At 46.9% G+C, this 143,659-nt stretch overlaps 1 protein-coding gene, 1 long non-coding RNA gene and 1 pseudogene across 4 annotated transcripts; 2 read left to right on the forward strand and 1 right to left on the reverse strand.

The window, feature by feature from the left end:
- The first annotated feature begins 2,969 nt into the window (after positions 1-2,969).
- BAALC (BAALC binder of MAP3K1 and KLF4) lies at positions 2,970-82,432 on the forward strand. 3 transcript variants are annotated; one of them, XR_011389290.1, is made up of 3 exons: positions 2,970-3,532; positions 60,112-61,444; positions 65,001-65,129. It is a non-coding gene; the product is annotated as a BAALC binder of MAP3K1 and KLF4 (long non-coding RNA). The 3 variants fall into 3 exon arrangements; XR_007919126.2 differs by lacking the exon at positions 60,112-61,444 and adding an exon at positions 81,106-82,432 and having other exon boundaries at positions 3,197-3,532; positions 65,001-65,167; XR_007919127.2 differs by lacking the exons at positions 60,112-61,444; positions 65,001-65,129 and adding an exon at positions 81,106-82,432 and having other exon boundaries at positions 2,981-3,532.
- A 37,259-nt stretch (positions 82,433-119,691) lies between these two features.
- Positions 119,692-121,289, reverse strand: LOC100344139 (glucosamine 6-phosphate N-acetyltransferase). Its single transcript, XM_051844692.2, has one exon. It carries the CDS (start codon positions 121,108-121,110, stop codon positions 120,556-120,558), a length of 555 nt encoding a protein of 184 aa, XP_051700652.1. The 5' UTR covers positions 121,111-121,289; the 3' UTR covers positions 119,692-120,555.
- Positions 121,290-134,975: 13,686 nt separating this feature from the next.
- On the forward strand, positions 134,976-135,304 carry LOC127490792 (ribosomal biogenesis factor-like; annotated as a pseudogene).
- Positions 135,305-143,659: the final 8,355 nt, after the last annotated feature.

The raw sequence follows: 143,659 nt of genomic DNA on the forward strand, positions 1-143,659 counted from the left end.
GGCACCCACCACACAGGTCCCCAAGCCACTGGTATTTTATTCTAGACTCCCATTAGGTGACAGCTACTGCTCAGCAGCAGGTTTTAAAGGGATTGTTTGCTTCATGGTCTGGATGGCCTTGGCTAAGGCTTTCCTGTTCCCAGTTGCAACCCTTCTCACTTTGCTCTCAAACTTGATGGAAAAAGGTGGCCAGTTCCTAGCAGTCAAGTTACACTTTCTGAACAGGTGGTTTAAGGTCATTTATTACATTTTACATGCGTACATTTAATTTTTTCTTTAACTTTTTTTTTGACAGGCAGAGTGGACAGTGAGAGAGAGAGACAGAGAGAAAGGTCTTCCTTTGCCGTTGGTTCACCCTCCAATGGCCGCTGCGGCCGGCGCACCACGCTGATCCGATGGCAGGAGCCAGGTACTTCTCCTGGTCTCCCATGGGGTGCAGGGCCCAAGCACTTGGGCCATCCTCCACTGCACTCCCTGGCCACAGCAGAGAGCTGGCCTGGAAGAGGGGCAACCAGGACAGAATCCGGCGCCCCGACCGGGACTAGAACCCGGTGTGCCGGCACCGCAAGGCAGAGGATTAGCCTAGTGAGCCACGGCACCGGCCTACATTTAATTTTTTCTTAAAGGCTTAAGAGTGAATTCAGTCCCAACGAGGGTGTTGTACTTACAAGAACACAGTGGGGTGCGTGTCTGGCCTGGGGGTTACGATGCCCACATCCTGCACTGATGTGCCTGCGCTCAGTTCTTGCCCCCGCTCCTGGCTCCAGCTTTCTGTGAGTGTGGACCTTGGGAGACAGCAGTGATGGCTCAAGTAATTGGATTCCTGCCACCCAGGTAGCAGATAAAAACTGTACTGACTTCTCTCTCTGTCTCTGTCTCTCTCTGTCTCTCTCTCCCTCTCTTCCTCTCTCTGCCCCTCAAATAAATAAATTAGAAAAAATTAAATTATAAAAGAGCCACAGTAACCAGAGGCCGGAGATAACAGTTACTGGGAGCCACTGGGTCAAGTCAAGAACTGGCAAGTGCTCCAAGTTTCCTGGACTCAGAACTTCTCTGGGGAGGGCCTTTGGCCTAGCACTAAGATGCCCGTTAGCCCAGCCACACCCACATTCCACATCACAGTACCCGGTTCCGTCCCCAGCTCTGGCTCCCCAGTCCAGCTTCCTGCTCATGCAGACCCTGGGAGGCAGCAGGTGATGGTTCGGATCCGGCATCTGGGAATGAAGCTGCAGATGGGAGCTCTGCCTGTCTCTCTCTCTCAGCCTCTCAAGAGAACATTCTCTGACTGCGGGTTAGGTCATAGCAAGTGATTCCGTGAAAATGATAGAACGTTGCACTATGGATGATGTTATGTAGAAACGGCTGTAGGAAAGAGAAGAAGCTCAAAATACACAAACGGACTTGGAAAAGTTCTTGGAGGAGAAGAGAGGAGAGGAGAGGACAGGAGAGGTGAGGAAAAAATTGAATAGAAAGGTGAGTTTATTGTGGTGCAGTGACGTTTTGAAATCAGTGCATGGTCTTTTCATAGTCTGCACTTTCTGCGAGTGTCTTGAAGGCTCTCTCCCAGGTGGCTGCTCACACCCGCGTGAGGAAGGAGCAGCCACACTCCAGCCGCACGTGGCCACCCTTTGCTGTGTTCTTGCCAGATGGGCAGGCGGCACCCGGCCTGGGCCTCTGCCTCAGAGCCCCCTCTGGCTCCCTGGCTCTGGTTCTCCCACAGCCAGGGGCTACAGGGGGCACCCACCTGGCCTGTGAGCCCCTCTTTCATCTGACCTCCCTGCTGGGGACCTCGGCCTTGCAACCTCTTCCCAAAGGCCCTGAACCCACTCCTGAGACTTGCCTCGGAATGTCAAGGGCACCAGGGGCTGGGAGGGAAGCCTGCCTGCCAGCCCCACCCGTAGTCGGGTCCTGGGTGTTCCAGGTTCCTGGTGACCTTGCACTTTTTTGAGGACAAAGTTCAGAGGGTCATGAAGTTGCAGAACTGAAGTGGATGCTGGCTCTCTGTGAAATGCAAGGCCCTCCTGCCTGCTCCCTAAGACAAGACAAACCTGGCCCAGCTGCCCCCCTAGTTCTTTTTTTTCTTTTTCTTTTCTTTCTTTCTTTCTTTTTTTTTTTTTTTCACAGATAGATAGACAGTGAGAGAGAGAGAGACAGAAAAGGCTTCCTTCCGTTGGTTCACCCCCAAAATGGCCGCCGCGGCTGGATCTGTGCCAATCTGAAGCCAGGAGCCAGGCGCTTCCTCCTGGTCTCCCATGTGGGTGCAGGGGCCCAAGCACTTGGACCATCCTCCACTGCCTTCCCGGGCCACAGCAGAGAGCTGGACTGAAAGAGGAGCAACAGGGTTAGAACTCGGGGCCCATATGGGATGCCAGCGCCACAAGCGGAGGAGGATTAACCAAGAGAGCCAAGGTCCCTGCGCCGGCTCCGCCCCCCTAGTTCTTAGAGGCCACACCTTCTTCACCGCTTGCTGTGGACGGCCCCCAGCTCCATTGCTTTTTATTTTTTTAATATTTATTTATGTATTTGAAAGGCACAGATACAGAAAGGAGGAAGAGATAGATCTTCTGTCTGCTGGTTCACTCCCCAAATGGCCACAGTGGCCGGGGCTGGGTCAGAACAAAGCCAGGGGCCAGGAGCTTCATCTGGGTCTCCCATGTCAGTGCAGGGCCTTGGGCATCTTCCACTGCTTTCCCAGGTGCCTTAGCAGGAAGCTGGATCGCAAGTGCAGTAGCTGGGACTCGAACCACAGAAGCGTGGGGGCCTCTTTTTCTAAACTTTTCAGTTCTTTCCTAATGGAGAGGAACCAAGGAGGGAAGAGAGGGACGGAGGGAGGGTCAGTAGATGAACGGGTGGTAGATGGGTGGGTGGATGGATGAGTGGGTGAGTAAGTGGATGGATGAGCAGTAGATGGATGACAGGTAGGTAGAAGGATGGATGGATGAGGGGATGGATGAGTCGTAGATGGGAGATGGGTGGGCGCATGGATGGACGGACGGATGGGCAGACTAGAGACTAGGAACAATAATCCCTCGCGGGACCCCCACACTCCTCCCGCTTCCGGTGCGGCTCCCGCGCAGCAGCCAGCTCCGGAGCACTAAGGGAGGGTGCAGGCGAGCAGGGTACTCCGGCCGGGCTGGGCAAGAGGCGAGGCCGAGGGGAGGTGGGGAAGGAGAGGTGGGAGGAGGGCCTCGGAGGCGGAGAAGAGGGGCGGGCGCGGTGGGAGCTGTGTGCGGGCTGCGGCGCGGGCGGGCGCAGGGACGCGATGTCGCCGCCGCCGCCGCCTCCTCGTGGGCCGGGGCTGCGCCGCCGGGGCTGAGCCGCAGCCCCAGCCGCTAGGCGAGCGGCCGCCGGGCGCACCCGCAGCGCGGGAGGATGGGCTGCGGCGGGAGCCGGGCCGATGCCATCGAGCCTCGCTACTACGAGAGCTGGACCCGGGAGACCGAGTCCACCTGGCTCACCTACACCGACTCGGACGCGCCGCCCAGCGCCGCCGGCCCAGACAGCGGCCCCGAGGCGGGCGGCCTGCACGCGGGTGAGTGAGCCAGGCCCGCAGCCCCTGCCCGGCAGCGCCCCGCTCGCGGGAAGAGAAGCCCGCAGCTCGAGCCCCCAGGGAATCGCTGGCGGGGGGCGAGACACGCGGACCCTAGCACAGCGCGCGAGCACCTAGAGCCCCCGCTCAGCTCCTGTCCTGAGCTAGCGGGACCAACGCGGGGCCAGGGCCGGTGCGGGGTCCGCGGCGGGGGACCAGGGGACGGGCAGCTCACTCCGCCACTCACCCACCCCAGGCCTCCCACCCGCCTGGGGCTCGCCTCCCCGCTGCGGTGATCCAGAGGCCCCTCTTGCCACCTGCGCACCCGGGCGGTGACTTCGCCACCCCATAGCCACCTGGTCCCTCTCTCGTTTTGTAGACAAGGCGCCTTCCTGGGGTTGCCCCGGTGGCGTCGTCGCGTCGCTTCCTCTTCCCACCCTTTGGGAACGAGCCCTGCTCCCGGGCTTCAACCCCAGAATCCTGGCTCAGGGCGGAACAGAAGCACCTGTCCGTGCGCGTGCACGCTTACGCCCGCTCTCGGCGCGGCTCCACAGCCCAGGGCTTTCCTCCCTCCCACCCTGCCCGTGGCGCCCAGCGCTATAGGAGGGAGCGCAAGGAAGTGGATTTGGACTGTTAACTAAATGCCCCCACCCGGGCCGCCCTGTGCAGTGGAAATTTGATGGCAGGATCTGCAAAGAACTTTCTGGTTCGGTCACAGAATTTTTTTCTTTATGAGGCAAACACTGATGATTTTAGCAGAGATGAAAATTGTTGCATTAACTGACCATTAACTGTAAGTGCGCTCATGACATGAAACGGAAGAAACCCACTGCTCATTACATGGGTGTTGTCAAAAACCAGGTGAATACTTGGATAACAAAAAAAAGTTGTACCTGTTTGCGACCCCTTGTGTTGTTGGCAGTTTTGAGCAATGAAATCTGAACTAGAAGTAGGGCTCACGGGAGGCGTGATGTGTAATCCTACAGTGCAGGAGGGAGGAGTGGGAGCGACTGTAAAAGGTCAACAGCCCTGAATCCACTCCCACAGAGAGCTGTTGCTTCAGTCTCGAGAGTCCTCCCGTGGGGCCCCTTTGCCGTGTGAACTGGGGACCTGCTTTCCGGTGAGTGAGAACCCTGTGAGAGCGCTGCCACACAGGGCTCCGGGTATGCCTCTCTGTTTCTGACTCCCAGTGGCAGGTGCAGCGGTTATTTTGTTGCTGATGCTTTCAGAAGTTCCCAGGTGACTGCCGGCTGAGCTCAGAGTCAGAGTGAGGGTAGGGCAGGAGCCTTTCACAGGAGCCTGGTGAGTGCTGGATGTCACGGTGTTTCCCGCCCTTGGCTTCTCTGCAGAGGCCACGGCCAGAGCTGTGCTCCAAGAAACAGGGGTAAAAAGACCTAGCGTGAAAAGCAAAACAAAACCACAAAAAGACAAAGTTCAGCTTTGGGGAATGGTAGCCTTGGTGAGTGGGAGTATCTGGGGTGTGTGTGTGCATGTGTGCACGCCTGTAGTGGTACTGAGAGGGGTATGGGATGGCTAAGTGTGTACATATATGTTCCTCAAGTCTTTCCCAACGTTTATTCATTTATTACTGTGGCACCCCAACTTGTATCCCATCCATCGTGGGATGTGATTCCTGCAACAGGCGGTGCCCTGGGCAGGAGCACCGCTCATGGTGCCTGTCAGCCCGGGCAGCCCTGCCGCACGGCTGGTGCAGAAGGCCCGCGTCACTCAGGGGCTCAGCTCAGGACAGCACCCTCAGATTGGCCACACTCTTAGATGGGCGGCATGGTTTCAACTCCCTAGAAATTTCTATCAGCCCCGGAGGGAAATGGCATTTCTGAAGATGCAGATGGAGGCAAAGTTTCCCTAGGAGTGCTCTGGTGTTCCCTCGGGCCTTTGGAAGAGTGGCTTGATCCCCGGGGGCTCTTCTGCCTGTACACTGGTCATCTGTAGTCAGCGAGGGGCATCAGGGAAAGCTACAAGTCTCCTGGGTTGCAGCCACCCTGGGAGATTTGCCAGATCCTTTAGTTTTTTTCTTTCTTGTTGCTCCCCTGCCTCACCCACCCGCTGCCAGTGCTGTACCCGTGAATCCACTGGGAGACAGCCGTGGCCACAGTAGCAGTGGGGCAGGGACCCAGGCCACCATATATTCCTGTTTACAGCAACCCCTTTGTCTCAGGCAGGGCAGCAAGAGGAAGAGCCGGAGGCAGGAGAGTCCAGACCATTACATCAATGGAAAGGCACATGGGGTTCTCAGTGGGATGGTCCCACTGAGGGACGACCCTCCCCTACCTCACAGCCCTTACCTACCTGTGGGGAGCAGGGCCTGTCTCCCACAACATGGCGAAACAAGTACTGAGACTACCGAGACTAGACTAGACCACTGAGACTGTTAAGACTAACTCTATGCATCTGATCTCCCATCATATGGCGCTGAGAGAGAGTAAACAAATCTTACACAGCTGCATCGTTAATTAGCTGGTTCCTGGCCCAGTCCCTTAAAAGGGGGAGAGAAACAACATGGGCTGCCGCCCCCACCCCCACCCCCGAGAGTCGGTGGGAGAGCTCGCGGGTCCGCTCCTCCATGAAAGTGGGGGAGCAGGGTCCGGTGTCGTTCCTCCGCGAGAGGGGGAGCGACACCTATCCTCCTTCCTCAGCCCTCAATATCTTCTCTTTCTGGGCCTCCTGTCAAATAGGCCACCGTAAACTCGGGATCTTCAAGGGCACCAATTAGACTTACCTCCTCTTTGTGTCCCTGTGTGAGCTCACAGTGCAGCCACGCGAGGCACAAGGTTGGGACTTGTGGAGTTTTCTGAATGGACAGCCAGGCAGTCACTGTAACCCTGCCCTTCCTTCTTCGCAGTCCTTGTCCTTCCCGGAGTCCCTCTTAGCCCGCCTTCCTGTCGCCCTTGCTGTGGAAGCTTTTCCACCCACCCTCCCCGGTTGCAGCTTCTCTTACAAAGCGTCCCACTCTGGCCCCCAGCCTCAGCCCTTCCCTTGAAACCCCTGGCCCAGCCCAAACAGTCCATCTCCCATGTCAGCACCTTGCATCCCAGCCCCAGCGCTGGGTCTGTTTGTAACTGTGATGCCAGCTTCTCCCAGGACGGACTCCACGGCTCACCGTGGCTGCTGGGGGTGGAACGTGCTTTCCTGTTCATCCACAAAGGGGAGCTTCTTGCCCCCTCTTTAGTCAGAAAGTGAGCACCTGTTTTTGGAGACACACTCCACTAGCCAGGAGAACTCGATTCATTTGGGTGTGCCTACTCTGTGGGCTGGAGTTGAAGGCTTGGCTGAAGTCAGCCTGCCTGGCATCCACGGCTTGCCTGTGCCCGTGAAGGCTGTCTCTGTGCAGAGGGAAATTCGGTGGGGCGTGATTTACTCCTCATAGCCTCAGTTCACTGGATTGGTTTTTGCTTCTGTTGTCAGATGAACCTCCAAGGAGCAGCGGGGTCTGGGGTTGACTTGCTGCAGCCTAGTTCCACCCTTACGTGCGTGAATACCTCCTAGCATCTCCTCCAGTGAATTGCAGTCCCTTTAATTACATCCCAAGGGTCCCCTTTTGCACTGCTAGGGTGGGTTTTTCCCCTTCCCCAAGTTTCTCTAGAGAATAAAACGCGTCCTATTTCTCTAAAGTGCTTCTGTATGTTTTGAATTGCTACAATGATTGCTTTAGTATATGGAAATGCAGAGAATGGGAGACTCACAGCAAAATGATTCACCCAAATAAACTGAAAGACAGTTAAATAAAACGAAGAGCGCTTACCATTACCATGAGCTAACACTGACTGACAGTTTACCCAGGGCTGGGCGCTATATGCACGTCATCTCATGAATCCCGACAGCTGCGATGAGGTAGGGCTGTTGTCACCCCCATTTTATAAGCAAAGAATGAGGCTCAGGGAGCGCCAGTGACTTCTGCCTGCCAGAGACTGGGGTCCAGCTGTGTCCGACTCCAAAGCCTGTACCCCTCAATACTGTCTTCCTGATGGATGGGGGCTGGCCTCGGAGGTCTGCATCTTCCAGTTGGTGGGACTCACAGTTGAGTCGGATCTCTTGATTTCCAATCCAATTTGCAAGGCTGTTCTGCATATTCCCAGGCGGTGGCAGCCCTCCCCCTGGCCTGGGGCCTCCCCGGCACTGCTGTGGCGCAGCCTTCCTGGGAGGACCCCTCCTGTTCTTTGTGATTGCTGCTGGGGAGCTCCTGACTGTGGGAGGGGAGTCTTGCCCAGACAGCTCTGTCAGTCGGGGGGTGGGGGGGGGTGGTGGCAACCACCTCCTCCTACAAACACACGCAGTCCTGCTGTCACTTCTCAGTCACAGCCGCCTAACGACACTCTTTGGTTTGCCAGTGCCGTTTTATTTTTAAGATTTATTTTATTTAATTGACAGGGAGAGACAGCGAGAGCAAGAGATCTTCCATCTGCTGGTTCAAACCCCAAATGGCCACAGTGGCTGAGGTTCCAGGCCAAAGTCTGGAGCCAGGAATTCTATCCAGGTCTCCCACATGGTAGCAGGGCCCCCAAGCACTTGGGGGCATTTTCCACTGCTGTTCCCAGGCACATTAGCAGGGAGCTGGATCAGAAGTGGAGCAACTGGGACTCCAGCTGGTGTCTGATATGGGATGTCCGCGTTGTCAGCTGTGACTTAACCCACTGCATCTCAACGCTGGGCCCCAACTTCTTGAAACTTGAAGCAAGGAACCCATGGTTGGCTCCAGGCTACCTGAGCATCACAGGGCAACACACAGTGTATTGTGATGAGGCCTGGGAAGGAGTCTCTCCCGGCACAGGCTAAATGGGTTACGATTTGTTTGTTTTCCCTGCTGCTGTTGCCGTCTTACCTTGATGAGTCACACTAAGCTTGTGATCACTTAAAACCCCGAGGGCTTTCTTTCTAATCAAATTTAAGTTCAGGGACATTGTTCCTATTTTCTCTGCTAACTACCTGGCACTCAGTGATTAGAATATGGGTGGCCTGCGTGTGTTTGTTCAATGAATGAGTTCTCCCGTGAATCCTGCAGTAGCACTGTTCTTATTAACTCAACTTTGTCATTTTTGCATTTATTCCTATTAAAATTCATCTTGGTGGTTTCTGTTTAATGTTTAGATTTGCCGGTCTTGATCCCTATTGATACTGCTAAGAAGTGACCATCCTAGGTCTTTGATTCTCTGTGTGGACAAAGAAGAAACACTATTTGTTTTTAATTCATTCAGTAGAAATTGGGCACAAAGCTGAGTAAGATGTTGCTGGACTTCAAACAGCTAAGATTAAGACAGACACACAGGTGGGCAAAGTTTGGGTCAGCATGGTCCATATCGGAACAACATGAAGGAAAAGAGATCCAGGGAACTACCCCCCCCCCCCCAAAAAAAAAAAAAAAAAAAAAAAAACGATGGTGTCTGCAGGCCTGCCCAGCGGGGACAGGTGCAGAAGGCAGCCAGGCTGAGTGAGCCCTCCCCCGAGCGTGAGGGCACCTGTGGAGAGCCTGCGGGCTTGCTGACGGATAACCCCCCACCCCCACTCCTGGCACTGCTTGTGGTGATGTTTCCCAGGAAGCCTGACTACTGCCTGCCCCCTTCAAAGATGACTGGGACATTAGCCAAGGAGTCTATGGGTTGGGTAGGGGGTCTCTGCACCCCCCCTCCCCACTGTGTCCCTGTGCCCAGCTCTTTCTGACTACGGTAGGGCCTTGCCTGATCTTGCTAGAATGAATGAATCTCTTAAAGCATCGCTGTGTCCTTTTCTTCCTCCCTGAGACCCCAGAGGTGATGTCCTCCTTCCTCGGCAGTTCCGTCTGCTCCTGCTCCCTGGGCTCCTGTCTACCTGATTGGTTGCGTAGTAAGAGCAGAGCCCCGCCTTCTGCATATCCCTTTTGCCAAGCACAAGCCTCACCGTGTTCTAGGGGTTGCTTTTGCAAAGATCACTATACGAAACGGGTGGGTACAAAGGTGGGTGGTGTTTGAAGGCTTAGGGATCTCCCATTCTCAAGGCCCTCGTGTCCTGGGCAGCTCTCAGGTTTTGCCGTAGGCTCTCCAGGCACTTTGCCACACTGCATCACCCAGGCTTGTTTGGGCCTGTGTCTCTCTAGTTAGCCTGCGAGCTCTTCTAGGTTTGGGATCAATGATTGACATTTGCAGGCCTGTCTCTGCCACAGGTGTGACTAACCATGAATGAGCTAGCTACGCCAGTGAAGCTGTGTTTTTGTAATCTCTTTCCTGAGGGTCACCTGAGATGCTTTTGTTTTAGCTGTCAGTCCCTCAAAGCTTGCCTCTGTTGGTCACTAGATTGAGCAAGTCTGACTCCAACCAAAGATGAATTTAGGGTGAGTCCACTGGTGGGTGTTGTAACATCCTAAGACAGTTCTAGAGTCGTCTCCTGATTGTTTAGATGCCCATGGGAAGGAGATAGCCTCCTCTCAGCTGGCGAGGGTGTCTTTTCCTAGCTTGTCTTGTACTCAGCAGTCCCTGGGGCTTGGACCCCTGGCGGTCCCACCTTCACAGGCTCTGCGTACCTGTGACCCACAGCTTCGTCCTGTGATCCGGCCGTTGGACCCTTCAGTGAGGCTGGGCATCTGAGCCTGTTGCTCTTGGATGATGGGGCCTGGGAGTTGATCCTGGATCCTTTCCGGTCTGACCCGTGGCCAGTGGCCTCTCTGCAGCAGACCCTTAAGCTGCTGCTTCAGAATCGTGTCCGTCAGGCTAGTCTGAATGCCACCTTGGCTCGTATCTGTGGAGCAGCCTGCATGGGTGTCCCCAAGCCCAGCTTGTGATCCAGCCCCTTCTAGCTCATACCCATAGGCCCCCCACCCTCCAATTACAGACTCCCCCTGTTCCCACCCAACCACCTCCACGTCTTTTGGCATAAAAACTTTTTAGATGTTTTAAGGGGCTGAATTATGTTCCCCCAAATTTATATATTGAAGTCTTCAAAATGTGACCTTACTTGGAGATAGGGCCCTTACAGAGTTCGGAGGAGTCCTGATCCAGTTCACTGGTGTCCTTAGGAAAAGGGGGGATTTGGAGACAGCCATGCAGGGAGATTGCCACGTGCAGGGGAAGACAGAGATGGGGTGATGCTTCCATAAGGCAAGGAGCATCATGGATTAACAGGAAACCACAGAATGCGGGAGACAGGCAGGGACAGATTCCTTCTCGGGGCCTCCGGAGGGAACCAACCGCGCCGACCCCCTGATCCCGGCCTTCCAGCCTCCAAGACTGGAAGCAGTAGCTACTCCCAAGCAGTAGCTTTCTGATGTCGGAGGCTGGCACCGTGTTACAGCAGCCCTAGCCTGCATTTATGAGCACAAACTCTGTGAACCCCTGGAAATAATGAGGGAAGATGTTCATGTACTTCCTCACCTTTCTGTGATGGGGCCATTCCCTTGCCATGTAGATTTTTTTTTTTTTTTTTGATAGGCGGAGTGGACAGTGAGAGAGAGAGAGACAGAGAGAAAGGTCTTCCTTTTGCCGTTGGTTCACCCTCTAATGGCTGCCACAGCTGGCGCGCTGCGGCCGGCGCACCGCGCTGATCCGAAGCCAGGAGCCAGGTGCTTTTCCTGGTCTCCCATGGGGTGCAGGGCCCAAGCACTTGGGCCATCCTCCACTGCACTCCCAGGCCACAGCAGAGAGCTGGCCTGGAAGAGGGGCAACCGGGACAGAATCCGGCGCCCCGACTGGGACTAGAACCTGGTATGCCGGCGCCGCTAGGTAGAGGATTAGCCTAGTGAGCCGCGGCGCCGGCCAACCATGTAGATTTCAATAGCATTCATTGAGCATGGACTACGCATGGGCATTTCTCTTTTGGACATAAATTCATATGATTCTCTGAAAGAACATCGGTCATTATTGCCAGCACTTTCTGGATGAGGAAGCAGCCTCAGTGAGATGGCACTGAGCACAGTCACCCAGTGAGGAGGTGGAGAAGCCTGGATTGCAATTCAGGTCTCTTGCATCTGTATCCTGGGCAGTATCCGTTGTACTGTAACTGCTAAGCATGTGTTTCGTACCCTCCTCCGCCCCATCTGCCTTGAGTTTTTTGGAAGCATTAATCACTTGGAGGGGGAGCCTCCTGCCGACACGTCCAGGGCCGAGGACCTGAGTCCCGTAGCTCTGCAGCCCCCCATCCTCCCTGTCCTGTATCCAGGTGTAGGCAGTGCAGGTTACTTTGTACATGGGGGTGATGTTTACAGCTCAAGGGGCATGGGGAAAAAATTCCTCAAATTCTTGGAAGCTCAAAGACCTAGGAAAAAGTCTAAGAAATATTTTTTTTTAAAAGAAAAACTTTTTTTTTTCTTTTTGTTTGGGAAACTACCTGGAGGTAGTGGGAGCCTAAGTCCAGTTTTTAAAAATTAATTTATTTGCAGACAGCAAGAGAGAGTGAGCTCCACAAATACAGCAGTGGCAGATGCTGGGCTGGGGCCAGAGGTGAGTGCTAGGAACACAATCCAGGCCACCATGTGGGTGGTACGCACCCAGCTGCTTGCCACCCAGGGGCCACATTAGTGGGAAGCTGGAGTCAGGAGCCAGAGGCAAAAATCGAATCCAGGTACCCCACCCAGTGTAGGATGTGGGCTTCTTAACTGCTTGGTTAAACCCCTGCTCCTCCGAATTCTAGTCTGAATGGAGGAAGAGCAAGGGGGAAAGGCCAGGGGTAAGTGAAGGGACTTTTCTCCAGTTTTTCCTTTCAACGCTGAGCAGATGTGGTTGGGTTCAGGTGAATTCCATGCACAGTAGACCCATACTGTGATGAACACACACTGCTGTATGATTCTCTCGCCTTCCCCTCTGACCTCCCACAGTAGGCTTAGCCCGAGTGTGCTGCTTTATATTCAACCCCGCCGTTTTCTGCTTTTTATAGATGTAGAGATGTGAGCGTGCTCTCTCTCTCTCTCTCTCTCTCTCTCTCTCTCTGTGTGTGTGCTCCCCATCTGTTTTAGGTGTTCACACCGCCTGGTGTCCTGGCTGGGCCTACCCCGTGCACTCCCAGCAGCCCTGGGTCTCAGTCAGATGGGATAGGTATGAGGTGTCTGCCATCAGGCTCCCGTGTCATGAAGCAAAGCCAGACGCCCAAGTATGCTTCCTTCATCCAGTCGTGTTGGCTTTATGATTGTCCAGTTTCTCCCAGATTCTGGGATTAGACCACCTGTTAGGCTTCATTTATGGTGATCTTTTGTGTCTTTTTTTTTTTTTTTTTTTTTTGCTGTGTCTTTGCAGGCATCTCAGTGGGCACTTGGATGAAACTGAGCCCATAGCCAGGTGCCCTTTGGCCTGCAGGCCTGACCCAGAGCCTCTTGACTTTCTTCTTCATGCTGCTGCCCTGCACTCTGACTCAGCCACACTCACGAGGCCACGCAGCCAGATGTGGTCTCCCTGCCTTGTGCTTGCTTTCTCCCCATAGCCCTCCCCTGATCTCACCTCACTCTTCGTTCAGTGCTGGGAGCTAAGGAGTGAGGGTCAGTGGCTAAGGAATTTGACTTGAACGGCAGACCTTTATCAGCTGTGTGAACTTGAGACAACACCTCAGCTTCCTGTGTCTCAGTCCTCCCCACCCCCCGCTGTGGGGGTGGGACTCACTGAAGAATTAATGCACCCCCACACGTGAAGGGCCCGGTGTGTCAGTGTCGCCCGCCCCACCAGCAGAACCCCCTCCACCTCCTCCAGCGTGCATTGGGCTCCTCCTGCCACTCCTGGGTCACCTGTCCCCTCTGGGCCTGACACCCCTGCCCGCAGCTGTCTGGCACTGCTGGAGGAAGTCGTGATGGTTGGTGACTGCACCGAAGAGCAGTTCATGCTCTCGATACAGGGGACTGCCCGGCCCACGGGCCACATAGGGCCAGCAAAGTCATGTGGTCTGGCGTGGCCAAGGCAACCAGAGGCTCTTTCTTAAGTTGATAATTTTGTGTGGCCCGTGTGTGATGTTGTTAATATCCAGTCAGTTGACCCTTGGTGGACAGAAGGTGCCCTGCCCCTGTTGGAACCCTCAGCTCCCTCACCACCTCTCAGCAGATATCCAAAGTTTGTTTGTTTGTTTTCTTGACAGGCAGAGTTAGACAGTGAGAGAGAGAGACAGAGAGAAAAGTCTTCCTTTTTCTGTTGGTTCACCCCACAATGGCTGCCGCAGCTAGTGCGCTACGCTGATCCGAAGCCAGGAGCCAGGTGCTTCCTCCTGGTCTCCCATGCGGGTGCAGGGCCCAAGGACTTGGGCCATCCTCCACTGCCCTCCCAGGCCACAGCAGAGAGCTGGCCTGGAAGAGGGGCAACTGGGACAGAATCCGGCGCCCCGACCGGGACTAGAACCCGGGGTGCCAGCACCGCAGGTGGAGGATTAGCCTAGTGAGCCGCAGTGCAGGCCTCAAAGTTCTTATTAAGAAGCTGCGACAACCCCTGCAGCACAGCCCCCGATTCTGTCCTGCTCTTTCCCTGTGATTACCAAAGAATCAAAGACTGTGAATTCTCCCCTTTTCCCTCCCAGGCCCCACCAGGCAGCCTCGTCTGGGGAGGGTTCACTCTGAGTCCTCAACGTCCTTGCCCCTGACCCCCTGCGATAGCCGCTTCCACCCTTGTCCCTGACAACTCGCCCTTGGTGTCACAGGGAGAGCAGTATTGGCTTCCGTCACCCTCTGGTCTGACACCTCCGGCTCGCTTCCCCTTCTCTTTCCCTGACCGCCAGGGTCCCTGCAGCTCCTCCTGCATGGTCTATCCAGGCCTCCCCTGCAGTGTTTCAGCCTCATTGCATTGCTCTCTGTTCTCTGATTACACCCAGCCCTTTCCTTCTACCAGGCCCGTGCCCCCGTGGGATGCGCTTCCTCCCTTAAACTCCACCGTACCTGTCCGCTCTCCGTTCGTACGTCACCTCCTCAGGGAGAGCAGCCTTCTCCGGTGACTGGCTGGTTGCTCCCTTCCTGAAGCCACAGCTTCTCATTGTCCTGTTCACTCGTTTATTTCATGACTCCTTCACCCCATGAGGTCAAGGGTCTGACTCGCACACTCACTGTGGGAGCCCAAGCGCTGAGCTCGGTGCCCAGCACAGCGAGGCGCTGAGTGGACATTTGTTCAGTGAGAGGAGCCCTCCTCACCTAGTGTACCAGTTAGGGACCGTGTTTGGCTGTGTGAACAGAACCCGGCAAGTGGGGTTATTTCAGCAAGTAAAGGGTTTGCATGAGGGGTCTGGAGGTGGGCAGCTGCACCTGCTCAGGGGGTGGATGGCCTCTGTGGACGGCCTCCCAGCCTGTAGTGTGGGTTTCATCCTCCTGGTTAGGAGAGGCTGCTCCATCTTAGTTTAGTCAGGAGGAGGGCGGGCAGAGAGGAGTATCCTGCCAGAACCTGTGCTTTATCTGGAAACAGCAGCTTTCCCAGACCAGGGAAACTCTGCCTGGGTCTCATCATTCAGAACTGGGCGATGCGGGTGTCCCTGGCAGCAAGGGAGTCTAGGAAATCAAGACCGTTAGCCAGGCACCTGCCCCTCCAAGAGAATGGGGTACCAGCGCCGGGGCAGGCTCCACAGGGCCGCTGCCTCTTCCTAAGGGGGCAGGGAAGAGAGGATGAGCAGAGCAAGGGAGAAGGGAAGGAAGGAGGGAGGTGAGGAGGGGAAGAGGTCTGCCAGCAACCGGGTGACAGGACTGCTGGGGTTAAGATTTTGCCAAAGTAATACTAATGGTAATGTTTTTAGTGTTCCCAAGTCAAGTGTGTCCACAGGTGAACATCTACTGAAAATACTCCACAGAGTAATTTTTTTAAATTTTTTTTTGACAGGCAGAGTTAGACAGTGAGAGAGAGAGAGAGAGAGAGACACCCCCCCCCCCCAAATGGCCCCTACCACCAGCGTGCTGTGCTGATCCAAAGCCAGGAGCCAGGTGCTTCCTCCTGGTCTCCCATGCAGGTGCAGGGCCCAAGGACTTGGGCCATCCTCCACTGCCCTCCCAGGCCACAGCAGAGAGCTGGCCTGGAAGAGGAGCAACTGGGACAGAATCCGGCACCCCAACTGGGACTAGAACCCGGAGTGCCAGTGCCGCAGGCCGAGGATTAGCCAAGTGAGCCGCGGCGCCGGCCTGGGGGTAAAAGCATCTCAAGCAACACCTGGCAGGTTTGAACCTGCTCACTTCCGTGGACAGTCCGGCAGCGTGGGAGCAGCCGGGCTTGGGCCTGCCTGCTGGGGAGACGTGATGGGTCTGTAAGCGTGGCCACCACCTCGCGCGTGTCCGCATTTCTCTGATGGCCACGTAAATGTTTTCCTACAGTTGGTTTGTGAGGGTGGGTGTTTGTCACCTGGAACGCCCGCGCTGGTGTGCCTGGGTTGGATTCCTGGCTCTGGCTCCCGGCTCTGCATTCCCACCGCTGTGTATCCTCGGAAGCACCAGCTGAGGAGGGTCCCTGCCGCCCACATGGGAGACCTGACCTGCGTTCCTAGCTCAGGGCTTCAGCCCCTTGCCTCCGGCCTTTGCATGCAGGCATTTGGGGAGTAAACAGCAGATGGGGGTACACACTCGCTCTCAGTGTCTCAAATAAGTAAAATAAATAAATGTAATTGGCTTGTTTAAGTCAGGATATAAACAGCATTCACAAATTGTACTTGGTCAATATGTTTTTCAAATTTCTTTTAGTTTATAGGTTTCCCATTTCTTCCCTCCCTCCTTCAGTTTATTGTTGAAGAAAGTGCTTTTTTTTGTTTTGTAGTGTTTCATGTTTTATGGATTTTGCTGATTGAAACCCAATAATGCTGTTTTAAATGTCCCTTTATTCAGTTAGAGGGAAAAGTTCAGGAAATCTGTTGTATCACATGATGACTGTAGTTACTAACAGTGCATTATACACTTAAAAACTGCTTAATAAGGAGACTAAAAATGATCTCATCACAAAAGTTGTTAAGTATGTAAAGTAACTGATATGTTAATTAGCATGGATGAACCATTCCACAATGTGTATGTACATTAAAATATCATGTTGTACCTCATAAATTCATATTTTTTTGTCAAAAAAATGAGGGAATCAGTATAGATGAGATGCCTGCATTCCATTTCTGAGGCCTGGGGTCAATTCCCAACTCTGGTTCCTTACTCCAGCTTCCTGCCAGTGCAGACCCTGAAAGGTATGGGTGATGGTTCAAGTAACCATGCTCCTGTACCCTCCTGGGAGACTGGATTGAGTTCCTAGACACTGGCTTCACCCTGGTGCAGCCCTGGCTTCAAACATGTGGGAGGTAAACCAGCAGATGGGAGTTCTCTCTATTTCTCTCTCTCTCCCTCTCTGTCTCAGGAAATGTTCTTAAACATCCATTGAACAATGGGGCCAGTGCTGTGTAGGGTAAGCCTCTGCCTGTGGTGCTGGCATCCCATATGGGGACTGGTTCAAAAGTCCTGGCTGCTCCACTTCTGAACCAGCTTCCTGCTGATGGCCTGGGAACACAATGGAGGATAAGCCAAGTGCTTGGACCCCTGCACCCATGCAGGAGACCCAAGAGAAACTCCTGGCTCCTGGCTTTGGATTGGCCCAGCTCCGGCCGTTGCGGCCATTTGGGGAGTAAACCAGCAGATGAGAGATCTCTCTCTATCTCTCCTTCTTTCTATAACTCTGCCTTTCAAATAAATAAATTTTTAAAACTTAATTGAATAAAATATTCTTATATTCACTGTGAATAGAACTATAGGTTTGATGAGGTTCAGGTTCAATTTTGGGGGCAAGAATGTGTCATGAATGATGAAGTATATGCTGTTTCTATTGAATCACACCAGCAGCCACACTCTATCTGGTCACCTCTCTTTTTTTGTGACTAAGATTGGCTTAGAAATCCTCATCCATTCATTAGAAAATTTCCCATCAGCATTACACCTAAGGGTTTTAGCAGCTGTTTATAATCATTGTCCACATCAATTATTTCATGAAGAATCACAAAGTGGTGATATTCTAACATTTATTCAACAGTGATTAGCTGAAATTCTTTTATAAAGAATAATTTGTCCTCATGGCTCATTTGGTTTTCCTGAAAAGGCTGAATAAATGCCTAATTCATTCCTTTTTAAAGTATCATTATGAACTTATGAGTTTTCAGTGTATTTGATAAGTTTTAATTCATTGCACTTGTTCTGTGTGTTGTGTGCTCAAATTGTCCTACGCTTAGCCAGTGAGAGCCCCTCAGCTGGACTCTTAACTCTTTTCACATAATTCTAATTTTTTTTCTTTTTTAAAAAAAATTTGTTAAGACACACACATACAGAGAGAGAGAGAGAGAGAGAGAGAGAGAGAGACACTTCCATCCACTGGTTCACTCCCCAAATGGCTACAACTAGCCAAAGTCAGGAGCCAGGAACTCATGGTCTCCCATGGGAGTAGCGGGGCCCAAGCACTTCTTCTGCCTTCCCAGGAGCATTAGCATTGAGTTACACTGGAAGTGGAACAGCTGGGACTTGAATGGGTATGGGATGCCGGTATCACACACAGCCACTTAACAAGTTACATCACAATGCCAGCGCCTCCAGTAGTTTTTTATGGCCCTTGCTTTCTGGTATGATACACTTTTCTAGGCTATCTTGTATTTTTCCTGGGCTGGACTTGGCACTGGTCATCTCTCTTAGGAGCCCTGGGTCATTTGGTTGAAATGTGAGGCCCCGGCATGGGCGCCTGGGCCTCTTGCTGCGGCTGGTGGCTTGTTGTCCATACCCATTTCCAGTGGCCAGAGCTCGGGACAGTTCTCTTTACTAAAGAGACCATGTGCTTGTCTCCTTTATGTTATATATATGTATATTTAATGCTGAAACTCTTGGTCCCTTACAACATTGTGTTTATTTGCTTTGTCATGTAGATCTCAAGGTATGATTACTGAACATATTTTAAGATTTTGGAGGAGTTTTGTTTTGCTGTGTTTTGCTGTCAGGGTACATCCTATCAGAGACAGATTTCCATGTTTTAAATTCACTTGAAATAGTTTTATGCAGTGTGGTTAATCCATCCACTTACTGGATAGGTAGGTTCCTTTGTCTCCTTTTTTGCTTTTCAGACAAAATTACTTTTTCTTTCACGTGAATTTCCTTTTGTTTTATGTTGGTCAAACACCTGCCTAGTTCCAATGGCAGATCCATAAACCAAACTACATGTAAGAAGTCTGATTTTTCATTTCTGGCCTCTCTACTCCTCCCATCATCCACTAGATAACCACTGTGTTAGTTTGTGCTTTATCTTTTCTATTTTTTAACAAGCAAACACACACACAGACTGCATTCATATGCTCTCCTTCAAGCCAGAAGGTCACCTGCTTCTTCCCCCAGCACTGTACACCTGGCGTGCTGTATGTAGCTTGGCTGTCCACTTAACGATTTATCCTGGAGGTATCCTCAAGGCCCTGTGTGGAGAAAATCATCATTCTCTTTAGGAGCTGCGGAGCGCTCAGTTGTGTAGCTGCGTCCCAGTTTATTAAACTAGCTTCCCACCAATAGTCATTGGGTTCTTTCCAATTTTTCTCAACAATAAAGGGTCTTGGCCACATGTCTTATTTTTTGCCAGTATTTATGTAGATAGATTTCTAAAAGGGGGCTGTCTGGGCCAAAGTCTGAATGCAAGTACAATTTTATTAGATGGAGCCAAATTCTGCTGTCCAGGGCTTGTATCGTTTTGCCTTTCCCATCAACAGGGTGTGAGGGTACCTGTTGCTCTGCAGCCTTGTCCCCAGAGTACAGATGCTGTCATACTTAGAGCTTGTCGTCACTGGAGTAGGTGAGAAGCTGGAACTCAGTTAGTGGTCATTTCTGTGAGTGAGGCTGCTGTCTTCTCATAGGATTGTGGGCAAATTGTCTTATGCCTTCTGTGTACCGATCTGCTTGCATCTCTAGGCCTGTTCTTTTCACCATCGTCACTTAGCTGGTCATCTTCATCCTTGAGGATGACTGGGAGACTTTGCAAAGCATGGCATCTCTGCGGTTATTGGGTGAATGAAGTTGCTGGGTGCTTGCTGTCAGGTGCAGCGGCCGGGTTGGGTTGGGCTCGTGTGGTTCTCAGTGCAGGCCCAGGGCTCCTCCATGTCTGGGCTCCCTGCAAGGGGCTAGTGGCCTCAGGGCTGTCAGACCACTTACGAAACCACTCAGAACTCCAACCTGCATCCCAGGCAGCAAGGTGGAAGCTGCATTGCCTTTTATGACCTAGTCTTGGAGGTCATGTACTGTCAGTCCTCCAGCATTCTGAATCACAAGCCTGCTCAGATACAGCAAGGCTGGGGAAGAGCGTGGCATTTTCCAAAACCGCAAGGGATCTGAGACACACACACACACACACACACCCCCCCCCACGAGACAGTTTCTCGATTCTGGTAAGACACAAGATTGCCTTGCTACGGCAAGCTTTGCGGGTCTTAGCATGCTTGCGGCAGCTCCTCTTTGTCCCCAATCTTGCTGGGGGAAAGCAGATGGGGCCACGTGGATTTGTGCACCTATGTTACAGATGGTTTCTGTTCCTGCTGATCTACTGAAGTCTCCTTCTGAGGGCTTCCCATGACCTTGGCCGTGGAGACGCCACACTCATTTTCCTTGTCCTCCAGGCAGCTTTCAGCACGGCTGATCTGAGCTGTCTGTTCTGCCCATGGCCACTGCCCACTTTGGAAGTCAGCTTCCTCCTTCAGTCTTCCCACACTGCTGGTTCTCTTCCCACACTGACTGTGTCATCTAAGACAGAGTTACAGAGAGAGGTAGAGACAGAGAGATCTTCTATCCGCTGGTTCACTCCCCAGTTGGTCGCAATGGCTGGAGCTGTGCCGATCCGAAGCCAGGAGCTTCTTCCAGGTCTCCCACGCAGGTGTAGGGGCCCAAGCACTTGGGCCATCTTCTACTGCTTACCCAGGCCATAGCAGAGAGCTGGACTGGAAGAGGAGCAGCTGGGACTGGAACCGGTGCCCATATGGGATGCCGGCACTTCAGGCCAGGGCTTTAACCAGATGCGCCCATACTGGAACCTTAAAGCCCTCGTTAACCTCTGACTTTTTCTTTCTTCAGTCCATTCCTCACTCCTGTCAGATAGTCTTCCCAAGTAGGGATCCTGCCATTCTCGTGCCCCAAAATGTTTCCTGACCCCAGTATCCTACCAGACCATGAGGACACCCTTGGTGTGGCATCCCAGTCCCCTGGCTGCCCAGCCTGAGCCTTCTGGCCCTGTAGTTCCCCACTCCCGAGTTCCCCGTTTCCTTTGCCAGCTGGGCGCTTGCTTCTCTGTGCCGCCAGCCTTGCAGTCCCGTCAGATGGAAGAGCTCCCCTGCACCTGCCACACCCCACAGCCACCCTCTGCGGAGCCTCCCTGGGCTCCCCCGGTGGATCCCAGCTCTGTTTCTCGTCCATCGCTATTTCTGTTTTCTCCTGTAGTCACACTCAGCCTGCGCACAGGCACAGGTCAGTCTTTCCACGGGAATGAGTGTTTCCTGGGGGCAGACACTGGGCCTTGCTCACTGTCTGTCCCCTGTGAAGCCTTGTATGCAGTTGGAACTCCATTAGTGTTTCCTGAGCTTGACAAGACAGGCACATACCTCCTTTGATGTCCATCTGACGGTTGAGGAACATGATGTGCTGTTGCTTGGCTGTAGAACTGTGTGCTTTTAGGCATGGCCCCTTGAACATTTAGCTGTGTGGTTATGGGACTGTTTAGCTGCCTGTGTATGTGGAAGCTTCACTGTTGGCCACAGTTTCCGTGGTTCCATCGCTTTGACAGAAATTCTTCCCTTTGTATTCCTGTGAGTAACATCACAGCTTCCACCAACATTTTAAAGCTGGTTATATTTTCCATAGGTGAGTCATTGGTATGGAGGGTTAGAGGGGACTGTAGCAGGTGTTGCTAAACATTAAGCAGTCTGCCACCAAGTGGCAGTATGTCGCAGTTGTTCATCAAAACAGCCCCAAATGTCTTGTGCCTTTCCAAGCTCTCCCTCTCTCCACCTGTTAAGATCTAAAAGTTGCTGCCATTGTGGTGTAGCAGATTAAACCACCACCTGCAATACTGGCATCCCATATGGGCACCAGTTTGTGTCCTGGCTGCTCCACTTCCAATTTAGCTCCCTGCTAATGTACCTGGGAAGCAGCAGAAGATGGTCCCTGACATGTACGTGGGAGACTCAGATGAAACTCCTAATTTTGGCCTGGCCCAGCCCTGGCTGTTGTGGCCATTTGGGGAGTGAACCATTGGATGGAAGATCTCTCTCCATCTCTCTCTCTCTCTCTCCTTCCCTCTCCCCATCCCCACCCCCGACTCTCCCTCTCTCTCTGCCTTTTGAGTGAATAAGCAAACAAATCTGTTTTTTAAAAAACAAGATCCATAAGTTATGAGCGCCAGGGTAGTCAGGGGAGGGAACAGCTACAAAGAAATTGTTTCCTTCAGAAGCAGTGTACAGCTGCAAGGGATGCAAGTACCCCAGAGCTGCTGAGAGCGTGGAGACCCAGAGCTTCCGGGTCTTGCCTGAAACCCCACAGCTTCTCGCAACGGATCTGAAACGAGAATCCAGTCTCAGCTGTAGAATGGGGAACTGCTCACGGTGGCTGGCAAATACTTGTCTGCTTGACTGATTTGGACCATACACGGTTCTAGTCGCTGCATTTTTGTGGCAACCCTTTCAAGCCAGGTCACCCCTGCGTTGCAGGGGAGGCCACACAGCTGGGAAGATGCCGCCTCTGTGGAACATCTACCCCCAAAACACTGGGTGGAGATGAATGGTGTACATATGCGGGGACTCAGCAAGGACTTGGTCAGTGCAAGCCATCGGTTATGATGACTGTGACCCAGTCCCGCTGGGCTCCTCCCATGACTCCTGCTCTCACCCAGCTGCCCAAGTCCAGCGCCTTCCAGCTGTGCTGGTCTAACCAGCACCTGTGCAGGCTCCCCGTTGCCTGCTTGCCCTGAACTGATCCCACGTGGTCAGTGCCAGGTGAGGCTGCCTTGGGGAGGGGAGGCTGTGTGTACTCAGTGTCCTTTAGGAACTTCAGAATTTAACTTACTGCAGCTCTGAGATGGGCCTGACGCTGAGAGTCCTTCCTCTGCCAGTCCCTGCTCTTGCAATGCTGCAAGCCTGCCCTTGAGTGATTTTGTCCCAGAGAGTGGGAGAACAAGAGGCAAGGGAGACTGATACAAAAAAGAGGGTCGCTGCATATTCACCACTGAAAACAAGCAGCAGAGAGCCCGCTTCCCCAGCCTCCTTGCCCGGGTCTCAGGAGCAGCTTTCTTCTCGGGTCCTGCCTGAATCCTGCCTTCACCTGGAGATGTGTGGGTGGGAGGGGCAGCACTGAGACAGACACTGTTCTGGAACCAACAGGGACCCTGTCAGGGAACTTTTCCTATTGCCAGAGTGCCAGGCAGAGGCAGAGAGTGATTTTTACCATTTTCCTGAAAAACCTGATTTTATTTTATCGTTTAAATCTCCATAGTGTTTTGTTTTGTTTTGTTTTTACAGGCAGAGTGGTCAGTGAGAGAGAGAGAGACAGAGAGAAAGGTCTTCCTTTGCTGTTGGTTCACCCTCCAATGGCCGCCATGGCCGGCGCGCTGAGGCAGGCGCACCGCGCTGATCCGAAGGCAGGAGCCAGGAGCCAGGAGCCAGGTGCTTCTCCTGGTCTCCCATGGGGTGCAGGGTCCAAGCACGTGGGCCATCCTCCACTGCACTCCCTGGCCACAGCAGAGAGCTGGCCTGGAAGAGGGGCAACCGGGACAGAATCCAGCGCCCCGACCGGGACTAGAACCCGGTGTGCTGGCACCGCTAGGTGGAGGATTAGCCTATTGAGCCACGGCGCCGGCCCTAAATCTCCATAGTTTAAAAAAAAAAAAGTTTGAATGAATCTCTCGGTTGTTGGATTTGTCCAAACCCAATGAACACATTAACCATTAATGAGGGGCTCGTGCTTCTTTGAGCATCTGGTAATGATCCTCTTAAAAGAAAAGCATAGCTATTTAATCTTTCTTTGTGTGGACTGCTAAATTCAGCATCTAAACTGGGTTTAGAATCTGCAGTGACCAAAGTGAAAGGACATTTAGGATGCTTTAAATCTAAATGGATTCTGGGGCCGGAGCCATGGTGCACTAGGTTAATCCTCCGCCTGTGGCGCCGGCATCCCGTATGGGCGCCGGATATAGTCCCGTTGCTCCTCTTCCATTCCAGCTCTCTGCTATGGCCCGGGAGCGCAGTGGAGTATGGCCCAAGTGCTTGGGCCCTGCACCCCATGAGAGACCAGGAGAAGCACCTGGCTCCTGGCTTCGGATCAGCGTAGTTCTGGCCGTTGTGGCCATTTGGGGAGGGTGAACCAATGGAAGGAAGATCTTTCTCTCTGTCTCTCTCTCTCACTGTCTGTTACTCTACCTGTCAAATAAATAAATAAATAAATAATAAATGAAATCGGAATGGATTCTTCCAGATTAATTTTGTCCCCAAGACAAATGGGGAGCTGATTCAAGAGTGACTCGTGAGTGCCTTGATGAGTCTCCAGAGTCCACTATTAGCCCCAAATGGTCCATGAGCGTTTACTTTGTTGGTTAAATTGTAGTTTTCCTTGATGCGGGTGTTGTTGGAATGATAAGAAACACAGGTTATTGAAGGGTTCAGGAGACTGAGGGGGACCACACTATAGACGGCCACTCAGGGCAGTGGCCTCACTTCTTACCTTGAATGAATGAGTGAGCTTACTCCTGCGGCGGCTGCTTGGGGAGCTTACGAAGCGCTGCGCAGTCCTCGCCCTCGGGGGACCTGTGACAGCTCCTGTGGAGTGGCAGTCAGGGAGCACTGTCCAGCAGAGCTTTCTGGGAGGGTGGGACGAGCTGGGTGTGCACTGTCCCATACAGCAGCTGTCACTGTGGGTCATTTTAAGTGAATGGGAACTGAATTTTCATATTATTTAATGTTAACTTGAACGTACATGGCCCAGCGTAGCTAGTGGCTACCATGTTAGCTGGAAGAGAGAAACTGAGTCACATAGTTAATGAATTATGATTATCTTAAGTGCTATAAAAGAGAAGTCAGGCACTATGGAAAAAATAAGCTGGGTGGTAAAACCCAACACGATGGCCAGCGCTGCGGCTCACTAGGCTAATCCTCCGCCTTGCGGCGCCTGCACACTGGGTTCTAGTCCCAGTCAGGGCACCGGATTCTGTCCCAGTTGCCCCTCTTCCAGGCCAGCTCTCTGCTCTGGCCAGGGAGTGCAGTGGAGGATGGCCCAAGTGTTTGGGCCCTGCACCCCATGGGAGACCAGGATAAGTACCTGGCTCCTGCCATCGGATCAGTGCGGTGCGCCGGCCGCGGCGGCCATTGGAGGGTGAACAAACGGCAAAAGGAAGACCTTTCTCTCTGTCTCTCTCTCTCACTGTCTACTCTGCCTGTCAAAAAAAAAACCAAAAACCAAAAAACAAAAAAACAAAACCCAACACGAGGGTCAGCTAAGACCTCTCTGAGATTCTGACGTCTGGGCTAAAATGTCAAGACTGCCCAGAATTTACTAGGTTGGGGTTGGGGTTGGCATGAGGAAGATTTCTAGCAAAAGGAACAGCACGTGCAAAGGGTTTGAGGCAGGAAGAGTTTGGCATTCTCCAAATACCGAAGGGCAACCAAGACGAAAGGAAGATCACGGCAGTAGTGAGTGGGGGGGGGGGGTCAGCACGGGGCTGCATCACGCGGGATCCCGAAGGCCGTGCTGAGGATCTTCAGCTTTCTCCTAAAAGCAATGAGAAGCCTTCGGGGGGCGTTAAGGAGAAAATTAACTTAATCTGATTATGCTTTAAAAATAGGAGCAGGTGTCTAGCTTGGTGGCTAAACCACCCCGCCACCTCCCACCCCATACTGAAGAGCTTGGGTTTGATTTCAGCTCCGGCTCCTGACTCCAGCCTCCTGCTGCTGCAGACCCTGGGAGGCAGTGGTGGTGGCTCAGGTAGTTGGGTTCCTGCCTCCCAATGGAGACCTGAACTGAGCTCCTGGCTCCTGGCTCTGGCCCAAGGGCCAACCCCAGCTATTGTGGGCATTTGGGGAGTGAACTGGCAGATGGGCTCTGTCTGTGTCTCTGCCTTTTGAATAAATAAAGTTAAAAATAGTTTTCAAAATTATACATGCATCTCTTTACCTGGAGTCTTTCGTCAACATTAACCTGAGAATTCCGTTGCCGACTTGTGTTGAATCAGTTATTTTTTGGACTCATTGTCTTCCTTTACTGATTTTTTTTTAAGATTTATTTAGTTATTTGAAAGCCAGAGTTATAGGGAGAGGGAGTTAGGGAGGGGGGGGGGGAGAGAAAGAGAGAAAGAGAGAGGAAGAGAGAGAGAGAGAAGAGACAGACACAGAGAGAAGAGACAGACACCTTCCATCTGCTAGTTCACTCCCCCAATGGCTGCAACAGCCAGAGCTGTGCCAGGCTGAAGCCAGGAGCTTCTTCCAGTTCTCCCATGTTGGTGGCAGGGACCTAAGTACTTGGGCCATCTTCTGCTGCTTTCCCAGGTGCATTAGCAAGGAGCTGGATCTGAAGTGGAGAGGTAGAGACATGACCCAGTGCCCATATGGGATGTTGGCATCACAGGCAAGGCTTCACTCACTGCACCACAACACCATCCCTGTAGAACATTCTTCCCATGACTCTGTTGTTCAAAAAGTTCTTTCTACCTCTATATCTGATTGACAGCTTGGCTGGGTGTAATAGGCTAAGATGGAAACCACATTCCCTTAGCGTTCTGAAGGTGTTGCTCCGTGTCTGCTGGAGTCCAGAGCTGCTACAGACAAGTCTGATGTCATTCTGATTCTTTATCCTTCATAAGTAATTTATCCTTTCTTTTTCTCCCTTTCTCATCCTGACCCATTAAGACTTTAAAAAACAAAACTAATAACCCTCAAAGATGGAAACATATTTCAAGTTTTTTTTTTCTCCTAGACTGGTCCTCTAGTTTTCTTATCTTTGTTTGCTATTTTCCATCTCTTCATCTTTTCCCTCTACTTTACGAGTGATTTCTTTCCATTGACCTTTTCATATCTCCTACTTTGTTAATTTCTAAGAGCTCTATTTTGGAAATCCCTTTTTACAACATCCCATTCTTATTTTTGAAGATACATTATTTCTTTGATGATGACATTTATTAGATTTGCCCCCTCTAATTTCTGTCCCTTTTTTGCTACCTTTTTCTTATTTGGAGGTTTTCCCCAAATGCCCGGTGGCCTGGGCTGTTTGTTCATATTTAAGGAGAGGGCACTAAGGTGCTGGTTGGGAACACTTTGCACGAGGCTGTGGCTTGACGTCTGTGATCTTCACTGTGGAGCATCTGGATCCATTCTTTCAGCGACCCGTGGTGTCTGCGCTGGAGCCTTTGTGGGTAGGAGTGAACAGATTCTACTGGGCAGATGCCTCCAGCTTCCTCCCTGCAGGGTGTACGCCTGTCTGAGAAAGAGAAGAAGCCTGGCGCCTCGGCGCTCCACATCTTCCGTACAGTAGCCCTGACCTCAGTTGTTGTGAGTGATCCTCAACACAGACATTTTCACTGGCAAACAAAACTACAAGTTTCGGGTGGAGGGAGGGCAGTCACTCAGATTTGCTATTAACCTGGGGTCCTGACTGCTGCTTATGCATAATTTCCACAGCCCCTTCCCTTCTCCTGATCCGCGTTCCTTGAGGATATAGGGGTATAAACCATGTCACATCTCAGCCTTGCCACTTCTGCTTGGATCCAGCTGTCTTGGACTGCTAAGTCCCTAAGCACTTGCTCATTTCCTTTCAGCTTCTAAAAGTTGGAGATGAATCTTCTCTTCCCTTATCTCTGCCCTTTGTGTTTATGACTTTAAAGTTTTCTTACATTTCTTTCAGTGGAATTTGGGAGTGGGGCAGGGCTAATTGCATTTACAGTTTTAAAATTTTCCAGGGCTGGCACTGTGGCGTAGCAGTGCCGGCATCCCATATGAATGTATCGATTCAAGTCCTGGTTGCTCCACTTCTGACCCAGCTCTCTGCTGTGGCCTGGGAAAGCAGTGGAGGATGGCCCAAGTGCTTGGGCCTTGCACCTGCGTGGGAGACCTGGAGGAGGCACCTGACTCCTGGCTTCAGATCAGCCTAGCTCCAGCCCTTGCAGCCATTTAGGGAGTGAACCAGCGAATGGAAGCCCTTCTCTCTGTTTCTCTCTCAATCTCTCTTTCTCTCCCCTGCTTCTGTGTAACTCTGCCTTTCAAATAAATAAATAAATCTTTAAAATTTTTTTCCATTTAAACACTGGAATACCATGAGCCTATCTTTTAAAAATCTTGTTTTGAACATAGAGAACGGATCTGATGGTTCCTAGTGGCTTTGCAATTGTATCCCCTAGCAAGGTATGCTCAAGTCCTAACTCCCAGGACCTGTGAATTTGACCTGATTTGGAAACAGGGTGTTTATAGATGTAATTGGGTTACAGCAAGGTTGTTCTGGGTTAAGCCGAGCCCTCATCCAGTGACTGGCACCCGTGTAAGAAGGCGGCAGTGCGAACAGCGATGCAGAGAGGAGAAGGCCCTGTAGAGCTGGAGGCGAAGATTAGAGTGAAACACCCACACATGGAGCAGCACGCAGGTTGCTGGCAGCCACCAGGAGCTGGAAGACACGCCTGGAAGTGGCTCTCCGCAGGGCCTCCAAGGCACCCCCCATGCCAACGCTTTGATCTCACACTTCCGGAACTCTGGGACAACGCATTTCTGTTGCTTACTTATTTTTAAAAATTTATTAGCTTATTTATTTGAGAGAGAGAGAGAGAGAGTGAGAGAGAGAGAGAGAGAAAGTGAGAGAGACAGAGAGAGCTCCCATCTGTTGGTTCCCTCCCCAAATGCCTGCAGTGTTTGGGGCTGGGCTAGGACTGGAGCCAGGAGCCAGAAATGCAATGCAGATCTCTCACGACGGTGGTAAGAGCCCAGTTATGAAAGCCATCACTGCCTCCCAGCATCTGCATTAGCAAGAAACAGGAGTCAGGAGCTGGAGCTGGGAGCTGAACCCAGCGTTCCGTCTGCTCTTGGCTTCTTGTGGCAGCCCTGTGAAACGGGTACAGAGGGTCTTAGATTATGAGACGTGGTCTTCTTAGAAACGGAGGTGCCTTGAAAAACTTGCAGGTTCTTAGAAGTGGAAGTGCTTTGGGAAATGGGAGGCAATTTTTCCCGAGACGGGAATTTATTCTCAGTTATTTGTTTCTGGCAGTTTCACTGAGGAAAAGTCTTAATTTTTCTTGAGCACCATGTAGTTGTCATTGTGTAGCAGACATCTGCATGTGTCTTGTTTTTCTGGCTAACTTTTAAACTGCCTGGCTGACTTCTTTTAAAACCATCCAGCCAAACAGAGCCCATTGAAATTTAAGAAAGCTAACGGAAAAGAAATAAAACGGAGGAGTCCAAATGTACCTCCACTCATTTTGCTGCACACGCTGAATACCTTCCAGCAGCCAGGAATTACCAGGACTTTCTCCATTTCCCGCTGCCTCCTCCTGCTGAGGTCACCAGGCACCCCAGAACCCAGTCTGGGGCTCTCAGATTCCTCCATGCAATCCAGGTTCCAGCGCCTCCACCGAATTCTTCTAGGGCTGTCCTGTAATTTGTGTCACTGACTACTCCCCCCACTACTGAAGCCCTCACCTGGGCTGGTGGCTGTCACCAGCTGCTTCCGTTGTCCTGGGCTGTGGCTTTTCCCAAAGAGTGAGAGAAGTCTCATTGCCTAGGACCCCTTCATAGAAGCTGGCTGACTTACAGACCCCCACCCTCCCATGCTGTGGACAGCAAAGAACCATGAGGAACAAGGAGCCCCAAGAAAGCCGTCACCAGCGACTGCTGCCCACCCCCACCCCACCCCCAACCCCGCTCGCCTCTCACAGGGAGTAAGCACCCCAACAAGCAGAATTCTTTCTTGGTGAGGAAATGTCCCCAAATCCACACTTCACAGGTGAAGACAGGTGGAGAATGTAGACGCTGTATCAATGCAAAGACCAATGCACCAAGAGTAAGCTTGCTGGTAGCGACGGTACCTGAGTACCCAGGCCTTCCCCACGGTCCGCTTCTGCCTCAGCTCTGCTGCAGCTGCTTTTGCTTGGAATTGTTAGTACAGAATTCTTTGTCTTTAATTTTTAATGTATATATTCATATGTTGTTGGTATATGGCAAACAGTCCAAGATTGCTTACTTCCTTGTTTTTTCCCCTATTTTAGAACTTTTATTTATTTAGATGTTAATTTAAAAAAAACTAATTGGCACATTGTGTGTGTGTGTGTGCATATGTGTGTAAATGTGCTATTTTGAATATATGCCACCGTGTGTAGCGCCCAATATAGAGTAATGACCAACTCTTAAAAAAACCCGCCCCCGGATGCCTTTAAGCGCCAATGGCTGGCTTGCCTTTAAGTCCAGGTGCGGGTGCTCATTCTCTCTGGACTTGTGCTCTGCATGTCTTCCTGCTCCTACCCAGCCCCAGCCTTGACTGTGTCTGCCTCCACACGGGGCCACGTCTACTCCTGGACTGGGTTTAAAGTGATTGCCTGAAAGCGTCTGGGGAGTGGAACACTGGCTTTTGTTTTTTTCCTCAGTAAACAGTATTTTGTTAGCTTTTGGCGAATTTGTATGGGTGAGAAGGTTTCTGGTAAATGAGAACTCGGCAAAACCACCCGGAGACCAGACGTCCAATCCACAAAGGCATCTCTCGCTTTAGCAGGCAACGGAAGGTCACCCGGCTCACGCTGCCTGCCTTCTCTCTGCCTGCCTTCTCTGGCTGGAACAAATCCTGCATCTCCTAACTTCCCCGGAAAATGAGGGGCGGGGGAACACTGCCAGCGTCACAGGTGCAAGGATTAAATGACCCCAGGGGAAAAGTGCTTTGCAAGAAATTTCAAATCACTTAAGAATGTGCACATTAAATTAGTAAAGCAAGTCCTTACAGCTCATTGACAGTCTGCAGTCAGAAACCGATTTACAGTGGTGAGACAACAGTATCAATGCAGCAAACACTTTCACAGAAACTGAACTGCAAATGTTGGTTTTAGCGGTAGAAAAACACCTTGGCTTCCTTTCTGTGTCACTTTTGCCCCCTGAATTCTTCATTCCACCAGTTTGGGAGCCCCGGGAACCATCGTTTGGGTCATCGTCATTATCACAGCTGTCTTTGCCTCTAACAGTGAAACCAGCTGTCGCCAGTCCCCACGCTCACTGCCAGTCAGCTCCTCCGGGGACGGGGGCTGCGCCACACTGACGCCGATCCCTTGGTTTCCAACACAGACCCCTGAGCCATTGCCGCGTGATTCGCTGTCTGCTCTTTCTGTGTGAACGATCCAGAAACCTCCATGCATGATGCAACTGTGTCTGCGTGAAGCGCAGTTTTGAGTCTCTGTCTTCTGATTCCCTCTTCCATTTTTAAGGATGCCAGGGATGGCAATAGGCCCACCTGGATATGCTGGGAGGACCTATTTTAAGGACCGCTGGTTATCAGCGTTAATTGCAGTTGCAACCTTCACCTCCCTTTGCTATGGAAGCTATCACAGGCACAGGTTCTGGCGAGGAGGCGTGGACTTGGCTGAGGGCTGGCAGTGCGGGGGAGGGGCGGTCTGTGATTCCTCTCTTGCTCAGCACACAGGGAGCTGCGGGAGGAGACCTGCTGTTCACTGGGCGTCCCCGTGTGCCAGGCAGGGCAGGGGCTCTGCGGGCTCTCTCGTTTTATCCCCCCACGCAGTCCCTAACTTGCAGGTACCCACAGTCGCATCGCCGGTGCCTGTGGGGCTCCGGCCTGGGGGCGCCCCCTCGTGCCGCTGTCTGTCGCCCCTGGCTCCCTCCCGAATGGCCCCTGGGAACCACCCTGTGGACATGAGGGACAAAAGCCCAATGAGAAGTCACCTTCTGAACTTGACACTAAGGAGGGTGACTTGAAATCCGGGCCGAGCAGCGGCCAGCCGCGGTGACTCACCCGCGGCAGAGCCGGTGGGGGTCTGCACGCTGGCAGTGGGAGCCCTGGGGGTGTGGGCCCAGGAGCACCACGGGGATGGAGGCACAGAGCGCTGCATTCACTCGGGTGATTTGGGGCCTGTCCGACACGGGTGTCTTTGGGGAGTGATTGGCAGAGGAGCTGAGATAGGAGTGTCTCAGCTTTGCTGAGCTCTCTGCGAGGAGAGCTGCACGTCCCTGGGCCCCGGTGTCTGACGGAGAGCAGAGGCATCCGTCCCCTGAAGCTGGCACAAGAGCCAGGAACCCTCTTCCTCGTGCTCAGATTCTGCGGCACCAAGCAGCCTCCTGCTTGGTTTGCTGTCTCAGAGCGAGCGGATTGCTTGCGTCGCAAAACCAGGGTTTCAGGCCCTGGTTATTGCCTGATGCTTCTCTGACTCAGCCTAGACTGAACTCTTCCCATCCGCTCACTCACTCCCGTCGCCGGCGCCGCCCTCTCCTGGGAGCACACTGGTGCTTCTGTGGACTCCTGCTTCTTCCCATTCGCTCCTACCACCCATTGTATTTTTTCTATGTTTTCATGTTCATTTGGATTTTTTTTATTTGTGTATTTTTCTTATTTCTTGGTACACTCATTGGGAATTTTTGCATCCTCTATCTAATGATTATCTTAACGTTTTTACACATATGATTTATCAAAGTCTAAATAAGTCCCTGTTCCTTTGTCAAGTTAATTCTTGTCCAAGATAAGACACCCAGTGCTTGAGAGGGACACATGGGGCTTGAAGTTCAAGAAGCTGTGGCCAACGACTCCTCAGTGTGTGACCTGGGCAGGTTAGAGGGACTGGAGTCTTTATGACGCCAAGTTTCTTTCCTCCCCTAAACAGGGTCATTTGTCACTAGAGGAAAGTCTTAGCCACCTGCCATCACCTTTGATTTCTGCTGTTCCATTCTCTTTGATCACCAGGTGTGTGGTTTGCTAGGGCTGCCACGACCAAGTTCCACCAACTGGGTGACTTAGACAACAGAAATTTATTGTCTCCGTTCTGGAGGTGGAAATTCGAGATCAAAGTGTTGGCAAGGTTGGCGTCTGGGAGGGGCTGGAGGAAGGATTTGTCCCAGGCTTCTCTTGTCACCACCCATCTTTACCACAGTCTTCGGTGTTCCTTGGCTTGTAGGTACATCACCACCATCTCTGCCTTTATAGGATTTCGCCCCCGTGTGCATGTCTGTGTCCAAATTTCCCCTTTTCAGATGGATATCTCTCATAGTGGGTTAGGGCCTTCCCTAACGACTTCATTCTAACTAATGGGTCTGCAATAACCTTGTCTATACATGAGGTCACATTCTGAGGTTGTGGGGGTTAGGAGGTGAACAAATGAACTTTAGGCAGACACAGTTCAGTCCCTAATACTAATACTTTCAAATGCATTTGTGAAGAGAAAAAAAAATCACATTATTTAAAGGTTCTTCGAGACCAAGGACTGAGTCTCAGTGGTGCCAATGAGGCCTTGTCCCTCCCTTCTGCCAAGGCCTTGCCCGCCAGCTGACTGCGTTCCTGCCTCCCGGGGGTCTGGCTGAACAACCACCGCCATGCCCTCCTCCCAGAGCGTCTCCGGGGACGATGTCTTTCCTGCAGGGACGAGCTCCGTGTCGCAATGCCATAGGCCCCGGACACGCTTGCCCAGCGCGCTCTTTCCTCACCTGCACCCGCCTTAGAGCTGTGTTCGTTTCCTTTGCTTTTCTGAACACAACTGTAGCCAGCCGTCTTTCTGAGAAGTGGGTGAATGATCAGGCATCTCAACCCCTGCGTTCTGTAGGATGCTGGGTCAGAGTCAAACCCACCGTTCATCTCTGAAGGGGGGACAGCAGGTTGGGCCCGTGGGTGACTCCTCACCCATGCTGTTCTGTTAGCTGGAAACAGCCTTTCTGTGGTTCGGAGAACTTTGCGGATTGTAAAGTCGTTTTTATAATAGCGCTAGGAGGGAAAAACGCCGAGCAGGTGAACATGCACACATCCTGATTTCAGGCACGTAAACACATCCAGTGTTTCCTGCGGCCGGGTATTTGCTAAGGACTGGTGCAGAGAGCACACAAACTCGGTCCCTGACTTTGCAGGGCTCACCCTCCAGCACTGTGGACAGCAGCAACCACACCATTAACACAACACTTGCAGTGCGCAAAGGGCTTTGGACTTGGAACGTAAGGCCCTGTGGCCAGAGCACCTGGGGGGACTCAGGGTCACTGCTCCATGTCCTCAGCCCCTTGGTGCTGCCTTGCGGGCTGGGGCCAGCCTTCTTTCCTGCACCTGCTGCCAGGATCGTGCGTTAGTCCTATGTGTAGCACACACACCCAGATCTACACCATTTGAGTTGTTGGATAGAATCCGAGAATGAGGTACCATGCCCCTGAGGGGCAGGAGCCACACCTCAGTCATCTGGGAGGCCCCCCAGGGTCACCAAGTCACGGCATCCAACTAGGGTGGAGGTGCAGGAGGCCCTTCCTGCTCCCCTCTACGGAAGGTTCCCTAGCATGTGGCAAAGCACCTACTAAGCGTCATGCCTGCTCACCCTCATCCTGTGAGGGGAGAACTCTGGGATCTCTCATCCTTGAGAAAACTGGGACTTGGGGAAGTTGCTTGCCCGAGATCGTGTAACAGAGCAGTGGTGGCCAAGGGCTCGGATCGTGCTCTGTGTGGTGGCCAGGCCAGCTCCGTTCCACCACCACGCCTCAGCCGTAGGCACGCGGGGCCAGTGAGGACGCACTGGGCAAATCAGTTCCTTCGGGAAATTCCGTACCTGCTTCTTGTCCCCAGTCTCTGCCCCGCTGCCTGCAGGGTGATTTTCTGTTTGTCTCAAGGTCTCAAGGCCTCTTCTTCACCGGAGCTACTCTCTGCTGCTGGGAGCCCCTGAGTGAATCCCCGGGACACGCCTTCCTGCTGTCCCAGGATGCAGGCTGCACTGCCCAAGCCCCGGCAACAGAGAACGCAGAGTTGAAGTTCACGGTCCTCTGGCTGTCAGTAGATGCTCTTGTGACTGGCAGAAGGGCAGTGGGTAACCTTGAGCCTTGCCATGTGGTATGATTCAAGGAGATGGAATTTTCTGAGTTTAATCTAGCCCAGAGTGCAAAAGGGCTCACCCAAAACGCAGTGAGCTTTTGGGTGCCACCTGTTCTCTCAGGACACCAGCTCTTCCATGAAGTGTCTCAAAGCATTTCAGGGTCTCAGAGCCATCCTGGCTGGGTGTGGTTCTGTTACTCCTGGGTCCCATATTTGCTTTAAAAGAACTCCCTCCCTCCTTGCTCCCCAACCCCACATATACACATCATGGGCATTGGGATTTTTTTTTTTTTTTTTAAGATTTATTTATTTGAAAGTCAGATTTTACACAGAGAGGAGAGGGAGAGGGGGAGAGAGAGAGAGAGAGAAAGGCCTTCCATCCACTGGGTCACTCCCCAATCGGCCACAACAGCCAGAGCTGCGCCGATCCGAAGCCAGGAGCCAGAAGCTTCCTTCGGGTCTTCCCATGCAGGTGCAGGGCCCATTTTCTACGGCTTTCCTAGGGTATAGCAGAGAGCTGGATAGGAAGTGGAGCAGCTGGGACTTGAACCGGTGCCCAGATGGGATGCTGACACTGCAGGTGGCAGCTTTACCGATATGTCACAGTGCTGGCCTCCACTGGGGTGTTTTACATACTTTTGCTACTTTTACGCTGGGCATGTCTGCCACTTCCTGTGTGCACTGAAGTCCTCACTCAGCTGTGCCACAGACTAACGCTCCCCAGCAGTGACTCTCAACTGGGCGGGCTTTGCCCCCACCCCCAGGAGTTATTTGCCATGTCTGCAGTCGTTTTGGGTGGGGTAGGGGGTGGTGCGGACAATGATGCCATTGGTATCCAGTGGGTAGAGACCGGGGTGCCGCTAAACAGCCACAATGCTCAAGACGCCCCCAGCAAAGAACTCCTTGTCCCCAAGTGTCAGCGGGGCTGAGGCAAGCCACCCTGCCCTAAGCCGGGGCGCGCAGCTGGAGCGGCAGCACCGGGAGCAGCGGAGGAATCCTCGGTGTGCGCAGTGTACGGCGTGGACCCCGCGGCGACGCCCGTCCCCTGTGTCCCAGCTCCTCTGGTGACACGCAGCTTTCTGATTTTTCTTATCACCCCCTCCTTTCCATGGGGCCGGGTTGTGAGCAGAAGACACATCTGTGGGCCGAGCCTGGGTCTCCTTGAGTGGCTCCTCCCCTCCGCGCTCTGAGCTCAGCAGCTCACCGTCGCCTCTGGCTGAGGCTGGCTGAGCCGGGCGCAGGGATTTGGGGAGGCTCCTTAGTGCCTGACGCGAACATGCCTGGTCCTGACAGGTCTGACTGCAGGGCAGGTCCTGGCTTACAAGCAAGTCAGAGAGAATATTCCGTGAGCTGATGTCCCGGGGTGCCGAACTTGGACAGTGCTACTGAGGGTTAGCGCTGTGCTTTCTGCTGTGTGAGGACTCTTGGGGTGGCAAGTGATAAATAAACAAATACCTCAACATCCCATGATGCTCTAGGCACAGGAAGGGGCCGTACTGGCTCAGGTATCAAGCACCCAAGGGTAGGGCTGGCTTGGAGTGCGGCAGGGTTCAGGGTCCACAGGATGTCACAGGAGCCTGTCTCTCTGTTTCCCCAGCCCCTCCGTCCACGTTGGCTGCATCCGCACGAGGCCCTCCCCTTCCTGTGGGCAGACCCCTGTCACAACCCCACCTTACGTCTCCCAGACTCAAGTCCAATGGGGCAGGGAGAGAACTTTTCAGGTCCTGAGATTTACTGGCTCAGGTCACGTGATGCCCTTGAATAAACCAAAGGTGGCTCAGGATAATGCTGAATGCCGATTGGTTTTGCCCTCGGTTACATGCTACAAGCACCGCCCACATGGTCTGAAAGTGATGCGCTTAGGATGATGGTAGGTCAGGAAGAGAATCTGATGAAGCGTGTGTCCTTTTAAAACAGGCAGGAAGGATTGGTGATTCCACGTTTAGGGGAATCAGAATGCACGGTGTGGGAAATGGGGAGATGAGAAATGTAGAGATTGCTAAAGGAATCTGTGAGAGAAAAGAAATGTGGCTGCCTGCGCCTCCGCTGACGGCTTTCACGGCCTCATAATTAGGCCCCCACTTGCATCCTCAACTTTTCAATATCTGAAGTTTATAAACTGCTTGATTTTTCTTGATAATAGGCCAGGATGTACTCACCAGAGATGAGTGCTTACAGTTCTCTACATTGTAATTTGTCCATGTTTTAGATTTTCCCTAAAATTGCTGGTAAAATCCATCTTTATTTTAATGGGTGACTTTCTAAAACATTGTCCCACTAGTTGACTTGAAACATCAAAAAGAAGCAACTGAAGTACTTTTCCCCCACTAAGCTTCCAAGTACATTATTTCAAGTTATTCAAGTACTATTTTTAATACAATTTTAAAATTGACTTTTTTTAGAAAAAAAATATTTGTCCTTGTACCCATCCCACAGGACAGTTGTAAGACTTAAAGCAGATAAAGTTATTAGTTCAGTGCCTGGTGTGCAGTAGGCTTTCTAGAAGTAGAAATCCTTCCTGTTTGTGTTTAGAAGCATTTTGAAATTCTTACGAAGGAAAAGAACTGGAACATATGCGCTGCAGTCAGTAGACGTGGTGAGGTTTCACTTAACTAAAGCATTTTGTCGTAACATATATAATTTTTTGGGGCCAGCGCTGTGGCATAGCAGGTAAAGCTACCGCCTGCATTGCAGGCATCCCATATGGGTGCCGGTTCCAGTCCCAGCTGCAGCACTTCCGATCCAGCTCTCTGCTATGGCCTGGGAAAGCAGTGGAAGATGGCCCAAGTCCTTGGTCCCTGTACCCACGGGGGAGACCTGGAAGAAGCTCCTGGCTCCTGACTTTGGATCGGTGCAGTTCCAGCCATTGCGGCCATCTGGGGAGTGAACAAGCAGATGGAAGACCTCTCTCTCTTTCTGCCTCTCCTCTCTCTGTGTAACTCTGGCAAATAAAATAATCTTTTAAAAACATATAATTTAATAAAGATAATAATATAAAATGAATTAGAGAACCAATGATGTGAGAATTTTCCAAAGATTATTGTTGTGTTTCTCATGTTCTAGTTGAGAAAAACATGGAAGAAATGAGATCTGGGGGCCAGTGCCATGGCTCACTTGGTTAATCCTCCACCCGGCAGCACCGGCATCTCATATGGGTGCCGGGTTTTAGTCCCGGTTGCCCCTCTTCCAGGCCAGCTCTCTGCTGTGGCCCGGGAGTGCAGTGGAGGATGGCTCAAGTGCTTGGGTCCCTGCACCCGCATGGGAGACCAGGAAGAAGCACCTGGCTCCTGGCTTCAGATCGGTGCAGCGCCTGGCCGTAGTGGCCATTTATGGGGTGAACCAACGGCAAAAGGAAGACCTTTCTCTCTGTCTCTCACTAATTCTACCTGTCCCCCCCCTCCAAAAAAAAAAAAAGAAAAAAGAAATGAGATCAAAAGCTAAAATACCAAAGCTCCCTGAAGTCTTCCTTCTTGACACCTTAGCGGAGGTAGCTGGGCAGGGTGAGCACCCTCGTTCCCAGGGGACAAACAGCCTAGCCTGGGAGGGGAGCCGTGGGCACTCAGAGTGAGCCAGGAATCATTCGGAGCTCAACTGTGGGATGTGGAGCAAGGTACTGCTCAGTGGTCGCCTCCTTTACCAGACGGGAAGTGGTTGGGGGGGGAGCCTTCCAGGTACGGGATTGTCCTGAGTGACAGCACAAATGTGGCACGAGAGTGGCCCACATGAGGAACGGAAGGGCACCAGCGTGATGGAAAGGAAAGGCCTGAATGAGAACCGAGCCGCGATAATTACCAGGCACCCCGGGGGAGCACTGTGGAGCCAGGCAGAGGGCTCGTGTGGAAGCCACGCTCTGTGGAGATTCACCTTCCTGCAGGACAGGGCTGCCTGGACCGTGAGGACGGACCGACATCCAGGAGGCCGAGCGGAGTGACCTAGAGGTGACGGGGGGATTGGGCTTTCCACGGGGACATAAGTGGAGAGCAGAGAGCCAATCGAAGAGGGGCTGGCGTCAGCAGGGAGTATAGGGAATGGGGGAGGGGATGAACGTGCAGAAGTTTCTAAGGCCAGAGGCTGGAAAACCAGTGGCACAGCTGACAGCCGTGGCAGGGGAGGGAGGGGCTGGGCTGCAGGAATCCCCATGGACAGCTCAGTGTGGACACATTGAGTCTAAAGTCGCTGGAGAGACCTCGACGTGGAAAAGTAAGACTGCCGCTGGTCTGTGTCACTTTTGAGATCTCTTCCTCCTTTCCCCCTAGAGACCACTTGAACCCATCCAGTCCCCACCCACCCACATCCCCGTGTGCGGTTCGAGGCCTCTTCACCTCTTCTCTTGCCCCCGTGGTTGGAACAGGTCCAGCCGATGGTCCTTCCTCCTTCATCCTTACTCCTTTGTTTCTGAACTCGTCTCTCATGTTTTCATTAATGTTCTGATTTTGTTTCCCTGATTACTAACTCAGTGTTTAGAGATGTTATGAGATGTTGCAATGGGTTACAGACGCACCTCCTTTGCTTTTCTCCAAGAAAAGCAAGGGAAGATTTAGATCGCTTTCTAATAACCTGTGAGTGTTGATCTTGTTTTTTGATCTGATGACAGAGAGACAGGAGCCCAAGGATGACTGGGTTTTTAGGACTGCACTGACCTTCCTTTCCAACTGTCTCACCAGATGTGAGCTCCTGCGGGGTGAAGACGGGAACTGTCGCTTCTGTGAGTCACCAGGGCCTGCTGAAATGTCTGCCGTGTGTGAGGCTTTAGCAAAGACTGACCAAGGTGGACTGGCAGGGCAGAGGGGCAGGGGTCAGTTGTGAGCTAAAACAGTGAAGACGGAGGTGGTTCTGAGAGGGGAGTAGAGTAGAACAAAGCGAGGGGAACAGATTCTTTGGGTGTCTGGCTTCTCCTCAGTTACGTGTGAGTCACTTGTGCTGATTTTGGGGACAGAAACAACAAAGCTAGGGGTCAGTAGTGTGGGGCATGAGTACACCCGTCCCAGGGCTGCCCTGAGTCCTGGAATGACCTTGGGCTCACGGGGTTTTCCCTAGAGCTGCCCACCTTCTCATTCATCCCTGGGGTCTGATCTTGATATTTGGAACGGGAACTTGACGAATCATCCGGGGACCAGAACTTCTGGGTCAACATGGAATCTGTGTATCCAGCGTGGGGTCAGATCATACAAGCAGGTTGATGACTTTACATATGCTGATGTCACACTGTTCCACTGGCTGTGCCAACTTCCAGAAATATCGAGCATAGTAATATGATTTAAAGCAAAGTCAACTGCATCTGCTCTCAGAACATTGCGGGGACTTGAACTTGACTGCTCAGAAGAAAAAAGCTTAAACCTGCTTTCAAAGCTACTCAGGGAGGGGTTGGCATTGTGGAGCAACAGGTTGGGCTGCCACCTGCGATGCCAGCATCCCTACATGAGCCAGTTAGTGTCTCAGCTCCCCACTTCCAATCCAGCTCCCTGCTAATGGCCTGGGGGAAAGCAGTGCTTGGCCCCTGCCACCCCAGATGAAGTTCCTTGCTTTGGCTTGGCCCAGTGCTGGCCATTGTGGCCATCTGGGAAGTGAACCAGCAGATGGCAGATCTCTGTCTCCATCTCTCTCTCTCTGAAACTCTGATTTTCAAAACAAATAAGCCCCCTTTTTAAAAAAGCTACTCAGGAAAAGCTGGAGGGATAGGAACTGAGGATTCATGAGTCAATGCCTGCATCTCAGAAATAAAAAATCAAGTCAGCAGAATGTGATTTTTTTTTTAAAGTTTTGTTTTGTTTATATTTGAAAGGCAGAGAGAGGAGAGAGGAAGAAAGAGATCTTTAATCTGCTGGTTCACTCCCCAAATCCCCACAACAGCTGGGGCTGGGCAAGGCTGAAGCCAGGGGTCAGAAACTCCATTCAGTAGTCTTGGCAGCTCATGACAAGAGCCTCGGATGCTTACTGACGTCATAAATAAGAGTGTCAATCGTTAAATCAACAACAGGAGTCACTGTGCACTTGCTCCCCATGTAGGACCTTTGTCCTTAATGTGGTATACTATGAGAATTAACAGTAAAACTAATCTTCAAACAGTACTTTATACTTTGTGTGTCTGTGTGGGAACAAAATGTTGAAATCTTTACTCAGTTTAGAGTTGATCTTCTGTATATAAACATAATTAAAAATGAATCTTAATAAAGAATGGGATGGGAGAGGGAGTAGGAGATAGGATGGTTTGTTGGTGGGAGGGTGGTTATGGGGGGAAAAACCGCTACAACCCCAAAGTTGCAATTTTGAAATTTATATTTATTAAATAAAAGTTTTCTATAAAAAAAAGAAACTCCATTCAGGTGTGTGGCAGGATCTCCAGTACTTGGGCCATAACCTGCTACCTCCCAGGTGCATTAGCAGGAAGCTGACTTGATCCTAGGCACTCTGATATGGGAATCCAAGCAGTGGCTTCACCCACTGCACCCCAACACCTCTGTATTCATCCACCGTGGGAGTTTCTATCCTACTCCTCCCACAGTGAACCCACAGCCTCACTTCTGATGCTTGGAGAGAAGAGATCGAGGGGGTGTGCATTTGGGGAGTAAACCAGCAGATGGAGGACCTTTCTGCACCTGTCTTTGTCTCTCTCTGCTTTTCAAATACAAATAATAAGTAGAGTTTTTTTTTTTTTTTTTTTTTTTTTAAGAAAATAGATCTGGAGTATCACCAGCTACTGCAGCGTGAACAGGGAGCACATGCTGAATAGGTTATGTGAGCCTGGGTTCTGTGTCCTGTGGGAATTGTTACTGAAAGCCTTTTCATCTGAGTGAGGTTATACATAATTATCCTGATCAATTTACTGTTGTTTTGCCCCCCCTTCTTTCTTTTTTTTATTATTTTTATTTATTTATTTATTTTTTTTTGACAGACAGAGTGGACAGTGAGAGAGAGAGACAGAGAGAAAGGTCTTCCTTTGCCGTTGGTTCACCCTCCAATGGCCGCTGTGGCCGGCGTACTGTGCCCATCCGATGGAAGGAGCCAGGTACTTATTCTGGTCTCCCATGGGGTGCAGGGCCCAAGCACTTGGGCCATCCTCCACTGCACTCCCGGGCCACAGCAGAGAGCTGGCCTGGAAGAGGGGCAACCGGGACAGAATCCGGCGCCCTGACCGGGACTAGAACCCGGTGTGCCAGCGCCACAAGGCGGAGGATTAGCCTAGTGAGCCGCGGCGCCGGCCCCCCTTCTTTCTAAATGTTTAATTCCTTTTATCAGGTGAGCTTTTGGGCCAAAGCCAGTTTTCTACAGCGGTATAGTTTCCAACCACAGACTTCTAAGAGTTCTGTCCAATTTGGGAGTCCAGCTGGGGATATGTTCGTCTCAAAAGCACACTCAGACGGCAAAGGAAGCTCCAGAAGGTGGCCGAATCCCACAGAAAAAGCCCCCGGGCCAGACTCCCTGACGCCAGGCTTGAGCCCTTCATATGGATCCTCCACACGGTCCCAAGGCTGTCATTACCCCAGGACATCATCCAGACTCCCTAACGAGGTACATGTGGTCATCCAGGGCTTGGCCTCTGCCTCTCCTTGGGCTGCCTGGTGCTTCCCCACCAGTAGATTTCTCTCTTCCCAGCATCATAAATATCACTACCCAAGGGCAAGAACTGGGTCTCTCTTTCACCTCGGCATGCCAAGCCTTCGAGCAGAGCCTGGCACATCAGAGAGCCAAATAAATTGGCACAGAACTACATGATCCACCCTCCACTCCTCCCTCCAACTGTGTTCTGTTTCTCTCTGGCTCTGTCCATTTCTCTTCAGTATGACAAAGCCCTAGCAGCTAGCCAAGCCCCAGTGATCTGTCCTGAAAAAGTTGAGGTACAGAAAGAAAGTGCTTGGGAAAGTGATGCGTTGTTATTACTATTTTTAAAAGATATAATTATTTGAAAGGCAGAATGATGGGGCGGGGGAAGAATCTTCCATCTGCTGGTTCACTCCCCAGATGGCCACAACAGCCAGGGCTAGGCCTGGCTGAAGCCAGGAGCCAGGAGCTTCCTCCCAGTCTCCCACACGGGTGCAGGGGCAGATGCACTTGGGCCATCTCCTGCTGCTTTCCCAGGTCATTAGCAGGGAGTTGGATCATAAGCAGAGTGATTAGGATTACAACCAGCAACTTCATAATTGGCAACTTAACCCACTGCGCCACAACATGGGCCTCATTTTATTATTTGTTTCTGTGTCATGTGTGTCACATCGCAGCCCCTGATTGCCTGCAACACTCCCTGATGTAACAGCTGTCTGTGCTGCCATTTGAGTCTCCAGTTCAGCTCAGTCTCCTACTTTGTGATTGGCCTCCCAAGCCCCTTTGTCTCTGGTCTCCGTCCCCTCAGGGGTTGCTCTGCCTTGACTGGTGGGGTCAGTGTAGTGGACTTGGCAGGGCTGATCTTCTCTTGTCCCTCCCTCTCTTCTCCGCTCTTCCACCCACAACGTGCCCTCCCTTTGCTCTTGAGACAGGCTCTGAAATCAGCCATTTACATGTTGTTGCGCCTGAGGGTGTGAAGTTGTGAAATTAACCCCGACTTTGTGCCAGCTCACCTGCTCTTTTTCTCTTTGATCCACACTCTTTGATGTAGATAACATGATTCTCATTTTGTACCCAAGGAAACAGAGGCTTAGTAATGAGGCTTCGTGTTGCTAGGTAGATGGGGGCAAGGTGTCCTTGAAGTCACACAGAGCTTGGCCTTGAATCTCGGCTACCCCACTGGCCTGATGGTTTGTCTTTGAGCAAGTTCTTGGGCTTTCTGAGCCACGGTACCCTAGTTGGTAAAACAGCAGTAATACCCACTTGCAGAAGTAGCTACTGCAGATAGCAGGTGTTTGACACTTGGTAGACCAAATGCACTATAGACGGTATTATCTATTTTCTTGAGAAGGTCAAGAAACATTCAAGGGGCAGAGCTGGTGGCTCTCCATATGGGAGACCTGGATAAAGTTCAGGGCTCCTGGCTTCTGACTGGCCCAGCCCTAACTGTTGTAGCCTTTTGGGGGAGTGAACCAGCAGATGGAAGATCTCTTTCTGTATCTCTTCCCTTCAAATAAATAAATGAATAAATACTTTTTAAAAAAAACTCATAATGTAAAAGATGCTGGTGCTTGGTATGAGTCCACTTCTATTGTTCTAGCAAAATGCCTGAGACAAGGTAATTTTTTTTAACTTTAAATTTTTTATTTTTATTTTTTTGACAGGCAGAGTTAGACTGTGAGAGAGAGAGAGGGAGAGACAGAGAGAAAGGTCTTCCTTTTTCTGTTGGTTCACCCCCCAAGTTGCCGCTATGGCTAGTGCGTTGTGGCTGGCGCGCTGTGCCAATCCGAAGCCAGGAGCCAGGTGCTTCTTCCTTGTCGCTCCCCCTCTTCGTGGAGGAACGACACAGGACCCTGCGCTGTTCTTTTGTCTGCTCGGCCCTCCCCGGGTTTGCTGCTGGTCCTTTCCGGGTTGGCTACCATCCCTTCCACCTCCGTGGAAGGGCGGTTCCCCCTGCCACATTCCCCACTTCTGCGGGGGAGCGGCACACCGCCGGCCGGCTCTCTCGGGGGCTGCACAGGTGTTCCCCTTAGATGTTCCCCTTAGATGTTCCTGGTGCATGCCGTCTCTCTCCTCCTTTATAGTCCTCCTCCGCCAATCCTAACTCGGCTGCCCACACGCCGAGTACGCTGCTCTCCTCCAATCAGGAGCAGGTCCTGCAGCTTGTCAAGTTGGTGAGAGGCAGCTGGGTAGAAGCTGTTGCCTCCTCTCCCAGCGCCATATTGTGGGAGAGCAGATGCATAGAATAAGTCTTAATTCCAGTAACTCAGTCCAGTCCGGGTTGCTCCCAACATTCCTGATCTCCCATGCGGGTGCAGGGCCCAAGGACCTGGGCCATCCTCCACTGTACTCCCGGGCCACAGCAGATAGCTGGACTGGAAGAGGAGCAACCGGGACATAATCCGGTGCCCTGACCGGGACTAGAACCCGGGGTGCCGGCGCAGCAGGCAGAGGATTAGCCTAATGAGCCGTGGCACCAGCGAGACAAGGTAATTTATAAAGAACAGAAACTTATTTCTCACAGTCTGGAGGCTGCAAAGTCCAGGATCAAGACACTGGCAGGCTGGAGCCCGTGGAGGACCCATCCTCATAGGTGGCACTGGATGGGTGTCCTCAGGTGGCAGAAACGTGGAGGAGCACAGAGGAGCCCACACTTCCTTCCCTCCAGCCCTTCTGTGCGGCGCTGATCATTTGGGAGTGGAGTCCCCCTGACTCCACCTGTTAAAGTCACCGGACAGGAAGTCTGCTTTTCCAGCAGCAAGGCAGCCGTCGGTGATAAGAGACAGCGAAAGCCCACGTGATGCCTCCTGCCCCCCAGCCCCCATGCAGCGTTCCCCGCCTTTCCTGTAAATTGGGCACTGCTGATCGTTCCTCAGCTGAGGCTGTTGGACACTGGCATTTACTAAAGGGCTCTGATGTGAACAAGGGGGCAGGCTACCCCTCCTTCCTGCCACACAGACCCCACCCCCAAAGGGCGAGTCACTCAGGACTTCAGGAGGAATCTAGAGAATGGCAGTGTGGTCCTCAGGTGGGCACTCGGCTCTGAAACCTGCACGATGCCGGGAGCCCTTGGGGCCACCTACAGAGGAGGACAGGGCGAGTGCCCAGCTGGCCCACTTCCTTCTCTGATACCTGCCAGCAGTCAGCACAGCAGGTGCAGCTCCTGCTTGCACTTGCGCCCTCTGGAGTTTCAGCGAGTTGGTGCATCAAGGTAGAAACACTTTAGCATATAGAGGTCAACGTGCAGCTCTCTCCAGCAGGGAGGATTCTTTCTCCTGCACACTGCTCTGCTGTTCAACACTCTTTTAAAACACATTTCTTGAATACCTAATGTAGGCTGGGCCTGCACCCAATAAGACAGGTACTGTTCTTGTCTTCGTGGGTCTCCTAGGCTAGAAGGGCGGCAGGCTTGAAACTATCCCCACAGCGATAAATGCTCCCCGGCAGAAACACAGTGCTGTGGGAGGGAACAGGGACAACCACCCTAGGGTGGGGAGGGGTGTGGGAAGGCCCCTCTGAGAGGACGCATGTCAGCTGAGCTGGAGAATCAGCCAGGCCAAACGCAGACCGGCTGAATACCCGGGACTCCGTCATAAAGGTGGTGGGTGACTTAGATGTCCTGTAGGGCTGGAGCATAGGGGACAGAGAAGGAACCTGTGAGGCTGGGAGGGGCAGGAGAGCTCACTGAGAGCCTTGCGTGGTGTGCAGGGAGCAGGATCTTTATCCCAAAGACACTGGAAGCTGATGAAGGAGGAGATCTGAGATCAGATTCCAAATCTGAAAGATGGCTCTGCTGCCCATGAGAACGCAGTACACAGGCCACTCCCCCACTCTGCTTGGTTGAGCAGCCTTGCCCTGTCCCCTTGGTCACCAGACGCCTGCAGCAGCCTGGCTTGGTGAGCCTACTTGGAACGATTTTCCACCTTGCAGCTGGTAGTCGTGATCCTGTCTGGAACAGAGACTGATCCAGGCAAGCTGGCGGCACCCTTGACACGGGAGCTGTTGATGCAGATGGGCCTGGCAGGGACTTCTGTGGGCTAGGAATAAATGTCTCCTCTTCAGTGGGTGACCCAGAGGACTGAGCCTGGAGGGAGGACCAGTCACAGGTTGGAGGAGTAGAAAATGCGCTGAGGGAGTTGAAACATACCCATCTTCTTCCTGACTGTACTTCGGTGTGACCGCCTTGATTCTGAGAGCAAGTTCCTTGGACTTTGAAGATCTGCTGCAGCCTTGAGACATGTGAGCTGTGAATTATCTTTAAAGCAACAAACCAAAAGCCTTGCATTTATTTTGATGACTTCATACTCCCACTCATTATTGCCTAGACCTGAAAAGGAGAATCTGATTCATGGTAGGTTTTTGCTTTGTTTTGTTTTGTTTTAAATGATGTGAGTAAACACAAATGTACTTGAAAGCAGAGATGTTGGTCTGGCAGGCCTGGGTTGGACACCTGGCCCTGGCACCAGCTGCAGGACCTCGGGCAAGGCGAGTTACCCAGCCTCCCTGCCCGGTCCTCAGTTCTTCTTCTGACAATGAAGGGGGAGTGGGAGGATCTGAACACCTACCTACAAGGTGGTTATGACGATGAAGTCAAGCTGTGAATCCAATTCCAATGCCATGCTCTGAGCTACGAATCACTGCATGAGTCTTTCTGTCTTTGTATCCTCCATTGCAAGCGTGAACCCACAAATGTGCGTTACATTTCCATTCTTCCATTACACTTCATGCCATCAATGGCCAGTCTTTCCTTTGGAGCACTGCTCAAGCATTTGTTGCTGTCTACGGATTGACCATGCCTGACTTTAGTCATGAGAGTAACCCACAGCTTCTTTTTTTTTAACTTTTATTTAATGAATATAAATTTCTGAAGTACAGCTTATGGATTACAGTGGCTTCCCCCCCATAACTTCCCTCCCACCCACAACCTTCCCCTTTCCCGTTCCCTCTCCCCTTCCATTCACATCAAGATTCATTTTCAATTCTCTTTATATACAGAAGATCAGTTTAGTATATATTAAGTAAAGATTTCAACAGTTTGCACCCAATAGCAACACAAAGTGAAAAATACTGTTTGAGTACTAGTTATAGCATTAAATCACAATGTACAGCACGTTAAGGACAGAGATCCTACATGAGAAGTAAGTGCACAGTGACTCCTGTTGTTGACTTAACAAGTTGACACTTTTGTTTATGGCATCAGTAATCACCCTAGGCTCTTGTCATGAGTTGCCATAGCTATGGAAGCCTTTTGAGTTCACCGACTCTGATCATATTTAGACAAGGCCATGGTCAAAGTGGAAGTTCTCTCCTCCCTTCAGAGAAAGGTACCTCCTTCTTTGATGACCTGTTCTTTCCACTGGGATCTCACTCGCAGAGATCTTTCATTTAGGTCATTTTTTTTTTTTTTTTTGGGCAGAGTGTCTTGGCTTTCCATGCCTGAAATACTCTCATGGGCTTTTCAGCCGGATCCGAATGCCTTCAGGGCTGATTCTGAGGCCAGAGTGCTGTTTAGGACATCCGCCATTCTATGAATCTGCTGTGTATCCTGCTTCCCATGTTGGATCGTTCTCTCCCTTTTTGATTCTATCAGTTAGTATTAGCAGACACTAGTCTTGTTTATGTGATCCCTTTGATTCTTAGTCCTATCATTATGATCAATTGTGAACAGAAATTGATCACTTGGACTAGTGAGATGGCATTGGTACATGCAACCTTGATGGGATTGAATTGGAATCCCCTGGTATGTTTCTAACTCTGCCGTTTGGGGCAAGTCAGCTTGAGCATGTCCCAAGTTGTACATCTCCTCCCTCTCTTATTCCCACTCTTATATTTAACAGCGATCACTTTTCAGTTAAGTTTCAACACTTAAGAATAACTGTGTATTAATTACAGAATTAAACCAATAGTATTAAGTAGAACAGACAAAAAAATACTAAGAGGGATAACATATTAAGTTGTTCATCGACAGTCAGGGCAAGGGCTGATCAAGTCACCGTTTCTCATAGTGTCCATTTCACTTCAACAGGTTTCCTTTCTGGTGCTCGGTTAGTTGTCACCAATCAGGGAGAACATAAGATATTTGTCCCTTTGGGACTGGCTTATTTCACTCAGCATAATGTTTTCCAGGTTCCTCCATTTTGTTGCAAATGACCAGATTTCATTGTTTTTTTTACTGTTGTATAGTATTCTATAGAGTACATATCCCATAATTTCTTTATCCAGTCTACTGTTGATGGGCATTTAGGTTGATTCCAGGTCTTAGCTATTGTGAATTGAGCTGCAATAAACATTAGGGTGCAGACTGCTTTTGTGTTTGCCAATTTAACTTCCTTTGGGTAAATTCCAAGGAGTGGGATGGCTGGGTTGAATGGTAGGGTTACATTCAGGTTTCTGAGGAGTCTCCAGACAGACTTCCATAGTGGCTTGACCAGTTTGCATTCCCACCAACAGTGGGTTAGTGTCCCTTTTTCCCCACATCCTCGCCAGCATCTGTTGTTGGTAGATTTCTGCATGTGAGCCATTCTAACCGGGGTGAGGTGAAACCTCATTGTGGTTTTGATTTGCATTTCCCTGATTGCTAGTGATCTTGAACATTTTTTCATGTGCCTGTTGACCATTTGGATTTCCTCTTTTGAAAAATGTCTACTGAGGTCCTTGGCCCATCTCTTAAGTGGGTGGTTTGTTTTGTTGTTGAACCCACAGCTTCTTGGGAACAGCCAAGAGCTGTTCTGCAGATTGGGTTGCCTCCACCAACAGTAGTGTCTGCCCAACAGAGAACTGAACATCTCATCTCTGCATGTTAAAAGGGTTGGACTTTGGAGACTAGGCTAATATGGCAATGTGTGAATTCTCACATGTTCTCTATCTTATGAGTCAATATATATATATCTATATCTATTTTTAGATGATTGATTTTTTAAAAAAGATTTATTTATTTATTTGAAAGGCAGAGTTGCAGAGCAACTGGTTCACTCCCCAGATGGCTGCAATGGCTGGAGCCACGCCAATCTGAGCCAGGAGCCATGAGCTTCCTCCAGGTCTTCCACACAGGTGCAGGGGCTCAAAGACTTGAACCATCTTCTACTGCTTTCCCAGGCCATAGCAGAGAGCTGGATTGGAAGTGGAACAGCCAAGATTTGAACTGGCATCCATGTGGGATGCTGGTATTGCAGGCTGTGGCTTTATCTGCTATGTCACAGGGCTGGCCACAAGTCATTATATTTGATTACTATTTTTGATAGCATGTTTGATGATCAAATGTGATAAATTAACTTTAAAAAGTCAAATATTCTTCCAAAGCTATCACTAATGAGAAAAGGTAGAATATAACATAGTGACATAGCTCTATTTTTAAAAAATTATCTTTATTTCCCGAGCAGTGTATGAAAAATATAGAAATGTTCATAGAAAAGGCTCCTTGGGCCTCCCCCTGATCCTGGCCCCTGTCTGTTCTGCAGAAGCAGTCATCAGTTAGTGGGGCATCCCTCTGTATACACACACACAGACACAAATAGAGGTGTATACCTATAAGAAAAGTAATAACCTAGTATGTACCAGTATTTTTCACCATAAAAGCTGCCATTTGTACATATTTATGCTCCACTTTATGCTATACACATTTATACTCATCATTATATATTTAGCTTCTATCTATAAATCTGCATACTTTTAAATTGTGTGGAATTCCAGAGTACAGGCAAGCCACAATTTATTCAGTAGTTATCAGATGCTGAATGTCTATGCCAATTCCACTTTTCCTCAGCTCAGCGGTATGAAGTACATCCTCAATAGGCCTCTTTATGCAACAGTAAGAGGTTTTCTAAAGCAGATACCAAGCACTGAAATTGCTGAGTCATAATGGTGTGCCCATTTTAAACTTGATTAGATTCTGCCAACTGCCTTACAAAACAGTTCTTTTTGTGTTCCCACCAGCAGTACAGGAGACAGCCTATTAACCCCATACTCTTTCAACATTTGATATTGCCAGACATCCTAGCTTTTGACATTCGGATGGCTAAGAAATGATATATTATGATTTCATCTTGCATGACTCTGTGTTTCAGTAATTCTTTAATAAGCCACACGTTCCAAATTAAATTATAGAAGAATAAAGGGTTTGGGTAGGTATCCCCTAAGTGTAACACAGTGCTCGGTGTGGGGTAGATATCCAAGGGATGCTGGAGGATTGATGGATAGCTTTGGGTATTTTAAAAATTTCAAGAATTAAAACAATTCAATTGATTCAATTCCTTTACTGTTGATTGATTCACATATCCTTTTTTAAAGAAAAAGATTATTTATTCTGAAGGTCAGAGTTACAGAAAGGGGGATGGGGGAGGGAGAGAGAGATATCTTTCATCCGTTGGTTCATTTCCCAAATGACTACAACAGCCAGGACTGGGCCAGGCTGAAATCAGGAGCTTCTTCCAGGTCTCCCACACAGGTGGCAGGGGCCCAAGCACTTGGGCCATCCTCTGATGCCTTTTCCAGGCCATTAACAGGGAACTGGATCAGAAGTGGAGCAGCCAGTACATAAACTAGCATGGATATGGGATGCTGGCAGCTTAGATGGCACCTTACCCACTACACAGCAACACCATCCCCTCAAATACCTTAGATCTAATAAACATATATCATCTAATTTCTAATATCCAAGAGAACTGTTTAGTTGTAGCTGGCCTGTGTGGAAAGAGCCTTGGTGAGGAAGTTGGTTGTACTAAATTTAGAAAGTGTCAAGGAGTAGGGTAAGTGTTTGGCTTAGCAGAGTGCCTGGGTTTGAGTCCCAGTTCCACTCCTGATTTCAGCTTCCTGCTAATGCTCACTCTTGGGAGGCCGCAAGTGATGGCTCAAGTAGTTGAGTCCGCAGTCTACATGGGAGACCTGGACTGAGTTTTTGGCTTGGCCCAGACCTAGCTGTTTAGGGCATTTAGGATGGATGGGAGTATCTCTCTCTCTCTCTCTCTCTCTCTCTCTCTCTCTCTCTCTTTTTTCCCCTCCCTCCCTCCCTCCTTGCTTCTTAGTTTCTGTATCCCAGCTTACCATTTTGAGTTGGCATTCTATGGAAATTTGGAGCCATATTGGTCTTGAGATATTAAACTTAATTTTTTCCATTTCTACAAGGTTAACACACTATATTAACTATGTAAGGTCTTATTTATGTGAGTTTTATTATAAAAACTGATAAAATATTCTCTAAATGATGAAAATAAAAGAAACTGACTCCTCCTTCCTTAAAGGGCTAGCTACCCCAAAAGTGATTGAACAGGGAAGTAAGGAAAATTGGGAATGTCTTTGTGTGTTCAAGCTACTATAAGTAGATATCTTAGACTGGTTAATTTGTAAATTATAGAAAGTCATTGCCCACAGTTCTGGTGGCTGGGAAGTCCAAGATCAAAGCACTACCAGACTCAGTGTCTGGTGAGGCCTTTGTTTATGCCTCAAAGATGGGGGCTCTTGTTGCATCCTCATATGACAGAAGGGGCAAGACAGCTCCCTTCAACCTCTTTTATAAGGGCACTAGTCCCATTCATACTGATGGAGCCTTAAGAACTTATTCACTTCCTAAAGGCCCTACCTGTGAATTCTATTGTGTTGGGACTTAGGTTTCAACACATACATTTTAGACACCAAGACATCGATATTCAGAACATAGCACAGAGGAAAACTGGATTAGAAGGCTCTTTCCCTAAGGAAGAATTTCATTGACTACGGAGAAGAGTCTAAAGGCCAGTCCATCAAACCTGGCATGGTACCAGGGGTGGCTGAAGGGAATCATCTCCAGCGTGTTTTAAATCCCCAACTGCTTAGAGCTGTTGCCTTGGTGGGAAGAGACCTGGCCACAGGAGAACACCTTGTGTGGACATGAAAGGAAGTGGGATAAGAATGCTGGCACACTTTCTCTTACTGGTACCGGCAAGCTTTCTTTCTCTGCTTCCTCACTTAGACGAAGCCAGTTGTCTTGTGTGATGCCCTATGGAAAGACTCACATGGAAAGGAACTAGGAGTGGCCTCGTGCCAACAGCTCATGGGAAACAGACTTACATACAACAGCCGCTGAGGAATTGAGTCTTGCCAACAACTGCAATAACAAATGTTGTTTCACAACATTAAGTTTTGGGGCAATTTGTTAGACAACAATGGGTGACTAATACACAGTGTAATGTCTGCAGTTTTATTTTTCGGACCCATATAACCTTGATACTAAAATAAAGTGATACAACAAGAAAGAGAATTCTAAGCCAATCACACTCATGGACATAGATTAAAAAATACTTAAAGGGCCAGCGCTGTGGTGTAGTGGGTAAAGCCGCCACCTGCAGTGCCAGCATCCCATATGAGTGCTGGTTTAAGTCCCAGCTGCTCCACTTCTGATGCAGCTCTCTGCTATGGCCTGGGAAAGCAGTAGAAGATGGCCCAAGTCCTTGGGCCCCTGCACCCACTTGGGAGACCCGGAAGAAGCTCTTGGCTTTGGATCGATGCAGCTCCGGCTAGTGTGGCCAATTGGGGAGTGAACTAGCAGATGGAAGACCTCTCTCTCTGCCTCTCTTTCTCTTTCTGTATAACTCTGACTTTCAAATAAATAAATATTTTTAAAATGCCATTATGAATATTTTAAAAGATACTTAAAAGCCTATTTTTATATAAAAATTTAATCAAAACTTCTAATTTGGATTATTGCCCAAGGACACAAGCTTGTTCAGGCATTTAAAAATCAACTGTGTAAGCCGGCACCATGGCTCAATAGGCTAATCCTCTGTCTTGCGGCTCTGGCACACCAGGTTCTAGTCCCGGTCAGGGCTCCAGATTCTGTCCCGGTTGCCCCTCTTCCAGGCCAGCTCTCTGCTGTGGCCAGGGAGTGCAGTGGAGGATGGCCCAAGTGCTTGGGCCCTGCACCCCATGGGAGACCAGGAGAAACACCTGGCTCCTGGCTTCGGATCAGCGTGGTGCGCCGGCCGCAGCGCGGCGGCCATTGGAGGGTGAACCAACGGCAAAAGGAAGACCTTTCTCTCTGTCTCTCTCTCTCACTGTCCACTCTGCCTGTCAAAAATTAAAAAATAAAAAAAAAATCAACCGTGTATTTCACCAAATTGAATAAAGGAGGAAAAATACCATTTCAACAAATACAGGAAAATATTTTACATGTAACATCTATTCCTGAAAAAATCTTCATAAACCAGGGACAAAACAAGACTCCTAACCTAACAAAATGTTACTAAAAATGAAACACACTTCAAACTTTACTGAATGCTGATATGTTGAAAGCTGTCCCCGGGTCAGCACTGTGACATAGCCTGCAGTGCCAGCATCCTATGTGGGTGCCAGTTTGAGTCCTGGCTGCTCCACTTCCAATCCAGGTCTCTGCTAATGCACCTGGGAAAGCAGTAGAAGATGGCGCAAGTCCTTGGGCCCCTGCATCTTTGTGGGAGACCTGGAAGAAGCTCCTGGCTCCTGGCTTCGGATCAGCACAGCTCCAGCCTTTTCGGTCATCTGGGGAATAAACCAGCAGATGGAAGACCTCTCTCTCTCACTGCCTCCACCTGTCTGTAACTCTGCCTTTCAGATAAAGAAATCTTAAAAGACAGAATTGTATGCACAAATCATATTGTTAAAAACTAATTAAAATGAAAACAAAAAGAAATTAACAAGTGCTGGGCCAGCGTTTAAAAAAAAAAGAAAAAGAAAGCTGTCCCTAGAGCTCAAATGAAACAAAGAATCCCACTATCACCAAGTCTATCCAAATTATACTGTCCCAAGAGTTGAAAATTAACTCAGGCTCCTCCAGTTCCTGACTTCAACAAGACTTAAACTTCACAAATTAAAGGCATTTTCTATTTCTCCTAAAAAAGAGAGAAAAAGAAAGAGAGGGCTGAATCTGCACCTCTGAGTCGGGAGCACCACAGTAATTAACACAAGGTAACATGCAACCCACCCTGACGAATGTGCTCTGTGGGGATCTTGAGCAGAGGTGCACCTTCGAAAAGGGAAGGGCCGCTGAGGGACAGGAGGGACAGGAGGGACGGAGGGACGGAGGGAAGTCTAGAGCCCCAGGGAGGACCAGCGGGTCCAAGGGTGGCTGTAGGGAAAGGAACAGTGAGGGTTCGGCTTTTCCTTTGGCTGCCTCCGGTCCCTTGGCTTGCTTGTTATCTCTGGACGTGTCTTTGGGGAGAGGAGAATGCGGGCTTGGTGTCACTGCCGTCAACTCGGTGACAGCTGTGGCTCTCAGCAGTCATCTTCCCGTGTACGGCTGGAGACTGCGGGGACAGACCCCAGGGGCCAAGGACACATCTGGCAGGCTGGGGATTCATCTCCAGAAATAGGGCTTCCAGGGCCCTCATTGTCGCCAGGACTGCAGCCGTAAGAGCTGTACAGTGCCAGTTAGTCTCTCTCAGGTCCAAGTGTGCTGCCCTACATTCTTCATTCAGAATCACATTCCAAAATGTGTTGCTCACCATTTTTAAAATAAAGCTTTGTTGGGTTATCATTCACATTCCATACAATTAACCTGTTAAAGGTATACAATTAGATGTTTTTGTAGAATTCTTAGGGTTGTGCAGCTCATCCCCACAATTGACCTAAGAACATTGTCATTGCCCAAAAAAGAAACCCCATGCCTCTTAGCAATCACTCCTCATTTCCGCCAATACCCATTTTCCTAAGCAACCAGGAGTCCACTTTTCTATTGAATCGCCCGTATCTAAAGATTTCAGAAGTGGCATCCCAGAACATGTGGCCTTCTATAACTGGTTTCTTTCACTTAGCATGACGTTTTTAAGATTTATTTGCATAGCAAGTATCAGTACTTAGATTTTTATATTACCAAATAGTATTCCACTATATGTATATACTATATTTATCCATTCATCAATGAATGGATATTGTGCTGTTTCTATTTTCAGCAATTATGAATTATGCTGTTATAAACAGTCTTGTGTAAAGTTTTGAGTGGATATAGGCTTTCATTTCTCTCAGGTAAATGCCTGGGAGTAGGTTTCTGGCTTACAGTAACTATGTGTAAGCTTTTGAGGAGCTGATCGGCTGGAAGCAGCTGTGCTATTTTAGATTCCCACCAGCAGCGTGTGAGGCTTCCCAATAAGATTGCTGACATTTATCATGTGTCTGTCTTCAATATAGCCCTCTCAGTGGATGTGATGTGGTGTCTCCTTGTGGTTTTGATTTGCATTTCCCTGATAGCTAATGGTGCTGAGCATATTTTCATGTGTTTACAGGCCATTTGCTTGTCTTCTTTGGAGAAAGGTCTATTCACATCCTTTGCTCATGTTTTGATTGGGTTATTTATCTTTATTATTATTGAGTTGTAAGTGTTCTTTGAGAGTAAGAGTTCTTTATCAGATATATAATTTGAAAAAATAAATTTTCCCCCAATGTCAGTTTTTTTCACACTTTCTTCATGGTGTCTTTTGAAACACAAAAGTTTTCTTTTTTTATAGGAAACTTTTATTTAATAAATATAAGTTACAAAAGCACAGCTTCTGGATTATAGCGAGGAATAGTTTTCAACTTGATGTCAAATTTATTTTTTGTTGCTGCTGCTTGTGCTTTTGATGTCACTTCTAAGAAATTATTGCCTAATCCAAATGAAAAGTAATGAAAAGTTACTGCTATGTTTTTAAAAGTGTTTTCTAGTTTTAGCTCTTACATTTACATGTTTGATGCCTTCCAACCTAATTTTTTGCATATGGTGTGAGGCAGGGGGTCCAGTCCATTCTTTTCCATGTGGATATCCAAGTATCTCAGAACATTTATTGAAAAGTTATTATTTCCTCATTGAATTGTCTTGCATTCTCATCCAAAATCAATTTACCATAAATGTAAAGGTTACTCACTATTTTCTAAAATATTTTTAAATAGCCATGCAGTATCATATTATATAGTCAGCAAATTATTCATAAGATTGAAGAAATGACAGGTACCTAGTTCATTTCAAAAGATGAAGAGACAAATTCTCAATAGGTGGGTAGTCATGGTTTATTTAATTTATGCCTCAGTTCAGACAAAATTGTCATCACCTGTGTGTTCAGGACCTGAACTTAGACCGTATTTGATGAACCAGAATTTCATCTGATGTGACTTTAGAAGATGCTTCCCAAATAGATGGCTAATGTACTATACTTTGGTTTTCTGTTATTGAGGGGAAATGCCTTATAAGTGGTTTCAAAGATTTTTAGGCACAACTCTGTGATTACTTTCACCAAGAAAAGTCAGATGCTTGGGTTAAGGAGGTCTTACCCCTTAGTCTGCTCTCCACATGGCTTCCAGCTACCATTGTTAATGTCTATTCTCTGCTTTCCCACCAGTTCCATTTCCAAATTTGCAAGGAGTGCTGGTGTCAGTTGCAGTTTACCAGCAAGCTTTGGACACAGCTGCTTCCTATCTTTTGGCAGTCAGCGATTTGGTTTTCTCTTGGATGGAATGAAAATTTTGTGAAGAGTGTCAAAAAAGAAACTCTGTAGGGGCACACAAATGTCTCTTAATTTACTGCTACAGAATTTACTGTGGAAATATATACACAAGCAAAGTATTAGTCCATTCTTCTCATTATTATAATGAAATATCTGAAGCTAGGTCACTTTGTAAGGAAAAGAGGTTTACTGTGGCTCATGGTCCATGGTCAAGGGGCTATATCTGGTGGTGGCCTTGTTGCTGGCAGAGTCCTAAGGTGACACAGGGCATCACATGGCAAGATCGTGTGTGTGTGTGTGTGTGTGTGTGTGGCCCTTCTGGTCTCTCTTCCTCTTATGAAATCACCACTATTGAATCATGGGGGCTCCATCCTAATGACCTTATTTAATCCTACTCACCTTATAAAGGCTCTACCTCCAAATGTTAAATTAAGTTGTTGAATTAAGTCTCCACCCTCAGTACCTCACGGAGGTGATTATTTAACACATGAAGGAGGACACATTCAAATCATAGCATTTTTTTTTTTTTTGCATGCAGCCCAACACTAACATCTCTATGACAGACATACATTTAGAAGATAGGTAGATAGATAGACAGATAGATAGAGACATCTTTACATATCTATATTCCTGTACTGTATGTGAGTCTCTGTACCCCCAGGGGCAGGGTGAAGGGAATTAGTTACAATGTGTATTCCTGGGCTCCTTCTGAACGGGAGGTTCTGGAGGAATGGATATAGGCATTTGCATTTTAACATCCTGGGTGGTCTCATGCACACTAAAATTTGAGAACTGTTTACCTGGTAGTGTTTCCTAGAAGGAAATACCTGTTAGTGCCACAAGCTTTGGAAACAAACAGAACCTGGGTTAAATGTTAATTTCTTGAAATAATGAAGTGTAATTTTCCCACCTTCCAGGCTTAGCAGGTGCTGGGAAGTGGACTTCTACACGGAACCCGGGGTCCAAGACAATGCAGCTTTCACAACAGTGGCCCAGGTCTGGGGCACTTGACACCCAACAGAGTTGCCAGATGAAGTGCAGGACACCCAGTTAAACTTCAGTTTCTGAAAACAACTCTTTTTTATATCACAAATATGACAGCAGTAATGCTGAGAGCAGATTCCAGAGTCTAGAAGTTGGTTGGACAAGGTCTGAGGACAGACTTGGAAAATTGTTCCTTGACATCCTCAAGCCTGACATGACTCAGCCTCTAGCCTGCCCAGAAATTCTGCAAGCTCCCCATATTGCTTTAATAAACCCCTTTTCTACTTTAACTCACAAGCCAATTTCTGTTGCTTGCAGTTAAGAATTCTGATACAGTTTCTGTACTCTCAACAACTTGCCCTCTGTCTTCTGTTACTGCCTCATCCTTGAGCCTCAAGTCATCAGAAAACTCTTAACTGCATGATTTCCTGGTTTTTTCTTGGTTCTATCAATTCTTCCAGTCGAGGAGTTAGAGGACACAGCCACCCATGACATTCCACAGGGAGGGAGCTAGGAGAATCAAGACCTGATCTCAAGCCCCTCCTCCCTCACTCACTAGTGCCTCCCATTGGCCAACCCAGCTCAAAACCTTTGGAAAGACAACCTTTTGACACATGTACTCGGGTCAGTCTCCTGGGAAATAGAACAGGGAAGAAGAGTGTGAGGGGCAGAAGAAATATAGCCAGCAAGCAGGGCATATATCCTGTCTTGGGTTTGGTCCCCTGGAAACAGAGCCTGAGGTGGGGATTTGGCAGACGTGATTCCTGGGAGGAGATCCATGTGAGGGAGAATGCAAGGGAGGCAGGAAGGGGTGGGAGCAGGAGCTGAGCAGTGATGTGGCTTCAGGATTAATAAAGCCTCAGCCTGATCTGCTTGCTTTAGAATGAAGGAACAGGGCTGGCGCCATGACTCAATAGGCTAATGCTCCGCCTTGCGGTGCCGGCACACAGGTTCTAGTCCTGGTCAGGGCGCCGGATTCTATCCCGGTTGCCCTTTTCCAGGCCAGCTCTCTGCTATGGCCCGGGAGTGCAGTGGAGGATGGCCCAGGTCCTTGGACCCTGCACCCCATGGGAGACCAGGAGAAGCACCTGGCTCCTGGCTTCGGATCGGTGCTGCGCCGGCCGCAGTGGCCATTGGAGGGTGAACCAACGGCAAAGGAAGACCTTTCTCTCTGTCTCTCTCTCTCACTCTCCACTCTGCCTGTCCAAAAAAAAAAAAAAAAAAAAAAAAAAAAAAAAAAAAAAAAGAAGGAACAGAAATTGCTCAGAGGCAAAAGGCTATTATATCCGTGTCATCCCTTGTGTGTGCTCACGCGCACACACACACACACACACACACACACACACACATACACATACTTTCAGTCATTGGCTTGGGCTGCTGCTGATATAATCGGCCAGGCCCACCCTGGTGTGAGGGTTCCAGGGGTGTCAGGAGAAGCTGGAGGGGTGAGTAATGAGATGCCAGCCATCATTGCAGCTGGGGAAGATTTGGGGGTAGAGTTGCAGGGTCTGGCAAGCACAGTTGCATCTGTTTGGAAGGATGTATATCTCCTTGCTAACAGATGTCTCTACATAAATTTTGTGTTAATTAATTTTTCCCTCTACTCTTAGTTCGCTGATGGAGTGGACCCTCTATAAGAAAAAAGAAAGGCGTGGCCAGCGCCAAGGCTCAATAGGCTAATCCTCCGCCTGTGGCGCCGGCATACTGGGTTCTAGTCCCGGTTGGGGTGCCGGATTCTGTCCCAGTTGCCCCTCTTCCAGGCCAGCTCTCTGCTGTGGCCAGGGAGTGCAGTGGAGGATGGCCCAAGTGCTTGGGCCCTGCACCCCATGGGAGACCAGGAGAAGCACCTGGCTCTTGCCTTCGGATCAGCGCAGTGTGCCAGGCCGCAGCACACCGGCCACGGCAGCCATTGGAGGGTGAACCAATGGCAAAGGAAGACCTTTCTCTCTGTCTCTCTCTCTCACTGTCCACTCTGCCTGTCCAAAAAAAAAAAAAAAAGGCGAACAGAGGTTTAGTAGCATGTATATTTCTCACATACGTGGGGATACCCAGAGAATGAGTAAATCTCAAAGGTGTGGCTGAGGATTCCACCTTGTACAGCATCTTTAACAAGGAACAGTAAGTTTGAAGGGACATAGAAAGACAAAAGAAAAAGCCTGGGACCACAGCCCATGGGAAGGCAAATATGTAGAAGAGAAAGACTAGTTAGTGACGTTTGCTGATGTCGATTCCTCTAGTGCTGTCTCCAGGCTGGTAAGGATGTAAAGTTGTCCTTGTTGATCAACCTTTGTCTTCCTGGTAGAGAGGGCAGGAGGGACACTTTTATAAATTTCTGTCCTACTTTGAGACAAATGGGGTAAGAGCAGAGAACTTTTTGTATCTGCTTCTTCTCAGTTGCCTTCAGCTCAAAACGATCTTATTCCAAAACAACGTACTTTGAGGTGGGCTATTCTCATCTCCTACACAAGGCATCTTTCCGGGTGATGAGGTAAAAATGGTTTTTCCTTTTAGGTTTTCTGTGTTTTATAAATTCTCTAAGATTGAGTCAATTTTTTGAAACTAGAAAATACAAGTTAACCCCATGTTTGCTGCAGGCAGAAGTAACAGTAAATGAACTCATATTCCTGACTCTCTAGGGTCCTCTCTTGACCACCCGGGTCAACAACCCCTCTCACTGTTTGCAATGCCAGTCCCCACGCTGGCCCTGTATTCTGCTTGTCATCAGAGCTTCTCTGCTTATTTATCAGACTCAGCGGGCCGACGTCTTAGCACTTAGCTGACTGTGACTCACAGTCAAGAACGTGACTCATGTGGCTAATGGAGAGGAAAGGAGACAACCGACTTCTTTAGGGTGAGCAATCGTATTGCACTGGGAGGAAACGGGCAGGGAACTGTTTTATGTCTCCCAACCCCAGCAGCCCCCGCCCCCGCCATGGATGTGCAGAGCTCGGTGTCAGCTGCACGTCTTGCAGTGTCTCAGAGTAGGACAAGGTGGTGGGCAGGCTGGAAATAACCAGGCTGCTGCATTCAATGGATGACTCGGTATATTCATCAGTTCGTCACTACTACATCCAAAACCCTGAGACAAGTTACTTATGAAGAAAGGACGGATTTATTTAGCTCACAGCTTTGGAGGTTCCAAGTCTATGTGGCATGGTGTAGACTGATTCTGGCAGGGGGCTTGTGGCAGATGACAGAGCAAGTACAGAGGATGGATCATGTGGTGAGCCAGGAAGCAGAGAGAATGGGTGGGTCCACTCAGGCTTTGGTAACAAGCCTCTCAGGAGTCACGTGAGAACCGCCTTCTAAAGTCATGCACCCGGTGACCTAAGGACCACCCTTCCAGGATCCACCTCCTACAGGTTCCGCCACCTCCCAAGAGTGCCACCCTGAAGACCAAACCTTTAGCATCTGGGCATTTAGAGGACATTCAACATCCAAACCACAGTAGTAGGGGCCCCTCACCCATGCTCCATACGAGTCTGGAGTCACAGTACACACTGAAAATGCCACCTTTGTATGGCACCCTGTAGTGAACAGCAAAGGCAGCCCTGGCTGGCCTTGAGTCCCAGTCACCAGCCCCAGGTGCTGAAGGCAATTCCACCCTAGGCTTAGGTACGTGGAATAACTGCCCTTCCACCCCACTGGCCGCACACTTCCCCACGGTGCGTTATCCGTGGATCATGGGGACACATCTACCAAAGTCCCCAGCCCTCCTTTAGGACTAGTTGTTTCCCCTCCCCCTGGCTCCCTGCAATCCAGCACAAATGTGTAATCCTACTGTGCATGACTGATACACAGCTCATGCCACTTGTGACTTATCACATGAGTTTGATAGCACCCGAACTAACCTGTATCTCGTTCAATCAAACTCATCCTTGGATATTCATCAGTGTCAAGTTGCATAGAAATTTCTATATGCTTGCACTCAGTTTTTTAGACTTATTTCACAGCAGACCAGTGACAACAAGCTCCATTCTAGACTCTTCTGTGGGTGCTGGGATGCTAGAATCCAATCCAAATCAAAGCAAGCCTGCTTCCTGTGTCTTCATGGGCCTCATCTCCTGATCCAGTTTGCAGGTATGCACTACTCTAGGCCCAAGACATGGCCAAGAAGTAGTTGTCTGCAGAAAGGAGTGATGATAGAGTTTTGATACGTGTGCTGGGTTTTCATGCCTATGCAGTGCTGACCTCTTTTGGCTCAGGATAGAGAGGAGATGGGAGGAAAAGGGAGGTAGGCTGTGGCTGCTAGAGAAAGGGGACCCCAAAGATTTGGGATAAGCCTAGATGAAAGCAGCCATTTGCCTGGCATCTGGACCAGGCTGAGACCTACCAATTAACAAACTGTGGATGATGTATTTTCTTTTTTTTCTTTTTTGACAGGCAGAGTGGACAGTGAGAGAGAGAGACAGAGAGAAAGGTCTTCCTTTGCCGTTGGTTCACCCTCCAGTGGCTGCCGCGGCCGGCGCGCTGCGGCCGGTGCACCACACTGATCGGAAGGCAGGAGCCAGGTGCTTCTCCTGGTCTCCCATGGGGTGCAGGGCCCAAGCACTTGGGCCATCCTCCACTGCACTCCTGAGCCATAGCAGAGAGCTGGCCTGGAAGAGGGGCAACCGGGACAGAATCTGGCACCCCAACTGGGACTAGAACCCGGTGTGCCGGCGCCGCTAGGGGGAGGATTAGCCTATTGAGCCGCGGCGCCGGCCTGGATGATGTATTTTCTAGTGATTTTCAATGCATTAAATTCTAATTTCTATCCCATGGCCCTTTAGCATGTCACCCACCCAGAGCAGATGGGTGACACATGGATGTGTGTCATGTGGACTCTCCTGATTTCCCAGTTGTGTGGGAATTGCAGCCTCATTAGCTCAGCTCAGCCAATCCCACTCCCTACCCTTAGAATATTAAGTACACTGGGCCTCTGATGCCTGCCTCAAGGCAAATCATTGCTCAGTGCCCAGGGAGAGGATTTGGTTTGTTTTACTTAAGTTTGATTAAAAGTAAGCCAAGACAAACACCCCAAAGGGAAGATAGATAACTCGATAATTTTAAAAAGCTATACCTCTAGTCAATAAGCAGATTAATATCTCTACTGAATTAAGAAGCATACACCCAAGCAATGAGATACTTTATTTTGCCTCTTAAATTGGCAAAGATGAAAAACGAAAAAAGAAGAGAATGTTCCCCAAATGTGGGGGTTTGGGGAGTAGTACTCTGTCATGTGCTGTTGGCAGAAGGACAACAGGAAGAAAGATTCATGGAGGTGAATTTGGGAGTGTATTGCAAAAGATTTAAAAGTGTGCATATCCTTCAAAATCTTGATGACTTTGTTCCATTGGTTGCTGATGGGAGACTGATGTCAGTCTCCTTGATATTTTCTCCTTCTGAGGCTATTCCTGTTATTACTGATGGTCTAAAACATCACCGAGATCTGTGTATGCTGGCTTCCATATTTATTTATCTTGCCAAGTGCTTGGTAGGGCATTGCAGTTTGATGTTTCCCATCTCTGCTCAGTTCTGGGAAATCCTGACCTATTTTTTCTGTGACTCTGGCTTCCCCGTAATCATCTCTACCCTTGCCTTCCAAAGCTCCTATTAGGTCAGTATTGTAATTTCTGGATTTCTATCCTGTGAGTTTCCTACTGTGTTGGTAATCACTCACCTGCCCCTTTGTGCTCCTACCCAGGAAGAGTTCCTTAGCTCCTATCCAGGAGAGTTCCTCCGGCTCACTCAATTGCTCTTTTTTTTTTTTTTTTTTTTTTTTTTTTTTTTTGACAGGCAGAGTGGATAGTGAGAGAGAGAGAGACAGAGAGAAAGGTCTTCCTTTGCCGTTGGTTCACCCTCCAATGGCCGCCGCGGCCGGCGCGCTGCGGCCGGCGCACCGCGCTGATCCGATGGCAGGAGCCAGGAGCCAGGTGCTTTTCCTGGTCTCCCATGGGGTGCAGGGCCCAAGCACCTGGGCCATCCTCCACTGCACTCCCTGGCCACAGCAGAGGGCTGGCCTGGAAGAGGGGCAACCGGGACAGAATCCGGCGCCCCGACCGGGACTAGAACCCGGTGTGCCGGCGCCGCTAGGCGGAGGATTAGCCTAGTGAGCCGCGGCGCCGGCCCTTTTTTTTTTTTTTTAAACAGGCAGAGTTAGACAGTGAGAGAGAGAGACAGAGAGAAAGGTCTTCCTACCATTGGTTCACCCCCCCAAATGGCCGCTACGGCCAGCGTACTGTGCCAGTCCAAAGTCAAGAACCAGGTGTTTCCTCCTGGTCTCCCATTGGGTGCAGGGCCCAAGCACTTGGGCCATCCTCCACTGCACTCCCTGGCTACAGCAGAGAGCTGGGCTGGAAGAGGGGCAACTGGGACAGAATCCTGCGCCCCAACTGGGACTAGAACCCAGGGTACTGGCGCTACAGGTGGAGGATTAGCCTAGTGAGCCTAGTGAGCCGCGGCGCTGGCTCCTCAATTGCTCTTTATCTACCTTGCTGTGCAGCTTCTCTGTTGAGGTTTCCCCTTTCATATCAACAGTTAAGATTACATCCGATGTCTCTAAATAAACCCTCATCGTCTATTACTCTTATTTAAAATCCTGTTTTGCCTTTCACATTAGCTCCCTTTCCTCAGGTGTGTGCACCTTCTAGAGCTCCTCGTCTCCCTTTCTTGGTGTTGACCTGCCCCAGCTCTTTGGCATATTCTGGTTTTTGTGCCAAGTTTTAGAGCTGAAGCGTCTGCTGGAATGTCAGCTGCAGCAATTGAAGAGCCCACAGGAGGGCAGAGATGGGATGGCAGCTCTTGGCCTGGCTCTCGGCACTGTTTCCAGCAAGCCAGGCAGTCCTCTTGGCCTGGGTTTTCTCTGTCCCTCTGGTGCCCCCAGCACCTGAGCACCCTGCCCCTGTCCCTGAGCCAAGCCCCTCACAGACCCCTCCATCGTTGCTGTCCGGTCTCAAGCAGGTAGAGCAGAATGGCGGATGCAGCTGGCCACTTCTAACCTCCCGTGCCAATTGCAGGGCCTCTGCCAGCTTCCTGCTTCCCCCTCGGTGTCCTTCCCCTTGCTTCGTGGGCCCCCTCTTCTCTCTCCAGACACTGGTCATTCCCTGTGAATGCCTCTGTGTGGCCTTCCTGTCGCTTCTCTAGGCCACTTGGTGTTTGTTATGGGAGGCACACCTGAGGTCAAAGCTTTGAGATGGAATTATGCAAACATCTCTGTGTAACCTTCCAGCGGACAACTCCACTTCTAGGAATGTGTCCCAAGGGAGTAATTAAGACGAAAGCCTTCACCACAAGGAGTTTCATCACAGGGACGTTCATGATTAAAAAGAGCAGATAGCCAGTTAAAGAGGTTGGTTAGGTCAATGGTGATGCATCCATACGCTGACAGACACGGTGCAGAAAATAACATGGCTGAACATGCAGTGGCACAGGAAAACAGTCCATGCATGATTAAGCAGAAATGCCAGGTTCCAAAATTATTTTCAGACTTCATGTTTATAAAAAAGCTCACACGTTCTAGAAAACGAGAGCTCTGCACGGTGGGGTGGACATCTGAGTTCTCTCTGTGACTGTCTTTTTCTCCACAATCTTGGGAGTGTTTGCAACAGCCGCCCCGTGCAAGGCTCTGCTGCCATCCTCTGTTTCCCTCCCGCAGGTGTGCTGGAAGATGGACTGCCCTCCAGTGCTGCGCCTCCATCTGCAGCGCCGGGCGGACTCTCTAACCTGGAGAAGAAGCTGAGCTGTGGGACCCAGTGCTCGAATCCCCAGAGCCTCAGCTCGGGCCCTCTGCCCCAGCAGCAGAACGGCCTTCGGACCACAGAGGTAGGGTTGAGCCTGGGAATGCACGTGGGGCCGGAGAGTGGGGGTGGAGCCTGCTGCAGGGCAGGGCTGTGGCCAGGGGAGGAGCTGTGGTAGCTCCCTGTGGCACTGGAAATCCCCCTACTCCTAGTGGACACGTCACCACAGGGTAACAATTGCTTCATACCTACCCCAGCTCTTGCCATTGCAGGTTGCTAGGTTTTGCTGAATCAGCAGAAATGGGACTTTGCTGTTTCTTCTCCTTCTTCTCCTTCTCCTCCACCTCCTCCTTTTTTATTTGAAAGACAGAGTTACAGGGAGAGGTAGAGACAGAGAGAGAGGTCTTCCATCTGTTGGTTCACTCCCCAGATGGCTGCAACACCCAGAGCTGTGCCAATCCGAAGCCAGGAGCCAGGAGCTTCTTCTGGGTCTCCCACATGGGTGCAGGGGCCCAAGGACTTGGACCATCTTCTGCTGCTTTCCCGGGTCATAGCACAGAGCTGGATTGGAAGTGGAGCAGCCGGGACTAGAACTGGCGCCCATATGGGATGCCGGCACTTCGGGCCAGGGCTTCAAACCGCTGCACCACAGCACCAGCCCCATGCTGTTTGCCTTCTTAAAGAAAGTGTGTGTTTGCTTAAGTCCAACTTTGTTCAAGGATCTCTCTTGAGCTCCTGGCTAGTTCCAGGGGTGAGCAGGGAAGGAGAGAGACCTGTGTGGTAGGAAGCAGGCCTGGTATCTTGCCTTCCACCCTCCAGAGGCAGCAGCAGAGTCCCCATGATAGATGTCACAGCAAAATATGCTGACAGCATCATCCCCAGACGGTTGCTGTCAGGGACTGGGCAGGGCTCTGATGTCTCCGTTTCTGGCTGGCATTCTTCCTGATCCTGTCTCTTCTCCCATTGCTATTTAGAAGTACCCCTGCTGCAGCCTGTGGCTCCTCCCATGGATGAGGGAAGGCACAGCCCAGGGCCCATGCTCCCCAGGGGCTGCAGCCCGTTCCTGTCTCCCAATCACCTTTCCCGTAGTCCACACTACTGCTATGCTCCAAATCCATTTTTTATTCTCTCTCCTGTCAAAACTTACTGATCCTGTCCCTGCAGGCCAATGTGCCTGTGTTTTGAAGGTACAACTTGTAATCTAATGATAAAATGCTTGCTCCGGTCTGTGAGGGCCTTGCGAGGATCAATCTATACAATCTCATGTTCTTATCCACACAGTGGAAATAATATCAAAATGAGAGAAGAGATGGGCCTGCTCTTTGCTAATGGACATGACATAAGAATGGCAATGAGGAGTGACAGAGGGTCGCTAGGCACTCAGAGCCATAACCCAACACTAGCGTGCGGGTGGCCCTTTGCACACTATGGAAGATGATGGGCGGAGGTAGATTTGAGGGTGGCAGTGGCCCTGTGAGGGTCCTTGTGGCCTACTTTTCCTGTACAAGGGCTGGTGTTTTGCAGCCCAAGTCATCATCGTCACCTCTTGGGGCTGTGCAGCCCCTGTTGAACTGTGCATAGATGCTTTGTGACTGCACTAGTGCAGGCCCAGGCATTCAGCCCCTGGCATCCTCCCTTCATTTGTGCCCCCACATTGTGAGACAGGATGAGCCACGGCAGGGTTGAGGTCAGTTTGCCTGGTGGGTGGGAAAACCCCCACATGTGTTTCTCCACCTCACTTCCTGCGCCGTCACCCATCATTGAGAATTGGGCTTTGCAGTTTCCAGAGTTCCTGTGGGGTCTGTTGACTCATTAGATCCTCCCAAGAGCATTGTGAAGGAAGCATCTTGCCCATTTCATGGATGAGGTTTATTTGATTGTGTGACCTGAATCAGACCACAGAAGTGGTAAAGATGAGTGTCAGTCACTTCAAACAGTAGAAAGATGATTACTGGAAAGGGGGAACATAAGATCCTAAAGTGCCTTTTTTTTTTTTTAATAAAAAGAATGTCAGCTGTTGTCTCAATAGTGCTGCCTAAAAATGCACATCAACACACAAGGCTTAGAGCAACAGCCCTCTCTTCCTCTTCATGGTCGCTGTAGCTTCAGGGTTAAGCCTGCCTGGGAATCGGGCCAGGAAGGCAGCACCTCTCGGCTCTATTCTTCCCATGACTGTGGCAGAAACTCCAGAAGGGGAAAACCAAGCGACCTGAGCACATTTTGTATCTCTGCTCCCATCATCCCCACTAACATCCTGTTGACAAAACAAGTTAAATGGATGAGCCCAGCAGCAGCAGGGAAAGGAGGTGTAATCTGTCTGAAGTAGACAGAGAACTCAGAGCATAAGGGAGTCCGCTACAGGTTACATTCAGGAAAATGTACAACTCATAAATTCAATTGATTTGTACATTTTTTAAACTGTGTTATTTTATTTATTTGAGAGGCAGGAAGAGGCAGAGAGAGAGAGAAGTCTCCCATCTGCTGGTTTACTTCCCAAATGTCCACAACAGCCAGGCCTGGACCAAGCTGAAGCCGGGAACTCAATCCATGTCTCCCAAATGGGTGGTAGGGACCCAATTACTTCAAACAGCACCTGCTGCTTCCCAGGGTCAGCATTGCAGGAAGCTAGAATTTGGAGTGGAGCTGGGACTCGAACTCAGGAAATCCTAAGTGGCATCTTAACCACCACATTAATCATCTGCCTCTCGTATTTTTGTAAGGTGATATAACCTCATATAACTATCACCCAGATAAAGTCATGAGATCCTGTCAATGCCCTTCCCCAGTCACCATCCTCCCTCACACTATAACCACTCTTTTGACTTCTAGCGTTGTACATCATTTTTGTTTATTTTTTTAAAAAAGATTACTTATTTGAAAGGCAGAGTTACAGAGGAAAAGTGAGAGAGATCAAGATCTGGTTCATTCCCCAAATGGTTGCAATAGCCAGTATAGGCTGAAGCCAGGAACTTCTTCCTGGTCTCCCACATGGATAGCAGGGGTTCAAGTACTTGAGCCATCTCCCTCTGCTTTCCCAGGCTGTTAGCAGGGAACTGGATCAGAAGTAGAGTGGCCAAGACAGGAACCAGTGCCCAAATGGGATGCTGGCATTGCGGGTGGCCGTTTTACTCACTAAGCTATAATGCCAGCCCTGGTTTAGCTTATTTTTGAGATTTTTATAAATGGAATCCTACAGTGTGTGCTCTTTTGTGTCTGTCTTCTTTTGCCTAACATAATCCTTGTGAAAATCATCTATGTTATTATTATTTATTTTTTTTTTTGACAGGCAGAGTGGACAGTGAGAGAGAGAGACAGAGAGAAAGGTCTTCCTTTTTGCCGTTGGTTCACCCTCCAATGGCCGCCGCGGCCGGCGTGCTATGGCCGGCGCACCGCGCTGATCCAATAGCAGGAGCCAGGTACTTATCCTGGTCTTCCATTGGGTGCAGGGCCCAAGGACTTGGGCCATCCTCCACTGCACTCCCTGGCCACAGCAGAGAGCTGGCCTGGAAGAGGGACAACCGGGACAGAATCCGGCTCCCCGACCGGGACTAGAACCCGGTGTGCCAGCGCCGCAAGGTGGAGGATTAGCCTAGTGAGCCGCGGCGCCGGCCATCATCTATGTTATTGTGAGCTGAAATAATTTCTTCATTTTCATTATCATATATATTTCATTATCTGTATACACAGCAATTTCCCATTCTACTTGATGAACATTTTGAGTCATTCCCTATTTGGGGCTATTGTGTACAATAGAGCAATTAACATTCTTATCACGCTCTTTGGTGGACATCACTTCTTTTGGGCATATAACTAGGAGTAGAATTGCTAGATCTAGGGGCTGGCACTGTGGCTCAGTGGGTTAACGCCCTGGCCTGAAGCGCTGGCATCCCATATGGGAACCGGTTTTAGTCCCAGTTGCTCTTTTGCTCATCCAGCTCTCTGCTATGACCTGGGAAAGCAGTAGAAGATAGCCCAAGTCCTTGGGCCCCTGCACCCACATGGGAGCCCTGAAAGAAGCTCCTGGCGCCTGGCTTCAGATCGGCACAGCTCCGGCTGTTGCGGCCAATTGGGGAGTGAACCAGCAGATGGAAGACTTCTCTCTCTCTGCCTCTCCCCTCTCTGTATTACTCTGTCTGTCAAATAAATAAATAAAATCTTTAAAAAAATAAAAAAGAATTGCTAGATCTTAGGATAGGGATATATTTGACTTTGAAAGATACTGACAGAGTTTTCCAAAGTGACTATACCACTTCATGCTCTAATCAACAGAGGATGTGTTCTGTGGTTATGGAATATAAGAATGTAAAAATCGGGGCTGGGTATTTGGCACAGTGGTGAAGATTCCATTTGGGATGCCCACATGCCATATCAGAGTGCTCGTGCTTGAGTCCTGACTCTACTTTTGATCCCAGCTTCCTGTTGAGGCATACCTTGGGAGGCAGCAGGTGATGGCCCAGGTACTTGGGATCCTACCACTGATGTGGGAGAGCTGGATTGAGTTTTAAGCTTTTGGCTTTAGCCCAGCCCAACTTTGATTGCTGTGGGCTTTTGAGGAGGAACCAGGGGATGGAAGATCTCTGTCAGTCTCTGTAATTCTTCATTCAACAAATATTAAAAAAAAAAAAAAACAATAAATTTTGCTTAGTCTATCTTCCTTAGGCTTGTCATATTAACTATCTATTTGTGTGTTTTTTAGATATAACATAAGATGCTAAGCACTGTGTTATATTATCTCACTTAGTTCTCACAATAACTAAAATATTGGTATTGTTGTCTCCAGTTTATATTTAAGAATTGAGACTCAGATAGAGCTAAGGAAAGCACTCCTCCACACACACCATACATCACATACACATGCAAGGCTACTTTGGAAAGTTCATGGAAAATAGTATTAAAATAAGTTTATTTTGGTACAAATTTTTTTGGTACAAAATTTTTAAATCCATGCATATAAAGGGTCTTCCAAAAGTTCATGGAAATACATATTATGAAAAAACTTTGCATGGCTTTCTTTTTTTTTTTAATATTTATTTATTTATTTGAAAGAATTACACAGAGAGAAAAGGAGAGGCAGAGAGAGAGAAAGGTCTTCCATCTGCTGGTGCACTCCCCAATTGGCCACAACGGTCGGAGCTGTGCCAATCTGAAGCCAGGAGCCAGGAGCCTCCTTTGAGTCTCCCATGAAGGTACAGGGGCCCAAGGACTTGGGCCATCTTCCACTGCTTTCCCAGGCCATAGCAGAGAGCTGGATCAGAAGTGGAGCAGCTAGGTCTCGAATCAGCACCCATATGGGATACTGGCACTGCAGGCGGTGGCTTTACCCTATGTCACAGCGCTGGTCCTATCATGGATTTCAAAAACTGTTTTAAGATTTATTTACTTCAATGGCAGGGTGACAGAGAGAGATCTTCCATCTGCTGGTTCACTCTCCAAATGACCACAACAGCCAAGGTTGGACCAGGCCAAAGCCAGGAGCCAGGAACTCCTTCTGGGCCTCTCTGGTGGGTGGTAGGGACCCAAGTACTTAGGCCATCATCTATGGCCCCCCAAGCACATTAACAGGAAGTAGATCAGAAGTACAGAGTAGCTGGAACCTGAATTGGCACTCCAGCTTGTGTCCCAAGCAGTGGCTCAACCTGTTATACCACAACATCTGTCCCTCAAAATATTTCTGCACCAAAAGAAACATATCTTTTCTTAATTCCAAGCTTTTTGAAGCTCCTTGTATGTCTGGATGCCTGTGTGATGGTTCAGATGGAGCCAGGCAGTGCCAGCTCTGCACAGGGCTCCAGCAACAGTGGGAACTGTGGCCGGGGAGTGATGACCACACATCCCTGACCCACACTGCGCTGGGGTAGATGGCGCATGTCAGTGAAGTCCAGGCAGCTTTTGTTGCCTTAATTCAATGAACAATGGCTGTGTTGCAATGATATCCAAAATAAGATCCAGGAACTGACAGCATTAGTTTTAAGTGTTCAGACAGTTGCTCAAGTCCATCGGTGGTCTTCACGTCCCAAGCCCTCACCAGCCACCAGACTTCTGAGGCCCTCAAAGGCCAGGGCACAGATTTCTCTGTCAAAGGTGTCCAATTACAAGGGTGTTTACCTCTGATTGAAGCTTCCCCGGGCAGAACTATCTGATGCCAACACTCAGCAGGCCTCAGCTGCCTAGAATCTGCCCCAAGGAATTACTTTTCTTTCCGTTCCCTCCCTGGCCTTTGATATACTGTCTATTCCTAGCTTGTCTCTTATGCTCTGGGCCAAAGTGTCATGCATTTTCAGCATCTGGCTCAAATCAGTATCCACTTGCCCCTTTTAGTCTTCTTTTGTACCCCCAAGATGACCTGTTGGTGGTCCCCCAAATTATAATTATTTAACTTAATTTTTGACTTGATGGTGTGAAAACAATATACATTCAATAGAAACAACTTCCAATTTTGGACTTTGGTCTTTGCTCAGGCTAGTGATACGTGGTAGGCTCCTCTCTTGTGACTTTGGGCAGTGGCAACAGCTCCCAGGCAGCCCCAGGATCAGAGGGGGAATCTCGGGTGTTCATAGGTCTGATGCATTAAGTGCAGTTTTGACTTGCAGTGTTTTCAGTTTACAGTGGGTTATCAGGGCATAACCCCATGTATTCACATTTCACAGCATTCCTCTTGCGCATCACCAGGCTGCCAGGTGATGGTTCTTTGTTGTGGTTGTTTTTAAACCCCTTTCCTGGGGCTGGCACTGTGGCTCAGTAGGTTAATCCTCTGCCTGTGGTGCTGGCCTCTCAAATGGGCACTGGTTCAAATCCCAACAGCTCCTCTTCTAATCCAACTCTCTGCTATGGCTTGGGAAAGCAGTAGAAAATGGCCCAGATACTTGGGCCCCTGTGCCCACGTAGGAGACCCAGAAGAAACTCCTGGCTCCTGGCTTTGAACTGGCTCAGCTCCAACTGTTGCAGCCATTTGGGGAGTGAACCAGTGGATGGAAGACTTCTCTCTGTCTCTCTCTCACTGTCTATAACTTTATCTTTCAAATAAGTAAATAAAATATTTAAAAAAACCTTTCCTTCTCCAGAAGGTCCTTTTCATCCTCATCTACAAGGCTACCTCCGTTTTCCCATTCAGATTTACAAAACACGTTTGTGTGTTAAGGCAGTCCTTGTTAGACCTGGAAAAAGTCCTGCTCCATTCCTGTAACCACTCTTAAGATTCATTCATCCAGTGTTCATCGAGGGCTGTCTGAGCGCCAGGCACTGTGCTGCTGCCAACAGTCCAGGAGTGAGTGACAACAGCCAGTTTTAATGGGGTGAGGGAGTGGAGTCAGATAGTATGGAACAAATAAACAGAGCAAGTGTAGACTCAGAATGCTGCTCTGAGGGAGGTGGAAGATCCGTGCACAGGGGAACAACTGCTCCGTGTAACACAGATGCCACACCGCAGTCCACGTCTTTTTCTGAAAGGTGGCAGGGGCGACTCAACGTGGCTAAGGACCGTGAGCAATTGCATCTCGCGTTCTGAGTCCTTCTTCCCCAGCTCAAACTAACCCCATCTCCTTTTTCCCAGTTCCTCCAGGCCCCTGCCTTCAGCCTTGTGTTAATAGGTGCTAACTGGCAAAATGAGTTTTCAATTCAGAACAGTCTCGGTCGGCTTTCCCTGTGGCACTGTGATTTCCTCGGTCATTGGCACCTTTTTGAGCCTGCAGTGTCAGACACATCCTTGCTGCATCTCCAGCTCCCACAAACCGCACGAGAGACACTGCTTTGCAGCCGCTTGTCTTCCCGTGTTCAGGAGCTCTGGGCTGCCCCCAGATATTTACTGTGTAGCCTCATGTACCATCTTAGTTACCCTCCACCCCTCGCCCTCAAACCATTTCCTGAAGCGTTCAGCTGCAGAAGTGTGTGTGTGTGGATAGAGCTCTGTGTAGACAAGGCTCTGAGTATGCAGCTGGCCTCCCAGTGAGCCCTCATGTCTTAGAAGCTGCCTGTTTTCCAGTGGTTTCATTGTCCTTGGCTAAGCAACCAGCCCATGCCGAAGGAGTTCGCGGATGCCCGGACTGCTTTGCAGCTAAGGAGCCTCTCTCTCCCCACCCCCAGTGCCTGGCCAGTAATCCTCTGCAAGGCTTGGCCCCGTCTAAGAAGAAACAGTGAAACCCCATAGAGAATCTATCAGAAGGGAAGACTCCCCAGAATTTCTCCTGAACAACAGGAATGGGAGACATATCAGGGAAAATTTTGGAAAGTAAATGTGAAGTCTCTGCCGGAAAAATTAAAATAAGACAATAAAAGGATGGAGAGGACCGAAGTAACCATTTCAGAACACCAAGGAGAGAGGAGGGTGTAGGGCACTTCGGGGCACTCAGTAGCTCACGTCTGAGAAAACAGAAGGGATTAACACTATGGGGATGTGTACCTATATGCATCAGTGGCCGCCTTGTGTAGAGATTTGCAAGACTCACTGTTTATCCAACAGTCTACAATAAAACCAGGTCAATCCTAAGGCTTTTGGGACAGAGATCTTAAAAATATTTCTTCACTTTCTTCCCTTGCCCCCCAAGCCTACATCGGGGTTTTGCACCAAGTAGGTACTCAGTAACTACGTGCTGATTGAATGAGACAGCCTCGTAATTCACTCAGATTAGGAAGGTTTCCCATGGGTTCCACCCCACCCATCCCAACTCCAGCCTCACTGTCACTGATGACTACTCTGTAGGAGTCTAGCTGCTCTCCTAAAGCAGGTTCTACTGCCTTCCCTGTGTTTGATCTTCTCTATCTGAGGTTCAAGTTGAAAAGCAACAACTCCCTTTGGCACTTGCTGAAAACCCCTAGGCTGAGTTTGTCTAAGCGAGAGCTGGGCACAGGCTGTGGTCTGCACAGGATTCACTCCAGGCTTGGGGAATTCATGATAGTTCTGCCTGAAGGATGATCTGATCCCTGCCTTCTGAGACTCCAGCTGGCCCTTGGTGGAGCTGCTGAGATCAAAAGTTCCCTCACTGATCTTGCGTTAATGCTGCAAAAATTCATGAAGCAGCAGCAAATAAATGAATTTGGGAACCATTAGACATTTGGTATTGCCTATCTCCTTTCCATGGGACAGTAATAAAAAGAAGCCAGATGTCTTGAGTTGCAGCTGACAAAACTATGGTCTTTTTTTTTAAAAAAGATTTATTTATTTATTCGAAATTCAGAGTTACACAGAGAGAGGAAAGGAAGAGAGAGAGAGAGAGAGAGAGAGGTCTTCCATCTGATGATTCACTGCCCAACTGGCTGCAACAGCTAGAACTGTGCTGATCCAAAGCCAGGAGCCAGGAGCTTCTGCCGGGTCTCCCACGTGGGTGCGGGGGCCCTAGGACTTGGGCCATCCTCTACTGCTTTCCCAGGCCACAGCAGAGAGCTGGATCAGAAGTGGAGCGGCCAGGACTAGAACTGGCACCCATATGGGATGCTGGTGCTTCAGGCCAGGGCTTCAACCAGCTGTGCCGCAGCGCCGGCCCAAAAACTATGGTCTTTAATCTTTTGGGAAGGAAGAAGCTAACATTTTAGAGTACCTACTCCATGCCAGCCACACTATCTATGACATCATTTTTAGCTCCCACAACTCTAAAAGGTTAAGTAGAACCCTTCCTCAACCGGGAAAGTAGAGGCTCAGAAAGTAGGCATTTGGCCAGCATGACCAAGGAAGTAGTGCTCTGGCTGTGCTGGAATTCAAACCCAGGTCTGTGTGCCTCCAGATCTTATGTTCATCCTTCCTGTTACCTAAAACATAATGATGGAGAATGGAGTTGTGAGAGACTGGATGTGAGACTTGAGGCCACCATCTTCAGTCTGACTCAGCACCTATATTGACATTGGCCTTGGGCAAATTGCATTAGCCTGAGTGACTTCAGCTGCCCCAATGGGAAAGTGAACACAGTAACATTCCCACCTGTCTCTCAGGGGTGGTGCAACGAACAATTGATTATGCACATAATTGAAATCCCAAAGGAAAGTTCTAGAACATGTAGGCAGGGCAATACAGACAGACTCTGTTTCCAAGAATCTTCTCTCCCCTTCTTTCTTTATGAAGATTTACCTTCACACGTGTCCTTTGTGAAGGTACTAACTGGGTGTCTATTATGTGATAGGCCCTAAGATTCTGGGAATACTGCTATGAACAAAACAGACTTTTCCTATCTTTTTGAAGTTTATAGTTTGAGGAGAAAGTAGAAAATAAACAAGAAACCAAATATATAATTTAAACTTTGGTTAAAGGCCAGAAAGAAGAAACAGTACAGGGAGAGAGAAAAACAGTAAGTAACAGCACCTCAAGTTTGTATGTGCTTAAAGTTCCTGCAGTGCTGTATAGGAAATTATTAGCCATGGGCATCTCTGGGGAAAGTCCTAGAGGCCAGGGCAAGGAATCAAGCAATGCTTTTCAATTTGCCCATCTCCACTGGTTTGTTTATTTATTTATTTTTATCATGATTGTATGTTGCTTTTACAGTTTTGAAATACTAACTGTGCAGAAAAATTGGCATCTGAGATTCATAACTTAGTAATCCTTGCCTCCCTTTGTTGTCTGTGAAAAGGTTTGTATAATACCCTGTTGAGTACAGGTATATTTGTAGAGTTCAGGCAATGCCAAGAACATTTCTTATTTCTATTTGGGGGGAAAGTAAGCAAATTTAGCTGCAGTCTTGATTCCAAGTCTCCTGGGAGCAGCCAAGCTGTCCCCACCTCCGCAGGGAATGAACTTGATCCTTGGCTTCTGAGCCCCAAGGGAAACAAGTCCATCTGGTTGGAGACTGCCAAGAAGTTATCGCAGCCAATCTGGTTATCCTTGAGAGATGGCAGCCAATAAATTACTTTTAATTAAAGAGGCACTATCAAGAAGACTAAAATCTATGATTCACAGGGTACTAAACCTGCAGAAATTAAAATGAGGCAAGGGAAGAATAGAACAGCTGTACAACTAGGTGAGAAACAGGAGGTGGCCCATTAACAAGAGTCAGTGGTGATAAAACTCACAAAACGAGAATATCAGCAATGGAGGAGGGGTTGAACTAGCCGCAGACATCTGCAAAGAGGAGGGGCTGGAGAGCCCTCTGTCATCATGGCACTGGGAACCACAGTTGGGTTTTTTGTTTTTAAGCCATAGGGATATGCAATAGGGATACGTTTTCTTTTCCAGTCATTAATAACAAGGGTGTGATGTTAGAGGAAAAGCTCTGGCTAGCTGAAACCCTATCAAAGGGAGGAAACATCTAGGTGGTACAAAGGGTTTGGAGGGACACAATGGTGCCATTGCTCCTTGGGTCTAAAGAGCTGCTTTCTCAGAGATGGGCAAAGCAACTCGACTTCTCAGGGAGCTTACTTCTGGAGAAAATGCCTAGCACTGTAGTTGTCTTTCTTATCTTCTTTCGTCCTCTCATTTAAGTGTGGAGCGTTCCGAGTGGGGATGAGCCTGCAGCCACTACGGGCCTCCTGCGTGTCCTCGCAGCTGTGCGAAGGACAGGCCCTTTACAGCTCGTGTCTCAGACTCGGCAGTTTCTCCTGCCTAAAACACTTCCCAGAAAATGCGTTGTCATTCTCCTTGCTTAATTTGCTGAACGTGATACCGTGCAAGAATTTGGAACTAAAATGCTTTATGGCTCGGAAGCTTTTGTGCCCATTACTGGCATAGAGGAGTCTAGAGTGCCCTTTAGATTTCTGCTGTTTCTGTGGTCTGTTGTGTTGCTGCTATTTAGAGGTTGTAGCAATCTTTCAGTTAAAGGAGGTTTCCGATTTGGAATGCTTGACTGCTACCACCATTTTGCAAGTGAAATTAGCGTTAATGCCTGTAACAGGGCTGAGTAACCTCCCTGGTTTGTTGGGGACCAAGGAGGTTTCAGGGTGTGGGACTTTTTGTTTGAAAATGGCTTAGGCTGTGGTAAACAGGGAGATGTTAACCAGCTTATTAATGTTAAACGATATACTTAATTCTCTCAAAGAACTTAGGAAGCAGCATTATTTCCCTTTTTTTTTTTTTTTTTTTTGACAGGCAGAGTTAGACAGTGAGAGAGAGAGACAGAGAGAAAGGTCTTCCTTCCATTAGTTCACCCCCCAAATAGCCACTATGGTCACTGCGCTGTACCAATCTGAAGCCAGGAGCCAGGCACTTCCTCCTGGTCTTCCATGCGGGTGCAGGGCCCAAGCACTTGGGCCATCCTCCACTGCCTTCCCGGGCCACAGCAGAGAGCTGGACTGGAAGAGGGGCAATTGGGACAGAATCTGGTACCCCAACCAAGACTAGAACCTGGGGTGCCAGCGCCGCAGGCGGAGGATTAGCCAAGTGAGCTGCGGTGCTGGCCTCCCATTTTTCAAGTAAGGGAATTGAAACTGAGAGATGAAGCAGTAAGTGTTATTATAGCCAATGGTGGCAAAGCCTTGTAATACATCCAGGTCTCTCTGGCCCCAGAGTTTGTGCTCTGAACATTTCCTTTTTGCAGGCTTGTGATAGACAAATTGAAGGACTTGCCCCCTTTGGAGTAGGCATTTAGCCTAGTGGTTAGGATGCCTGTATCCCATATCAGAGTGCCTGGGTTCAATTCTTGCCTTAACTCCTGAAATGCAGATCCCAGGAGTCGGTGGGTTCTTAACACCCACATGAGGGACATGGATTGAGTTTTCATCTCCTGGCTTTACCTGGGCCCAGCCTCAGCTGCTTTGAGTACTTGGGGAGTGAACCCCGACTCTCCCTCTCTCTCTCTTTCTCCCTCAAATAAGTAAATGAAATAAAAAAGAAATTGCCCCACTGTAAGTACAATTACAATCCCTTATTTTGAGGCTGTTCTAAGGATGACTTTTTTATAGCCTTTGACTCTTTATGTAGGTTTGGAAATTAAGAAATATCCAACTACTAAACTTTTGCTTAGATTTTCAAGCATGGAAATGCAGGCAAGAATAGAGAGCAAAGCATTTTCCATGGATAGCCTTCAATAACCTTTTGTGAAATCTTGCCAATAATCTCTTCCAAAGGAAAACACTTTTGGAGTTCAGAAAGTTTACATTTCCATTCTGTAAAGCTCTCTCACTTCCCACCAGTTTGAAAGGAATGCTGCCGTCAACTTGGCTCATTTCAAATACTGCCTCTATGTCTCTATTCCATGTCCCAGTTTCCACAGAGTTTGTGTAACAATACCTGAATGGGAGGTCAGACAGAATTGGCTTCGGCATCACCACACATTTCTTTTTGCCTTCTTTTTCTTCACAATGCTGTGTGTGTGTGTGTGTGTGTGTGTGTGAGAGAGAGTGAGATCAGCAGGCAGGAGGAAGCCCAGTGTGGAGTGGGAAGATGAAGGAAGTAGTCCTGGGAAGAATCACTTTAAAGGATTTTACAGGAGGAGCTGCAGATGAATACCTACAGCTATCTAGTTTGAAGGTTGTTTTGTGACTTTGAGTTCTCCGCTTTGGGGATAAAATAAGCCCACACAAGTTCCTGCTAGCTCTGGTGCCGGTTCAGGCTCTGAAAACCCAACTGTACAACTAAACCCTAAACACTACTGACTATTGGTTCATAGAGTAAGAGTATGTGGACAAACGCTGGGTGCTTGTTCATCCATTTAGTCAAACAAAGTTAAATGTAGGGCCTTCTATCTCTCAGAACTGTGCTGGGCAGTGGGAAAATAAAAGGAAACAACGAAATCCAATGTCATGAAATCAATGGATACAGCTAATCACATAGAAGTGACATTGTCCTTAAACTTCTCTCAAATCCACCATAAATATTACATCAGGTTCCCTAGAAGCAGGGCCTGAGATGATGTTTCTTGTGCAAGTAGTGGATTGACCCCTGCACAGTAGTGGGGGAGCCAGGGCAAGGCAGACGATCAAGCTAAGAAATACCCAAGGTCACCAGACAGGTGACCTCACAGAGGGCTGTGGAGCAAGAATGGCATCATAGATTTCAGCTCTATGAGGCAAAAGGGCCAACCTTTTATATCTCCAACAAGCAAGCATTGGCTATGAGCGTTCTCTAGCAGTGGTTCCAATCAGATGAGGCCAATTCTCAGAAGGGTGCTGCTGCAAATAGTCAGCAGGCAACACTCCCAGCAGCTGGGGTACAGATGCATAGCCATGTAAAGGCAAAGTGGAGAATGGCCATTGCCAGCAGCGGCTACAGTACTCAGCACTGAAGTGAAATGTTAGAAACCTACATATCACCTGTTGATAAATGTAACCAGTGGGGCAAGACTCCACCATTTCTTTGGAGGCATTACAGATAACACAGTTGGCTTGTGTTCAGGGCCATGTTGTATGAAAAGCATGCATCTGTCAGCACTGGACTCACACCCAGCACGATGAGATGCTCATACCCTGTGACAGACTCCCACAGGCTCTATGTTCTCCAGGAAGCACATCTTGAGATGTCACTACACAGAATGTTCATTAGGAAGCCCTTGAGGTCCACACACGTGGAAGGAAGAGGAGGAGGCAGGGGCGGACAGAGGGAGAAGTCGATCCACAATGTGGGATGAAAATGGCCTCTGCTGACTGCACCCCAGGGACAGCTTTGGAACCAAATGGCTCACTAGAGCAGGGCTTGCTTTGGGCCCAAATGGCCAGGTCTTTATACTCCTCCATTTACCCCGATATTGGGCCTCCTCTGGCACAGCCTTGAGAGAGGGGATTCTCTGCAGGTGAGGCCACCCCTGAAAGGGCTACGGGAAACTGTATTCCCTGTAAGTGGGTGTCAGGTCTTTCCTGGAGTGAAAAATGGATGGCACATAGCTGTTCCCATCTGCTTCTGGAGACAACTTGCAACAGCCCCAGTCCCAACAGGTTGAAGTTGTTTTCTCTTTGGGAGTAAGAGATAGGGCACTGGGAACATATTACTGAAGCACCTACATTTAGTTTGGAACTTCATATTAATTCTGGACTTTTGTCATTGGTCTATCTTTACTTTGAACTTGTACTTAAACTTTTAATTTATTTTATTTATTGAAAAGACAGAGAGAGAGAGAGAGAGAGAGAGAGAGAGAGAAAAGGGATGGGGGGATCCAAATGCCCACAACACCCAGGGCTCGGCTAGTCTAAAACTGGAAGCTGGTAACTCAAGCCAGGTCTCCTGTGTGCATGTCAAAGGCCTGAGTACTTGAGCCAAGCCTGCTGCCTTCCAGTGTGAGCATTAGCAGGAAGCTAGAGAGGAGCCAGAACTCAAACCCAGGCACTCTGATGTGGGAACCAGGTATTCCAAGCAATGTCTTTTTTTTTTTTAAGGGAAAGAGTTTATTGGGGGAAACTCAACAGACCGGAGGGAAGGAGCAAAGAAGGAAAAGAGGGAAAAGGAGAGCATAAGAGAAAGAGAGACAGAGACAGAGACAGACACAGGTCATGAGACGGAGAGGAAGAGAGAGAGACACATGTGTTCAGGAACAGGTCCTTTTAAAACTTTGCCGAGGGGCGGGCAGGGAAGTAGGAACAGCGAACCCTATTAGGATGGGGCGGGGGGGCTGACACTGCCACCTGCCAAGCAATGTCTTAACTAATGTGTCAAACTTCTACCCAGTGTGCTTTTAAAGATTGTTTTATCTTATATTTATTTAGTGACAAACATCATGCTAAGTGTCTTATATTCATTACCTTATTTAATGCTTATAACAACCTTTATCAGGTAGATGATATCGTATTCCCCACTTTACAGGTGAGAAAACTAAAGGTTAGAGAGGCTAGGAAAAACTTGCTGATTGAGAAATCATATGCTCAGTCTTTGAACCAACGTCTCCCTAACTCCAAAGCTCAAACCCTTACCCACTCTACTGAAGCCCACTGTGAAAGTTTTCACATTACCCTTTGATAGACCTTCGCTAATTCAACCTTCAATACCCAGCATGTCTTCTGCCAGCCTCTGCTAGTTGCGACTGGAGATCCAGCAGGACACCTCTGGCTGTGCTGCCATGCATGCATTCTGTGGGTCGCCCTTCCGGCTGCCTGTGTGTGTAACAAGCTCAGGAGATAAATGCAAGTGCAAGAGCCTTGGATGTTTCCAATGAACTCAATTTGCTGTTTTAAACTTTTTAACAGGCTAAGCGAGACGCTAAGAGAATGTCTGCAAAAGAAGTCACCATCAACGTTACAGACAGCATCCGACAGGTGGACAGAAGTAAAAGAATCACAAAGAACTGCGTCAACTAGCCGAGTGTCCAAACACAAGGGCAGGTGGACTTCTTCGGTGACTTCATGATATTGATTCCTGTCGGTGAAAGTTGAAAAAGTGGGGACCACTTACTGACCATGAACGCTGCTGAGTGCCTTGTGGGACTGTCTTACCCCACAGCAAATGCCTGCCTGAGCTGTTGGGTCCTCTGAGCCTCTTGTTTAGCACGTGAATGCATTAACAGTCCTCACCTTTGTGAATAACCTGCAAATGTGCCCTTCAGTTTGCCTCTTTGCATCTCCTGGAGTAGGGAGTGGGGGTACAGTGGTGAGCTGGAGCCACAGGTCAGTTTGTGAAAGAGGAAAATAAGAGTAGATTTCCTGGGTGAAAAAGTTGCACATCAGTGCCAAGCTCTCCTGAGCACAGTAGTGTGAATTTCAGGCAAGCTTACCCTTTCATTCTTTATTTTTAAACATCACCATCACAAAGCGTACTGTGTTCGCCTAAAAGCTGGCTTTCCTCCAACTGTAAACCCAGATCGATGTGAAATCAGGAAACAGGAAAAGTCCCGGTTATTCTCATTTCCTTAGCTCACAATCAGACCAGATCCTGTTTCACACACACTAACTCCAGCAGGCAAGGCCCATGGCGTGTCCTTGGGAAGTCTGTGTGATGCTGTCACACCTGCTCCTCCCCTGCCTCCAAACCACAGGATCAGTCTGTGGCGTCATGTCATATAAAGTGGCCATGCATCCAGCCTGGGACACCACTCAGGGCTCAGGCAGACACTGCGTATTTCATAGCTTTCTGGTTCCCTTTGCTTGTCTTAGTAGTTTTCTCTCTCCAGTTGAGTCACTCACTACGGTTAATTGAAAACTAGACACTGCTCACAGGAGAGAGATAGTCTAGGGACCTGTGGCAGCACATGGAGCTTTCTCTGTCCACAGCCCCAGGACTGGGTCATTTTGGCATCTGTAAAGGAACTACTTTAGAAAGACAGCACCTGCTGGATGTGTATTCACATTGATATTAGACTAATGTGCACTGTGTTACAGATCAGGTAGTTGACACAGTAAAATGATGTTCTGATAGAAAAAGTTTTTCTAGCATTTCCTTAAACATGTTCAGCTGGAAGTATTTTCTTCCAAAATAACGTAGCATGATTTTTAAAGAACTGCTAACAAGTCTGGGATTGGGAAAAGTAGGACTAAAGTTGTACCAAACTATACCAATAAACTCCATGTTTAGCAGAAATAGGCAGCTTGATGGTATGTGTTTATGTAACATAGTCCCGAGAACTGACCTACGAGGTTAAAATTCAGTTACTCAGTGGCGCACCTACTAACTCTGGTATTCCTCAGACACCAGAGGATAATGTCTTCCTTTCTTGTTTCCCTCCCTCCCTCCCTTCCTCCTTTTCTTCCTCCTGCTGATAGATTTTATACTTATTCATTAAACATTAAGTGCCCACTTTATGCCAGTTACTGTGCAGATGTTGAGAGATGTGGGGTCAGGCCTCTTGCGACCTTATATCCAGAATCTACCAGTAGGCCTAACAAGTAGGACTGACTTAGCGACACTAAGGTGTAGTGTGTGTTGTGAATTACTCTGCAATGGAGTCTTGCTTTTATAGTAGGGTTGATGTGTGTCCTAAATGACAGATCTGGGTGTTCTCATCATCATTGTACAAGCCTTTACCATACACAAAACTACAAGTTTTCCTAAACCTCTCTCATTTTGATTCCTTGAAAAAGGGCTTTTAAGGACTTCACATTCTGAAAAAAAATTTTAACTTTTATTATTTTAAAGCAAAACCTGTGACTCATATGTCCCTAGTGGCATTACTCAGCAGGAGTCCCCAACTCTAAAGGTTGGCAATGATCCTGCAAGTTCAAGGGCTTGTTCTCCCAGGGCATGTGTGTTTTGCTTTGTGTAAGGCGTTCTTTCACCAGTCGCTGTGCTGTGAGCCATGGGCTAAGCCTAGTTTCTCTTTCCACTCTGTTTTTGCCTCAGTTCACTGCTACAGGTTATTTGGAATTCAGCAGCTTGAGAAGGTGGCTCTGTTTATCCAGAAACACTTTTTCGCCTCTAGGGGAGAAGGGAATGAAGGACATGTGATCTGGCCCTCCCCAGAACCATCTGGGTCTCTCTGAGACAGTGACCAGAAGCTAAATCAAGTTACTGGAAATTCATCTGGCAGCTTCTCCGTGTGTATATGAGACAGGCATTGATTCTTGCTATCCCGTTGGGAAAACACTTTCCACTGCAAAGTTTGTGTCAATAAAGTCATTAATTTCAAACATATGGGTGGTTACAGAGAATCTTTACTGGAACCTTACATTTGTATGTAGACCTGTTTAGACTTTTTTTTTTAAGATTTATTTATTTGAAAGTTGGAGTTACACAGAGAGAGGAAAGACAGAGAGAGAGAGAGAGAGAGAGAGAGAGAGGTCTTCCATCCGCCGGTTCACTCCCCAATTGGCTGCAACAGCCAGAGCTGTGCCCATCCGAAGCCAGGAGCCAGAAGCTTTCTCTGGGTCTTCCATGTGGTACAGGGGCCCAAGGACTTGGGCCATCCTCCACTGCTTTCCCAGGCCATAGCAGAAAGCTGGATTGGAAGTGGAGCAGCTGGGACTTGAACCAACGCCCATATGGGATGCCAGCACTGCAGCCGGGGCTTTACCTGCTATGCCACAGTGCCGGTCGCTTTCTTTTTATTTATTTATTTAGTTTTTAAACAAAAACTTTTTATGTAAGTGATCCCCGTGAATCCACCAAAAAGCCTGTGAAGTAGGTAAGGACGTGCTCTGCCGTTCCTGGCTCTACCGGCCAGACTAATTTACAGTTATAAAAGTATTTATTATGGTCCACTCAACTGGTGAGTGACGCTGCAGGAATTTCAAGTCTGCTTCCAAGTCCGGTGCTTTTTTCATCATAGCATCGTGCCTCCACAGCAAGACAATCCAGCACGGATGGGAAGTTCAGCCACTTAGAAGGGAATCGTCACCAAGCCTGAGACTGGGCCGAGCCCAAGCCCAAGATAGTGACTTACTGGGTCTGACTCAGGATTGCTTGTCGCTCCAGAGGGTGACCCTGAGGTGGTGTGAGAGGACACCTTTGGTGAAAGTCAGTTCAGAGGAGATGGAATAACTGCTCACACCTAGACATAAGGGATGCCATGGACCTCCCCTGTTACTGCCAGGGCCACTCCGTAAATGCACAGATGAAGGACTACACTGCCTCACCCACTGCCCACCTTCCCCCACCCTCTCCACATCCTGCCCCCCTCCCCAGGCCACCTGAACACATTCCTGTTTGTGTGCTTCATCTAAGCCCTGCTGACCTTTGTTTATGAGTTGCTGACTGCCCCACTTGTCATAGAAATGCACCCCGTGCATATCTGCCCCTCTGAGCAGGGTTCCCCAAACTGAAGCTCCTCTGCTGAATCCAGATGATAGGCACACTTTGTTTGGCTGCTGTAGGATGAAAGCTTGGGAGCTTCACATGAAAATCCAGTTCTGGCAGAAAGCCTCTCATTTAGAACTTGGCTTCTTCTCGAGCTAGGCACGTGTCCACTAGAAATAAAAAGGATGCTTTCCAGCCTCCCGTGCAGCTAGGAGTAACTACAGGACTAAATTCTAGCAAAGAAATGAAATAGAAGTGGTGCATGGAAGCTTCCAGGAAGGCTCTTGATAGAAGAACAGTCGGGATCTTCCTTATTTTTCTCCTCGCTTCCCTGAATGAGGAGGCAGCGGCTGGAGCTGCATCGGTCCATTGGACCATGATGTGACTTGGAAATGGAAGCTGTATTAGTCAGCTTTCAGTAGTGCAACTAAAATACCTGAGCGGGGCTTCTTGGGAAGGAAAAGGTTTGTTTGGGCTTATAATTTGGAGGTTCAAAGTTCAAAATTAGGCAGCACCATTAGTCCGGCTGGTAGAGCCAGGGACGGCAGAGCACGTGCAGAAGAATGATCACATGGAAATCTCGGAAGCAGAGAGACATAAGAGCACCCAGCGTAAATAACCAGCTTTCTGAGGGCAAGCACCAGGCCCACTGACCAGATGCCATGATTAGATCAAGACTCCACCCTGATTTCAGCAGCTGTTAACATCGGACTTCAGGATTTAAACCTCTGCAAGAGTTTTGGGGAGCCAAGTCCTGTTCAATTCATAATAGACATCATGCCAGTTAAGCAACAAATTAGGAGCCTGTGTCCCGAATTCCACCGAGTCTCTGGGAACCCTAGAGTCTACACCCCAGACCACTTTTGGTAATCCCACTTGATTTAATATGTTTCAGTTGTAATAGTCAAACCCAAATGTAACTGACATACAAACTTTGCATTTTCTTTTGAGATGATTTCTAAACCTTCTGCCTGCACGGCTACTTGGCCATAGTCAGCTGAAGCCAGTAAGTCTGTTTTAGCTGGAGCTGAGGTCTCCACGTTGTGACAGTCCCTGCCATTCATTGTAGCTTACACGTGGTCATTACCTCAATTTTGTTACCTGCCCAAGCCTGCGACATTTGAGTTTGCAACCCCTGCTCCCAATTGTGTGTCCAAATATGTTGGGTTTTTTTTTAAAAATATGTATTTATTTGAGAGACAGAGTTATAGACAGAGAGAGGGAGAGACAGAGAGAAAGGTCTTCTATCCACTGGTTCACCCTCTCCCCCAAAATGGCCAGAGCTGGACAGATCCAAAGTCAGGAGCAAGGGCCTTCTTCCAGGTCTCCCATTTGGGTGCATGGGCCCAAGGACTTGAGCTATCTTCTACTGCTTTCTTAGGCCATTAGCAGGGAGCTGGATCAGAAGTGGAGCAGCCAGGACTCGAATGGGTGTCCATCTGGGATGCTGGCACCACATGCAGAGGCTTAGCCCACTACACCACAGTGCTAGTCCCCCCAAATATGTTTTTGTTTTCATTTTCTTTTTAGGGATCATCAAAATAGAGTGTCCTTTCACTCCATCCCACCTATCTTGGAAGTAGTCAATCTCAGGAGAATTTTCTGAGTAGGCAAATTACAAACATGACTACTATTTAAAAATATGCATTCATCTGCCCTTTCATATCTTTCATTTATTCTAAACATATTTACTGAGAAGTTTCAATGTCCCAGGAGTTGGCAATGAATCAGAATTTGCCATGCCTTTGTAGAACTAGTGATCTAGTGGGAGAAACAACATAAATAAATAAATCACATCGACTTAAGGTGGTGATAAATGCTGAAAAGGATGTTAACAGGAGAATGAACTGGAGGGAGACAAGTACAGAAGCAGGAGGCCACTTAGGAGTCTACAGCTCTTGCCCAGAGGAGAGATGCCAATGGCAAGGAATAGTGTGGGAAGTGCAGAGATGAGTAGAAGTGGGTGGCTGGTGAGCACATTTTGGAAATAGAAACTAGGGTGTGCAGATGGTTTGGGTGTTAGAAGTAAAGAGAATGGAAATCAGGAGGAGTCTTAAGTTGTTTGGGCAACAGAGTTCTTGGGGATATAGGGTAAGACACAGTGGGAAAAGTTGAGGGGAGGGCACTGCAAACCAAGAGAAAATTTTGGACCCATTAAGCATGAAATATCCATGTGGAAGCGTCCTATAGGCAGCTGTATGTATGGGTCCAAATTTCAAGGTAGCAGTCAGACAGAGATATGAATTTGGAACTCATCAACACATAGAAGATATTCAATGACACAGAATTAGTTTACTTGATAAGAAGTTGGAGAGGAGGGTCCAAGTCTCTGCCCTGGTATACGCCACTGTTCAGAGAAGTAGTGATGGAGGAAGGGTCAGCAAAAAATAGAAGTGGTGAGGAAGCCAGGAAGAAGACTGAGAACTCACTTATCAATGCCAAGATTTTTTAAAAAGTTTCAGGAAGCAGAAACAGTCACTCATGACCTCAATGTAGTGAGAAGAGAGATGTGACTTCAATTGGCTCCATCAAGGTTACTGGTGTCCTTGATGAGAACAACCCAGTGGAAGGGTGGTCACCAAGGCCAGTTTGATGAATGGAGGAGTGAAGAGGATGTGGAGAGAAGGGAACAACTTTCTTTTGAAAAACTTTGCTATGAAGCAAAGCAAAGAGACAAGTAGTTGGAGAAGTTGTAAAAAGTGGAGCATCTTGGAAAGTGTGCCTCAACTTTTCTATGGAGGGGTTTGAGGTTGGTGCTGGAAGGGTGAGAGAACAATCTACAGAGCAAAGGCGACCATGAGAAGGTGAGATCATCAGCACCACATTAAAATTTAAATCCCGTCTATGAAAAAGCTCACATCCAACAAGTGTAAGGACAAGTGATAGTTTATGAGAGGACATCTACAACACAATTATCAAAGAGGTGGTATAGGGACATACATTTAAAAAGCAATGAGAATTTAACAGGAAAAAGACAACCCAAGGAAAAAGAATATAAACAGGAGAAAATTTAATGGTCAACATAAATATCAAAAGATCCTCAGTCTCATAAGTAATTAAGCAAAAGCAAATTAAAACAGAAATGCCACTTTTTTACCTGTTTGCTTAGCAGAATTTTTTTTTAATTGTTTAAAAGGCAGAGAGACAAAGATAGATATTTCACCTGTTAGTTCACTCCCCAGATGCCTGCAACAGCCAGGTTGAAGCCATGAGCTGGGAACTCATTCTGGATCTTCCATGTAGGTAGCAAGGACTCTGGACCGTGAGTCACTGGGGCACTGCCTTGGGAAGGGAATTTTGGTCTCCTAGAGTAGCTTTCAAAAAGCAAGTCGTTATAAAAGCCTGAGCTTCACCCCTGACTCTCTCTGGCTTCCTGTTTGATGCTGTTATCTCTTACTTTGATTATATGCTCCCTCCAGGATGTGACATAGCCAAGAGGGTACTCAACAGAGTTGAGTTGATGCCAGCATCATGCTCTTGAACCTACAAAACTGTGAGCGAAATAAACCCTTTTCTAGAATAGCCTGCCTGTGGTATTTCATTATAGCAATGGAAGATAGATCACAATACCTAGATGTAAGAAGTCACTTGGAGGGCCGGCGCCGTGGCTCAATAGGCTAATCCTCCACCTTGCGGCGCCGGCACTCCGGGTTCTAGTCCCGGTCGGGGTGCCGGATTCTGTCCCGGTTGCCCCTCTTCCAGGCCAGCTCTCTGCTGTGGCCAGGGAGTGCAGTGGAGGATGGCCCAGGTGCTTGGGCCCTGCACCCCATGGGAGACCAGGAAAAGCACCTGGATCCTGGCTCCTGCCATCGGATCAGCACGGTGCGCCGGCTGCAGCGGCGGCCATTGGAGGGTGAACCAACGGCAAAGGAAGACCTTTCTCTCTCACTGTCCACTCTGCCTGTCAAAAAAAAAAAAAAAAAAAAAAAAAAAAAAAAAGAAGTCACTTGGAAAGGAGGCCCCCAAATACCTTGGCAGAAGTTACAGACGACATGTTTTCAGGGACAGACAGATGACATAAATGAATGTCGTAGACCCATGGGAGTTATGGGACTGGGTGAGAGAAGAAAAACATATGCCACACTGAAAGGGAAAAAAACTTGATAGGACAACTGCCCCAAGATTTTGCAACCTACACTGTAGGTTCACAATGAGACTTGTGCAAGGAACATTTCCAGATTCCTGACAATGATGTTTGATAAACTGCTTATAACTGATTTTTCCAAAATGCTTTGCCATTTGGCTTTGTCCCCCACCCCACCCCCCGCCCTGGAACTATTCTGCTTAAATATGTGTGTGTGCCCACTCCTGACTCACTTGCTCCTGCAAAGATCCCACAGGAAGCGTAGCAAAGGATGCCAGGGAAATGAGTATGCCATGCAGTGAGGTGGCCAGTTGCTGTGCCTTGCTTTCTCCATGAAGAAAGACATCTGCATTAATCAACCTGACTAAGAATCTTGAAGGCAGAATGCCAGGAAATACGACACCCAGCTCATGTTCGCTGACTAACTGAGGTTTCATGAGACTAGTTGCTTGGAATGCCAGAAGTCTTCAGTAGTCAATAAGCAGTCTGTGCTCAACAGCCCTAACTCCTCCTCAGGCCTCTGCCGCCTTCCTCTGATTCCACCATCTCAACCGAAACTCTGGTCCCCAGGGTCATCGATACTGTCATTGCCAAATCCAATGACATCACTGCAGTTCCCGTCCTTGCTTGACCTCGTTGCCCCCATTTCTTCTCCAAGTCCTTCCTCACAGCTCTCCTCACTTTTGCATTCTGACACACTGCCCTCCTTTTAGGTCGCCTGATTCTGCTGAGTCTAATGTTTGTCGGTCTCCCTTGCCAATTTCTCTCTCTCTCTCTACCTGCTCCTTAAATGCTAGTATTCCTCAAATTTCATTTTCAACACTTCTTCTTCAGATACCATTGGATTTTCTTTCTTCTTCTTCTTCTGCTTCTGCTTCTGCTTCTTCTTAACCCTAAAGCAATCAATTTCATCTGATCTCATGGTCTCAACAATTTATATCTCTGGTCCACTGTGCCCCAAGGTCCTATGCTGTATTCCCAATGAGCACTAGACACCTTCCTCTGGATGGCATGTGTCTCCAAAGTCCTCTCTTTTCCTAGTTTCCCATTCTGGGAGCTCCTAAACTATTTCAGGAATATTTCATTTTAAATTACTTAAAATATTTCCCACAAGCCATCTCCCATGGAGAGATCACAAAAGGTAGTGTCAGAAGTCAGAGTTACACAGAGAGAGAAAGAGGCAGAGAGAGAGAGGTCTTCCATCCTCTGATTCACTCCTTAACTGTTCGCAATGGCCGGAGCTGGGCCAATCTGAAGCCAGAAACCAGGAGCTTCTTCCAATTCTCCCATGCTGGTACAGGGGCCCAAGGACTTGGGCCATCTTCCACTGCTTTCCCAGGCCATAGCAGAGAGCTGGATCAGAAGTGGAGCAGCCAAGACTTGAACTGGCGCCCATATGGGATGCTGGCACTGCAGGCAGTGGCTTCACCCGCTACACCACAGCGCTGGCCCCAAAGGAATTTATACTTAATTTTCTTGGGAATATGGAACTATTAAGGAATTCTGAATGATCAGACAATGGATAACCAGGCTTTTTAACTCAGCAGAAAGTTAAGTCTGGGTTCTTGATGCCAGAGTGAGCTTTGTGGTTTTAGTATCTTAGGTGTTCTCCAAGTAGAACTCCACTTTAAAAGGAAAAAGGGGTGAATACAATTGCCCTTCTTGTACCAATTATCCCTTGGTACATCCTGGGGAGATAGCTGGAAATTTGTCTTTTTAATTTTATTTACTTACCTAGAGAATATCAGTTCTTTCTTTCTCTTTCTTCTTCTCCTCCTCCTCCTTCTCCTTCTCCTTCTTGAAAAGCGGAGAGACAGAGTTCCCATCCACTTGTTCTCCCTCCAAGTGCCTGCAAAGGTTGGAACTGGGACCATCGGCAGAAATGCAACCTAGGTCTCCCATGTGAGTGGCAGAAGCTCAATTACTTGAGCCTCACAGCTGCGTCATAGGGTCTATATTGACAGGAATCTAGAATCAGGAGCCTAAGCCAGGAATCAATCTTAAGAACTCTGCTGTGGATTCTTAACGCTAGGCCCAATGCCTGCTCTTCCTGTTCCAAAAGATAAGTCAGCCATGAGATTGCCTGTGAAGCAAAGGTGGTGTCACATGGCCTGAAAAACAAAGAAAATGCAGGCTGCAGGCACAAGAGACAAATCCTAACTTGACTGCGCCAGCCATGTGCCCTGGGCCCACGGTGGAGCCTCCCAGGGGCTCATCTCCCTTCAGCGGGAACAACAGCATCGTTCTGAGGGTGTCCTGTGTGGATTATGTGACATAACCAATGTAGATAACATGGTGTCTGCCACATGAAAATCATGATCCCACGTGTCAGGAGGCAGCAGGTGCTTCACGCACAGTACCCCAATCAGACAGTCCTACTTTATCAACTTCACTTTACAGACAGGGAAACAGATGTAGAAGCTCAAGGCCAAAGCTAGTAAATAGCAACCCTGGGGTTTGAACTCATGTCTGCCTATCTCCATAAGTGCTCAGTAATAGCTCATTTTCTTCCTGTCCAGATGGAAGGCAAGTGACTTCACAGCTCTTTTAATAGGATCAGTATTTCAACACTTCTAAGGTGTCAGGGGCAACCAAGGATAATTTTTAGCACCCCAGATATAAATCTATGACGTTTTGCCTTTGTTTCTTGTAACTTTTTTTCTTAATGGCAACAAAGCATTCTTTTAAGTCATGAGATAATATTAAAATCCCTTTGAAGATAATACTATTAAGAGTGGAAGTCGGGCCTGCACTGTGGTGCAGCGAGTTAATACCCTGGCCTGAGGCGCCAGCATCCCATATGGGCACCAGTTCGCATCCTAGCTGCTCCACTTCCGGTCCAGCTCTCAGCTCTCTGCTATGGCCTGGGAAAGCAGTGGAGGATGGCCCAAGTCCTTGGGTCCCTGCACCCGCGTGGGAGGCCCAGAGGAGGCTCCTGGCTCCTAGCTCCTGATCGGCACAGCTCTGGCCATTGCAGCCAACTGGGGAGTAAGCCATTGGAAGGAAGACCTGTCTGTCTGTCTGTCTCTCTCTCTCTCTCTGCCTCTCCTCTCTCTGTGTAATTCTTTCAAATAAATAAATAAAATCTTTAAAAAAAAAAAAAAGAGTGGAAGTCTTCCTAAAGTGTCTGGCGAACCTAAACGCGATAGGTCTACCATAGCAATCACTCCTTCCTCTTTGTTCCAGAATAAGAAAGTGAAGGCCTGGGCTCTCTGGATCCCCAGGGAGAAAAGAAGTGCCAGAGTACAGAGAGTAGCTCCATGCCTTGTACATCAGGTCCTCCCAGCTATTGCTTGGGCAAATGGAATAGAGTTATTTTCTCATTAAAAAAATTTAACAGATGGAAAGAATTGTGATTGCTTAGCAACTGATTGTCAATATGGCTGCACATTGAAATCACCTGGGGAGCTCTGATGATTACTGGTGCCTGGATTCCACCTCCAGAATTTCTGGTTTAATTGGCTTAGGGTGCAACTTGGACATCAAGATGTTTAAATACTCCTCCAGAGGGTCCGACTGTACAGCCAGGGTTGAGAATCACTGGCTTAAGCAAATCACTGAAACAATTGATGTCTCAAAAATGTCATGAGTGGATCTTAACAGATGCCCTGGGTTTGCACTCCAGCTTCACATTTATTAGCTCTGTGGCCATGAGCAAGTTATTGAACTTCTTCAAGCTCCTGTTTATACATTGATGACATGGGGCTCATAGCACCTCAGAGTATCAGAAGGCTGAGTAAGTATGTTGACAAAGAACACTTAGCATGGTCCCTAGAATACGAAGGTAAACACAAAGTTGTTTCATGTTGAGCTGTGGGAGACCGGTGCTGTGGCGTAGTAAGCTAAACCTCCGCCTGTAGCACCAGCATCCCATATGGGCATCAGTTTGTGTTCTGGCTGCTCCTCTTCCTATCCAGCTCTCTGCTATGGCTTGGGAAAGCAGAAGAACATGGCCCAAGTGATGGGTCCCTGCACCTGCATGGGAGACCCAGAAGAAGCTCCTAGCTCCTGGCTTCAGATGGGCTCAGCTCCAACCAATGCTGCCATTTGGGGAGTGAACCAGTGTATGGAAGACCTTTCTCTCTGTCTCTCCCTCTTTCTGTCTGTAAATCTATCTCTCAAATAAATAAAATCTTTAAAAAAAATTGAGCTGTGATCCAGCCCTGAAATTTCCAGGGCTTGAGCAAGGCCTGGAATACAAAATTCAGCTGTCAGGGTAAATGTACCAGAGGACTGGCTCTTTATTGAAGTACTTTGTCCTTACACACACATCTCAAGATAAGCACTTCTTCTCCAGTACAAGATGTACCTTCAGCATCCCTGGGATGAGAAAAATAAACATCTTCAAGAAGCACTCTTAGGAGCATGCACTCAGCTCTGGGCAGAAGCCCTGACTCAGGACAATGCAAGGAAGAAAACTCTTTAGATGATTTCGGGCTCTCAAGAATTTAAGTTGGCGCTTTAAGCTGGGCAGACCTTGCATTCACAAACACTCTGGAAGGTAATTTCCACAAATTGGTGACTAACGAGGAGACAAGAATTTAGATATAAAGGAATCTCATGTAAAGAGCTATACAGCAATGAATTTGAGGTTTTCACATTTTCCTTTATGACACATAAATTGTACAGAATCTGACACCAAACATACCAGTAGTGTGGCAAGGTCAGAAAAACTCCCACAGATTCAGGAAAGACCCAAGTTCAAATTTACCATGTAAATGGGCACAAGAAATCAAAATTTTTAAAAAGATTTATTTATTTATTTATTTGAAAGTCAGAGTTACATGGAGAGAGGAGAGGCACAGAGAGAGAGAGAGCGAGAGCGAGGGAGAGAGAGTCTTCCATCTGTTGGTTCACTCCCCAGTTGGCCGCAATGGCTGGAGCTAGGCTGATCCAAAGGATCGAGGAGCCAGGAGCTTCTCCTGGGTCTCCCACACAGATGCAGGGGCCCAAGGATTTGGGCCATCCTCCACTGCTTTCCCAGGCCATAGCAGAGAGCTGGACTGGAAGTGGAGCAGCTGGGATGCGAACTGGTGCCCATATGGGATGCCGGTGCTTCAGGCCAGGGCATTAACCTGCTGCGCCACAATGCCAGCTCCAGGAAATCAAATTTCTTTAAGAAGACATCCTGGGCCTGGCATTGTGGTAAAGCAGATTAAGTCATCACCAGCAATGCTGGCATCCCATACAAGTACTTGTTCAAGTCCCAGCTACTCCATTTCTGATCCAGCTCCCTGTTAATGCATCTGGAAAAGAAGTGGAAGATGATCCAAGTGCTTGGACCCCTGCTACCCACATAGCAGACCTGGATGGAGTTCCAGGCTCCTGGCTTTGGCATGGATCAGCCCTTGACATTGTGGCCATTTGGGGAGTGAACCAGTGGGCAGAAGATCTCCCTTTCTCTCTCTCTGCCTCTTCTGTAACTCTACCTTTCAAATAAGATAAGATAAATCTTAAAAACAACAACAAAAGGAGACATCCTGGACAGTTGTTTGTTCTAGTACTTAAGATGTCCATAACAGGGGTTCCAAGATGGCAAAATAGCAACAGCACAATCTGACCGGGAACGAAAATAATATTTAAAAAGGGGAGTGAATACACTGGTAGGATAGAGCTCTGGGGGAACCCCAGCAGGAGACCCAGCGCGAGCAATAGAAATGCTCCAGACCCGTGCCAAGGGAGCAAATAAACAGTAGAAAACAACAGAAGCTTGGATCCCGGGAGGAAGACCCCTGCCGCGGCAAATCGGGTGAGGGGACTCCCCGGGCCCACGGTGCTGCTGATACTGCTTTTAAAGTTCCACGCGAACTCCCTAAGTCAGCAGAAGCGGGGCGGGGCGGGGTGGGGTGGGGGGACTGCGTGTCCCTCCCCCTACTCCCTACAGCAGAGACCTGCAACCAGTGGGGGAAGGGCTCATGGGCTTAGCCAATTTTTTTGGACACAGGCAGCCCAACAATAAATAACAGGGGTCGCATCTGACCCAATCAATGAGGGCCACAACAGTTCAGAAGAATTGCTTCCCCTTCTGCACCAGTTGCCCAGCAACGGCAGGGGAGGGGCAACACAGACTGTGGGACTCTCCTACCCGCAGAGCACCATCAAGAACTGAGTGGGGCTACAGTGGGCAGGCACTTTACACACCTGTGAACCACAGACCTAACCAGAGGTAAAACCCTACCCCCCCACCCCGCCCCCGCCCCCAGACACTGAAGCTGGTTGGGAGGACCACACACAGCGGCTCTGGGAACACTTGAGTTTCCTTATAAACAGGACTGACTAGGAGGGTGGAGTGGCCCCATTGAAAATCCATGACCCAGAGGGCCTTGGGAGCTGAAAAAACAGTGACTACATAAGAGGAGACAGTGTGGCTAGATCCTGGGCAACCAGAGTGCCTCTCCACACTCTGAGCTCCTCCGTTACCTACTGCAGCTCATAAGACAGGGAACCTTGCTCACAGGAAAGACTCCACAGATCAAATGTGCAGTAATGGGGGATTTCCATACCCCACTTTCAGGAATGGACAGAGCAACCAGAAAGAAAATCAGCAAGGAGAAAACAGTTAATTGACACTATATACCAAATGGACCTAACCAAAAAGAGGAAGCAGAAGGCCCAAATTAACAAAATTAGAGATGAAAAAGGATATGTAACAACAGACCCCACAGAAATAAAAAGAATCATCAGAAATTAATACAAAGAGCTATATGCCAACAAAATGGGAAACCTAGAAGAAATGGATAGTTTCCTGGACACATACAACCTACCTAAAATGAACCATAGAAAACCTCAACAGACCAATAACCAAGACAGAAATTCAATCAGTAATAAAGACCCTACCAACAAAGAAAAGCCCAGGACCGGATGGCTTCACTGCTGAATTCTACCAGACATTTGAAAAACTAACTCCAATTCTTCTCAAGCTATTCAAAACAACTGAAAGGGAAGGAATCCTCCCAAATTCTTTCTATGAAGCCAGCATCACCTTAATTTCTAAACCTGAAAAAGATGCAACAGAGAAAGAGAGCTGCAGACCAATTTCCTTGATGCACTTAGAGACAAAAATCCTCAACAAAAGACTAGCCAACCGAATCCAACAGCACATTAGAAAGATCACTCACCGGGACCAAATGGGATTTATTCTTGGTATGCAGGGATGGTTCAACATTAGCAAATCAATATATATGATACATCACATTAACAACTGAAGAATAAAAACCATATGATTATTTCAATAGATGCAGAAAAAGCATTTGATAAAATACAGCAACTTTTCATGATGGAAAACCTCAAGCAAATTGGGTATAGAAGAATCATTGCTCAAGCAGTCAGGGCAATCTATAACAAACCCACAGCCTGTGTCCTATTGAATGGAGAAAAGTTGGAAGCATTGCCATTGAGATCTGGAACCAGACAAGGATGCCCACTCTCACCACTGCTATTCAATGTAGTTCTGGAAGTTTTAGCCAGAGCCATTAGGCAAGAAAAAGAAATCAAAGGGATACAAACTGGGAAGGAGGAAGTCAAACTATCCCTATTTGCAAATGACATGATTCTATATATGTGGGATCCAAAAGACTTCACTAAGAGATTGTTGAAATTCAGAAGAGTTTGGAAAAGTAGCAGGGTATAAAATCAACACACAAAATCAACAGCCTTTGTATACACAGACAATACCATGGCTGAGAAAGAGATTCTAAGATCAATACCATTCACAATAGCTACAAAAAAATACCTTGGAATAAATTTAACCAAGGATGTCAAAGATCTCTATGATGAGAATTACAAAACATTATAGAAGGAAACAGAAGAAGACACAAAAAATGGAAAAATCTTCCATGTTCATGGATTGGAAGAATCAGTAGCTTCAAAATGTCCACACTACCAAAAGCAATTTACAGATTCAATGTGATACAAACCAAAATACCAAAGACATTTTTCTCAGATATAGGAAAAAAAAAACAATGCTGAAATTCATATGGAAACACAGGAGACCTTGAATAGCTAAAGCAATCATCTACAACAAAAACAAACCTGGAAGCATCACAATACCAGATTTCAAGACCTACTACAGAGAAGTAATAATCAAAACAGCTTGGTACTGGTACAAAAACAGATGGATAGACCAATGGAACAGAATAGAAACTCCAGAAATCAATCCAGCATCTACAGCCAATTCATTTTTACCAAGGAGCTAAAATCAATCTCTGGAAAAAGGACATTCTCTTCATCAAATGGTGCTGGGAAAACTGGATCTCCACATGCAGAAACATGAAGCAAGACCCCTACCTTACGCCTTGTACTAAAATCCACTCAAAATGGAATAAAGACCTAAATCCACGACCTGACACCATCAAATTATTAGAGAGCATTGGAGAAACCCTACAAGAAATTGACATTGACAAAGAGTTCTTGGAAAAGACCCCAGAGACACAGGCAATCAAAGCCAAAAGCAATAAATGAGATTACATCAAATTCAGAAGCTTCTGCATTGCAAAAGAAAAAAATCAGCAAAGTGAAGAGACAACCAACAGAATGGGAGAAGTTATTTGCAAACCATACAGTTGATAAAGGATTAATAACCAGAATATATAAAGAGATCAAGAAACTCAACAACAACAAAACAAAAAACCCAGTGAAGAAATGGGTCAAGGACTTAAACAGACATTTTTCAAAATAGGAAATCCAAATGACCAACAGACTGATGAAAAAATGCTCAGGATTGCTAGCCATCAGAGAAATGCAAATCAAAACCACAGTGATATTTCACCTCACCCCGTTAGAATGGCTTTTATACAGAAATCAACCAACAACAAATGCTGGTGAGGATGTGGGGAAAAAGGTACCCTAATCCACTGTTGGTGGGAATGTAAGCTGGTAAAGCCACTATAGAATATGGTATGGAGGTACCTCAGAAACATGAATATTACCTACCATATGACCCAGCCATCTCACTCCTGGGAATTTACCCATGGGAAATTATATCAGCATATTACAGAGATATCTGTAACTCTATTTTTATTGCAGCTCAATTCACAATAGCAAAGACTTTAAATCAACCCACAAGCCCATCAGCTAAAGACTAGATAAAGAAATTATAGAATATGTACACCATGGAATACTACACAGCAGTAAAAAAAGAAAAAGAGAAGAAATCTGGTCATTTGCAACAAAATGGATGAAGTGGAAAATATCATACTTAATGAAATAAGCCAGTCCCAAAGGGACAAATACCATAGTTCTCCCTGATCTGTGATAACTAATAGAGCATCTAAAAGGCAACCTGTAGAAGTGAAATTGATACTTTGAGAAGCAACGACATTGAATTGCCCATGCCTTGACTGCTGAGGAACAGTTTTGATTTTTTTGTATTTTGTACTTTTTTTCTTTCATACCAATTGTTGAACTCTTTACTAACCATAGAGTTAACCATATGTGTATATAAAGTTAATTGAAAATAGTTTAAAAAAAGTTAAAATGGTTGAGGAAACAGTTAAAAATAAGAGTCAGAATAAGAGAAGAAAGAGGAAGGAGAGTGGGCATGGAGGGAAGAATCACCATGACCTTAAAGTTGTAATTGTGAAATGCATGAAGTTTGTAACTGTAAAGCAGTATAGTTGTGCATACATTCCTATGGACTTACTTCTAAGGGTACAGCTTAAAAACTTGCCATGGGACCCCCAAATCCCCTTAAGTTAGGTGGTAAAAATAGCATTCTAAGTGTTACAGAGATCATACGGATAGGATTAAGTGTTAAAGTGATCATATAGATAGGATCAAGTGTTAAAACAATCATATAAATAGGATAAGTGTTTGGTAACAATAATAGACTGAATTTAAAAGAAAGTGAATATTCCAACATGGGAAGCAATCCATACAGCAGACTCATAGAATGACAATCACCTTAAGTAGCACTGTGACCTCAGAATCAATCCTTAAGTCATTCTGGTTTGGCTAAAAGGCCCAGGGGAGCATTTCTCGCATGGGAAGCCAAGACACTGTGGCAAAAAATGTCCTACATGAAGGACCTCGGTGGGTGAGACCCCAGTGGAAAGAAGTGGTCATCAAAGAAGAAGGTACTTTTCTCCAAAAGGAGGGGAGAAATTCTACTTTGCCTATGGCCTTGTTGAATTACTGAAGGAGTTTGTGGATCCAAAAGGCTTCCATACCCTAGGCAACTCTCATCAAGTGCCTCGGATGATCACTGACGTCAACCATAAGAGTGTTCATTGTTATATAAACAATAGGAATCACTATGCACTAACTTCCCATGCGTGACCTCTGTCTTCAAAGAGTTGCATTATGAGACTTAATAGTAAAACTTGTTCTCAAAGAATTACTTCATTTTAGTGTATTAAGTGGAGAATATTCTTCTGTCATACAAATTATAGTTATGTCTAAGTGCTCACAAAAGATGTATCATTCTTGGGTTCCTTTTAAAAGATAATTAAGTTAAAAAAAAAAAAGCGAAATTACCATTGAGATGCAATGACTTTGAACAGCCCTTATCTGGACTGTTGAGGAACAGCTTTTGTTCTGGTGGTTTTTTTTTTTCCTTTATGTTTTTAGTTTTTCTTTTTGTTTGTTTGTTTTGGTTTCTTTCTTTCTTTCTTTTTCTTTTTCTTCCTCATACAAAGTGTTGAATAGAATAAAGTTTATCTTCTGTGTGTAAAGTTAAATGAAAATAGATCTTAGTAAAAAGCAAGACTTGGAACAGGAGAGGGAAGTGGAAGAGGGGTAGGAGTGTAGATGGGAGGGTGGGTATGGTGGGAAGAATTACTACGTTCCTAAAGTTGTATTTATGAAATTTATACAAATAGGCCGGTGCCGCGGCTCACTGGGCTAATCCTCAGCCTTGCGGCACCGGCACACGGGGTTCTAGTCCCAGTCGGGGCGCCGGATTCTGTCCCGGTTGCCCCTCTTCCAGGCCAGCTCTCTGCTGTGGCCCGGGAGTGCAGTGGAGGATGGCCCAAGTGCTTGGGCCCTGCACCCGCATGGGAGACCAGGAGAAGCACCTGACTCCTGCCTATGGATCAGCGTGGTGCGCCGGCCGCAGCACGCCAGCCGCAGCGGCCATTGGAGGGTGAACCAACAGCAAAAGGAAGACCTTTCTCTCTGTCTCTCTCTCTCTCACTGTCCACTCTGCCTGTCAAAAAGAAAAAGAAAAGAAAAAAAAGAAAAGAAATTTATACAAAAAAATGCCTAAAATTGAGAAGAGAGGAAAATGAAAAAAAAAAATTCCATATACTCATATTGAAGGGCCTGGGGTCAATTCCTTGATCTGGCTCCCAATTCCAGCTTCCTGTTAATAGAGATCCTGGAGGTTCAAGTGGATGGGTTTCTGCCACCCACATAGGGGACCTGAATTGAGTTCCCGGTTCTGGTCTTTGGTCCCTGTCCAGATTTGGCCATTGCAGGAGAGACGGGTGTGTGCCTTGGGAATTCACCTATGAGGAGAGTGTGTACTCCCACCCAGAAGAGAGAGCAAGCAAGTACCCCCCAACCCAATGGACTCCTTAATGGAGCAGGAGATGGTACACTAATTGAATATATAAATAGAGTGGACTTAGGATAGGGTTCAGTGCATGTGTCCTCTGGGAAAGTTTCAAGGTGTGGAGCTCAGCTTACACATATTCATCATGGTATCTTCTTGGTACTGGAGGAGATTCTGGTGCATCATGGGAAAGTGGGTGTACTGAATTGGCACACAAGGAGGTGGCGTTAGGGTTACAGGGCTAGAAACAGAAACTGCAGAAAATCTTCCAGGCCTAACTGACTTCTTGCCTAACCCATATCAGAAGGACACATGCAGGAGCTCTGAGTACAGCTGAGCATCAGGGAAAGCCAGTGTGCCCAGGGCTGAAATAGAGGTGCCAGAGAGGAAGGGAGACAGGAGAGGGAAGCAGTTTGGGGAGGCTTCATGGAACATGGCAAGGAGGCAGTGGTATGTGCCCTGGGCTGCTTGACATTGAACAGCCAATTCACTAGAGTTGAGGGCTGATGCGGCCTCGGGGGTGGGGGGTGGGGCAGACCTCTTCAATATCAGAAGTGTTTTTCCCAATTTGCAAATAAGCACAAAGCCTTTTAATGGAAAAAAGAGGACTTGGTGGGTGCGTGGGTGGGGAGGGCTAGTTGTCAGGTTTCTAGGGTCGGTTCTGGTAGTTACTCTGATGCCAGTTAGATGGAGGATTCTTGGATATGAAGCTTGGCTGTTTGGGACTGGTGGTTATAAATTGCTTCCTTATCTGATATTACCCCCTGAAAGTCTTAGGCCAGCATCTGTTCAACAAACATTCTCATCAGTCACAAGATTAGCAGTTAACTCCTGTTAATTGGGATGTGGAAAGGAAAGGAACATGTACTTCCTGTACAATTGCAGATGTACAGCTAGTCACTTGGTTAGAGGGAAAGGAAGATGTCCTCATATGGTTGCACAGGGCTTTGTTTTTATAAGATCCTTCTGGCTATTATTGGGAGACTTAGATGTATTTGGGACATGTTTTAGAGGTTTAGCCTACAGAACATTTTTTAGATTGGAATTTGTACAGAGAACAGAGGAAGAAATCAAGGACGATTCTTAGATTTTTGGTTCAAAGGATTGGCAAGTTGATAGTGTTATTTACTGAGAAAGAGAAGGTTGGGTAGATACAGGTTTGGGAGAGAAAATCAAGAGTTCTGTTTGGGCATTAAAGTGTTCAATGTTTATTAGCCATCTGAGGACTTGTGGAGTAGTCTGTATGTCGGTCAGGAGTGGGAGGGGTGGTCAGGTGTGGATACACACATTTTGAAGTCCTTGGTAATATATAGTTAAACTCATGGGGCCTCATGAGCTTGCCTTAGGAGAGAATGTACAAAGAAAGGCCCTTTTTCCTCATTCTGCGGAGGAGAAAACTACTCAGGAAAGTGTGTCCCAAGTTTTCAATCAAGCAGCAAAAACAGCCAAGATTAGAATTGAAATCCAATTCTTGAAGAGGTTAACCACTGGACTTTCTGTGCCAAAACAGAAGCTGAGCTGGTACAGGACAGGCAGGCAGCTGGACAGGTCAACTGAGTTGAAAGTACCTGCCAGCCACACTCCCTGCCCCCAGCCCTATGTAATTCTACCCTTCTACTTGTCAATCAAATTGCTCCAGTTCCCAGGATGCATCTGCTTCACCTGGAACTAAAAGGGGGATGCCATGAAAATAAGGATATTGAGCTCCATGTAGAATTTTTAGAGGTGCTCTATAATTCACAGGGGCATCATGCTTGGAGGTACCACCCACTGAGAGGGCTTCTTCCACCATAGGCCCTGCTGCTTGGGTGCTCTCTGTCTCCCCTCATTTTCCTCTCTTCTGGCCCACTGCTCACTCACGATGGGTATTTCTCTGTGTGGGGCAACCATGCTCACATGTATGTGTGTGTTCTCACTTTCTCACCTTTTGAATAAAATGGGTTATATTACTTTGTGTACCTTATATATGTCAGCATTTAGAATGTGTGTGTTTGTGCTTGACAGGAGCCTGGAGTGAAGTCAATATACCCCGTGTTCAAACCGGAGTCTCCCCCCCTAATAACCTGGAAATTTATCAGTTTCCAGTATCTCTTCCTCAGCTTGAAATTTCTCTGTAACATTTAACTAATTAAGTTAAGAGAGTGACATGGGGGTAAAACCAGAGTTGAGACCCTGAATCATTTTGTCAATCAAATTGTCCTTATAGTTAATATTTCCATGCTGGTCTCTATTCTGATATCTTTGCAGGAACTCACAGGCCCTGATCCAACAAAATAATACCCAAACTACCCTTAGACTCAGAGAGATGGAAGCCTACCCTTGGCATTCCAAAAGAAACATGTTGGCTCCTTTCACTGACCCATCAAAGAAAGGCCAGGCACATTATGGACCAATCAGAGACCCACACATGAGGAAATTATGTACTTCTCATCCCTACCTATAAGATTCATTGCTGGCCGGTGCCGCGGCTCAATAGGCTAATCCTCTACCTGCGGCGCCGGCACACCGGGTTCTAGTCTCAGTCGGGGCGCCGGATTCTGTCCCGGTTGCCCCTCTTCCAGGCCAGCTCTCTGCTGTGGCCAGGGAGTGCAGTGGAGGATGGCCCAAGTGCTTGGGCCCTGCACCCCATAGGAGACCAGGAGAAGCACCTGGCTCCTGGCTTCAGATCAGTGCAATGCGCTGTCCGCAGTGCGCCAGCTGCAGCGGCCATTGGGGGGTGAACCAACGGCAAAGGAAGACCTTTCTCTCTGTCTCTCTCTCTCTCACTGTCCACTCTGCCTGTCAAAAAAAAAAAAAAAAAAAAAAAAAAGATTCACTGCCTTTAATGCCTTGGAGAGCCTGGGAATTGAGTGTACCTGTCTGATTCCTTGCTCTGTGCACTGCAAATAAACTCCTGCTTTCTTCCAGCTCCCAGCATCAATAATTGACTTGCTGAACACCAGGCAAGTAGACCCAGTTTAGGGGATTCTATAACAATTCCTCCAATCAGTTTTGGGTGTGTTCCACAATAAAACCATGCCAGTCCCAGACAACACAGGACAGGTTGGTCACCTTTTTCCTAGAGCAATGATCACCTAACCATTTTCTCTTTTGGTGACAGCAGCTAAGACAAGTGATTACAGTGAGTGACTTTTATTCTCAGCCTCAAAGGAAGATTGCTCTCATTCTGGTCATTTTTTTCCTATGTCAATGAAGACTTATGTTCATTTTGAAAAAGATTTAGTTTTCCCAAGAGGAGATAACAGAGTAGTAATTACCACATCTTCCTGCTCCTCCTGGAACAATCAGAGCAGGAAAGACATCTTTCTGATGGGTCCACATGATTAACTCAGAAGATGGACTTGACATCTAAGCTGGTGAGAGACAGACAGGAGAGAATAAAGTGCCCCAAACTGAGTTCAGCATCTGCTCCTCAACACTCTTCTGCTTTTGCTTGCCATTCCTTCCTTTCTCTTATATCCTTTTGCTTGTATCTTGCCCTTCCTGATACCACTCCAATTTCCCAGCTTTATAAATGTGCTTTGCATCCAACAGTCAGTCAGTGGTCCACCATATACAAAACTGCGCAAAACAGGACCTCTGGGGTCGCCTTTGATTGTTCCTTCTCTCTGTTGTGTATTGTCTCACACCCTCTCCAACCGCCTCTCACATCTGGCTTTTCCTCTGGTACTTTACAACCATCACCTTAGCTCAATCCTCCAAATCTCCTGGATGTCAGCAGAAGTCTTTTCACTTCTCTGTCCCCCCTTCATCTCTAATCCAGGCTCCACATTGCTGGCAAGATTATCTTTGTGGAATAGAATCTCATCATAGCACTTGCTGCCCTCAAGATTTAGATGCCAGGGTGAAGTTGCCAAGTGGGACACCCGAATCCCTGATTGGAGTGTCTGGTTGACATCCCAGCTCCTCTACTTCCAACTCAGCTTCCAATTTGTGTTTTTTCCTGGGGGCATCAGATAATGGCCCAAGCGCTTGCATCTTTGCCACCCATTTGGGAGACCCAGATGAAGTTCTGGTCTCCTGGTTTTGGCCTGGCCCAGCTCTGGCTGTTAACAGGCATTTGGGAAGTGAACCAACAGATGGAAGAGCTGCCTGTCTCTCTGCCTTTCAATAAAATCAAAATAAATAAATAACATTTTTTAAAAAAAGATTTAGACTTCAATAAGACTAGCTTACTAATCATTTGCACTCTGAGACAGGGCAAATGGCTCTAATCCCACCTGGATCCCTGACTCTCAGGCTCTAGTGTGATGCCTCTCAAGGGAAGGGAAGACAGCACACCTGGCCACACAGGTGGCAAATTAGCCAATACCATTTATGTGATCTGAGGGCGACTGTGAGGTCCCACCTGCCTCAGTATCTTCTTCACCTGCCTGCTGTTGCCCACTTTGCTCCTTCTCTAGGTGAAATGTTGACCAATCAGAGGTACTTCTGTGGTTTACAAGGCAAAGGTCCGAAGGCCCTGTTCTTGCTTCATGTGGAGAGAAAGCCCTTGCAGATGCTCTCCATCTTTTCCTGGCACCTGCAGACTGAAGGATCTGGGATGCTTGCAGAGCGCGCTACATTCATCCAGCAAGCTTCTCCCATCTCTCGCTCCTCTTTCCCTCTGTAATTTCTCCTCTCAGCTGTCACTGCCCCACTCTCCATGTGCACAGGCTTCTTGTGACAAAGGTCTCTGGCACCTAGATTCCAACACTGTCAGAAGACCCTGAGTTTCAGAAATTGCAATGCTGCCTCTGATGGCTCATGCATGGCATACATTTTTTTGGTTAGTTGGTTGGGTTTGTTTTTTGTTTTGTTTTGCAACCAACCTTCAACTCTATGCATCCAAAGCTGGTGGAACCTATGAGCTCCTTCTTCCTTCTTGATGAATTCTGGTCATAAGCTGCAGCATAATTTTCATAGCTTCTATGAAGTTTTTAAGAAATATAGGTATTGAAACAAAGTGCTAGATTTATTTTCTATTTCCTTTGGAAAGAAACTTCAGGCATACTCCAATTTTAAGATGCATTTGTCAAGTGGGGCTTTGGGATCGAACTGCTAGAATACATGGGCCCTGGATGGCAGAAAAAGTGAGGTGCTGGGGATTACATAAAAGGCCATGTCTATCCATTTGTGCTGCTGTAATAAACTACCACAGACTGGGTAATTTCTAAAGAACAACAATTTATTTCTCACAGTTATAGAGGCTGGAAGTCCAAAATCAGAGTGCTGGTAGGTGCAGTGTCCACGAGGGCCTGGTCTGCCTGCTTCCAAGATGGCACCTTGTTACTGTGTGTTCACACGGCAGAAGGCGGAGGGACAAGAGAGCACTTTTTCAACCTCCAGCTCTTATATAAAGATGCTAATCCAAGGAAGGGCTCTGCCTTCATCACTTCATCATCTCCCAGAGGCCACACTTGTTGACACTGTTGCTTTGGGTAGTATGTTTCAGCATGAATTCTGGAAGAAACACCATGATTTAAATCATAGCAGGCTGAACATTTTCTTCTTCTTTTGCCAAGTTCTCCATTTCCCACTGATGCAAAATGGAGAAAATAATTTGAATTTCTGTGTTCAGTTTCCTATTCTTGATTCAAGTTAGAGAGAATAGTGCGAATTACATTTTCAGAGACAGCACGAACAATTAGAGTGCTTTTGGTATAAATGTCAAAATAATTTTTATCATAATCAATAGGGTTGTCACACATTAGTCATCCATAAGCATTGAATCTGTAATAATTTGTTCATTCTCCACCCTTGACATTTTACGTTAAACTTGGTGTAGAGGAGAGATTTTTTTTTCAACTCTAGCTGCACAGGAGAATAATCTGGGGAGCTTTAAAAAACACTCTGGACATGCTCTCAGAGATTTTGACTTAATTGCTTTGGAGTAGAAGTTGAGGTGTCAGCATTGCTTGAAAAATTCCCCTGGTGATTCTACTATGGCTTGGTTCTAATGGAACCACTGGTAGAAAAGAAACAACATAGGCTTTTGAGTTGGACAGTCTTTGGTTCAAATCCTAACTACCAAATACTGATTGTGAGATATGGGGTGAATTACTTAGTGATTTTATGCATGAATGTTTCCTCTGTCTAGGGAAGGTGGGATAGAGCTTAAGGGACTTGCATTAAGGATAAAATGAGATAACCAATCTATGTGAAGTGTGAAGTTGCCTGGCACAGAATAGCAATGCTGCAAATACCTGAGCTTCTTCTCCCCTTTTATATTTGATGCTTCTTCTTACTCGAGTGATAATCCTTAAGCAAATGAGGAGCAAACCCCATGGATGGTCTGTTTAGAGTAGAAGTGGAGGCAGACTGGATATTGATGAGAGGAGGATGAAATCAAATTGAAATTTGCTCTCTGATGGGTAAACTCACAAGGCCTATAAATGACAGCCCCATAATCACAGTCCTCAAGACATCCTGGGATGCTCTGTTTTCTTGATTGAACTTTGTGGCACTGAACTATAGAATCCATCTATTCCATCTAAATTCCTGTTTTGTCCACCTAGAAACAGCCCTGAGATTGCTCTCTGAATGTCTTAAAATGAAAGCTGTGGGGCCAGCACTGTGGTGCCTACTCGTGTCCCAGTTGTTTCTCTTCCTATCCAGCTCTCTGCTATGCCCTGAGAAAGCAGTAGAAGATGGCCCAAGGGCTTGAACTCCTGCAACCATGTGGGAGACCATGAAGAAGCTCCTGGCTCCTGGCTTCAGATTGGCCCAGCTCCAACCATTGCAGCCATTTGGGGAGTGAACTAGTGGTTAGAAGACCTTTCTCTCTGTCTATAACTCTACCTCTCAAATAAATAAATAATTTTTTTTCTTGACAGGCAGAGTTAGAGAGACAGAGAGAAAGGTCTTCCTTCCATTGGTTCATCCCTCAAATGGCCACTACGGCCGGTTCGTTGCTCTGATCTGAAGCCTGAAGCCAGGTACTTCCTCCTGGTCTCCCACGTGGGTGCAGGGCCCATGAACTTGAGCCATTCTCCACTGCCTTCTGGGGCCACAGCAGAGAGCTGGACTGGAAGAGGAGCAACCAGGACAGAATCCGGCACCCCAACTGAGACTAGAACCCAGGGTGCTGGTGCCGCAGGTGGAGGATTAGCCTAGTGAGCCACGGAGCCAGCCTAAATAAATAATTTTTAAAGAAAAAGCTGTGAAGAAAGATGATGGCACCCAGGACATCAGTGAAAAACAGAAATGCTGTGAACAAAACCATGACTCATACTCCTTGTTTCTTCTTTGAGGGCTCAATGTACCTTCTCTGGTAATAAACTAAAGATGCCATAAAAACCCTGGACAGCTGAGAATTTCAAAAGGGCAGAGGGTACAGGAGGGCATGTTTTGGGAGAGCAGAAAAAAATGATGATCCAATGCTTATGATAAATTAGGCAGTGTGGAACATGACCCAATTAACTGCTTTTGTAATAATTTTGTAGAACTCAGTTTGATGATTCTAGTCACAACTTTTCCCTCTTAGCACTAAAGAAGAAGAGCTAGCCCAGCACAGGGAATGACTCATCACTGCTTTTGCTCCCTCTTCTCTTAAGGATATAGATATTAGGTACCCAATTAGAAAAAAAATCATATGGCTATAAAGAAATGTAGTCTGACTTTGTCTCTTAGCAGAGCAATACTCTAAACTTGTAAATAAATCTCCGATTCATATATGAAAATACTTTGAAAATTTCAGACAGTTGAATTGAAAGATATGTTTATTTTGGTACAAACAACTTTGAAATTCATGCATAACTTTTTTTCTATAACACATTATCCATAAACTTTTAAATATTCCTTTTTTTTTTGACAGAGTTAGACAGTGAGAGAGAGAGAGAGAAAGATCTTCCTTCCATTGGTTCACCCCCCCAAATGGCCGCTACAGCCAGAGCTATGCCTATCCGAAGCCAGGAACCAGGTGCTTCCCCTAGTCTCCCATGCGGGTTCAGGGGTCCAAGCACCTGGGCCATCCTCCACTGCTTTCTCAGGCCACAGCAGAGAGCTGGACTGGAAGAGGAGCAACCGGACTAGAACCCGGTGCCCACATGGGATGCCAGCGCTGCAGAAGAAGGATTAACCAAGTGAGCCGGCCCTAAATATTCCCTTTATGCATGGATCTCAAATTTTTTTCATGATAATATAAATTTATCTTTTAATTTCATGTCCATGAGCTTTTGAGGTATCCTGGTATGTTTTTAAAGAAATGGATTACAATTCTCTTATAAAGTTATCATGTAAAGAAAAGTGTAGAGCTTTTTTGGATAGTGTGATCTGAGCTTTTGGACTCAGGAGCAGAACAGGTATCTACTCAAATCTCAGCTCTCCAGTTACAGGTAGACAGCTATTTTGCTAAGCCTTGGTTTCTTCATCCAAGGAATAAGGGCTCCTATGAAATTCAGTAAAACATATGAGTATGTTACTGCCACTGTTGAGGGACAATGCCCAGGGACTGAGTGGAAGCTGGAGAATCAAAGCAGTTCAAAATACGTTATTTGCAGCTTCAATAGAGTTGTTTTCAAATTTATTAATAGCTTTTCATTTCTTTGTGTGGCCTCTTTTAGATCTTTGAAGATCTAAATTCCAGATTTTCATCCAAGGCCTGGTGAACTTCAGGTGAGGATAAAACAGTTTGAAATATTAGCATTTGCTTCTTTCCCTTTACCCTTCCAGGCAGCAACAGGTTCTCCTCCACATGACTTTCAGAAATGGGTTGTTGTAATTTCAATGCAAAGAAACAAAAGCAGTCAGAGTTTAGCTTTTGAGTTTCAATATAGATTTTGAAACTCATGGCAGAGAAAATAGCTTCCAATAAAAGAGTTTCTAAGAATTAAGCCCAGAGATACCAAGATGGTGGAATAGGGAGGGAGCTTACTGCTTACTGATACTTTAAAAAAAGGAGAGTGTAGTCTCAAGGTAGAGTTAGGGACAAAACTGCACTGGAAATTCTATAAAGGGAAGAGGATGCTGTGGATCTACATGGAGGGTGTGGACGGACAGCACAAGCATGGCAGTCTGAGAGCTGACAGTCTGAGAGAACACCAGCTCTGGAGCGTGCAGGGAGATCAGCCTGCTGCACTGGGGAGAGCCTGACCTAAGTCTGGCCTGGAGCCCTGTGGGAGACAAGGAAACTGCTAACCTAGAGGGGGAAAAAGGGTATGTTTTTCTCTTCCCAATCTCATAACAACGGTGCCAGGCAACTGGCTGAGAGAAGGCGGGTGCCATTGTGGACATAGGTAACAGCTGTGCCAGCTCATGCCCATCCACCCAGCAATTGGCTGAGAGGAGACGCCTGAGTCTGGCTGGGAGAACAGACAGGGGGCTGGGCAACTATGCAGGACTGTAAGGTGCTCAAAGCCTCTCAACATATCACAGGCTCTGGGGCTCAAACCACCCAGGTGGGACACCCACAAACAGCTGGCTCTGGGAGGGACTCTGCCTCTCTGTGGGTGGGACAGACTAGTGGGGTGGAGAGGATCCTCTGCACCCCTGTCTGTGGGAGCCTTGTATGCTGACTGTGGGAACTCTGTGACTGAACGGAAGGGTCCACGGTGAAGCTGGTTCTCCGGGCAATCACTGTGAGAGGCTCCACACACTCAGAGCTCCGACTGCCTGGCGTGGGTCACTGCAACAGGATCACTGCTCACAGTGAGGGCTGCACAGATCCCTTGTGCAGTTCTTACGGCAGCATGGATGAGTACCACACCCACTATGGGCTAACATCTGGGCATTGATCACCTTGGAGAGAGGAGGTAAGGGTGTGACTACGCCAACAAAGCTGATCAATCCTTCCCTTCTGATAAAGAAAGGAGATCTACCACCCCCAACTTGGGTGCCACAATGGATACTGACCCCAGCCTGGAGCACTGAACAGAGTTGCCTGGCCACACCCAGCATACGCCTCTGGGAATTCACAGAAAGAACAGACATTCCACTAAGTCACAGAGGCATAGTTCAAAGATAAAAGCCATCAGAGGAAAAAATCCACCAAGTATCTCCACAAATGCCCAAAAAGAAACACAGAAATTCAAGAAACAAGAATAAGGAAGACAACATAACCACCCCCAGCAAAGAAACACAACACCACTTCAATATTAGAATGTGAAGATGGGGCCTGCGCTGTGGTGTAGCAGGTGAAGCCGCTGCCTGCAGGACCGGCATCCCATATGAATGCTGGTTCAAGTCCTGGCTGCTCCTCTTCTAATCCAGCTCTCTGCTGTGGCCTTGGAAAGCAGTAAAAGATGGCACCTGCATGGGAGACCTGGAAGAAGCTCTTGGCTCCTGGCTTCAGATTGGCACAGCCCCAACCATTGTGGCCATTTAGGGAATGAACCAGCCAGCAGATGGAAAACCTCTCTTGCTCTCTCTGCCTCTCTGTAACTCTGTCTTTCAGATAAATAAATAAATCTTTTAAAAAAACTGTGAAGATGAAGAGATTGATGAAATGCCTGAAACTGAGTTCAAAAGATTAATCATGGGAGTACTCAGAAGCAAAATCATTAATTAAAGAAATCCATACATGACATGAATAAAGATTTTTCCCATGAAATTGAGATTTTAAAGGGAAATCAAAATGAAATATTAAAAATGAGGATTCAATAGATCAAATAAAAAAGGCAATAGAAAGCCTTAAAAACAGACGTGGTGAGGCAGAAGAAAGAATATATGAGCTAGAAGACAAATCTTTGGAAATTTTTGTCAGACCTAGAAAAAAGAAGAAATTAGAAAAATTAAACAGTGTGTGAGATTTATGGGATACTATCAAATGACCCAACACACCAGTCTTAGGAGTTTCCTAAAGGAGAGAGAATGGATTAGAAGGCCTATTTAGTGAGATAATTACTGAAAACTCCCCCAATTTGGAGGAAAAAAAAAAGGATGGCAAAGTACAGGAAGCACATAGAACTCCTAATAGACATGACCAGAAAAGATCTTCACCACCACACATTGTAGTCAAACTCTCCACAATATAATCAATTAAGAAAATATTCTAAAATGTGCATGAGAGAAATGCCAGGTTACTTTCAGAGGATCTCCAATTAGCTGATTTCTCATCAGAAACCCTACAGGCCAGAAGACAATGGCTAGATGTAGTTCAAGTCTTAAGAGAAAAGAACTGTCAACCCAGAATACTATATACTGCAAAGCTTTCATCCATGAATGAAGGTAAAATAAAGACCTTCCATAACAAACTGCAATTTAAAGAATTAATCACTCATCCAGCCTTACGAAATGTTTAAGGATCTACTACACACAGAAACACAGAAAGATAGTCATCATTATGAAAGAAAGTGAAGGCAGAAAAATTCCCAGTAAAGGTACAAAGGAAGTCCAAAGTAATCAATGGGAATATTTACCCAAAAATGGCAAGGCCAAGTTGTCACATATCAAAAGTCACCTTGAATGTAAATGGCCTCAACTCTCCAGTTAAAAGATATGGACTGGCTGAATGGATTAAAAAATAAAACCTATCTATCTGTTGCCTACAAGTAGCACACCTGACCAAGAAAGTTATACACAGGCTTAAAGTGAAAGGATAGAAAAGAGATAGTCCATACTAACAGAAACTCAAAATGGATCAAAGACCTAAATCTATGATCCAATACCATCAAATTACTTGAGAACATTGGGGAAACCTTGCAAGACATTGGCATAAGGAAAGACTTATTGGAAAAGACCCCACAAGCACAAGCAATCAAAACCAAAATTGACAAATGGGATTACATCAAGTTGAGAAGCTTCTACACTGCAAAAGAAGCACTCAGCAAAGTGAAGAGGCAACTGATAGGATAGGAGAAAATATTTGCAAACTATGCAAATAATAAATCAGTACAAACCAGAATCTATAAAGAACTCAAGCAACTCAACAATAACAAAACAAACCATCCACTTAAAAAATGGGCAAAGACTTGAACAGGCATTTTTCAAGAAAGGAAATTCAAATGACCAACAGACACTTGAAAACATGCTCAGAATCACTAGTCATCAGTAAAATGCAAATCAAAACCACAACAAGGTTTCACTTCACCCCAGTTAGAACAGCTCTCATACAGAAATCAACAAACAATAAATGCTGGCAAGGATATGGGGAAAGAGATACCCTAATCCACTGTTGGTAGGAATATAAACTGGTGAAGCTCTGTGAAAGACAGTTGGAGATACCTCAGAAATCTGAATATAGACCTACTATATGATCCAACCATCTCATTCCTGGGATTTTACCCAAATCCAAAGAAGTCAGCATATGAGTGATCTGTACCCCCATATTCATTGCAGTTCAGTTCACAATAGCTAAGATATGGAATTGACCCAAATGTCCATCAACTGAAGACTAGATAAAGGCATTATGGTATATATACACTTTGGAATACTATACAGCAGTAAAAATGAAATCCTGTCATTTACAACAAAATGGATGAAATTGGAAACCATTATAGTTAGTGAAATAAGCCAGTCCCAAGAAGACAAATACCATATGTTCTCCCTGATCTGTGAAACTAATAGAGTACTAAAAGGTAATCTATAGAAGTGAAATTGACACTTTCAGATGTGAATATTTTGAGCAGACCTTGTCTTGACTATTGAGGAACTGTGGATTTTTTTGTGCTTCTCTTAATACTATTTGTTAAACTCTATACTTAGTACAGAGTTAATCCCATGAGTATAAAGTTAACTGAAAATAGATCTATGTAAAAATAAGAATGGGAATGGGAGAGGGAGGAGGAAAAATGGTGGGAGTGGGTACAGGAGGCCGGGTAGGGCAAGAAGAATCGTTATGTTCCTAAATTTGTATATATGAAGTGCATGAAATTTGTATACCTTAAATAAAAGGTTTCTAGATTTAAAAAATAATTAAATCAAAATTTTTGCTTGAGTAAGAGTGCAATCTAAATCAAAGAAAAAGAAACAAGAAAAACAAAAAGGCGTGAATATAGTTTATTTCTCTTTCTTGTTAAAGAAGTCTTGTAGGGGGTTGGCGTTGTTGTGTAGTGAGTAAAGCTGCTGCCGGCAGTGCCTGGCATCACATGTGGGCACTGGTTCAAGTCCCGGCTCTCTGCTATGGCCTGGGAAAGCAGTGGAAGATGGCCCAAGTCCTTGGGCCCCTGCACCCACGTGGGAGACCCGGAGGAAGCTCCTGGCTCCTAGCTCCTGGCTTCAGATTGGCGCAGCTCCAGCCGTTGTGGCCAACTGGAGAGTGAACCAGTGGATGGAAGACCTTTCTCTCTCTCTCTGCCTCTCTTTCTCTCTCTGTATAACTCTGACTTTCAAATAAATAAATAAATCTGTAAAAAAAAAAAAGTCTTGTAGGCAGGCTAGAGCAGGTATAGTAATAAGAGACTCAGATTTAATTTGCATTTCAGTTTGTCCTAAGCTTCCTTGCAGCCTCAAGATTACCTCCTGGTACAAGATGGTTGGCTAGAGCTCCAGCCATTGTATCCACATATGAGGTTATAGGAACTAGGAAAAGGCAAGAATATCCCTTCCTACTGAGACAGATCACTTGCACCCTTCTCATTAACATTTGTATTTTATCTGTCAGAATGTAGTAGGACAGTCACTGCCTAGCTGCAAGGGAGCCTGGAAAACATAATCTTTTAGTAAGGTACACAGCTGATCTAAATAAAATCGCTTGTTTACTGAAGTAGAAAACGATAGTGGGTATGTAGGGTTGCAAATATCAGTCTCTGCCTCACTGCTAAAGAACTCTAGACATAGAGTAGGCACCATAAATAGAAATGGAAAACAACCCTCAATTATGCAAGAGCAAGTTTTCTCACCCCAGATGAAATAAACATTGTTTGGACTGAGGGAGGAGTGGAGGAACAGAAAGGAAGTGAGGAGAAAAGAGATGTAGTGAATCCCCAAGCAGGTTCCTGTGCCCTGGGATTCATCACTGGATCATTCAGGGGATACTGGAAACTTCAGATACACCGGACAGTGCAATGGTACAGAAGTGCAAGGCCTTGTTCCCTGGTGAGCATCTGGGTACCAGTTTATCCCCAGACCTTCCTGCTATCCTTAGCAGGAATTTGTAGGCAGATAGAGTCTGAAACAATGTGATGAGATTTCCTGGGACCCTGAGTAGTGTGCAAGAACAGCTGAAGGGGTCCGCACTGCAGCATAGTAAGTTAAGCATCTTCCTGTGGCACTGGCATCCCATATGGGGGCCAGTTTGTGTGCTGGCTGTTCCTCTTCCAATCCAGCTCTCTGCTATGGCCTGGGAAGGCAGTAAAGGATGGCCCAAGTCCTTGGGCCCCTGCACCTGCGTGGGAGACCTGGAAGAAATTTCTGGCCCTTGGCTTTGGATCGGCTCAACTTCGGCCATTGCTGCCATTTAGGGAGTGAACCAGTGGATGGAAGACCATTCTCTTTGTCCTTCCCTCTGTGTGTGTGTGTGTGTGTGAAACTCTACCTCTCAAATAAATAAATAAAATCTTAAAAAAAAAAAAAGCAGCTGAAGTTTAAGTCCCAAGCTCTTCCCTCTCCATCTAGAGGTCTCAAAAGCAGCTGACAAAGAATAGCAGGTCTGAAAATGCTCCAAGATAAGATGAGAGAGATGCAAGGTGACCTTCCTGGGACCAATACCTGGGGACCAGATGGAGAATCCAGATGTCCTAGAAATTTCCACAGGGTTGAGACACATCTCCAGAGACGTCTGCAGGAACAGATGCTCCCCTTCCCCCAACCCTGTGGTTCTGCAATAGCTCCCCAGAATTTAGACATAACCCAGGGAAGAGCAGGTGGTAAAAACCCTGAATACACCTGGGGGAAAAAAACACCCTAAGTTGAGTGAGGAAATTCAGATTTAATTGAATTTTCTTTAAAAGGGCTAAGATCAAGTTATGCTACCAGGCAGAATGGGGGTTCATGAGTAAAATTCTGTTGGAAAAACAGATGTTCGGGTCCATTCTTCTTGAGAGGGGAATGTCAGCAATCAGATGAATTAATAGGCAGTCAGGGTGGTCCCAATGGAATTTGGGGTGTAGAATGCTTGCTTCCCCACAAAAGGTTATCTTTAGCAAGAACAAAGTGTCAGTCCTCCTTCCTTAGAATCTCCAAATTTACCATGAGAATAGCAAGGGAGAGGTGAATGCATCCTCCTGAGCACATAGTTGATTGTGAGAACAAGTTACCTATCCCACCATTCTGGGTGGGTTTTTGTTTTATCAAGAGGAAGCCACATAGGATAAAGAATTGTAAATCAGTTCTTTTTGATGAAACTGAAAGTCAATCACAATTGTGCTTAAAATCTGGACTGCCAGGGACTACTTCAGACCACTTCTGGGTTTTTCCTCTCTTGGAAGCCCCCCTCCATGCTACTCTGGCTGGAGGCCTTTGACTCTAATGAATCTTGCTTTTTTAAATCTAAAAAAAAAAAAAAATTTCTGTTAGAGAAAACTTTCTCTGTACAACTGAGTGTATAACTTGTGAAAATTCATCAGCAACACATGCTCTCTCAATTTGTCAGACCTCACTTTAGAAAGTCATTCAGCTCAGAATGTTGGCACCTTCCTTCTTCAATGGGGTGTATAAAAAGCAGTGACAAACGAGCATTTTGCAGTTTCCACCAGAGTTATTCTGAGTGCACAGAACTTCACTGTCACGTTGCTAGGGTGATAATACTGTACCTCCTGCCTGACTCACAAGCACTCTGCAGCCCCTGCTACAAGCACCTGTGCAGAGGGCTTGAGCTTGTATTTCCCAAACTTTCACTGCATCTAAGGTGGAAAATTCTCCTGGCCTGTTCAGAACTGTTCTGTTCTTAGAAAAAAAAAAAAAAAAAAAAGACCAGTATCCCAGAAATCCTTTCAAAAGCAGCAGGCCAATCAGGATAAGTGGTCAACATCTCTGCATCTAAACCACATGGAGGCTTCATCCCCATAGCTTCTGAGTCATTTAGGGTGGGGGTGAGACCTCGAGGTTTTGCATTTGTAATAAGCTCCCAGGGATGCAATGCTACCCATGGATGGGCCATGCTTTACTGGCCTAAGACAGTTTTCAAACATCAACATGATAAATTCATAGGAAAAACTTTGACCAAAATTAAGCTTTTCTCCTCTTCTTTCACAGCAGTTCTCTGATTAGGCTGGTCCCACGCAGTTGCCCCTGGGAGGCTAAGCCAACAACTTGCTCTTCCAACCCTTCTAGAAGCTTTATAAGCACCTAATTTTTTTTTATGATTTTAAAAAAATTTTTTTTGACAGGCAGAGTGGACAGTGAGAGAGAGAGAGAGACAGAGAGAAAGGTCTTCCTTTGCCGTTGGTTCACCCTCCAATGGCCGCTGTGGCGGCCGGCGCACCGCACTGATCTGATGGCAGGAGCCAGGTGCTTCTCCTGGTCTCCCATGGGGTGCAGGGCCCAAGCACTTGGGCCATCCTCCACTGCACTCCCTGGCCACAGCAGAGAGCTGGCCTGGAAGAGGGGCAACAAGGACAGAATCCGGCGCCTCGACTGGGACTAGAACCTGGTGTGCTGGCGCCGCAAGTCGGAGGATTAGTCTAGTGAGCCGCGGCGCCGGCTCCTAATTTTTAAAATTTCTTTACAGGCATGGAAAGCCAAAACACTCTGGCAAAAAAAAAAAAAAAAAAAAAAAAAAAAAAAAAAAAAAAAAAACCAACCTACATGAAAGATCTCCGCGAGTGAAAAGAACAGGTCATCAAAGAAGGCGGTATCTTTCTCTGAAGGGAGGAGAGAACTTCCAAAACACTTGCTAAACACTCTGGCAAAAAAAAAAGCAACAACAACAACAACAAAAAAAACCCCAAACCTACATGAAAGATCTCCGCGAGTGAGATTCCAGTGAAAAGAACAGGTCATCAAAGAAGGAGGTATCTTTCTCTGAAGGGAGGAGAGAACTTCCACTTTGACTACGACCTTGTCTAAATATGATCAGAGTTGGTGAACTCAAAAGGCTTCCATAGCCTTGGATAGCCTTGACAACTCATGACAAGAGCCTAGGGTGATTACTGATGCCATAAACAAGAGTGTCAATTTGTTAAGTCAACAACAGGAGTCACTGTGCACTTACTCCTCATGTAGGATCTCTGTCCTTAATGTGCTGTACTTTGTGATTTAATGCTATAACTAGTACTCAAACAGTATTTTACACTTGGTGTTTTTATGTGGGTGCAAACTGTTGAAATCTTTACTTAATATATACTAAACTGATCTTCTGTATATAGAGAGAATTGAAAATGAATCTTGATGTGAATAGAAGGGGGAGGGAGCGGGAAAGGGGAGGGTTTCTGGTGGGAGGGAAGTTATGGGGGGGGGAGCCATTGTAATCCATAAGCTGTACTTTGGAAATTTATATTCATTAAATAAAAGTTAAAAAAAATTAAAAAAATAAAATTTCTGCCAAAGCCAGAAAACAAACAAAAGTGTTCTATTATCTATAACTGAATCCTGACTGACACCATCATGGGACACTGGATCACAGGGTGTGAGAAGTGGTAGAAGAAAAGGGAAGGGAGTTTGTGCACATTTCGGGAACTACGAAAGAAAAAGCAGAGATTCCTGTGAGTGCAGAGGCCTGTCTAGGCAAAGATGCCCTTACCCACCTCGGCCTTTTACAGGAAAAACACTTATAAACCCAGCTGTTGGAAATCATATCAATACATTCCTGAACAATGACCACAGTCAGTAGAGAGATGACCTCATCCCACTTCCAATCAAAACAATAAACCTGGCTCTAACTCTGTAGACAACAGAAACAAAATGTGCTTCTCTAACGGATGGAAATGAATGGACTTGAATGGGATGGTGATCTTTCTGGGGTCTAATGAGCCTCTAGCAGTGCAAATATCTTACTCCAGAAAATTGCAAATGCTGGGTGGGCATTTGGCCTAGCTCTTAAGATGCCAGTTGAAATGCCCCACTTCGGACTGCCTGGATTCAATTCCTGGCTCTGGATCCTGGCCCAGACTTCTAACCAATGAAAGCCCTGGGAGGTAGCAGGTGACAGCTCAAGTGGTTGGGCCGTTTGCCTGGATTGGAGAGCTGGATTGAGGTCGTGGCTCCCAGCTTCAGCCCAGCCCAACCCCAGCCATGCACTGTGGGCATTTTGGGAATGAAACAGCAGATGGGAGCATTCTCTTTCTCTCTCTCTCTTTTTCCCTCTCTCTCTGCCTCTCAAACAAATAAGTAAAAATTTTAAAATGCAAATCGCTTATATGAACACTAGCTAACAAAGAAAAATCCCCTTAGTGGAGTGAAGACCAGAGTCCCACATCCTGACACCCCCCGATTCTCACATATCTCCAGGACACCAACTGCAAAGTCATTTCTTCAGAATTTTTATTTAGGCCTTAATAAATTAAATCACCATGTAAGGGAGAGCAGAAGAAGATGGAAGACGTGCTGTGACTCCAGGGTCACTAATGTGCTAAATCAAGCATGGAAATGGGAAGAGTGGGCCATGAAATTGCAACCTAGACAGACGTTGATTTTTAACTCAAACATACCAATTACACTCTGAAAATTGGATTACGTGTCTGTAAGGAACCAGTGTTAGATTTGAAAACTAATATTTCTCCTGAGCAAGCAGCGTTTGGCTAGGCCTCCATGGGTTAGTCCACACACACCAGGGTTGCCATCTGAGAGCAGCGTTTTGGCTAGGCCTCCATGGGTTAGTCCACACACACCAGGGTTGCCATCTGAGAGCAGCGTTTTGGCTAGGCCTCCATGGGTTAGTCCACACACACCAGGGTTGCCATCTGAGAGCAGCGTTTTGGCTAGGCCTCCATGGGTTAGTCCACACACACCAGGGTTGCCATCTGAGAGCAGTGTTTGGCTAGGCCTCCATGGGTTAGTCCACACACACCAGGGTTGCCATCTGAGAGCAGTGTTTTGGCTAGGCCTCCATGGGTTAGTCCACACACACCAGGGTTGCCATCTGAGAGCAGTGGTACAGACACACAGGCAGGTATTGCACGCTGTGTTAGCAAGATTCCCTTACGCCATTATACCAAGTTATGCCATCTCTGGCTCATTTCTTTTTTTTTTTTTTTGTTTTTTTGTTTTTTTTTGAGAAAAAGGTGGTCTTTACTTTCCAAGTTCATCTAACAAGGAGGTTACAAAACTAAAATTTGAAGGCTTTAATAGCTGAATAGAATACTCAAAAAGCACAGATGGGATTCTCACAAAAGACCATCGTATTAACCAATTTAATGTGACATGGAATGCAAAAGATAAGAACCATTAATAAAGTATCAAATTCAAGAAATAATTAAAATAAATAAAACAGGATAATGAGAATAACAGTACCATTATAATTGCATTAAATGGAAAAAGATCCACCAGCAATTTAAGGATGTGACAAATGCAGTGCTATACATTTAAGTATTCCACTCAATTTTGTAATATTTTTCATAAAAGTAGTACTTGGAAGAGAGGCTTCAGATTACTCATGACAAGATAATCAGGTTAGAAATACTCCAAGCTTTGCTAAGTCACTGTACCTTAGATATCCCACTATATTATGAATTATCTTTAATAATTATATTTCACAGAGAAGAGATGGTACTTTGTCTATACAGAATCTTTACATTTAAATTTTTCTATTTTAAAAGGCTGACCAGGTTGTTTGTATTAGGATCAACAAATGTTAGATATACTATAGTTATAATTAATTTATCCAACTTCAGGTAATTAATATGTGGGAAATGATATAACTAAGATGTTTCTTTGAAACAAAAAAAATTATGACTAATAAGAAACATCCTTATTCAGTAAATGCTTTATATACATATAAATTTGTTTTTAATTGCAGTCTGAACTTTTTAAAGATTTGACAGGCAGAGAGAGGGAGAGATTTCTTCTATTCACTGCCTCACTCCCCAAATGGCCTCAACAGCAGGAGCTGGGCCAGGCCAAAGTCAGGAGTCAGGCTCTCCATCCTGCTCTCCCACATGTGTGGCAGGGGCCCAGGTACTTAAGACATCTTTCTAGGCACATCAGCGGGAAACTGGATTGGAAGTAGAGCATCCAGGACATTCAGATTAGTGCTCCAAATGGGATGCTGGCATCATGAGCAGTGGCTTAACCCAGTCAACAAGGCCGGCCAGCCCTGGTGTATGCTTTTTAAAAAAAGAGCAGTATAGATAGCAGACATTTAACACCTTACTACCTTATTGACTACCAAGAGAAACAAAGCCAAACTTTAGAAAAATACAATGCAAGAAAAGATTCAAGTTAAAAATATATTCCTTTGGTTAAAAATCATCCCCTTTATAATATTCATTTGTAAGCTAAACTCAGTATGCCCCACCAGCCCAAAGTAATCTTCTAAATGTCATTATACTTCTATTGGGATTTTTTTTCAGTCCAGTATTTATGGAGGTCACTGGGTTGCAGCAACAATATTTTCTCTCTGAAGAGTACAGCCTTGTAGTAGTATTCTTTTCTTAAGAGACTTTTTTACTTCAGAAATCTCCGACACATGTAGTTTTCTTCAGATACTGTATATCCAAACTTTTTATAGAAACCAACATTTTGTGGTAGACATTCAAGGGTAATCTTATAGCAGTTTAGTTTTTTGCTTAGCAAAGTAAGGGTTGATAATAACAATTTGCCGAGCTGCTTTCCTCTGCATTCATCACTAACGACAACATCTTCTACTCTTCCTCTCTTAGCACAGGAATGGATGAATTTATGTTCTATTATCAGAGTTGCTGTAGCAACAATCTGTCCTAGAGTCACATCTTCTACAACTGTAACGTAATAATCCCCAGATTTCTTCATATGTTCAAAAGATTTCATAAATTGTTCAGGGTTGATGGCTCCAGTCTCTGTCAGCTGACCCAGGACCTTAAAAAAGCCTCTGTTTAAGTCAGCAGTACAAAGAGGCCTCAAAACCAAACCTTCTCCAGGATGTGTTGGAGAAATGGCTGGAGAAAATGTAGCTGTATTCTGACTCCAGTCCACTTCTTTGAGAAGACTAGGGTCAAACATTGGTGTTTCATCAGGTTTCATCTTTCCAGTTAGATCCGTGGAGGCCCCGGAGTCTGCGATCCTCTCCAGGCGCAGCGGAGTCTCACCCGCCGGAGTACACCGTACCGGATCCGGATCCGGCTTCAGAGCCAGCCCCACCTCCTCGCCCTCCACAGCCAGCGCCACGGCCGGCACCCGCGGCCTAAACGTGGCAGCGCCAACCTGGCTCATTTCTTAAACCAGATAAATATGTGCAATTTATCATTTGCCAGTTAAAAATAAACTGAAAAACAGTTCTCTACTGACCTGCAAAATAATTGCAACTGACCCTCTCTGTGTGAATTTGATTACTATTCTGTAATGTCCCCTTTTGGTAAGGCCAAGGACTCAGCACAATTTTGCTATTCTTTCCTCTTAAAACTTGAACTCTTATCCTGATTTAAACTTCCACTCACAGGGCCACATGCATGGTAGAAAATCATTCTTTTCACATTGTTGCTTCTGCTTGTCTCTCTTGCTGCACTAGTGTTGAACGTACTGTACTAAGTTCATCCATTTACCAGGAGGTACTTGATAAGTTGTGGGGGTAAGAGCAAAGGGTGGTTGAGAGTGTGATGCCTTATTTCTACTCTGGCACAACTCCAGTCCTGTCCCACAGTAGGAGGGCCTTTTGGAGCTGTGAGCACAGTCATGTCTCTCCCTGCTTAAAATCCTCCATGGTGTCTCAATGCATTCAGAATTCAAACAACCCCTTTGCATTGCCTGTTATATATTAATGTTAGCCGTCGCAAAACACACTGAACACCGGAGTAAGGGAAAGGGTTTATTGGGGAACACCCAACAGACCGGAGTGAAGGGGTGGTGAAGGGAAAGAGAGAGAAAGAGAATATAAGAGAGAAACAGAGAGGAGAGGAGCTAACAAGGAGTGAAGAGAGAGAAGAGAGCAGAGAGGAGCCAAGAGAAAAGAGCCAAGAGAGCCGTGTTCAGGAACAGGCCCTTTTATTTATTTTATTTTATTTATTTTTTTTTTTTTTGACAGGCAGAGTGGACAGTGAGAGAGAGAGAGACAGAGAGAAAGGTCTTCCTTTGCCGTTGGTTCACCCTCCAATGGCTGCCGCGGCCGGCGCGCTGCGGCCGGCGCACCGCGCTGATCCGATGGCAGGAGCCAGGAGCCAGGTGCTTCTCCTGGTCTCCCATGGGGTGCAGGGCCCAAGCACCTGGGCCATCCTCCACTGCACTCCTGGGGCCACAGCAGAGAGCTGGCCTGGAAGAGGGGCAACCGGGACAGAATCCGGCGCCCCAACCGGGACTAGAACCTGGTGTGCCGGCGCCGCTAGGCGGAGGATTAGCCTAGTGAGCCGCGGCGCCGGCCAGGAATAGGCCCTTTTAAAACTTTGCCTGAGGGCAGGCAGGGAAGCAGGAGCAGCGAATCCCATTAGGATGGGGGTGGAGCCTGGCTCAGGTAGCTGGGCCATGTGGCCACCTGGCTAAAACTGCGCCAGTTTCCTAACATTGCCTACACTAAGAAGCCCCTTGTCTAGGGCTGGATGTGAGTCCATGAATGTAAAATTCTCAGTTCTGTGCCTGGCACTTGCCAAGTGCTCAGTAAATCCTAGCTATCCTCTTCTTCCTTCCCTTTAGTGTACAACAAAGTTTCCCATAATCAGTCCCCCGGCCAACCTCTGCTTTCTGCCACCAACTCCCTCTAGCATGCAGCATGGGCATCTTACTGATCTTGCACACAACCAGCTTTTCCCATTTGATGATCTTTCCCTCCACTTCTTCCTTCCACTGCTAGATGGCTCCTTCCTATCGTTTAGGCCTAAAAACCTCCTCCTCGGAGAAGATACTCTTCTGTCTGATCTAAATTGGTCCTCCCTGTTATTCTTCAACCACATGAAGTTCACCCTAATCCCATTTTGTAATTAATACTAATTTGTTTTATAACTTCAACATCATTCTTTCTCATTAGCCTTTCCTTAAACTCTGCTAGAGAAGCAGGGATGCATTTTGTTTGCTACATATACTCAGTGTATAACACAGCATTTAGCATCGAGAAGAAACTCAGTTAATATTGGAAAAGTTATAAAATAACTCAAGATATTTGTTGAATATTTACTATGTGGCTAGGCAATCTGCTAAATATTTAGTATGCATTAGCTCCTCTGATCTTTCAAATACCCTCAAGGTATACACTTACCTCTTTATACATTTGCAGAAATTGTGACTCAGGCCGGTGCCACGGCTCAATAGGCTAATCCTCCGCCTGCGGCGCCGGCACCCCAGGTTCTAGTCCCGGTCAGGGTGCCGGATTCTGTCCCAGTCACTCCTCTTCCTTTCCAGGTCTCTGCTGTGGCCCGGGAGTGCAGTGGAGCATGGACCAAGTGGTTGGGCCCTGCACCCACATGGGAGACCAGGAGAAGCACCTGGCTCCTGCCTTCGGATCAGTGTGGTGTGCCGGCCACAGCAGCCACTGGGAAGTAAACCAATGGAAAAGGAAGACCTTTCTCTCTGTCTCTCTCTCTCACTGTCCACTCTGACTGTCAAAAAAAAAAAAAAAAAACAAAAAAAAAAAACAACTGTGACTCAAGGAGTTGTTATAAACCACACAAAACTAAGTGTCAGAGTTAAGAATTGAACTGAGGTCCATCCAACTCCAAACTATTTGCAAACTATTTGTTACTTTCAGTAACAAGGGGGTGGGCAGGTGAGATCATGTAACCCAGTAAACAGCTAGTTCAGCCTCATCTATGGTGTGTAAAATTGCCCTGAGTAGAGTTCAGTTGTCCTTCTGGAATTGAAACATCAACAAGACAATTTTGCTGCCTTAGGATGAGCTTGTTCCTGGACATGTGCTACATTTCTGTCAACTTCAGCAATCCTTTAGGGCTTGCATGTGCACCATGTATAATTGTGTGACTTTCAAATATTGAGCAGTGCTCTTGCAAGTTGTGTGTTTTATCTCAGGAGACTCTGTGGTCTTGGGTTTATTATCAGAGTGAATGCAGAAATGGTCTATTTCCTATATAAACAGAGGAATCCTCTGCAGAATGAGCTCAATGGGAAAAAAGCAATTACACTCAGAGATAAGAAGAAATGCTATGGGGAAATATGTGGACTCGAAACCAGCTGTTCTCAGTCTTCAAGTCAGTCACATCTCAAGTTACATCAGTGATTATCTATAGACTAAAGATTCTTTGGCTCCCATTCCATTTCCCAAATAGTAAGATATTGTTGGATACCAAACTGAAAGTCAAAGAGCCAAGAAAACAAATGACAGATAATGTTTAACATTTACTGAGTTTTTGCAAAGAAGCAGGCACTCTGCTCAGCTCTTTACCTGAATAAACTTGTTTTATTCACACATAACCCTTGAGGTGAGCACTATTATTATTCCCAATAAACAGGTAAATAAAATGAGGCACATAAAGGTTAAGTAACTTGCAGTGTAGTCATGCTAAAAATTGTATTGGAAGATGACATTGGCAAGAATAGTGGAGTAAGAGCTACTGAAGGGCCGGCACCGTGGCTCACTTGGTCAATCCTCCACCTGCAGCGCCGGCATCCCATATGGGTGCCGGGTTTTAATCCCGGTTGCTCCTCTTCCAGGCCAGCTCTCTGCTGTGGCCCGGGAGTGCAGTGGAAGATGGCCCAAGTGCTTGGGCCCCTGCACCAGCATGGGAGACCAGGAGGAAGCACCTGGCTCCTGGCTTCGGATCGGCGCGCACCAGCCGTAGTGACCATTGGGGGAGTAAACCAATGGAAGGAAGACCTTTCTCTCTCTGTGTCTCTAACTCTACCTGTCAAATAAATAAATAAAATTTTTAAAAAGAGCTATTGAAAATCCTTTCCTCCTTAAAAGAAACAAAAATACTGGTATTTTAATATTGATACCAACTTTTCCAGAAGTGTATAAATTTATCAAAGAGTCAGGGAGCATTAATTCAAGAAAATGGTGAATTTCAGTAATAATAAAAAAAAATCTTATGGCATTTTAACTTGCCTTATTCCTATCTCTCTCTCCAAAGCTCTGTGATAATCTTGAAAATCAACAGCTCCCCATCAACATGCAAATCAAGAACTACTAGTGGGCACACATCAGGATTGGCGGTCCTTCTAAGGTCCCAGAGAACTGTCATTGTTTGACCAGGCAATTCCCTGGAAAATCCCACTTGCAGGAGGTCACCATAGATCAAATCCGAGGTCACCATAGATAAAATCCTTTCCCCTTAGGGTATTTGTTGAAAACAATCAGCAGCAGTTGTCTAACATCGCAGTGGCCTGAAGCAACAGTAGCAGTTTGGGTGAGCAACAAGCTAAACAGAAAAAAAAAAAAAAAAAAAAAAAAAAAAACTTGAAAGTCTGGAGGATAATATTCCTGAGGGACTTTGAAAAGCTCCAACATCATTCTGGCAATCTAGAATTCATGTGGCTAGGCTTGTGCACACGCCCAGGAAAGATCTAATAAAGCCATAAGCTCTCACATATGGCTGACCCTGAGAGTCTACACAAGCAAGAAGGGGAGGCAGAAGCAGAGTTGTAGACCATATGCCTGAGCATTGAAGGTATGTTCCAACACGTACACAAAGTCTCACAAAGATTAGAAGCCTTCTGGTTTCAGGCATTCAAGGAAATCTATGTCCAATTAGTAGCTGACTGCTAAGCTATCCGAGAAGAATTCAGGAACTATGCATGACAATATATATAGACATTACAGAATTAGTTCAGAGTAGTCACTAAACAAACAAAAACAAAAATACCAAAAAAACCAATAGTGGGGAAGAGGGTAAAATCAGATTTCCAGAATTTCTACATGATATTATTTGAGATTTCCAGTTTTCTTTTCTTTTCTTTCTTTCTTTTTTTTTTTTTTTGAAAGGAAAAAGAGAATGAGAGAGAGAGAGAGAAAGATAAATTCCATTCTCTAGTTCACAACAGCCAGAGCTGGGCCAGGCTGAAGCTAGGAGCCCAGAACACAATCCAGGTCTCACACTCAAGTGCAGGGACTCAAGCATTTGGGCCACCATCTGTCACCTCCCAGGTATACTGCCAGTGTAGGAGTTGGAGTCCCTAGCTTGCTAAATGCCGGTTCCGCTTCTGTACTCTCGCTGCTTGCTTGCCTGCTATGCTCCCCTGGAATTTATGACCCGATGCTCCCCGCCAGTTCCTCCCCGTGCCAGTGCCATCTCCTTTGTGTGGCCTTCCCGCCACATGACGTATATAGCCTTTACGTTTAAATGAACCAATGAACCTGTTAGGTCCCAATACCTTGCCATATAGAGAGTGAGAAGGTAACCTACATAGGAGATGACCTGCACCCTTGTAAGTGTGAGGCTATAAAAATCTCTCTTATGCAAATGAGGGGGCCTTTTGCCTGTGCACTGCTAAAGGGCTGTGTGCAGGTAAGGGGTCCCAGCCGGCTGGTAACAAATAAACCTCTGCTTTTGCATCCGCGACTGTGCCTTGTGCATTGATTGGGAAATTCGGACACAACACCAGGAAACTGGATTGGACTTCCTCCCAAGCACTCTGAAACAGATTGTGGGTTTCCAAAGTGGTGGGTTAACATGCAGTGCCACAACATTTGACTCAAGATGTCCAATTTTCAACAACAACAAAAAATATCACATAAGGAAACAAGAAAATATGGCCCCCAAATGGGGGGAAATAAAAATAGTCATGGGAGAGGCACGTGTTTGTGCACTGGTTATGATGCATTTGAGACATCCGCATCGTGTCCTGGAGAGCCAGAGCCTGAGTCCCAGCTCTGCTTCCTGGTCCAGCTTCCTGTTGATGGGAACCCAGAGAGCCAGAAAATGATGGCTCAAGTGATTGGATCCCTGCCATCCATGTGGGAGACCAGGAATGAATTCCTGGGTCCTGGCTTTGTCCTAGCCCAACCCAAGCTGTTGAAAGCATTTAGGGAGCGAAAAACCAAACAGAAGATGTCTGTGTTTGCATCTCTATATCTCTCTCTTCCTTTCAAATAAAAATGTATATAAATTTTTAAAAATAGTCATTGGAAACATTGTCCAAGGAAGCCTAAAAGTTAGACTTACTAGATGAAGACTTTAATACCTATTTAAATATTTTCCAGGAACTGTATCTACACAACTAAAGGAAAATATGAGGACAATTTATCAAATAAAGATTGTCAAAAAGGTTAAAAATTATAAAACATGCCAATAAAAATTCTTGAGTTGAAAATTAAACTATTGAAATAAAAAATCTGGGGTCAGCGCTGTGGCACAGTGTGTAAAGCTGTCACCTACAGTGCTGGTATCCCATTTGGGTGCCAGTTCAAATTCTGGCTGCTCCATTTCCAATCCAGTTCTCTGCTGTGGCCTGGGAGAGCAGTGAAAGATGGCCCAAATCCTTGGGCCCTGCACCTATATAGGAGACCTGGAAGAAGCTCCTGGCTCCTGGCTTTGGATCAGCACAGCTCTGGCCATTGCGACAAGTTGGGGAGTGAAGCATCAGATGGAAGATCTCTCTTTTTGCGCGTCTGCCTCTCTGTAACTCTGACTTTCAAGTAAAAAAATAAAATCTTAAAAAAAATTTCACTAGAGGAATTGAACAGCAGATTTGAGCTGACATTTAATATTATTCAGTTTGAAGATTACAGTGAGCAGAAAAAAAATAGGAAAAAAGGAACAGAGCTCCAAAGACCTGTGGGATGCACCAAGTATGTCAACATGCTCATAATAAGAATCCTTGAACGAGAGAAACAATAACAGAAAGAGAACTTGCAGAAATGACTGAAAACTTCCCAAATGTAATTTTAAAATCATTAATCTGTAATCCAACAAGCCTCTACAAAATTCAAGTAGGACAAAGTTCAGAGATCCACATTTACATATATTATAGTAAGATTGTCAAGAATCTGGGAAACCTGACTTGTTCCCTCATTTCTCTATTCTCTTCAAGAAGGGAAACTGATTCTATTCTGAAGAACTCTCCATTGGATGTACAGTTTGATCTTTAGACCTTATAACATGATGGCTAACAATCTTCTGTAATAACGGCCTGGCTATATATGGAAGAAATTATGATTTCACAGCTAGATTTTCTTTGCCATGGGCACAGTAAACAGGCAAAACCTCCCTTTTCAAACTGAATGAAGGGAGAGAAAGTTTTATTAATGACTTCAGATTTTAAGGATAAGGTGGTCATCATGTTTGATGTTAAGGTGAGGACATAGCTTTCCTTGTGAGTATTGTCTACCTCACAGAAAAACCACTATCAGAACATGCCTGTGACTATAGATTTCCAGCTTAGGCCACCAAAGATTGGAGATGGTGTCGCTCCCCCTCTTCATGGAGGAACGACACTAAACCCTGCCTAGGCTTCATATCCGAGTCACGGCACCATTATGTCACTCCCCCTCTTCGCGGAGGAACGACACAGGACCCTGCCTAGGCTTCCTATCTGAGTCACGGCACCATTATGTCGCTCCCCCTCTTTGTGGAGGAACAACACAGGACCCTGCGCTGTTCTTTCGTCTGCTCGGCCCTCCCCGGGTTTGCTGCTGGCTCTTCCTGGGTTGGCTACCGTCCCTTCCACCTCCGTGGAAGGGGGGTTCCCCCTGCCACATTCCCCACTTCTGCGGGGGAGCGGCACACCGCCAGCCGGCTCTCTCGGGGGCTGCACAGGTGTTCCCCTTAGATGTTCCTGGTGCATGCCGTCTCTCTCCTCCTTTATAGTCCTCCTCCGCCAATCCTAACTCGGCTGCCCACACGCCGAGTACGCTGCTCTCCTCCAATCAGGAGCAGGATCAGCTCCTGCAGCTTATCAGTCAAGTTGGCAAGAGGCAGCTGTGTAGAAGCTGTTTTCTTCTCTCCCAGCGCCATATTGTGGGAGAGCAGATGCATAGAATAAGTCTTAATTCCAGTAACAGTCCAGTCCGGGTTGCTCCCCACAGATCCCCCTTTCTTTTTATTTTTTGGCGTTGATACGCGCCTGTCTTCGGTGTCCCGCGGCACACACTCTGCTCTACTTGCTAGAGTTGCCCACAGGTGCTTACAAGTCCTATCAATCAGGCAAACCGAATCCAGGTCCTCTCTTCGCCATGTTGTGAGGAGGTTTTTAGGCGCTGATGCGTGCCTGTGTTCGGTGCCCTGCAGCGCATGCTCTACTCTGCTAGAACTGCCTGCAGGTGCTTACAAGTCCTATCAGGCAAACCGAATCCAAGCCTTCTCATTGCCGTATTGTGGGGAGACTTATTGGTGTTGATTCGTGCCTATCTTCGATGACCTGCAGCTCATACTCTGGTCGAGCTGCCTGCTGGTGCTTACCGCCTTACTAATCAGGCAGACCGAATCCAAGCTCTCTCATTGCTGTGTTGTGGGGGGGCCTTTCTCTATTTCTCTATCTCCGGGCATTCCTATTTCTCCCATTTTACTTCTATCTACCAGCATTCCTATTTCTCTCATGTTACTTCTAAAACTTCTGTTTCTCTTATCCCTGCGGCTTCCCAGCGCCCGCCCCGAGGCTGCTTCTCGGCAGCTTCTCGGCGGCTTCCCAGCTCTGAGCCGCTTCAGCCAGCTTCTCTCATCTGTGCGGCTTCCCGGCTTCGCACCCACACCACGGCCTCGCACCAGCCCAGCGTTCCCCATCTACTTGTGCCCCGCACGCTCTCTCTGCGCGTGGCAGCCTCCGCGAGTCACACAGCCCCAGCTCACGTTTCCGCCACTAGCATTCAATCCAAGTTCCCCGGGCTAACCTGGCAAATTCAACCCGGCTTACGTTTCCGCTTCTGGTTTTAACTTTTCGCCCCTTATTCCCGGGCTAACTCGACGAATCCCAATGTAGCTTTCGTCTCCGCCTCAGCCTTCCCCCGCGGCTACATCCTCCCTAACATATTTTTCTCTACCCGGTATGTTTCCCTAAGTTTTCTTCCAACAATATTCCTCCCTCATTTCTCCTGGCCTCTCCCCACAGTCCCTATCCAAGTCTAAGTTTCTTATAGGTTTCACTTTCACTTTCAACCTGCAGTCCGTATCTGAGTCTAAGTTTCTTCTTGCTTTCACTTTAAATCCTAACTTCTTTCCCACAGTCCGTATCCGAGTCTATGCCTAGGCTTTCAATAGCTTCTTCTGGCACCTTTTCCGTCCGGCTTTCCCCTAGGCTCTTCTAATCTCTCTCTCCAGTATTTTCCCACTTCTTCCTGTTTCTTCCCTCCTAAGTTTCCTATCCGAGTCACGGCACCATTATGTCGCTCCCCCTCTTCGTGGAGGAACGACACTAAACCCTGCCTAGGCTTCATATCCGAGTCACGGCACCATTATGTCGCTCCCCCTCTTCGTGGAGGAACGACACAGGACCCTGCGCTGTTCTTTCGTCTGCTCGGCCCTCCCCGGGTTTGCTGCTGGCTCTTCCTGGGTTGGCTACTGACCCTTCCACCTCTGTGGAAGGGCGGTTCCCCCTGCCACATTCCCCACTTCCGCGGGGGAGCGGCACACCGCCAGCCGGCTCTCTCGGGGGCTGCACAGGTGTTCCCCTTAGATGTTCCTGGTGCATGCCGTCTCTCTCCTCCTTTATAGTCCTCCTCCGCCAATCCTAACTCGGCTGCCCACACACCGAGTACGCTGCTCTCCTCCAATCAGGAGCAGGATCAGCTCCTGGAGGTCATCACTCAAGTTGGCAAGAGGCAGCTGTGTAGAAGCTGTTTTCTTCTCTCCCAGCGCCATATTGTGGGAGAGCAGATGCACAGAATAAGTCTTAATTCCAGTAACTCAGTCCAGTCCGGGTTGCTCCCCACAGATGGGACTAAGTACCCCCTTGACTTGCATCCTCTTAAAGGTTTCCTCTGGTCTGCTTTAACAGAAACCAGGAGGAAGAAGAAGCTAGGCAGCAGAAGCAATGTAAAGATAGGTGACAGGCTAATTAATGGCTGCTATACACAGTGATGCATCAAGGAGACACAACAGTCCAGTCCATCGTAAATGGCATTGGTTTTTTTTATTTTTTTAAGATATATTTTATTTATTTGAAAGACAGAGTTACAGAGAGAGGTAGAGCCAGAGAGAAAGAGAGAGGGGTCTTCCATTCTGCTGGTTCACTCCCCAAATGGCTGCAATGGTTGGAGCTGAGCTGATCCAAAGCCAGGAGCCAGGAGCTTCTTCTGGATCTCCCACTTGGTGCAGGGGTCCAAGGACTTGGGCCATCTTCTACTGCTTTCCTAAGCCATAGCAGGGAGCTGGATCAGGAGATGAGCAGCTGGGACTAGAACTGGCGCCCATATGGGATGCTGGTGCTGCAGGCTGGAGCTTTAACCTGCTGCACCATAGTGCCAGCCCATGGCATTGGTTTTTCTATGTGGAAAGCCAGGGCTTCTGATGGACACAGAAGTCAGCGTTTGAAGAGACCTGGCAGCTCTGCCAGCCAAGAGTTGGGTCACTGGAAATGGAACTGCCCTGGAGTCAAAGCATGCCCAGGTCAGAGCCACAGGTCTTACTGGCTCTAAGCTGAAAAGCCCTTTACTCAGCCCAGCTTCCAAAGTAACCACAGCGGTTGAGGGGACAGCCAAGTAGGGTCAGTAACACTGCAGGTGGAAATGTAAATTTCCTTTTAGAGCTGCCATCTACCAGCTCTCTGCCCAGGCCAGCTTGGTAATGCAAGTCAACAGGGTGCCTTCCCTAAGGAGGTTCATACCTCCCTTAGGGTGTCTCTTCCAGTACCTTATGTGAAAAGATAGGTTTGGACCTCATATATACCTGGCCAGGCCTTAGCCCAGCTGATTGGTATCAGGTCCCTCCTGTCAGTTTCTACTGGCCTCTCAATAGGAACACTTGCTCATAGTTTATCCAGCACCTTTCTTAGGTCCTGTAATGACTCTGTCCTTTGTTTTAGACTCTGTGAGTTTAAACTGCTTATTAGATTCCTTTTCTCCAGACTTGAAACAGTGAAATTCTAGATGGCCACGCACATGAAACCTCGGATGGAAGCAGTTTCTGCAAGCTGGCACTGCATCCCCCTCGAGAAGCCACCTGTTGCTGAGAAGCCACCTCTTGTGGAACCCTGTCTTGACTGCCATTCCCAGTGATGCCCCTTTTCAGCATGAAGCAGCCACAGTGGTCATCGCCCAGTTCCCCTAACAGAAGTTAGGGTATATTCTTCTACGGGGGAGAGGGTGGTAGAGGATGTGAGGAGTAAGATGGGTTAGTGGGCAGTCAGGGTAGTCCGGACAGAGTTGGGTTTTTTTGTTTTGTATTGTGTTGTTTTGTTTTGTTTTGTTTTGACAGGCAGAGTTAGACAGTGAGAGTGAGAGAGAGAGAGAGAGAGAGACATAAAGAAAGGTCTTCCTTTTCCGTTGGTTAACCTCCTAAATGGCCACTGTGACTGGTGCACTGTGGCCGGCGCACCGCACTGATCCGAAGCCAGGAGCCAGGTGCTTCCTCCTGTTCTCCCATGTGGGTGCAGGGCCCAAGGACCTAGGCCATCCTCCACTACACTCCCGGACCACAGCAGAGAGCTGGACTAGAAGAGGAGCAACCAGGACAGAATATGGCACCCTAAGCGGGACTAGAACCTGGGGTGCTGGCACCGCAGGTGGAGGATTAACCAAGTGAGCCGCATGTCGGCCCCGGACAGAGGTTTAAGGGTGCAAAATACTTGCTTTCTCTGGAGGTTCTTTCGCAAGCTCAAAAGTGCCTGCCTGGCATGGAAAGCCAAAACACTGTGGCAAAAAATGATCTATATGAAAGATCTCTGAGTGAGATCCCAGTGGAAAGAAGGGGCTATCAAAAAAGGATGTACTTTTCTCTGAAGGGAGGAGAGAACTTCCACTTTGCTTATGGCCCTGTTTAAATACTGATGGAGTTTGTGGACTCAAAGGGCTTCCACAGCCTTGGCAGCTCATGACAAGGGCCTTGGATGATCACTAATGTCATAAATAAGAGTGTCAATTGTTAAATCAACAACAGGAGTCACTGTGCACTTAGTCCCCATGTAGGACCTCTATCCTTAATGAGTTGACTATGAGAATTAACTGTAAAAGTTGTTTTCAAATAGTATTTTATACTTTGTGTATCTGTGGGGGTACAAATTGTGGAAATCTTTACTTAGTATAGAGTTGGTCTTCAGTATATAAAGTTAATTGAAAATGAATCTTAATGAAGAATAGGATGGGAGTGGGAGTAGGAGGGCGGGTATGGGGTTGGGGGAGAACCACTATATTCCTAAAGCTGTACCTATGAAATTTGTATTCATTAAATGAAAGGTTTAAAAAAAAAATAGAAAAGAAAAGAAAAAAGTGCCTGCCCACTCCTTGGCAGCTTCCAATCTTAGTGCCTGCCCACTCCTTGGCAGCTTCCAATCTTATCATAAGAATAGCAAGGAAGAGGCAATTCTTTCTGATCTCCCAGTTGACTATAAAGCAAATTAGGCATCCCACCCTACTGATGGTTCTTTGTTTCTTCCAGACAGGATGAAAGATTGCAAATCAGGTATTTTGATGGGTGTTATCCCTGCCTTGTAAATGAATGTCAAGCTGAAGTTTTTTTCTTCTCCAAAATTGTGCCTAAAAGCCCAGTACCACCAGCCCTCTTGGATTTTGCTTTTCTTGGAGCCCCCTTCCATGCCACTCTGTCTGGAAGTCTATGACTCTGATAAATCTTGCTTTTATACCTTAAAAAAAGACTGTCAAGAGATAAAGATATAATTTTGAAAGCAATAAAAGAGAAGAGACTTATCACATAAAAAGGATCTTCCTTTTTAAATTAATACTTGTATATTTTTATGGGGTACACTTATATTTTAACAGGTACATACAGTATAAACTGATCAAATCAGGAAATTAGCATTTCTGTTGCCTCATCATTTCTTTGTATTTGGAGCCTACAAATTACTCTCTTCTAGTTCTTCATACAGGGTTGACTACATTATTGTGAACTATAGTCACCCTGATGTAAGTACTATGGAACAATAAAACTTTACCTAAATGTGTTCTGGTATACAAGAGTTCTTCAATAAGATTAACAATTTCTCACCAGAAACTATGGTAGCTAGAAAGTAAACGGAGAGTATATTCATAGTGCTGGGATAAAAATTCCTGTCCAGGGGCTGGCGCTGTAGCATAGCAGGTAAAGCCACCACCTGCAGTGCTGGCACCCCATACGGCACCAGTTCGAGTCCTGGCTGTTCCACTTCTGATCCAGCTCTCTGCTATGGCTTGGGAAAGCAGTAGAAGATGGCCCAAGTCCTTGGGCCCCTGCACCCGCATGTGAGACCTGGAAGAATATCTTGGCTCCTGGCTTTGCATCGGCCCAGCTCTGGCCTTTGCTGCCAGTTGGGGAGTGAACCAGTGGATGGGAGACCTCTCTCTCTCTCTGCCTCTCCTTCTCTCTCTGTGTAACTCTGACTTTCAAATAAATAAATAAATCTTTAAAAAAAATTCCTTTCTGTCTAGAATTCTACAACCAGCAAAATTACCCTTTGAAAATAAAAGAGAATTAAACAAAAACTGAATGGATTTGTCACTAGAATACCTGCACTAAAGAAACACTAAAGGGAGTTTTTCATGCCAAAACAAACAGGAACTAAACAGTAACTGAAATTCACACAAAGCAATAAAAGAGCAATGAAAGTAATTACTTTGGTTAATATAAAAGATAGTATAAATGTACAGAAAGTTTTTCTTCCTATCTTATTTAAAACACAATTATGTAAAGCAGTATTATAAATCTGTATCGACTGGCAAACAATGCATAGATATAACTGGTATGACACTAATAGTATCCAAGGAGGAGGAGCAGACTTACACAGGAGCACGTTTGTATTTACTATTAAAGTTAAGTTGGTATTGATCCTTCAGTTGATACTGTTGTAAATTAAGATTGATTGTAATTCCCAGAATAACAGATACAAAAGTAATGTAAAAATATGTACAAGGGTATGCAAATGGCATCATGTGGGGCTCAAGCTGCTGCGCCAAGAACAAATTAGGAGGGCAGAAATCCAGAAACGTATTTCACAGAGCCGGTCAGAGAACTTTAAGGCTAAAAATAAAGCAAAACCAGTTACTACTAATCTTAAGAAGAAAAATATTGTGAATGATGAAAAAATTAGCAAAATTTGTATGTTTTGTAAATATACAAAAGGGGCTTGCATATTTCTCGAGAGGCCTTCTCAGGAATCTTGGCAGAAAGAGCTGATTCCTCCGCTGCATCATGAAGATGAACCAGCTAATGCTGACAAAGCTACACGATTACTGGCTCTGTTGTAATACAGTGATGATACAAAGGTCAATAAAGTAAATGTTTTACACAATTTTATTTATTTATTTAAAGATTTATTTTATTTATTTGTAAGAATGACAGAGAGAGGGAGAGACAAAGAGATTGTCCATCTGCTGGTTTACCCCTCAGATAGCTGTGACAGCTTGGGGCCAGGCCAAAGCCAGGAGCCTGGAACTCCACCTGAGTCTTCCACATGGGTACAGGGGCCTAAGGACTTGAGCAAAATTCTGCTACTTTCCCAGGCACATTAGCAGGGAGCTGGATCAGAAGTAGAGCTTCCCGGACTTCAACTAGCACTCTAATATGGATGCCAGCATTGCAGGTGGTGGTTCAACCCACTGTGCCACAACACTGGCCCCTGTACAACTTTATTGCAGTGACTGTTCCTCACCACCGCCGGAGAATTAGGCAGGCTGCCCGCAGCTTGCCTTGACCAAGGAGGGGAAGTGCACCACCCGCCACTCAGCCTTCCCCAAACCCGGGGGACAATCAGGCGCGGTGTGGAGCCCAGTTGAAGCAGGGTCTCACTTTATTGTAAAAGGGAGGTGTATATATAGCTGAGGTACAGAGCGGATGGTACAGAGCGGGATGAGCTGATGCGGGCAAGGGGTGGGGTGTTGTGATGCAAAAGGGTCCTAGGCACTCCTGTTATACCACCTTGATGATCCTTAGGCAGAAGCACCCTGGGGCTGGGGTGTTTGATACCAGGGATTTGAAACTTAAAGTCAGGTTTTCAAATTCGAGGCAGGCTCAGGAAGTTCCTCTAGGCCTCTCTGGATTCAGCGTCCCCCACACTTTATTTTTTAAAAATCTTGTTATTCTACAGGCACTGGCAAAAACAAACTACATAAACAGATCTTTCCTATACTCTAAGAAAGTAGAATGAGGAAAGTAAACGAATGTGATTGGGTGTTAAAACAGGAGGCACTTCACAAAGTCTGCTCATTCAGTTACAGAGCCTCCTTCACATCCTTCACTTGCAAGTGGCAGTGACGGGACTGAAGGACCTGCAGAACTACTGTTTCATGGCAGCACAAATGCAAAATACACACTGTTGGACCCTTGGCCAATATTTTTGTTTTTGATCACCTAAAGTCTACTTCAATTTTCCTCTCGTAAAAGGAAAAAACAGAAGGATTCAGAATTAGCCAAAAGAAACAAACAGAAACCTAAGAATGCAATTACTTAGGAGTGTAGGGATTGTATATTAAAACACTTTTCCCTCGAAGCAGTCACAGTGCTTTTATGGTTGAAGTTTTCTGAAGCAAAAAAAAAAAAAAAAAAAAAAGGAAATTATTTGGAAATAAATAAGGAAAAAAAGGTATTACATTAGTTATTTTAAATACTTAGGTTATTAAGAAATCTAAATATTACATTTAAAGGTAGATAAGTCCCAAGTCTCCATGGAATCTAATAGTTTTGTTTCTGAACATCAAATAAATTACAAACTTCTCCATTATTATATAATTAAAGTTGTGGTCATCTCCCAGCGTAGGAGAAAGTGATGAGAAGAAATGCTGCAAACCAAATAAAAATTCAGTGTTACTAACGATTTCTACAAACAGGTAATGCTATTTAACGTTAAGTACACTGAGGCTGGGATTGTGGCACAGTGGGTTAGACCACTGCTGGTGACATGGCATCATGTGTCCTGGCTGCTCTGCTCCTGATCCAGTTTCCTGATAATGCAACTGGGAAGACAGCAGATGATGGCCCAAGTGCTTGGGCCCCTGTCATACTTGCGGGAGATCTGGATGGCGTTCCATGATCCTGGCTTTAGCCTGGCCCACCCCTTGCTGTTGTGGTCATTTTAGGAGTGAACCAGTGAAATGGAAGATCTCTCTCTCCCCCTCTTTCTCTGTCACTCTGCCTTCCAAATAAATAAACAAATCTTTTTTTTTGTTTTGTTTTAAGATAGTCTCAAATATATCAACCCCAATTAAGCTGTTTACTATGTGACATGTAAGTTTTTTAATATAATATATAAAGTAATGATCAAATTAACAATATATATTTAATGTATGCTTTGAAAGAGTCTAATTTCAAGGTAATTTGTACTGATTATTGGTATTAGCTTGAGCAACAAGTTAAATTTTTATTGTTGCAACTGTCACTAAAACACTCATCAAAGTAGTTGATTTACCACCTTGAAAACAGAAGTGTGCACTAGATTAAACTACATTATGATTTTACTACATAAATATTTAGTAAACATCTAAGTTGTTACTGAAGAAAATATGTATAGTGAAATGAAAAAAATATATTATTTATATATAAAAATTATATACTAGAAAATATCTAATACAAAAGAAGGCAGTAATGAAGAAAGGATGATATATGTAACACATATATAAAACAAATAGCAAAATGTCAGGCATAAATTTCACATTATCAGTAATTACAATGAATATAAATAAACTGAACATTTCAACTCCAAGACAGAATTTGGCAGAAAATGTTTTGTTTTGTTTTAAAACCCTGCTCTTGGGGCCAGCATGGTGGCATTAGTGGGTAAAGCCGCTGCCTTCAATGCTAGCATCTTGGCTGTCCACTTTTGATCCAGCTCTCTGCTAATGGCATGGGAGAGCCTGCACCCATGGAGGAGACCCTGAGGGAGCTCTGGGCTCCTGGCTTCATCCTGGCACTGCCCAGCTGTTGCAACCATTGAGGAGTGAACCAGCGGGTGCAGGATCGATCTCTCTCTCTCTCTCACCTTCTGTAACTCTGTCTTGGAAATAAATAAAAAATAAAAATAATAATTAAAAAACATAATCGAGCTTTACACTGTCTACAAGAATATCACTTTAGGTGCAAATGCACAAATACTTCAGGTTGAAAGTTGTTTTTTTTTTTTTTTTTTTTTTTTTTTACAGGCAGAGTGGACAGTGAGAGAGAGAGACAGAGAGAAAGGTCTTCCTTCCGTTGGTTCACCCCCCCAGTGGCTGCTGCAGCCAGCCGCGCTGATCTGAAGCCAGGAGCCAGGTGCTTCTTCCAGGTCTCCCATGCAGGTGCAGGGCTCAAGCACTTGGGCCATCCTCCACTGCACTCACGGGCCACAGCAGAGAGCTGGCCTGGAAGAGGAGCAACAGGGACAGAATCCGGTGCCCGGGACTAGAACCTGGGGTGCCGGCGCCGCAGGCGGAGGATTAGCCTATTAAGCCACGGCGCTGGCTGAAAGTTTTTTTTTTTAAAGATTTATTTATTTGAACTGGTGCCAATATGGGATGCCAGCACTGTAGGCGATGGCTTTACCCACTATGCCACAGCGCCAGCCCCAGGTTGAAAGTTAAAAAGAAGATTCCATGTAAGCAGTAAAACCAAAAGAGAGCTGAAGTTACTATACTAATATCAGACAAAATTTAAGATAAGAACTGTTACCAGGGGGCTGGTATCGTGCTGTAGTGGATTAAGCTGGAGCTTGCAATGCCAATGCCCTATATTGGAATTCCAGTTCAAGTCCCAGCTGCTCTACTTCCAGTCCAGCTTCCTACTAATGTTCCTGGGAAGGCAGCAGATGATGGCTCAAGTACTTGTGCCCTGCCACCCATGTGGGAGACCTGATTGAAGTTCCTGGCTCCTTGCTTCAGTCTGGCCCAGATCAGGCTGTTGCAGACATTTGAAGAGTGAACCAGTGGATGGATAGTCTCTCTCTCTCTCTCTCTCTCAGCCTTTCAAATAAATAAATCTTCTAAAAAAGAATTTTTAGTAGAGGTAAAGAATCCCATTGTATATTGGTAAAAGAATAAGTGCAGTGTGCATATATATACTTTATATATGTATATTATATATTATATATATTTTATATATGTATATATGCATATATATACTTTATATATATAAATATCTATGCACCTAAAAACAGAGTCCCAAATACATGAAACAAAAACTGATAGAGGGGCCAGCACTGTGGCATAGTGGGTAAAGCTGTTGCTGCAGTGCTCAGCATCCCATATGGGCGCTGGTTCAGGTCCCAGCTGCTCCAGTTCTGATCTAGCTCTCTGCTACAGCCTGGGAAAGTGGTGGAAGATGGCCCAGGTGCTTGAAACCCCGAAGACGCTCCTGGCTCCTGCTTTCAGATCAGCATAGCTCTGGCTGTTGCATTCATCTGGGGAGTGAACCAGCGGATGGAGGATCTGTCTCTCTCTCTCTCTGCCTCTGCCTCTCTGTAACTCTGCTTTTCAAATAAGTAAATAAATCTTTTAAAAAAACTTGATAGAACTGAAAAGAAACAAAAATAATTCTACAATAATAGTTGGAGGTTTAAATACCTCACTTTTAATAATAACTCAACCAGGCAGAAAATCAACAAGGAAACACTTAAGTGTCATTGTTGTTGAGAGGAAAATTCCTTAGCTCAATTATATCTAGTAGATTTCATTTGAGCAGAACAAAACAGAACAAAAATAAATTACAAATGAAGCATTTCCCAGACCCAGAAAAGGTTTTGTGAACTCTAACCAGCCATAATATTAGACCATATTTACAGAAAAACAAATCTGTGAAATAGAAAACAGCTTAATTGACTGCAACCTGGTTAATCAACCAGTCAATTGGTTACAGCTTAACTAGAAAATTATTTGTAGCTCCATTAGTTAACTGGCCACAGAGCCCTCTGAAATTAGCCAAAGCTCAGGTACTATGAATAACTTCTATGTTGATATAATCTATTAACCCAGTGCAGGTGCTTGGTCTAAATCCACGGCTTCCAACAAAACCTTATTTAACACTACAAACCAATTAAACCCAACAAACATAGATGTACCTTGAAAACACTATGCTAAACGAAATAAGGTAGTCACGAAAAAGTCATTTAATGTGTAATTCCATTTTTATGATTGTTGAGAATAGGAAATAATACATAGAAACAAAAAGTAGATTAGTGGTTTCTAGGAGTCATGGGGAGAGGAAAGTTGGGAGTGACTGTAGTTCCTTGTAATTTGCAAAGTTAAACTAACATTAATTGCCATTCATACATCACCTGAATTTTTGTTAAGGTTTACAAATTATTAAGCCTGAGTCAACCAACCTGGGGAGGTCAGTGATGGATCCCAGGAGGAGAGATGAGGAATGGAGAAGAAGACTCACCCTCTTCCTATGCACAAAATAGAATGTGGCTCACATCATAGGCCTATTGCAAGTATCAAAGGGTGGCGTGTCTGTGCAAGTACTTTATAGACACAGCACACCATACAAATGGGAGGAATCATTACTGTTTAATGAGCCATAGAAAGAGTTCACTAAATTATTTGTGGTCTGAGTTCCTGTTCAGTTTTTACATGTAAGATCATGTCCAAATTTTCCATAGAGAATTTTAGTCTCTGAAAGATTGGTATATGACAAATATAAAATTACAGCATTGTCATTAACTAGCATAATTTATCTTGCTATTGTGACTAAATGACATGTCAACAAAAGTTTAAAGTACATAATAAAATTTTCTCAATGTATTGACAGAATTTGAGACACATTTGAGATGAAGATTTAAAGGCACTTCATAAATGGGAAAATGCCAAATAAATGCCAGTTATCAATATTAATTGAACCAAGGAAGCTTCATTCATTTTAGCTTTTAAGTTTATACTGGAAAAATATCAGCCAATTTCCAATTCAGTCCCATGACAATATTTATTGGTGCCATCTGCTGGAAGCTTCTGAAAAATTGATAAGGTTAAGATGAACAAAATGATAAATAGCACAGCACATTTTGTTTAAATACATGTATTCCTCCTATATTAAAATTAATGTAGGTAAAGTTCCTGGCATGAATTTCTTGAATTAAAATTTGCCATATAAAACATTTGATGCTGAATAGCTGAAATGTTTCATAAATTATTCATTCATTCATTCAACCAGTATGTTTTGAGCTCGTGGTGTCTACCAGGCATGCAAGAAAGTCTAAGTAGCTGTCACTGATCCCATAGGGGCTACAGCCTTCACTTGATGGGGCAGATGACAGATACACAAACAACTAAATGTCAGGTATTGGAATAAACAAAAAACTCCTTGGGGAAGCCAAGGAAGGTCCTTCCAAATTCAGTAAGTGATAGTCTTTTCCATAAAATACTGAAATTTACCATCTTTACACAAGCAGGGGAAAGAAGGGAGAATTACTGAAGAAAACTAAAACTTGAAGTGAAGTCATGAGGCAAGTAGGGGTAGGAATAAAGAAAACAAAGCCTTCTCCACTGTCATGAAATATCAGAGGGAAGTGGTCTCCCTGATGGTCGGGTTAGGTTAGTCTAGCCCTGTGCATTAAATGCACCATGGATTTCAATATAGAGTGCATAAATACTCTGCCACCCAAGACATGTATCAGCCTCCTTAGAGTTTTCCCTACACTCATTTAGCATAACTGTGGTGGATTTTCATCCTCCCAGCAGGCTCACCCCCAATAAATTCACTGATCCCACAATGAGCCCATCCTGCATCTTACATGACTGAAATGTTCGGATTCCATTTCTGGAAACTTAGTGAGTGAGGATTTCCAGGTATGGACTTGTTTATTGAGCATTATCTTCAAACCAGGGGTTCTCAGAATTTAATGTGTAACAAAATCATTTGCAGGGCTTCTTAAAACGCAGACCCTGGGTCCTACCTCCAGAGTTTCTCATTCAGAAGGTCCTGGGTGGAGTCTGAGAAGCTGCGTTTCTACCAGGGTCCCAGGTGATGCTGATACTACTGGTCCAGGGACCACTCTGGAGAAACACTGCTTTAGACTCTGACTGTTACATATTAATGTTAGCCATCGCAAAACACACTGAACACCAGAGTAAGGGAAAGGGTTTATTGGGGAACACCCTACAGACTGGAGTGAAGGGGTGGCGAAGGAAAAAGAGAAGGAGACTATAAGAGAGAGAGAGACAAAGAGGAGGGAGAAGGGGAGGGAGGAGACTACAGAGCAGAACCAGGAGAGCACAGGAGAGAAGGGCCAAGAGAAAAGAACCAACAGAGCCCTGTTCAGGCCCTTTTAAAACTTTGCCTGAGGGTGGGCAGGGAAGCAGGAGCAGCGAATCCCATTAGGATGGGGGTGGAGCCTGGCTCAGGTAGCTGGGCCATGTGGCCACCTGGCTAAAACTGTGCCAGTTTCCTAACACTGACAACATCAACTAAAGAGAATAAAGGCAAAACATTCACCAGTTTTACAAGCATTTAAAAATAACTTATGATGACTTGTTCTGATATAAAAAGAAATAAAGTTACATTGAAAATGTTGAAAAATAAATTATAAAAAAGAAAATAAAAATCACCTAAAATCTCAATATCCAGAAATAACCACCATAAATTATTTGGTTTCTTTCTTTCCATATTTTCTTTGATATATGTGTATATACACATGCCTATAATTGAAATAATTCTGTAGGTACAAATTTGTATCTGATTTTTTTCTTTGCCACTGTATTTGAACATTTTCCATATCATTTAAAAAGTTAGCCAATATAGAGTACATAAATGATCAAGTTATTGCCATAAGCAGTGAGTGCTCAAAACCTTGGGGACTGCTGGGAGACGAGTAGAACCTGCTGCAGAGTTGACCCATCCAAGGAGCAAGGAATCTGTGGTATTTATCTTATATCTCCCATTTGCTTTTGGTTGGGAGCTGTTGGGCCAACAGAAAAACTTGACAGAGTCACAGTGCTTGCAGTAGAAAGTCACTGGAATGTAAAAGGACAATGAATGAATATGGGTCCCCCTCCCCCCCAACCCCCGGCACTGTGGCATAGCAGGTAAAGCCGCAGCCTGCAGATCCAGCATCCCATATGGGCGCCAGTTCTAGTCTCAGCTGCTCCTCTTTCGATCCAGCTCTCTGCTATGGCCTGGGAAAGCAGTAGAAGGTGGCCCAAGTCATTGGGCCCCTGCACCACATGGGAAACCTGGAAGAAGCTCCTGGTTCCTGGCTTTGGATCAGCGCAGCTCCTGCCGTTGCGGCCATCTGGGGAGTGAACCTGCGATGGAAGACCTCTCTCTGTCTCTACCTCTCTCTGTAACTCTGACTTTCAAATAAATAAAATAAATCTTTAAAAAAAAGAATATGGGTAGGCTATGGATGGGTAATAAACAGCATCTACTACAGAGAACAAATCCAGAGTAGTGATGGAGCATCTCAAGGAGATGACTGAGAAACACACCCATGTAGTCCTCTACTATGCTCATTTGGTTTTAAAACCAATACTATTATGGAATAGGTAATTTTGTATTCTTTATATTGAAGCAGTGTTTACAGAACAGTGTCTTTATAAGATGTCCTCACAGACTAAGCCTTACAGCCTGCAGAACTCGGGGCTCAGACGTGACAGGCTCTCTATCGGCTTGCTCTGAACACACCTGCCAGCACTTCTTCATGCTGTAGTATTTTC

This window comes from Oryctolagus cuniculus, chromosome 6, assembly GCF_964237555.1.
Source record: "Oryctolagus cuniculus chromosome 6, mOryCun1.1, whole genome shotgun sequence".
Taxonomy (NCBI): domain Eukaryota; kingdom Metazoa; phylum Chordata; class Mammalia; order Lagomorpha; family Leporidae; genus Oryctolagus; species Oryctolagus cuniculus.

Coding starts and splice junctions, on each gene's coding strand:
- LOC100344139 (XM_051844692.2), bottom strand. CDS start 121,110: ATGAAACCTGATGAAACACCAATGTTTGACCCTAGTCTTCTCAAAGAA.